The sequence below is a fragment of the Poecile atricapillus genome, chromosome 2 (assembly GCF_030490865.1).
Source record: "Poecile atricapillus isolate bPoeAtr1 chromosome 2, bPoeAtr1.hap1, whole genome shotgun sequence".
Lineage (NCBI taxonomy): Eukaryota > Metazoa > Chordata > Aves > Passeriformes > Paridae > Poecile > Poecile atricapillus.
The window spans coordinates 4334943-4456838 of record NC_081250.1 but is presented as its reverse complement, the minus strand read 5'-3'; the positions used below and the strand labels follow the sequence as shown (position 1 = coordinate 4456838).

The following is a 121896-nucleotide window of genomic DNA, read 5'->3' as shown; positions in this document are numbered from 1 at the left end:
CCTGGGGCAACCTGTAGCCATTCCTTGTTGTCTTCTCCACGGCTCCATGTGAAGAGAGAGCCTCCATCCTCCCTGTAGAACCTTCCAGCGCTGGGGTGCTGTGATGAGGGGCCCCCTGAGCCTCCTCATCTCCAGGCAGCAGGGACCCAACTGCTCCAGTCCCTCCTCACAGGGCACTTCCAGGTGGGAAGGGGAGCAGAAAGCCAAGGACATGGGCTGAAAGGGGTGGCTGGTGGCTCAGGAAACCTTCCCTTTCTCCCAGAAAACCCAGGAGTGTGTCGGGAATGTGAAAGCAGATGCTGCAGTCACTGCCAGGGCGAGGCAGCCCTGCAGGTGTGGGGTCCATCCCCTGGAAAGGTCCAACCCTTCTGGTCCAGCCTGGCCCCTCTCCCTGTGGCCCTGTCCCCTCGCCCCCGCACACTGGACACGGGCAGGGAGCGGAACTGGCACAGGGAATGTGCCTTGGCACACACCTGCCAGCTTGGCACCACTTGGATTTCTTCTTTCTTTTTTCCTCCCCCTCCTGGAGATTCAACATTTGTCCACAGTTCTCCTCGTGTGCTTCAGCCAAAGCTCAATTTAAAATGATGTTGCTTGAAATTAAAAAAAAAAAAAAAGTGAGCAGCAAATTTTTTTGAGGAAAAAACGGTTTAGCACGTTAGGGGAGGTGTAAGGACATAATTTAGAATCCAACTATTTGAGAAATACTGATTTCCCTCTTTTATTTTCCTGTGCTGATCACCTATTTCCACATTTTCATGGAAGAAAAAATAATCAGTGACTAGAATTATCATGAAAACTTCCCCTGTATTCAGGTGTGGAGCCACCGGTTCCTTCCTCAAAGGAAACTCAGGAATAATTGGGAAAATGAAGAAATTACTTGTGAAATACCAAAAGAGATTTTTTTTTTACCTGAAGGAAGGCGCTATCCATGGAGCTGTGGAGCACAATCCTGCAGGGGACTCAGACATCCAAAGCTGTGGTGATGCTCTTTGTTGAGATAATGTCCTTTCAATTTCCTCTGGGGCGCTTTTAAAAGGCAGCGCTGCACGGCTGCACCATCTCGTGGTGTGGCCGGGCCCTGCACGGCCACAGCCTTTAAAACCCTGTTTTATTTCCCATGATTTCCACCACAGACACATCAAATCCAAATGCTGCCACTGCCAGACCATGGCACGGTTTGGACCACCACAATCCAGAGCCCTCTAGACCTTCCCTCCTCGTGCTCCTTTTTGGGATGCAATAATCCAATTGTTTCCCAAGCATCATCATCCCAAGCATTTGCCTGATCCCTCTGGTTGTTATTCCAAGATCTATCCAGCAGATCAGGGATCAGACCAGGGGGTGATCACTCATCTCAACCTGCTCTAAGGTCTGTTACAGAGGATTCCAGCGAGACCAAGGCTCCAGTCGCTATTTAGAGGAAAAATCAGAAGGAAAGTTGAGTCACAGAGCTCCAGCCCCATGATGCAGAGCCAAGGGCAGGACCTGTGCGTGCTCAGCCTCAGCCCTACTCCTACACAGCACCTGGTCCCTCTCAGCTCTGACTCTTTTCCATCCAAAATGACTCTGTAATTCTGTGTTTAATGGGTTCTTCAGGTCTTGACAAAAATCTTCCCCTCTTCTAGATGCATTTGCTTGTGAAGGAAAAAGATGGCCCATTTCAGGTGCACTAAAAACCCCACAGACACATTTCACACCAATCTCTGGTTCTCAGTCTCTGAGGGTACAGCAGGTATTAACCAGGGAATTAAGTAGGGATTAGAATGAAAGAAACCTAGCAGCACTTATAAAATATTTTTCCTATTAAAAACACACATGAAAATGCCCAACTTCCACCTTTCTGTGGGTTTGTCTTCCAGCAAATGCTTAACTTGCAACCACCTCCTTCAGCCTGATCCTTCCATGCAGACCTGACCTGGGACATGTGCCAGGTGAGAAACTGCTCCACATGGGCACCTTGAGCCAGCCCAGCTCTGGCACCAGGCAGCTCCCCCAGCTCCTCCTTTCCCTCTGGGGATAAATATTTGGCTGCAGACTGGGTGACCCCAGAGCTGTGCCAGGCCAGCTGCTCAACATCAGCTCTCACAGCAGGCACTGCCACCAGAGAGGTGACACTGCAGCCTGGGAGAAAGGCAGCGATCCTGATCCTCTCTCAGCCCCACTTACCCCTAAAAATCCAGGACAGGCGGGTGAGGAAGCAAACAGTGCTTCAGGGATGCTGTGAATGTCACACCAGGGGCTGCATGCAGGGACTGAAAGGTGTTTGTACAGAAATTCCAGCAGCCAGCAGCACTTCTGCCCCTTTATCCTCCCCCACAATCCAGGATCTTGCTCCTTCTCTCAGCTCCATCTTACAGGCTTCAGTGGCCTTGGAAAGCAGCCAGATGGATTTATCCAAACCTCAGCAGGTTAACCAAGAGGAACAGGAGCTGAAGCCTTCTGCCAAATCTGCTGCCAGAGGAAGAAGGCCTTGGTGCTCAGCAGTCAAAGCTTTCATCTTTATTAAAGCAGCTCCCAAGAGCTATGAGAGGAATGGAATGAGAACTTTCTGGCCTGATTCTCTGAAGCCTTTGCTTCCCCCTCCCAATGTTTCCCCCATGGAGAATGGCATGTGAACAAAGAAAGGGGGATTTCTGGGAACAGACCTAAACTATTTGCATTATCAGACATGAAGAGAATGAAAAAAATAACACAGATAGTTTATTGTCAAACTGAATCAAAGCATGACAAAAAAAAATTACAAGGTTACACTGTAAAGAAATTTGGTTTTCATCACAAAAGCTCATTAAAATCAAAGAAAACAACCCATTGTCAAGCCAGCAACTCCCCAACAACCCTCCCGACCTTTCAAGTGCAACATCTACTGAAAGGCTGGGAATTCAGAGGTGGTGACATCACGTTTGAAGGGACAAAAGGATCACCCCTCATTATCTGCAGGGCCAGAGGTTCTCCGGAGGGGTGGCTGAGCGGTGACTCCTCTGTTCCCTTGGAGCAGCAGCAGCAGCAGCCTTGTCCTTGCTGGAGCACAGCCCAAGGTGAGGAGGCTGCTGGGTGCCAGCTGTGCTGTGCTTGTGTCCAGCTTCTCCTGCCATTTCCACCCCTCCAGGAGCGTCCACATCAAAACCTGGCTGCAAAACCGAGCGACGCCAATTCCAGAAGGGCGGTGGGAGCACCACGGGGGACACAGCCACAGCCAGCACCTCCCAAAGCCAGCCATGGCCAAGCCTCAGCAGCAGATCTTGGTGCAGAGATCCTTCCTGCCCCAGGAACCCGGCTGATCCCTGAACAGCCACCGACATCTCGTTCCCGGCACGGCTCCTTCCCAAAAAACCCCAGGGAGCTTCCCAAAGCTGTGCCTGCCAACCTGCCCGAAGCACTGGGTCACCCACGGCTCATTCCTTCTCCAGCAGCTCCAGAGGAAGCCAGGAGAGCTTTGCCCAGGCTCCTGCCAGCGTGGCTGGGCTGCTGGGAAGCCTGGATGGCAAAGGTCCCGTGCCAGGGAACCCTCTGGAGGCTGCATCCCACCTGGAACAGCCCTATCCCATCCTGCAGGGAATTGCAGAGCACTTGGCTTTCCTTGAGACAAAAGACAACAAAAAGGGGGGCAAAACCCACTGGAAAGCCTAAAGGTGTACAGAATATTGTGTATTCAGTTCTGCAGACACTTGGTTTCTGTCAGCACAGAACAACAGGATCTTTCTCACCACTATAAATGAGCTGTTTTATGAATTTTGAAACACTTCTTTTACCAAAAAAATAAAAAAGAAAAAAGAAAGGCATCTTTATCCTAAGTAGCAGCTAAGGAGATTGGTAAAATTAAAAACCAAAACCAAACCAATCCTAAAAAAATCAAAAACCCGACCAACCAGTACAAAGTAAAGGCAGGCCAGGTCATTCCAACCGATCACAAGACTAACTAAAAAATGTTTTTAATTGCAACTAATGTGCTATCTTCAGCCAGCTGCTAATTCCAACAGGCCTGAGGTTTTCTGCTCATAAAGCATCAATAATATGTGCCTTTTCCTAGAAAGGAAGGCTCTGCATAAGTCTTACTGTGTCAGATAAAAAGTCCCAAAATAGATTTTCCCAACCAAATAAAGTGTTTTATTCAGATATTCATGTGGATATGGCAGTGATGTTAAGAACAGCTATTCAAGTAGCTGAAGTAAGCCCTTCAAAAGAAGTCACACAGCTTTGAGACTTGAACAAATTATTGTATGATCTCATCCAAGAGATCTAAATAGCTGGAACATCTGCAAGAGTCGCCACCAATTTATTTAGCAGAGTTCATCAGTAGTTCATCAGCTCTGTTTGCACAAGCAGGTGCCAGGGCAGCCACTGAGGAGTCCTGCACGTGATGGAGAAAGGAGAGGGGGAGGAGGGAAGGACAGAGATGGGTGATTTTACCCTCTACCATGGATGTGCATTAGCAGGAGTGAAGTCCCTGCCTGTTACTGCAGAAGTGCAGAAATGCTTTTTCCCAGAGAAGTATTACATGCACAAGTAACTATATTGTTAAAATTTTTTATTTGTGACAGTAAAGAAACCATTCAATACCTGATTGACAACACTCCTCTCTCCTGCAAACACTCATATGGTATCTGTAGTGTTTCTCAAGTATTGCTGGATTGTTCATTGCATCAAAGTGTAAACAGCTCCATCATAAGGAACAAAAAAAAAAAAAAAAGGAAAAAAAAAGAAAGAAAGAAAGAAAGAAACATTTCCATTGCTTACTCCTCTGTTGAGGAGCTCCCAACAGATCTTTAACAAGAAATAAGAAAGAGTCAGCTGGGATTTTACAACATCATGTGAAACAGAAAACTGACAGCTGGTTTTGCATAGTTAGCCCAGAGATTTTGAAGCAATTGTCCCACGCCAGTCTCACCCGCCCCTCCTCGCCCCACAAAGGCAAAAAACATCACAGCACCTTGGAATCAGAGGCACAAACTTGTTTTTGTTTTACAAATAGGGCTGTGCGGAACTGTGGTTTATTAGGTTAAAAACAATCTGTCCAACAGAGGGTTAATGCCTTCGGAAGTCACAGAGCTACAGATTCTTTTTCTTGGTTTTTTTTTTTTTTTTTTTTACACTGAAATTTCAAAAGCTGCAACATCAGCACACACCAGTGTCATTTAGATACTTTATTGTCCCCAACCAGTCTAATCAAAATCATGCTGTAAGAAAAGTGATTGCGTACACTGACAACCAAAACGTCTCCAGGTGTTGAGTTTCTTCCACGCGTAACTTTTTGCTGTTTTAATAAAGATCAAAAGGGCGAAACAAAGAGACAAAATTATTCTTCCAAAGCTACCTAAATGAACACAGCAATATTGTACATTTGCCACCATCTCCCCATGCCCAGCCTGCCACGCTTCCTGGTGTGAGCAAGGATTCTGAGCACAGCCCTAAGGTTACAAATGGCAATTTCACTGTTAACGCTTCCGTTGGAGTTCAAGGGTCTAAGGCATTCTGCCTTTCAGCTTAATTTAAAAATACCCATACAGGCAAAAAAACGTTTTTTAACCCAACATAAAAAGGACAACAGAACTTCAGGCCAGGCAGCATCTCTTTAAAATGACCAACTGGGAAAAGACTTTTTAATATTTCTATAATATCCAGAAACAGAATTGAAACCCAGGGTTTATAACAGCCCTGGTGACCTGCATGCAGTAACTGCACTTCAAAATACTCAAGAGATTTAGGAAACAAGTTGTAGGTTTGTTTTTTTTTTCCTATTTGAATTTTTTTTTTTTTTTTTAAATCTCGTATTTAAAATACAATCAAATACCCGTATTGCAAATTTTACAAACATTCCACTCGTTCTCTGACTTTATGGACAGAACTCTATTGCTTTTTTAGAATCTAGAAACTCTAAATATATAGCGTATATATATCCACACAAACTCAACACTTGAAATTTCAAGTATGATGATAGTGTCAAAATAAAACAACTGTGACAGTTTGATCCCTTTGGCCAAATCTGAATACCCAGGGGAGTCCAAACCTGATTGCAGAGCACTCTGAGTTTTATTTCCATACAAGTTGGGTGGGTTAAAAAAATAGAACTGATCAGAACTTATAGAAAATACTCTTAATGCTAACAGAGATCAAAGCTGTGCTAAGTTTTTTTTGTCTTTGTATTGTCATTTTAATGCTGTACTAAGTTACAGTAAGTTGGGCTTTTTAAAATTTGGGGGTTTTAAGAGCCAAAATAATACAGTACAAGTGTGGTTGTACAGAACAATCAGAAAGCAAACATCAGAACCGTTCCTCCAGAGGCTGGTGCAGAAGTTCAGTTGCCCATTCTATGTGGATTTGAAAACAATACAAGACACTTTAATAATATAATCAACATTCATTCACAGACTTAAGGCAACTGGTTCATGAAATCGCTGCTTCCAGAGATGCCAACGGGTGACATGGTTTGTCTCACGTCCAACAGGTCACAACTGTCACATGGCCCTGTCTCGTGGGTTATTTACTCATTGTCTGATTGTTTGGTCTAATGCTAACGAGAAAAAGTCTTTGAATTTCTTCAGCCATTCCTCTCATACCTGCAAGACTAACTACAACCTGAATACTTCCCTGCAAACTGCACTGGGGCCCAGGGGCCACAGGCACAGTTGAAAATACTGCTCAGAGAACAACTTTTTTTATTTTTTATTTTTTTTGGCAGCTTAGTTTCGTTACTCTGGAGTCAAATACAAAATTAAACCATCTTAAACTGAAAGTAAACGTTAATGGACTAACCAGAATCCATACGTCCTTTTTTTTGTTTGTTTTTTTTTGTTATATTTTTAAACAAAGTAGGCTTTGTTTATGTTGTTTATTTTTTTTTTTAAATTTTTAAACTCGAGTTTATCTTTTTGCTGTGGCACAGATTTGTACAGTACTAAGGTGATGCCAGCTGGTTAAGAAACAAAAGGGTGCTGCCCTACAGACTCACGGGTGTGACGGGACTGCCTTCAGCACCCCCTGGGCCCAGCCACAGCTGGAGCACAGCTGGAGCACAGCTGGAGCACAGCTGGAGCACAGCTGCACTGCAGGGGGGGCTCAGGTTGATCCTGCACCCACCACCACCCACTCACTGCCTGTGCAGACTGGCCTGCCCCTCTGGGATGGATTTGTTAAGCTGCTGCACCAACGCTCTTGAGACAAGGATCACAAGCCCCAAGTCCATCGCAAAGAAATTTTGGTTTTTTCCCCCAAGTCATCGGGACTTTTCGAGGAAAAGAGAAAAGGCAAAGGGGGTCTACAATTCAGAATTTAGCACGAGGCTAATTAGAAGCACCAAATAGTCCATTTAGTCTTCTCTGATGACAGCCAAATGCAGCTGCACTTTTTATGTTTGCAGATTTCTGCTGTGGACTGAAATAACTGAAAGGTGACACTGGAAAGCAGGGGGGGAAAAAATGTGTGCCTTGTTCTCTAAAGGCATAAAATATTTAAAAATCATTCATCTGAAAAGGTACCTATGGCACTGCAGAAGGTGTTAAGCAGGGTCTCAGATTCAGAGATGAGTCTAACTCAACTCCAAAGCCAGAGGACCAATTTTAGTCTAGGCTAGTAACTTCTGCCCTTCCAGCAAGACTTGATACAGCTCCTAATCTGCACCTTACACCTTGGGGAAAAAGAAACACAAATCAAAGGTGTGGGCAAAATACTTCCTGCATTTTCATGTATGAAAGAAAGGAGAGGGCTTCATCTTAATTTAAAAAAAAAAAAAGTAAAATTCCTTTACAGGTCACCTTTAACTGGGTTCTCTGGTATATCAGATACCAGTGGATTAATCCAGGGGGGTGGGTTATGAAGCCTGCATTTTATTTATTGCCCAAGTTTGCAGCTTACAGAAAATGTCTCATAGCACAGGCACAGTGGCAAAAACAGTATAACAGCCGATGGTCAACTCCATTTGGTGAGTATACAGTAGCAGCAATTTAAAGAAAAAAGTACTCCAAACAGCTCAATATAGATCCAGCTTACCCAGTTGGGTTGTTTTGAGAAAAGAATCTTAAACTAATAAATAGATCTCCTCGCCGTTCTCCCAAGATAAAGGTTTTCCAAAAAAGAAGAGGCATGGCAGTTGTGCGTAAGCAGAGACAGCAGAACTTCATCTGTCTGGAATTAAAGGTGCTTTAGGTCTATCAGCCACCTCGTTTCCTCAACTCCATCACTCCCCTAAATACTCAAACAACTGCAGATATGTTTTAAAACTGTGCCCAAAATCCTCATCAGTGAAACACGTTAGTGACCCCAATTCACCTCTCCCACGAACGCCTGAACCTTCTGAGCATGACAAAGTGTAACACAATTCAATGTCATCGTGGAGACAGGAACCCAGCATCTTGGTTTCAACTTTTTCCTTTGTTATATATTACAGTGCTCTATAAATTTTTTTTTTTTTCCTTTTTCCTTTTAAAGCATTTAGACAATACAAGACTAAAAGATGTCTGGAAATACGTCTTATACAAAAATGAATTTTTATCTTAAAATAACATTCAAAAAGGCACTTCATTCTGTAAGAAAAAATTCAGAGTCAGGTCAACTGCTCTAAGCAGGGGGGTAAAATTGTCTGCATAGTGGGAGGGGAAGAAAGGGAGAGAAATTCAACTGCTGAAATACAAGCTTCTTTTTTTTGGCATGTTTTAAGAAAAGCTGATCCAGTAAAAGATGTCCATTTATGAAATTAATTAAAAGAGTCCCATTTAAAATAGCTTCTTTTTTTTTTTTTTTTTTTTTTTCCTTTAAAAAAGTAGTCTGAACACATGACCTTAGGAGTCAGGCTTCTGAAGGCTTAATAGCATCACTCATGATTGTCCTTCGTGTCCAATGTAACAGGAAGATCAAGAGTAGCACTTCTGACAGGGGTGACCTCCCCAAAGCTTACACTTGAAAGAGCTGAAAGAGATGGAGACAGCCTCTAGCAACTGCAATCTAGGAGCAGGAGTCAGTCAGAGTTAAGGGCTACCTGTTGCAGAGTTTATGAAGCATACTGTAAACTTCTTCCTCTTTGCTTAGTCCTTCAAAGAAAGGAATAAGATCTAGCAGCTCTGTGTCTGTCATGTCATCAAACCAGGACTGCACAGGCACCTGAAACAAAGCAACCAACAAACACTGAGAGGCCTTCACTATGGAAAAGACATGTGAGTTTTGTCTGGGTAGGTGTTCTGTAACCATCAGGACAGCTGACCTTCACCTGCATGTCCAGGAGACCCACACAACCCCACACTGGGCAGCTCTCCTTGCTTTGCCTGCTTGGTATCCAGAACAGACTGGAAGGCAGACACAGGTTATGAAGCTGCACTGACACTTTATTTACAGGCATTTTTTTTTTTTTTCCTTCAATTTTTTTTTCTCTAAGAATTATCAGGGTGAGTCACCAGGCACAGGCAGGCAGCAACAACCCCTTCCAGCACGGGGTTTGGAGTTTGGTTGTTAAGTGCAAGAGCAGAACATTGTTCAGGTTCAAATGTTAGATCTAGTGAGTGGGTTCAGAAAACAACACATATAATAACCCTTGTGAAATATGTAGGCTGGATTTGGGGAAGGTGCTCTGTGTATCTTCATTATGGGAGCACATTGAGGTCTTTTCAAGACTATCTTGGATCTTGTTACAAGCTCTGGTTTCTGCAGAGACTCGAGTATCAGTCAGCCAGCAGCACTTTTCTATACATGATTAAACTACTCTGACAAGGCCCTTCATTTCATCTCCCAAATTTCTACAGCTCATTATTTTCTTGGCACTGATTTCCGAGATACCGAATGATGATCTTGGATTGGGTTTTTAATTTTAACCATGAACATAAATTAGAGCTACAGGTCCTGATTATTATAAATGGCAGCTTTAAGCCATGTGTGGCACCAACCAGAAAAATGTTTTCACCACATCACTTAGGGCATCACAATATTAGGATCTGAACTTGAAAGCTGACTGCTGGAAGATAAATAGCTCATGTTACAAAAAAAAAAACCAAAAAAAACCCAACCAAAAAAAACAAAACCAAAAAAAAAGCTATTCTGGAGAGGCAGAACTATGCAAAGCAGTGCTCTTAATAAAAGATTTTAGCAGTTCACAAAGAAGGCAGCCTAAAAACATCAAAGCAAACAGTGCACAGCCTGGTTGTCTAAAAGTCAGCAGATCTGAGAGTTCCAGCTCCTCCTCTGGCAGCTAAAGCAGATGTGAGCAGCTGCAGTGGCTGCAGCCATGGATGGAGCAGCCCAGACCTCTCCATCAGAGCTCCTGGAGCCGACACAAACACACAGGGAAATGCACACTGCTCCTCATTGCTCTCCCCCACAGAACTGCTGCCTGCCCTTTGTCCTTATTCCTAAACGTTGATGAACTTATTGACTAACAGTTCTAATTATGGAGTTATGACAAAAATAATTGAGAGAGGAGCCTTAACAACACAACAGGATTTTGATTTTTTTTTCTTTCCCTTACCCACAAATGCAGATCTCAGTAGCAACCAGTAAAGCATTAATTATCTTGCCTAATAAAATATTATTCACACAATAAAAAAAGATGGGAGCACCTAAAGAAGCGCAGGCAAGCCATTCTTTCTGTAATCACTACTCCAAAGAACTGAATCTGTGCTGCAGGGCAGCTTTGTTTCTCAGAGCTAGGTTGGTTTTTCAGGTTCCACACCACTTGGTGATTCTCAGAACTGCTGGACCTGGAGCCCACAGCCACAGCTCTGCGCACACGAGCGCTCACGGCTGTGACACGCTGTCAGGATCAGTTTGTCCTTCAGCACTTGGCAGTGAACCCCAGAACCCACCTGCAGCCTAAGAAAACACCAAATCTGACACAAACCAGCGCTCTGAAAAGTCTATTTTCTGAATCACAAAACCTGGGCAAGGGCCAGGGAGATGCAGTCACGCTCGAGTGCTCTGGATACTTACTGCATTTTCAGGATGGAAGATGTAAGATGCAGGAGAATTATCTACTATAATAACTTTACTCAGCTCACGGCCCAGTCGACTCAGATCCTTCACGTAATTCCCTCGGTGGAAAACACAGGATTCTCTAAAGAGCCTTGCCCTGAACACACCCCAGCGATCCAGTAAGTCAGCTACTGGGTCTGCATACTTAAAAACAGAAGTCAGAAACATCGAGTTAGCAACGTGCAGGTAAGGCTGATTCACAGAGCCAAAGAAGAGACATGAAATAATTTCAGATAAAATGCCCTTTTTCTCCATTTTCTTCCCTGCTCCTTGTTAATTAACTCACTTGCCTGCAAACCTGAAGTGATTAATAAAGAGATAAAGCAGAAGTAGGACAATTACCTTTCTAGAGAAGGCCAACTTGCACTCTAAATGTTTTCTGTGATTTATTGATTAGATTTTATTCTCAGGGCCAACAGAGTTACCCTGAGAATTCTCCAGAAGTTGAAGGATCCAGAGATCTCACCTACCATTACCATAAAACCAGCCAATGCTAATAGAAAATCAATATGAAGCTTTTCCCCAGCTGATTTGTTTCCATGTGCCTCTGAAGATAAACTGCAGTGAACAAATCTGAGCCTGACGTGGCTCTGCCAAATGATGCCCTTGGAGCAACTGGGTCAGCAAGACTCTTAAGTTTACCAAATTGCATAATTAGGCCAAAAAATATCAGCTAAAGATGTTATTAATAAAAATACTCATGTACAATACCAGGGAAATTCTCATTTTTTACATAAGGTGATACTTTAAGTGAGGCACAGCTTAGAATCCAAAAATTTACATAAACTGACCAAGAAGAAGTATCCAAATGAACTCAAACATGAATAACCACATACTTGAAAATGGTAGTTATATCTTATTATTGCACAACAGGAGTTACCATTTTCCCGTATTTTAAACCAAGAAAAAAACCTGATGTTGAAATCAATCATCTTTCAATTATGAAATAAAGCACATAATTTCAGTATGAAATTGGGGCAGTATCTAGGATTTTTTCAACATGACTGAACAGTAAAGTGGTAAAGAGAATGCAGGGAAAAAGGCTTTATAGAAGATCAGGGTCCTGTCCCCTTCCACCATCTCTACAGTAGGCTGGAGCAAAAGCTTGCCATTCCAGAGCATTATTTAGAAATCACCAATTTCATTTTACAAACAAGACACCACAAATACAATACACTGAAGGAAGTGAAGAATTCCAGATCAGTCTACTACTGTAACATCTACCACAAAATCTACCTACGAGCCACTACTGCTACTGCAGAACCAGAGGGCACAAAATATTCCTGGGGACGTTTCAAGCTTTGCAAAAAGGCCTCATTTTCTAACTCCAGGTTGCAATTGCACCTCGACAGAACAAGAACCCAATGGTTCCAAATTTCCAGTGAGTTTCTGAGTCACTGGTTGATGGTGTGGACAGGGTTTAATTCGGTGCTTTATTTCATGCCCAGCTTTAATGTGCTGCTTCACTCGCACGCTATTTGTTCTAATTTCTCACTATAACCATGGTAACTTGTGAGCCTTTCATATTGGCATCATGAGCAATGCATGGAGGCTACATTATGAGACAAGCCCATATGTGATGGTGTTACCATGGAAACACTTACCCACACACTAGCAGACAAAGTACACACTGTCAGACAAAGAAGCAGAAAAGAAGGGGAAAAATTAAGATAGTACCAACTGTGGAAATAATTATCCATAGAAAACCCAACCAAAAGTCCACTGACCAGCACCAGAAGGGTTAAAGAGATGAAGGCAGGAACAAACCTTGGCTAGACTGGCTGTGAAGAGTACACATTCAAAGAGCTCTCCCATCCTCTGAAGAAACTCGTCCACATGTGGTCGTTTCAATACATAAACCTGGAATGATAACAGCATTTAGGTCAGATGGTGCTCAAGGAAAGAAAAGAAAAAAACCCAAAACCACTCCTGCAATCCCAGCACTTGAAACAAAAGTTAACAGGGAAGCAGCTCAAATGAAATGCTGGGGAAAAAGAGAAGTATGCAAGATAAAAGTAGAGATCCCATAATGAGAGATTGGCAGGCACGGGCTGCCAAGCCCCTGCTGATTCTGCAACTGCAAACACCGAGCATCAACAGGAATGGTGCTCCTTCAAAAATCTCACTGGAGGCACAGGGGGACAGGAGGGCTTCTCAAGAAGTGAGGATTCAGATCTCTCCACCAAACCCATTCTGCCGCTGGAAAGCTGCAGAGCTCCACAGAAGGAATAAATCTGATGAAGCCTCTTATGACAGCAGGAATTGCACAACAGGGACCTGTTTTCCTTCTGTGGCTGACTCTTTCACTCCTGAAATCCCAGGTGCCAAGAACCATAACTCACTACGGAGATGGATCAAGCCCTCCAGCTCTACACAGAACTTTCCTCACCAAAAATCTTCACAGCACCATGCACAATGTCTAAAAACCCTGGGTTTGAAATTTGCTGACCAAGTTCTACAGCATCTTCTAAAGAGGGACCTTGCCAAAAGATGGCAAATTCCAAGGATTTCTCTGCTCTTCAGCATCCTGCCTTCAGCAGCACTCTGCTGCCCTTTAGCACAGGCTTGGCTGCCTGCTGTCAACAACCTGATTAGCAGATATTAAAACCTCCCTGCCTTCTCCTTCCAGAGCACAAAAGATGATTTTGTGCTCACAGAAGATACCAAAACAAGCAAACTGCTGCTCAGAAAGCTTGGAAACAGCTCACAATATACTGGGAAGATGAAGAGGGGAGTCTGCTTGAAAAATATTTATCTGTCTTGTTTGCAGTTAGATTAAAAGTTTGAGAGAAAACATTGGCAGCATTTTATCTTCTTTTGTTTGGCAAATAATCCCTAATACTGGAAATTTCAAGTGGAGAAGTCTGGCATAGAGCTGAATTCAGGAGGAACTGCAAGACTGATGCTATTTCAGGAATTTCATTCTTTGATATGTAAAACTAGATTAACTGTATGTATTCTACTAGATTCCTATTAATAAGAGGTAAAAAAAAAAAAAATTAAAAAAATCAAGGTACCCAAAGAAAAAGCCTGAAGGAGAAAAATATGGAAAGAGCAGCTTGAACTCAAGTGTAACAATTAAAGCCTTCAGCAAGAGAAGAAAAAAAGAAACTGTGTAATTGAAATTGAAAACCTAAATTTGAAAGCAGAGGGTTTTTAGAACACATATGATGGAGCTGCACCTTAATGACTAAAGCAGAAATGTTAATTTTCCCCTTTATGCAGCATACAGATCATACCATGAAGTCTTTATCTCTTTTAAGTTATTTCTATGAAATTCATCTAAACTATTTCTGGCCACAGAAATATTATATTCAAACTTTGATACAGATAACAATTTATAACCCAGATTTTTTTTTTTTTTTAAAACAACTATAGCAGCACCTAACCCATCAAACAATTGTGACATTTTATGGATTAAAGACAGTTAACAGATGTACTTCAACAGCAATCTCTTTCCAGATAATTACAGCAATGTTTCCTGTATTTCACCAGGCATAAACCAAGTAATTTCCTCTCCTATAACAACGCAATTAATTTTTCATTTAATTCTTTCTACATGAAGTTGTGCTGTAGTATTTCCTCTCCAAATTCTACCTCTGAATTTTTTTTAAGACAGAAAGACAGCTGCAGTCCCTCCGCATCTGGGTATCCTGAGAGTATCCAACTTCCCAGATGTGAGAGGAAAGACAGCAGGATCCAAGTTAATAATTAAGTTCTCAATTCTTTAGCCTTAAATTTTATTCCTACACTTTTTTTTGAGGGCACAGAAGGGGAACCTCAGAGTCTTAACATCATTCTTGGTGAGCAAGTCCTGAAATTTAATATTAATTTCCCATTTAAAGCCCAGTGCTTCCAGCCTCAGCAGAAGAAGTCTCCTCTTTGCTTCCCATCCCTATCTCTGCCCCTGTCAGTGAAGTATTTCCACTTGGAATGTAATTACAAACTCCCTGCCAAGGATCTGAACTTTGCTGCTTGCAACACAACCCACCTCCTGCATCAGGAGCACACAGTAAATCAACCCAGAGCTGCAGCCCCAGAGCCCTGAGCCACAGCTTAGGCTGCATCTGCCAGTCCTCACAATAAACACTCTTCTGGCTGTTTTTAGGGCTCCTAATGCTGCACCTAATTCAGGATTAGCTGTGAATACACAGCATTTTTAGTTGGATGGTCTCTCTTTTGCAGTTTAGGGTTCCTGATCCACCACAGAGCACTCACAGCCTCCTCTACTTGGGTCTCTCCTGCTGCTTTGCCTTAAATCTTTCCCTACTGGGATCTGGCCAAAAAGATTTGCTTCTCGTGTTAAATGCCTAATTAATAATAAATGTCATCTCTTAAGATGAAGTCTCACCAAATTTTCCCCTTAATTATTTCCCTCTGTTAAAAGCCCCAATTCCTTTGCCTTGTTTGGTTTTTTTTGTTTATTTTTTTTTCACTTTTTTTTTTTTTTTTAATTTTATTTTGGCAGAGCAACATATCTTAATACTCTGGATAGTTATTCTCCTTGAAGTTTTCTTTGAGAAGTCCTACTTAGAGTCTGGAAGCAACTCCAAAATGTACTGGTATCCTGGGCTACAAAATCTCTTTGGTTTACTTCACATAAAAAGCTTTCTTCAGCTGACAGTGCAGCTCTTTTCTCCTCTTCCTTCTCATTTGGAAATTTTTCCCCTCCACTTTGTTAGTGGCTGGACCTGAATCTCAATGCTGCATGGTTATTTGTGGCTTGGCTTTTTCCTCCACTGCCTGATGTCTTCAGTTGAAATCTCTAGACTAACTGGCTCCTGGCATTTTTCTGAGATTTATATACTGTCTTCAGGGCATTAAAAAACAAAAATCTATCCTTTTTTGTATTGTATGCTCACTGATATTTTTCCTTATCACAGCAAGAATTTAGAGGAATATAGTCTTTTTTATTATTATTATTTAAAATGAACCCTACTCAACATTTTAAGTACAAACCAGGCACCAGGCATGTTTCCACAGGATTCTTACAGCTGCTAATGGCAGAACACAAGCAATTATCTTTAATTGTTTTCAAGCATTTCATACTTCCATGTGAATTTTCTATACCTCAAAGCAGCCTCAGCCTACAGAGACTCGGTATTTGTGAAACCCAAAGGCAAACCCAGCTCATTTTCAATCAATTTAACAGGACACACAGAACTGCCTTCCAAAACCAGCTTCACAATGAGGAAATCTGCAAGTAATGACCAAAACATCTGCCCATGACAACTCCAACTCCTGTAATCTCCTGTTTCATGTCTCTTCTGAGCAGTGAGCAGAAAATCCCTCGCGGGTCACACAGTTGTGGCGGTGTCCCAGTGCAAGTAACCAAGAATAGGCCAGTTAGAATGGATACAGCCTATCCTGGATTACTTGAACCAGGCCACAGCCTTCTGCAAGAAAATCCGTGAATTCTGTGCTTTACAGGAAGGAAAATTATTATTCAATCAGCCTTCCCCCCCACCCCCCCATCATTAAAAAAAAAACCACAACAAATTTTGCATATTGTCTTCAAAGTACACATGCCAAATGTTCCTTCAGCTTTCAACAATTAAAAATAAGCAATTAATTGAATTAACTCCCCCCTCGCCCCAGGCAATCACTTAAAAATTAGTTTTACTCAATAAACAAATTATATTGAAAAATTCAATTCAAAGGTACACCAAATGAAACTCTTCCTGGCTGCCCTCATTATTCTTGGGGCAACAATAAAAAAGGCACAAAGCCACTGGAATTCAATTTGGATGGAAGGATGAAGGACAGGCATTCCCTAAAAACCTTCCCCCAGTGGGGATTAAAGCTGTATTTGATGCAGTTTCTGGTCTGGGGGCTGTGGTCACTCTGCTCTTGGTCAGTGGGAAGCAGTGTCCAGAGGAGAGGATTGTCCCTGCAGTTAAATCGAGGTGCCAAAGGGGTTGGACATCTCCCTCCAGCCACCACTCCCACCCTCACCGAGCCTCCTCGCAGCTCCAGCACATTCCATTGGATTTCCCACAGCTTCTCCCCTGGAATTTGGAAGAGGAGGAGACCAGCTCTGACCTCCTTTCACCCAGAGTGGAAGGAGAGAAGTGGCCAGAAGGGTCAGCAGAACCCTGCTCCTGTAGCTGGGCTTCACCCCCAGCACAAAGCGTGGCATTGTGCCCCAAAACTCTGCTGGCATCCAGAGACCCACAGCAGAAAGAGAGGGAGGTTCCTTCACACCTGATTTATTTCCTCCTTAAAATAAAATGACAAATCCTTTCAAAACATAAGGTAATTTAGGCTGGAATAAGAAAGATGGGAAAGGGAGAAGGGTTGTTAAGAGAAGCAGTTTTTTAATCTAGTGAAACCGGTTTACCCAAGCACCCTTTAAAGATGATGAATTGTCCTCCCTATAAAAAAACCCCAAGAGTCTTTCTGACCTTTGGATTATAAATTATATAAGGGAAAACAAATTCCCCAAACTGAAGACATTATTTAATATCTCTGTTGAACTGCAAAAAAACCCAAAACCAAATTAGCCTTTACCATGAAAAAACTTGTTAGATAAGTCAATCTCAAAACTCTTTCAAGGAGTACAGCAATTCAATTTGCCCACAACTTGTATTTTTTTGGTATATGAGATCTGAACAATCTCAATCTCATACAATTTCAAGTTTCTCTATGAATGGGCACCTCTGAAATGGTATTTCTCAGTTTGTTTCCACTGGGGCTCCGCCTAAGGCAGAGTTCAAGGACAATAAAAATGTCAACCTCCTGCCTGAGAAGGTACCAGGCTCCCTGGTAAAACAGGGATATGCACTATGGACAGTGTGGTTCCCTACACTTCTAACATTTCCCATATCCTGGGATGTTTTCCTCAGGTGGAAATGTTTCTCAATGTCAGTGAAATCTTGGAGTTTATAAACTGCTTAAGAAAATGGACATGCATTACACAGATGACAAATCCTGATAAATGACAGAAATTGTTCAGATCAGTTCATTCATGCTCTAAGTGACTACAGAATTACAGGTTTGAAGTGGGCACAGGTTGTCAGAGCTCTATAGCCTGTGTTCATGCACATCAGACTCATACAGAATATCCATTTCTGCCCTTTATCATGGTGCAAGACAAAAAAGATTCCTGAATGTCAGCAATATTACAAGAGGCATTACACACACAGGCTTTGCCTATTCTGTGCGCCACACAAATCACCTTTATTTCAAGGATCACAAATTCCTTACAGTTACCTTAATTTTTACCATCCAAATGTGCCTGAGGTATTTACCTATTTTAGAGGTTAACAACTTGAAATACAAAGAGGAAAGCAATTTCCTTGAAAATTATGCAGGGAGTTTCCAGAAAAGCACAAAGACCAATTTCACTTGACCACCTCTGTCAAAGGAGGAGGAGATGCACGAATCCATTCCCTTTGGATCCAGTTGTGGGGTTTTTGTTTGTTTGGAGGGTTTTTTTGTTGCTGTTTTCTCTTTTCCCCCACATGGAGCCATCTCCAAGTGCCAAACTGCATCATTTTTGGTGAACAATCTGAGAGTTTGCAGCAGGAAATGGAAAAGCAACAGGCTTTTGAAATGTTTGACTATGAAGCCCAAGCCTTTTACTGGGATTTGTTTCCAAATGTAAATATGTCATCCTGACAAGCTAAGTGATCACAACTCTAAGCCATTAAAAAATTCACTTTCAAAAGCATTCTGCAAAGTTTTAGGAGAAAGAATTTGTCTGTTCCACAGCACCAAACACAACTACAGCCCACATCAAATCAGGACTGAAAATCACAAATCCCCCAAAACATCACTTAAATGTTGTAAACATCAGCTCTGGTGAACATTACAGGTGGAAGTACCCTAGATATTGATTTTTTTCTACATAAAACAGGCACAGTGAAAAAACTGTCAAAACAACTATTACTTTAAAGCACATTTCAGTCTACTGACTGATATTCAGTAGTCATTTTAAGAGTGACAAATACATGGAGAGTTTCCATCACAGGAAATCAGACAAAATTGTGAACTAACTTTATGATCTACCAATTAGTACAGGATTAAAATACACAAACTTCTTTGTCTAAGTAGAAAAAATCCATAAAGAGAATACATAAACAACATTTCAAAATTTAAAGTACTTAAGATTTCTGTTAAATCACATGTAGGAAAGGTTTGCTCCTCACTAACTGTAATACCCAACACCCAACAGAAGATGTTTCACACAATTTACAGAGTTCAGGTATCAGAAAGGCTCAACTTCACATTAACCTGTTTAATTCATCTCCAGCAAGAACTTCAATGTCTGCCTGAAGAGGGAAAGTAACAGCACTGTAATTTATTTTATTCAACCCTTCAGAAATGATTACTGATTAAAGACACCAATCCAAGATACATGGAGGGGAGTGATTTTCAAATTATGGGCATTTTGCCTTTACTCAAGACCATTCCCTGGAGCCTTATGTGAAGTTCTTAAAGAATAAGACATAGAAATCAGTCTCTTCATGGTTTTGTCCACACCTTTCAAATATGCTGAAGTATATAATAAACTCCTATCAGAGGAACTTGAATTACTTACAGGAATAAAAGGGGACAGAAATTGAACATACACTGCCAGAAAAATTGAATAAATGTCTATTCTTCCTTTATACTTCCATAAAATATAAAGGACCTTTAGCATATGAGTTACCAACAGATATTAAAGCCAACTTATGCCCTATTTGTGTTGGATTGAATGAAAAATTCAGTGTTCAAGCAGCTTTTTCTGGGCCCAGCAATGTTTGAAACCCCATCCATACATCATTTCCTGTTTGAAAATGTTTTAAAATTGACAAAGAGTCAAGTATTGAAGTCCTGAGAGAGAGAATCCACCTGACCACACAGGGATGCCTGTCTGCATTCCAGAATACACAGCTTCCATGCTTTCCAAAAGGAGAAATTATTGGATGTAAAGCAGCAAATGGAGGAAGAGAACATTCTGGGACTCAGGACACAATGCTGAAGGGAAAAACAGCACTTACCTGATGTATGGTTCCATCAATTTCAACAGGAACGATGAAATCAGCATTGCTAATTGGCTAGAAAGAATGACAAGGAAATAATCAGCATTAAAAATAAGATGGTTGGAGGGAAAAAATTCAGAGGCATAGAAAGGAAGAGTACGTAATTGTGAGGAATAAGTTAATAATCATTATTGACTACATATATCCACTCTGTGTGTGCTCTTACACAAGTCAGAAGCTCACAGTTGTAACTCCAGATGCTGCACTTCCCTCTTCTCTCCTATTTTTAAGATTCATAAAATCTAGCACGCTTCACTGCTTGAATAACCCCACTACCACTGAGTGTGTTCATCAGGAAAACATCTCTTTGGATAAACTCTTCCATCCAGTCTTTGTGGATAAATGACCATCAAGAAAATCAACTGTGTACTGCACACATTCTGCTCGAGGTCATCAACTGGTGACTAAATTAGAAATAAAGAGAGTGATAAAAGTAACACCTAATGAATGAATCAGCAGCTGCAACAAGACTGAAGTTGTATAGCTAAAGGATTCTAAACATGCCAATACCAATCAACCTAATCATGTAAAATTGCATTTTAATTCCAAAGGGAAGAGCAGGCGCACTCTGCCCAAATCCTTGAATCTGTTTTTCCAGACTGTCGAACACAACTTAATTCTCAAGACTTACTGTGAAAAACTGCTGGTCAAGTAAAATTGCCTTGGAAAGCAGGAAAGCAGCCTTGTAGTCAGTTCAGGAGTACAAAATCTAATCTTGGCTAGACAGCAGGGGTAGCTGGGAACAGGCTGCTGCCAATGTTTACTGGTTCAAAGGGACACACACTTAGGCAGAGCTCATGCACTATGTCCATTCTGAAAAAACAGTCATGCAAACACGGCTGGCTGCAGCCTGGAGCTCATTCCATCACCTGCAGCCTGGAAATGGCTGAGACAGAGCTGCCAAGCACAGCTTTAACATGGATGGTGATCAGCCAGCATCTTTCATGGATGCTGCCCAGTCTGTAACTGGTATTAGCAAGCTGAGGCTGGAAAACATCTTCACTCTGCTCTGGGAGATTTGTACAGATGTTCCCACCTGGTTTTCTGGATCAGTCAACAGGCTGATCTTGGGAACCACCAAGAAGATGGCCCTGAAGTATCTGTGGGACTGGAAACAGATTTTAAACTCATGCAGAGGGGCAAAGGTATGCCAAGAAAGCGGAGAAGCAGCTGAGGTAAAGTGACTTAAGAAGCAGATCACAAACTGGGGAGTCTGAACAGGTGCTCTGTGAAAAAATGGTGGGAAAAGAGGATCCTGCAGTATTAACCTGCCAGCAGCACTTTGATCCCACTCCCTGGATAAACCAGATCCTAATTCCACTGTCAAACAACCTTCCTGCCAGGAGAGCAAAATGACCACAAGAATTTATGTGAGGGAAACACCCTTTCTCAGGAGCAAAGAAATAAAGAAGGTTTGATCTGACACCTGCAAGTGCTGGGTCTGAGGGCACAGGAGAGGCTGCACATGGAATCCTCTCATCCTGACCAGCCAGGACTGGCAACCAGACCTCCAGAGCAGCTGCTGATGGAGAATTCCATCCTCTTGCTGACCCCTGTGCTGGTGTGATCTGAAAAATTCCTCAAATACACACAGATCAATCTAGATTTTTCTCATCCGACACTGAGCAATTTCCCCTTTCTGCTCTGGAAAAAGACAGAGGGGAGGTTCCCATCTGTTCCCTGCATGAAGCCCCTCAGATAGGGAAGAGCTCTACAGCCACAGAACAGCTACACAAAAGTTCTGATGCTTCACCTTAAAAAGAAACCCAAATGAATTGTCAAGAAGCCCCAGCCACCAGTTTTCCAGTGGGTGCCAGCTCCCTGCAGACTTTGAAGAGGCTTGCACGCACTTGAAGGATTCATATATGCATGACTCCCTTCAGCAAGAGAAATACTCTGCAGCAGCAGCAGAAAAAGAATAGGTCAAGCTGCTGAGGTTTTGAAATCCACTGATAAAACTACAGCTTTTACAGAATTTAATCCCAACAGGAGCAACAGCAACCAGATCCAGAGAAAACCACACTCAGTGTGAGCAAATTTGTTTTTTTCTAACAAATAAAACTCACCCTCAGACTTTGTAACCAAACTATTCCCAGCTACACATTTGTTTCCCCCACCTGTACTTCAGGTATTGTGTTGATCTGTTGTTGGCACTGGTGGTAAGGAAAGGAGCATGGACTGGAGCTCTGTGCTCCTCAGGGAGGGAAAAGAGGAGAAAAGTCTGCAGCACTTTGCTGGGTAAAGCTTTGTGGGGCTGTGCACACGAAGCACATCCATGCCTCCAGTGGGAACCACCTGGAAGAAGGCAATGCTTTTCCACTGAAAATCTTCAGCTCAGTTAGAACTTTTTTTTAAAAAAAACAACAAAACTTTCAGCACTTTTAATGTTCTAAAGGTGCTTCGCTGCCAGTTTTGAATAGGACTACATTCCAGGCTTGCATGTGGTTTGATGCATTTTATACAAAACCATGTTTACATCTCCTTGATTTAAGAATTTATTATTTTTTTCTATTATTGTTTTATGATGGGAATGATAACTATCCTGTCTATCTCTTCCTTTTTTACTCTTGCCAAAGAACTCCAAACTTTATTCCTTTAATATGCACCTAACATGAAAGACTAGTACCTCCTTAAAGCTTCACAAATATGCAGGGGCATAAAAAGATGAGAATTACCCTCCCTCAGATGTTGCTACTTTCATAAAGAGCACTTTAAATATTCTGCCTCTCTGGTTGTGTCAAAAAAACATGTAATCTGCATTTGAAATATGAAGCCTATTTCATAACAGAATTACGAATTCTGAAGTATCAGGTGTTTTAAATAAAGCCTTTTGTACTAAAACTCTCAAATTTATGTATGCTTTTCCAGCTTTTAAGTGGGGACCTACCTGGTTAGAGCAGGTTTTAATGGAAGAAAAATCCCCAAAATACCCCCAAAACCCTTACAAACGAAAAATTTACAGAACCAAACTTGACTATCCAGGCAGAGCAGGGTGCACACAGGTGTTCAAAGCCCTGCTCTGCTGGACTGTATCGTTATTTCTGATGACAATTAATGGTCTTAATTCAGCTGAAGAATTTCCCTTCATGAAACAAAACCCAAAGAGCACCACTGGGCAGTGCCAGCCACTAAATTCAACTAAATTAATTTCCTCCAGTACTTGGTTTTGTCTCACACACCCCCATAATCACAGGGTTTCATATTGAAATAACATCCATTGTAACCCCTAAGACTCAAACACTGCACAAACTCCAACATCTGCCCAACTCTATGACCTCACACAGAAAGAACCAGTTTTCTTTCCCTCACACAAAACGTTATTCAGTGCTCATCATCAAGCAGAAAAATATTCTGGTTTTTCTTAAACATCCACTGAACATCATTTAAATATCCGTTAAATATTATTTGAATGAATGGGAGGACTAAAAGGAGCCCACTAAGAAACACTCTGCAAACCTCAGTCCTGTGAGAGAGATTTGCAACTGTGTCAACCATTAAACATGCATTTCTTTAAAATGGTTAAAAAGGTAATAACCACCTAAACTGAATCTCATTTTGTTTCAAAACCAGAAAAAAATTACCCACAACACTCAGAAAGCAAGCCTGTATTTTCATCTTTCAGGTAACAATAAGCCTAATGCTTCATTTTTATTATACACAATTAGACTTTTAAATTCAGCTTTCCCTTCTTATTTTTGACTCTTGTTTAAATAGGAAGGCATGGCTCCTCCTTTCCCAATCCAGCTGTGGTTTTTATCTTCCTGTAAAGTTCTCTAGAGCAAGCTCAGTCTGGGAACAGAAGACAAATCTGGCACTGAGGCTGGGAGGTTCCTGCACACCACCATGAATTGTTCTGCACCATCAGGCACAGTAAAGACAGAGAAAAAAAAAAAATCTTCATTTTGGTTTGAGGCACAGGAATTTGTCCTAGTATTTCCATATAAGGTTTTCTTTAAGTCAATAAAGAGAGGCTGCTGCCAAATTCTAACCACAACATGAATTACAAATTTGCATTTTAAATACTGGCAACTAACATGAGAAGGATTAAAAAGTGGAGTTGATGCTTCCAGTGAAAAATGGGGTGCAAGCACCTAGAAGACTGTAAGGGTATTTAATCTGGTTTGGTAGTAGTAAGGTAACATTTTTAATTCTTACAAATTCTCCACTGTATAAAACCAGCAGATACTTTATCAGTATTAGTTGTACTAATCAGAAATGCTACCCTAAGCCAATTTAGACTCTTTGTATTTCTGAAGTCTCCTAATTTCATCCCTAGTTAAACAACAGAAAAAATACCAGTATTGTCACCACATATTGAACTCTGAAGGGTTACAGGAGGTGCTACTCAAAGCTGACTGACTCACCAGCAACACCCAAATGGTATTTGCTTTCCTGCTCTGAAAACTAAATGCCTAAAAGCAATTACTGTGATCAGGACAGAAAACAACATCCTCCAGCAAGAGAGAAGAGCCACCACTGGTACCCAAAACCTCCTGGTTTAAGGTTACACCTAACCCAGCATAAAGCTGTGCTGATTCTCCTACACTAGCTATGGCATCATTTAAACTGCAAAAACAAAACTCTATCTTCAAAGCAACAAATCTTGGACCTGTCCAAAACACAGGTCTTTGGTGGAATACTTAAAGCCATGGAGTCAATACCTATTCCAGGCCTTGTTACAGTCAGCGTGATTGTCTCAAAAACATAAAAGATAAAAATAAATAAAAAATATAAATAAAAAATTAAAAATTAGAAATAAAATAATAAAATAAAAAATTAAAATTAAAAATGAAATAAAAAATGAAATTAAAAATGAAATAAAAAATAAAAAATTGAAAATAAAAAATTGAAAAATTAAATAAAATAATATAGCAATCTCACTTGTTACTACCCTGAGAGCTAATTAGGATTATTAATGATCCTTAGGATCATTAATCATATGATTATTGATGAATAATCAATTATTAATTAGGATGAATAATCACAGGAGAGGCAATGAGGACTCCCAGGCAGAGGATGTAAGAGGAGTTCAAGTGTTAAAAGGCTTAACAGTTCCTGCAGCATTCACTGACAGATTGAAGCTGCAAGAGATCCCTTTTGAATTTACTTACCTTAAATGAACTGTGCACTAAAGTTTCATCTAAATCAATGACCACACACTTCTTCCCATAGTCTGATGCTGTCAGTTCTGGCAGGAGGTATTTAGCTGGTGGCTATAAATAAAAAGAAAAGAGGAAGACAACAAAAAAAAAGTAAAACCTCTATGGAAGGGGCACCCTTTTGTCAACATTACTATTCAAGTAATTACTGGGAGCTGGAATACATGACTTGAAATCAAATGCTTTTCTGGGCTCATCCCAAGTACATGTATGGATATTAATGGCTCATGCAATTGCCATACCCATACAGACTTTTCTTTTTTAAATTAGCGACTTATTTCAAATTACCTCCAAAGCACTGGAAATTAAAACGGTAAAACACTACCACTATCTAAAAAAAAAAATAAAAATATCATAAAACCAGGATATCTGATACAACATCTTTTTCCAGTGGCTCCTTTCCCAATGCCATTTTGGTTGCTGCTGTTATCCTATTTCCAGTCAATGCCATTTGCAGGCAGATCAGGCTGATGGACATTTACACAAATCATTACTTCTGTTTGCCATGAAAAATACTGAAATTGAGGAATCCATCCTGATGGAAGACAGCACTACTTATTTAATCTTCCAGTACATGTCTTCACTCTTGTTTTTACCACTTATGAGGGTGGTGATCAACTTCCATGTGAATTATGCTCCCAGTCAAGGCATTAAAACTGCAGTGAAGAACCTAAACTGGGCTCTTCTAACAGCACACTGCCCTTACTAAAAACAGCACCAATCCCATGAATTGACAATTTTTTCTGAAAGCACTGCAGACAGCCTCATGTTCTTTAGGTCATTTCCCACTTCAACACCCCAGTTTGCAATAAAAATATGTTGCTTTAGATTTTGGTACTGGATACTTTCTGAAATCACAGAAATGGGACAGAACGCTTCCATTTGGAGCTGAAACACTGCTGCCACTCAGATTTATTTTTTTTATGAAGGAAAAGGATTAGCTGTTTAGAAAAGCATCTATAGGGAGAAGCTCAAGACTGAGAAGAAATTGAATTAATTTAGACCTGGATACACAACTCTAACTCCATTCTTTTCCTATTTTTTTTATCTGTTCACTGTCACTCTGGTAAGGATTCATCATTTATCTTTCCTGTGGCCCTTTGCAGAGGTGCTGGCAGAGATCTGAGGCCATCCCTGTGCAGGCAGGGGTGACACAGGTGAGGCAGACACCTCTGGACACCCTCCAGCAGCCAGGACAGATTATCAACCACTGCCTGAATTCAAATGTCACCTTGACAGATGTGGCCAGATCTTGATAGATACTGGCCAATGAGGCCTAATGAGCTCTTTAAATAAAGCACCTAACAAATCAGATTCTGGACTTAAATTAGGTGTTAAGAAAGGAGGTTTTTTTTGATTTTTAGGAGTGTTCACTGAAGTTGATGTAGCTCCTTACAATTAACATTGACAAGAGTTCCCACCCAGCTGGAAGCTGCCCTGCCTACCACCCCCTTGTCTCAGTGCATTTCCTCTCTGCACACATCTGACAGTTAATTAATTAAAACAGCTCCTGCCCAATGCCTCATCCACCCACCACAGCCACCTGACCAGGCTGAAATTTATACAGCACCATGGCTAGGGTATGGACAGCCCCTCAGCTGCTTCAGCTCCACCTCTGCTTGTTGGCAGCAAGAAAAAGAGCTAAAGAATTTCTGTTTCTCTCTCCTTTTCAAAGCCTAAAAGGTACTTAGCACCCCACCTCAGTTCTTCAGATTAAGAAGGATCAAAACTTACAACCTAAATAAATGAAAAGCTTGTTGAAATAAAGATCCATCCCATTTAAAAATGATCTTCAGAACCCACATTCTAATACTTCTTGTCTTTGAAGATGAAAAAAAGGAAGGAACATCCCAAGAAATCTTAAATATTCTGTTTTAAAAAAATTAATAGTTCAGTTTATTGTTGTACTCAAACCTTATCTCCTCTGAATTTTTGACCACATTAATCTGCACAAGCAGTTCAAAGCCAGAAATTCCTTCTGTTATGTGAATTCCTTATCGAATTGAAAATATCTATATCTATGGAAAAGGTATGGAAATATATATTCTTCCATATAAAAATACACATATGAAAAATATCAGCACTGTCTTACCACAGGTATCTTAATTTTTTAGCTGAAAACTGTTGCATTTGTCACCAAGAAAAGAACGGACTCACACCAAGGACTACAATATGCAGGAACTTTCATCTCTGAGAGCCCAAATTCCCTGAATGCACAGTAAGGAGACCCAAGACTGTTGTTTTCACCTCTTCTTTCTCAAAAGCAGTGGCTGGGAGAGGCACAGTTTACCTGTGGTACCTGCACAGGGATTCTGGTTACTGCTGGAGCTCCTCTCCCTTCTCAGCACTTTAGGAGATCGTGTGCAATTACTGACCTAACTTCATCTAGCAAGGGCACAACCAACTCTCCCACAAGCTTTGGCATCCTGAGTTCAATCTGATCGTCTTTCCTTAAATTCACACCTTTGGAAGGTCAGAAGAAACAAATTTTCCATTTCACAAATTGCAATGCTGTCACCCTCAACTGTGAGAGAATTCACCCTCTGATAATGGGGATAAGGAAATTATTCTGAAGCTGAAGTCACTACAAGTTGTGAGGCTGCTAAGTAGCTGGTGAAGGACTTGGGAGCAAGAGTGGCGTTTTTAAGGCTTTTAGGAACTTGAAAGGATTTGTATGCAAAGTACCAGCCCATTTGTTTTGCTGTTCAAGCTTTCTGATCTAAAGCAATTTCCACCTGTCAAGGGTAGCAAAGCTTTTAGGCAGAAACAAGCATTACTCAACATTGTGTTTTAATTTTCTAATGGAGACATCCCCACAAAGAGTTCTAAATACCAGATTTCCATCACAGTTAACAGTGAATAGCTGTGGAAGTTTAATAATGTGGAAGTTTGATAACGTCTTCTATATTTTTTTACACACACCAGTTTAAAGACACCTGAGATGATTAAGAATATTTAATTGTGGCTAACAGCAACTCATATTTACTATGCAACACTCCCCCAAAAGACTGGAGACTTCCACAGAACTCAGCAGAAAAATTACACGTGGTATCTCACTGGTTTGCTCTTCAATTCCAACAAGACACAAGCTGCACAGAAGTTAAACTAGTCACTGTTTGGGATTTATGCATTCCAGCCAGGTCTCGTGGCTGATCAGCTCAACAGACCTTGTAGTGAAACGACTGCTGCACTGCTTCAGTCCCGTGGAAATAGTATATTCCCTAAGAAAACAAAACAAAAAAAAGGGGATGGTGGCGGCAAGAGAACAGGACTTCTGGTTGAAGCATAAACAGCTGGTCAACACAAATCTTGCAGAAATTCACTGTATAGAACAATCATCAGCTTTCCTCCCTGTAGGCCTGTACTTCCCACAGAGATAGGTATCAGAATTAATAAGACTTTTTTTTTTTTTGCCTCTCTGTCCTGGCAGTGCTGTCAAGCCCAAGTGCAGCACATTAATTCAGTGTTCGTGTCCTCCTCATGCTCTGGGCTGCACTCTGCAGGGCTAACAGCTTCTCCCAGCAGTTATGTGCAGAAATATACTCTTACAGAAGGTAAATTATTCCTACTTAAAACACAACTGCCAGAAGATGCCAGCTCCTCTTGTGGAACAGGCAGTTCCCAAAATTTCTTCTAGAAAAAAGTTATAATAAGGATTTAGCTAATGTAGGTGAGGACAAGTGGAAAAAAACCCCAATATCCCTGTGCTAAGATTTAACTTCTGCAGGGATTCTGAGGGATAATTTTGATACCACTGGTTAACAGTGGAATTTTAAGCTGAACAAAAGAAGTGGACACTCCCAACTCATTTAAGAGTTGTTTAGGAGAAGTTTGACAATATCTCATTTAAGATGTTGCATGAGCGTGGCTTTGTACTTCTATCAACCTCTTAATTCAAAATAATATAAAATAGTGAAGCTGCTATGGGTCTGCTTTGATTTGGGGGTTGGGATGAGATAATATTTTAAAGTTCCTTCCAACCCAAACCATTGTACGATTTTATGATTTCTCTACCATACTCCTTTCCAAACAAAGCTGAATAAAATCCATCAAAACTTGGGCATCCTGAGCTACATTTAACAGATTTTTAATCAGGTCTATTGAAATACATCAGCTGGGAATGTTTTGGGTTTGCCTTTTTAAAAATTTTGTGGTGATTTCAGCCCTAAAAATAATAAATTTTGCAGTATTAAGAAAATAATCAGTTATGCTGCTGTTTAACCTATGCCTTATCTGGAAACAGTTTCAAAATATGAACTACAAACATGGTAAAGTTCATATTTAAAAAAACTCAATGTAATGCTGTTTCTATTTTCTGAAAAACCTAACTAGAAGCTGGAGTATTTCTTGTTTAGCTGTCATCTTTATCAATAACCAAGAGAAAATTCATATTAAGTCAAGCTTTTAAATTCAGTGCAATTAATACAGGACAAATCTGATCGAGCAGAAGATCCATTTCACTGAACTGCACACACAAATGCAAATAAAAGCAATGCAAAATGCACATAAAGCAATGGAAGCTTTCAAACAGGTGACCTCAGCACACTGCCAGGTTTCACACACAATAAAAAAGCACAATAAAGCTTCAGAAAGCTCCAGTCAAAATCCTCGTATTTTGACTGGAGGCTTCAATTTGAAAGTGGGGAGTGGGCAGAGCTCTTTTTAGAGTCACTCAGGAAATCTCTAAACACTTGAACTGATGGCATTTGCAACAAGCCCTTTAAGTCCACTTAATTGTGTCCAAGCTCTGTGTCTCTTTGGAAGATTTTTCTCCTGGTCTGTACAGGACACTGCAGTTCACACAGCCCAGTTCTCACCCCTAGGTAGCAGAGAATCAGGAATTTCTGCCTTAATGGGTCTGAAATACAAAATCAGAGTTGTCTTGGAGCAAACCAATGCTCAGGACCAACACCCCTCCTAAGACCAGCAGAGCAACACTTTAATTTCAGGTGTTTTTCCTAACATAACCCTGCATTTTTCCTTCCCAGCACTTCCTGCATGTGCAGCTCCCTTGTGCCTTTATTTAGATGATGATTCTGGTTCCAGAGAACCAGCAGCACTTTGATACTGGGGAGGAAATGTCACACCAGTGCCCAAGGGCCACTGCTGCTCAGCCACTCTCCCCTGTCCTGCTGCCAGGAGAAACATCAGATGGCACTGGACAAGGGGATGGAGTGTTTAAAGTCACCTGCTCCCTCAGAACTCTACATCATGACTGCAGGGATAAGTTAATTTTACTGCCTTGTTAATGCTGGGAATGGATGTCTGCAAAATTACAGCTGAGCTTAAAACAAAAAAAGGAGGAAAAAAAAAATAGATATCCCTTATTGAATCATTCATTTTTCCTACCACTGCCCAAATCTAACAGAGCACTGCTTTAACACTGCAAAGACAGTGCTTTAACAAAGTATCTGATTTAATTTCTGTACCTGTCAAAGTTCTAGTCATTTATCCTTCCAAAATTTTGTTCTGTTTGAATTCTTATTCTGTTGGTAGCTACAGTCACTCTTGGGAAAGGTTTTCATTCCAGGTCAGAGCACAGCCAGAACATGTTTCATGTTCCAACAATTCCTAGTGGAGCAACTACAGTCCCCTAACAGAATTTGGCAGGTATGTAAAAAAGAAAAGTAGTTTGAAAATCAGTATTTTCTGATTTACATTTGAGGTTTTCTATTCCTAGACTCGCAGGAATACAAATCCCATGCATGTCCATGCCTGTCTGCATACACACCATGCAGGAGCCATGTCAGAAATAACAGGGAAGCAATGAAGAGGAATTTCCAACAGGTCTCAAATCCAAGAAAAACTGCTGGGAGAGGGAAGATGTGCAGCCACAGGGATCTCCTGGCACTGCTGCACAGACAGGGGTGCTTCTTAGAGCAGGTTTTAGAATGCTGGGCAACGTGAGAAGGAAGGGGAAGAAGAAAAAGAATGGCATCTTGGGGAATATCCAGGTCTTTAGAGGCTACCAAATATCTCAGACCAGAGGTCTGGGTCATTATCTCCACACATCAGCACTGCTATTTTCTGGGAAACTCTGCAATGATGAAGTATTGTAAACAGCAAAGGAGCTCAAAAAAAAAAAAAAAAAATCCTTTCAGCTTTACAAAGCCTTCATCCTTGTACAAAACAAGAGCAGCTTTTTGACCAAAAAAGGTTAAAACTAATTAAATTAAAAGCTTCACTTTGAAGGACTTGGGTTTTTTTCTTCCTTTTATTTAGCTTTGAAAAATAATTCAGATGCCAAACAGCATTCCAGGTTTAATCCAGGGAAGATAAACAGAAATATTAAGGCCCATAAAGCAGCAGCTGATACCAAGAGCATCATCTCAAACAAGTGCAGTAATGAGCAATAGTCAGTGTGCTCTGTTTTCTTAGCGTGACTTATTTCAAATAAATTATGCAGTTTCCAACTCTTCTTTTCAACTGGAATATAGGGGAAAATGAAAGGAAAAGGTCTTTGTGTCTCACATAGTGAAGATGAGTCACCTTTTACCTCTAATAAAATAAAAAACTTTCAGACTACTTCATGTGTTTTCAAAATGCTAAAAATTCAGATGAAACCCAGCTAAAACCCAAACTCTTCTTTCCCTGTAGAAGACATGCAGCTCAGTTCACCTCTGGGGATACAACAATACAGACAGAACACAAAATCCTTTTTGTTAACATGCAACACAAAACAGACCTGTTAGACTGCAACATAAAATGAATCAAAGCAAAAGTCATGAAAATTATTAAAAGAAAAAGGGATAAAAATACATACACTTGGTATAGGCATGACCTGCATCTGGTCACCCTGGGGAAAAAGAAAAAAAAAAAAATCACTGTAAAGGTAATGGCTTTTAAAGGGTAGAACAAAGGTCTGGAGCAGTAAATGTAGCACTCAAAACATTTTTAAACCAAAAGTTCAAAGTATTCAAGAAACCAGGGTAAAAAAAAAAAATAAAAACAGGATTTTGCATTTTAGTTGCTGAAATGATCTGTTAGTATACTGGCATTTATGATTTTTAGGAGACTGGACTGATAAAACCCATGCTATGATTAATAAGAGATGGCAAAAAGAAAGTACCTGTATTTACTGGAACTTTTTCAGCTTTAAGATCTACTGATGGGTATATTTGTCAATTTTCACTGCAGCAGCAAGAGGCTGAGCCAGAGCCTGGCAGCAGGGCAGAACCCCACTCCTTGAACTCAACTTCATTTGAAAAAACAGCATTTTCACTTAGGCAACAGCAAAATGTCTGAGAAGGACACGATGATGTCGAACTGATCCGAGGAATCCCATTTTCCTCATCCAGCAGTACCAGTGCTGTTCCTGTGGCCTCACTTTTGCACTACACTTGGGGGAAGGCAGGAAATTCTTGGCCAACCTGACCTTTCCTTCTCATCCTCGGACATCCAGAAACAAGGACAGCTCCAAAATGCACAAAACCTGGCTGGAATGTGTAACTCTCACTCAAACTCTCACTCAAACGTGTAATTTTTGAAGCTGGAGCTCTATTTTCAAATCTCTCTAATCCTTCAAAACCAACTTTGTTTTCTGGTGGGCACAGCACATAAAAAAAAAAGGAAGCTGATCCTTCTAGCATAGATACTGCTTGGGTAGATGATTTTATTCTTTGCTATTTGGACAACACAGGCTCTGATCTCCAGCAGAGGAACTATTGAAAGGGCTGTTTTCAACACTGGAACAGCCTCTTCCAGCTGAAGGAGCCTCCTGCTTGTTTGTTTTCAACTCTACCAGTGTTGACACATCACTGACAAACAGAAATAATTCTGTATTATTTTTAAAGTGCTCCTTTTTAGTCCTGCTCAGCAGAAATTTTTACTGAAGTTTGCCCAAAATCCTGAGAAGCTGAAAGAGCAACTAGAGAGCAGCAACTGCCACGAACTATCAAAAACTTGGCACTAGTAAAAAGTACCTGATTTCTAGAAAAACAAAAGTTGGTAAGAATCCAAGTTTTCCTCAGGGTAATAGCAATAAGAATAGAAAAAAAATATAATTCAGTATGTTAATGTCCCGTGGACATCAGTGGAACTGACTTTCATGGGAACTTAAAACCAAAGTTGCTAAAGGACTTGCATTACTGTTTGCCTAATTTTTCTCACAGAATTTCTTAAATTAAATTTTAAAAAAAGGGGGAAACAAGCTAATTTCTTAAAAGGAACCCTAGAAATACCTATGCAAAGATCAAAACAGCAGTAAGAGTGATGGGAACAGGAAAAAGAAGCAGAAAGAAGTGCAAGAGTCTGCTGGGAAAGCAAAAGTGTTCAGGAACAGGCAAATGCTTCTTAAAAACAAGCCTGCTCTGGGAAACTTCTTACAAGTGTCCTGCCTCATTTCCTAAAGCCTTGGAACAGGAAGGGAAATGGGTCAAACAGCATCATTTGAAAGAGATGACGGATGACGGCATTTGTTGAAGGCTTTCCACGAGCTCCTGATGTTGGTAACAGAACAAAGCCGTTCCTAGAATGCCAAAATTTCCCTATTGTATCCCTAAGACAACCCAAGAACTGATTTGTCCCCAGCCATTGAAATCAGCTTTTTTTTTTTTCCACAGGTTTTATTTTTTCCATGCTAGATACAGATGGAATGATAAATCCCAGCTTTTCCTTTAGCTGCATAATTGTTAGTTTGAAACAACAATTTCCAGCACTGTGTTCCTCACTAACACTGTCTATGGTCATGTGTGGCCTCAATGAATACCAAGTGACAGGCCACACTATTTTGCTTTTATCAACAACAGTCTGTACTCAAAGAAAAAAAATAAAGAGCTGTTTCACTTTAGAGAAGAAGCTGACCAAAATAACAGATTTATCCTATTAGTTTCTTTAGTACCAAGCTTGTTCTAGACCATGACAGGTTCTTTAAAAGCAGTAGTACAGTTATTGTTTGACACTTGAGTGATTTGACAAACTCTCAAGCTGTCTCTTAATAAAGACTTTTTGGAAGGCAAAGAGGGTCAGAAGAAGTGGGCAAAGAGAGGAACCAAGCACAGGTGTGGAGAGGAGATCTTGTTTTCTAAACACACCTTCCATACCACATCTTGATGGTGACCAACAACGCCAAACCCATGGAATTTTCTTGCTCCAATCAGCAAAGGTTAAGCAGGAGAAAAAGCACAATGTTTTACATCAATCTCAACTGTCTTCCTCCACACTGGAGAGTGATTCCCATGTCTGCTCAGAAAGCCTGTCATTAATGATGTCCTCATCCCAGAGCCCACACTCCTGCTGCACCTCCAGGTCTCCAGCATGAAGCAGATTCCTCTTTGTCCTCAAGAACTGCTCCCTACAAGCTGTTTTCCTCATTTTGCTGGGCCATATTCATGTGGGACAGAGAGAAGATCCCTTTCCCTGTGCTGTGGTATAAATAGAGATCCCTGAAGCAGAGAAGAGTGCTGGAGACACGACCACAGGGCATCTGCACAGCTTCCAGCATCACCTAGGAGATGATGGCATCATGCATGGGGAGAAGGAACCCCAGCTTTTGGAGTGAGGTGGAAATTCAGTGACAGGAAAAGCAGAGGGAGCAGCTGCTGCCTCCAGAAAAACCCTCCTCCTAATTCTGTCTTCCTTCCTGTTAACTGGGGATCAAGAGCTTCTCCTCTAACCCAACAAGTATGAAAATCCTTTTCCTCATTCATGCTTCATCTCATCAGCTGGAGCCATCTGCCTGGTCTGGATTCACTGTGAAACAAGCCAGGATGACTCCAGTGGAAGTGGGTTAGGAGTGAAATGGCAAAGTGCCCACAGACTTGTCAGGGCTCCCTCACCCAGCACAACTGAAAGCAAAGGGAAAAAAGAGTTTGTATCTTGCTTTTCTCACCTTTATCTGGATGCCCCTTCATGCCTGAATGAATCAAATCTGTATCCACAAACACCTCAAAAGTCAGGTAACAAACTTACCCAGAAGAGAAAACTTACATCCAGAAAATACAAAAATTGGGTCAAGTTGCTAACTGAAGAATGAAAACTGAGATTTGAATTTATCCTGAAGAAAACAAAATACAATTCTCTCTCCCAACACTCTAAAGAAAAGAAAAAAAGTGGCTGGAAGGTGTTGGGGAGCTGCCTGCTGCTGAGGAGGCAGGAAAAAATTACGAAGGAGTTCACGAGGCTGAATATTTTGTGCTCCCAGTGGCACATCTGGCTCAGCATCTGAGCTGCAGGCAGGCTGATATACCCATTGTCACAGATATCACATCTTACAATGCATCTTCTGCTGTGCTGAATAGCTGTTGCATTTGAAGGAAAACAAATATGCCACAGTTTCAGTAAATACAAGTTATTATTGAAAAAAATGTTGTATTGGAACTTCAGAGACAGAATGGACCATTCATTACCAGTATTAGAGTCACACTTGGACAAGCAGCTGCTCTGTGAGTAGAAGGTTTAAAAGTGAACTCAATACTTTAAAGAAGTTTTTGGGCTTTTTTCTCCCCCCCCACTTACAGAATAGAATTCAGCACTGAAAATAACTGCTTAATCAAAACCACGCTCAGTTTGGTGTTTCTTCCAATCCCATGAAGAAGTGACAGAACACTTGATGTGTGTCAAGCACCATCAAGTCACATCATGAAGTACTGATTAATCTGAAGCACTGATTTCATTTTTTTTCTACTAAAGCCAAATAATAGTAACAATAAGAATTGTCTCACACATCACAATTACTCTGAACAGAATTTCAGTGCTGTGTTTTCAACTACTTCATAAAATACCCTCCCCCTCTTTCCCTCCTTTTGAACAGGTCAACATTTACAAAAATCAAGATTCCTAATTAGAAGGAAGTTGGCTTATCACATCAGCTTCAGAATGTGCCAGAAGCAACACAAAACACTGAATTCCAGTGAAGCCAGCAGAAGCTTCTCTCATTCCTTTCCTTCCTCTGAAGTCTTTATCACCAATTTTCATGTACTGACTCCACTGAACAGCAAAGACATAAGGGAAGTACATCCAAGCCATTTTATACTCATTTCTGGTGGTAACTGCTTGACATTATTGTGCAATTTTCCTTGTCCATTTTTAAGGAAAGGGTCACAACACATGAACTGACTGGGCCCAGCCAGAAGTGAACTGTGCTGTGAAAAATAATTAGTAAAGCATAAAAGAGAGAGCAGATTTAACTAAGTGACAATCTGAGCAGCAGCTTAACAGAATTGAAGCAATTCCTACCTGGCAGTGAAACTAATGCAAAAAAATAGCTTTAATGAAACAGCTGAGGAATTTAAGCAGTGGGTTGTCAGGTTTTATTTTCTTTCCTGGGAGGCAATTTTGTCATTCCTGGACATTTTATTTCACCAATTTAGAATCCAAGGCCCACTGTTGTTTCCCCCACCTTACTTATTTCTGAATCTAGACAAGATGCTCAATGTAAACTCCACCAAATTCAAGCAGCCTCCACAGCTCTGAAACAGCTCTCCTGGTAAAAATCACCAGTCTGACAGTGTAACAATATTCAAACATATTCAACTCTTCAATGCTGGTTTTATTTCCTTAGAAGATTTTTCTACTTACACTGTGTTAGCACTCAAAATAAAAACAGTATAAACACATATAGAGCTTATTAATCTTTAACACTGCATTTAAAACAGCAGTGTCACAGACCTTTTTAACCTCAAGAACCACCTAAAAGTTTAGCTATATTGAATTCTTCTAAAAAGATATGAATATCTGAGTGCTTTTCATTCAGTTGAAGAGAACACTCTTTAATTAGATTCTCTTCAATATATTCTTTGACTTTTTTTAAATCTTGCAAGTTTTGATCTGGTAGTTTTAGGAATGCTGTGATTTATGTCCTGGTCTTGTGTACAAGGATTGCACAACCCCAGAACTGCTCACTGAGGCAGCACAGAGTGAGGATGAGAACTTGTGTGGACACACATGCAATCTCTCAAGGCATAAGATATATTTAAAAAGTAATTGCTTTGTAAAATGCAATCTGGACACTACTGACTCCAGACCATTGTAACTCACGTTTTTCTACAGAAAAAACAAACCTGGTTTTATGTTTTAGTTTGTACTGAAGTCCCATTTTCTGTCAGCTGTAATTTTGCCAGTAGCCTCACTTCTGCCTCCTTTCCATTCCCCAGCATAATGGAAAGGAAATTTTAGTAGCTTCCCATCCCGTTTTTTCCTCAGATGAATGTGTGCATACATGCTACACACTCCTCAGCTTTCCCTTCAGCACATCCAGGCTAGATTTCCCTCCTTTCACTCCAAATGTACCTTGGCTAGCAGAAGAAGTCTAAAAATACATGTACAATCCCTCCTCTTGGCAGGATTTTCAGTGCATTTTACCTCTGTGAGAGCAGTTTCAGCAGGAACTGTTACAGCTCAGACTTCACCTCCACACCTACTCGAAATCTCCCATCACTTTCATCTGCTCTCCTTCCCTCTCTCCCATCAAACAGTTCCTTGCTCTTTCTCCTGAGCTTTTCAGAATTCAAACACAGCCAGCAAAATTCAAACCAGAATAAAATGGACTGGAGAAGAGAAGAAAGGAATCAGCTGCATCAGACATGAAAAATTGTGTGGAAAGCAGAAGGATAAAAAAACCCATGGAGACATTTCCGTTTCTGCCATTATTCTCCACCATGGGTTCACCTGTATTTGCAATCTCAGAGTCCTGGAAACTGTGTGGGAAATTTGGCATTCCTGTGTTTGCCATGTTGAACTGAAATTCTTCAGCTCATAACACAAATGCTCTCGGTGTTATCTTTATATAGAACATACAAATTTGTTGCACTGATTGTATTCTATCTGTATTTGCATCTAACATCTCCATCCATTTGACTCATTAAGCCAAACTTAATAATCTGGAAAAATGGCCAAAAGCTGTTATCCCTGGACTCAGCATGTATCGAATATAAGTGAACTGCTTAGAAAAAAAAGTCTAAATAATATTGGTTTTTTTAGTTTGTTTTTATGTCACTGAAAACCCTTTGAAGTCATGCTCAGAAGGTTCCACTATGCTCCAGTGGGACACATTTTAACCTTCCTGGAACCAGGAAAGGGAACAAAAGCTGAGGACAACTCAGCAGCTGAAATTTTATGAGAAGTCTCCATTTTTTTTTAGTGTCTTAGTCAGGTTTTAAATGTTGGTTGCTTATGAAATGTAGAGTGCCAACACCCATAACAGAAATATTAATTTTATATTACAGATGAATAGTCAGTATTAGCAATCCACCATCAAACCAGTAATTTTTTTTTCCTGTAACTCACAGCTGTTCCCCACGCGGAAAATTTGTAAGGACAAACCTTTGGAAGCAGAATTAAGCCTCGCTTACAAAACACCCACATGACAGCAAAATAAGACAAAATCCTGACCTTCTGAAGTCCTCCATTCTCCTCCACCAAAGGAGGCAGAGCACTGGTGCTGTTGGTAGATGGTGGCTCGACATTGTAGTCACGAAAGCAGCAGAATAAGGTGCTAAAGATACTTCGACTCCTCTGCTTCTTCAAGCTGATATTACATTGGGACACTGGGGAAAAAAAACAACAAACACAGTAGAAAAATAAATTCATGTGGTACAGATCTGGTTTTCCAGATGACAACAACTGAATTGAAGGTGAAGGGTTTTTATATCCAGAAATCTTCATCAAATCTTAAGATTACTGAGATTTTCCAGCATACTGAGACCCCTTTTCTTCTTTTTTAACACATTTTTTCCCTTGCCAGACTCATGCAGTGACAGCCTGGAACTGCATAATCACACTGAGACAACACACAGAGCTTTCCCAGTATCATCCAAGGTGGATATTGTAATTACACAAAATAACTGGCTGCTAAAATTTGTGTCTGGACCGAGGAAGCTGAAGAGATTTAAAAACCAGAGACGCACTAAATGCCTGCTGTAGTGTTTCTGCACATCTACACAACCCTGTGTTGAACATTCAGAAGTCCTGCAAGGGTCAAGGAAAGCTGTGAGATGTTTCTGAGTTTCTTCTCTTGCTGTTTGTTCTATTTGCTGGAGCACAGTAGACACAACACAGAGGCTGCAGGAATATACTATTTATACTACTAAAGAAACAGGAGCCCTAGCCTTGACTTTCTTATTGGTCTACCAGGATAAAAAAAACCACCCTAAAGTGGTAAAAAAATTACATACAACTGAATGAAAGCAAGTGTAGCATTTTTAAAGAATGGAAACTGTAGTTACAAGCAACAGTTTAGAGAAAAGAAATGCATGTAAAACATCTAGGGGTTCCCCTAAGGAAAAAACTCCTGAACACACATTAAAATAAAAAAAGAATAAAATAAAAGAGCTGGAGAAAAGTTTTAGAATGTTTTAAGTAATGCTTCATTTGTTCACCAAATATTTTAATGATTATCATACTTGTAGATAATATTTATTTAGAAGTATTTCTTTCCTACTTTGGATAGGAAATCAAACCCCCATCATCTCAAAGTTAGAGGGTAAGTGAAATTCTTAGTAAGTCCCATCATTTCCATATTTACCAAAATACTTTTCCACTTTAAGGCAGTGAGCACTGCCCAGGTTCAGTTACTAATTGCTATTAAGAGCAAAGTGTACCAATATCAAAAACTAAATGGGTTTTATAGACTTTCACCAATTTAAAAAGCGCTCCAATAACAGGATAAAGTCAGAACTGTGCAGAGATTTGTGTGCTTAAGGAAGTGTTTCATTACTTTAAAAGACATCTGCAAACTGAAACGATCCAGCACCACTTATCAATACTCCAGTTAAACAGAAAACACATGAGGAACTCTGGCCACCACTGCTACAAGTTACAGTAAAAGACCTAATTCTCAAAATGTCATATTCTGTTTGCAACAACACAGCTTTAGAAATCCCCAAAGCATTCCTGGGCAGTTGGGAAGGACATTTTCAAAGCACTCAGAATAAATGATATTGCAACCACAAGCAAGTTAGTTGCAATATAATCCTGGCAAGGAGAACTCCTTTCCGACATTAAAAATTGAAATATGCTGAAATTAGAATGGGAAGAACAATGCTGTGTGTTCTGCTGCCTACAGCTACTGCCAAAGAAACCTTGCTAATCATTTCTGGTCTGTTTTCAGCCTCTACTTAAAAATATGAGGGCAAATGATCTCATTTGAATGCAAGTATCAATTACAGCAGGGTGCTTAAATTCCTAACTCACAGCCTCAGCTGCACAACAGATCAATGGGAACACCAAAACCACTCCAGAACTAATACTTGTATGGTTTCTACTTACTACAGATAGAGACAGTAAGTTGTCTAAATAAACATTCAAAAATCTCTAGACAAAAAATACCAATTAGTCCAAACCTTCTAAGAATACTTGGATCCAACCATACATTTGAAATCTGGCCACTCCCTTTCATTTACTGAAACATTTTACTCAGAAAAATAATCCTTCATGTTGGTTTTTAGTCTTGACAATTCTGCCATTCATAACACAGTGCTCTTTTAAACAGGTCTTTCCACTAATTTAGATGTCATTTTAACAGGATTTTCTGTAATAAACTATTACAGAGGCTTTACAGTGACTTAATAAACGATAATTTTGGATGCAGTACAGAACAGAAATTCTCAGGTGGCTTTATGTGCTGTACTACGTTAAAATACAAGTACTGCACACAGAGAAAATGTTTGCAGCCATATCTCATTTTTTAGCAACTCTGACAGTGCTGTGCATCATGGAAAATAGTTCCTCCTTCCTTTAGTTACCCTGAGCCACCTGCAGTCCATGTGCTGTTTGCTGGATTTGCTCTCCTTGAAGCAGTGACAGCACAAATATAACAACTATAAAGGTGCAAAGGAGCATTGATGTTGAATTGCCAACACAAATTTAGGCATTCTGGATGGCAGCAAATTTTTAAGAGAAAAAAAATTACTGAGGACAAAACCTGGCATTCCTTGAAAGCTCCTAGGTGAGACCAGGTACTAACAATAATGGAAGGGTAAACGGAGTTATCCAAACTGCAAGTCTGAGCAGCACCCAGCATATGGAATTTAAAAAAAAAAAAAAATTAAAAAAATTAAGATTTTTTTTTTTTTCCTCCCTCCATCTGTTGGAAGTTACAACCTCAGTTTCTGGAGCTGATTTCCTACACCCTCCCCAGACACACTGAGTGCCGAGGACACTTCAGTGACGTTTCACATCTCAAACCCTGCACATGGAACACGTCGACACTGTGTCCCAAAAAAGCCCAGGCAGAACAACCCCACAACGTGAAAATATGTTATCTGTGAAAGCAGAGAAGCCTGAGAGCAGCAGGTGTCTGCAGGAGGGTTGAGGAAAGGATCAGGGTGAGGCTGGAGAGATGCTTTCCCCTCCCACCACTCCAGGTTCACTCCAAGTGCAGTTTAAGGACCTCCTCACCTGAACACACCAAATATGTGCGTACAATAATCCTCAAATTCCTCCTCCATGGATTTGCCCCATCACTTTTTGATCCTAGAGCAACTCTTAGAGCCCAAAGTATCATATGGCAGGAAGATCCACAGCTCAGCCAAGAGTTCAGCTGCTTCAGATCTCCGAGCATCCTCGTTTCTTACCTTTCTGCAGTCCCTGATTTGTACTTTTGAAGCAGGAAGAGAGGGACTGGAAACACACACAATATCCAGGATAAAAGGAAGAAATTCCACCATGACTTTATACACCCACGCAATGCTCTGTTCTCCTGCTTTTCTAATAATTCCTAATATCTTACTTGAGGTTTACAACAAGTGAGCATTGGGCTAATGTGATTTTTCAGATCTGATTATAACACCAAGATCTCTTCATTAGTAGGGATTTCAGGCATCACTGCAAATATAAATCAAGAATTCTGATATCTTCCCATGCAGAAAATGTCACATGTATCTACATTTAATTCCATCTGCTATTTTAAAGGCCAGTCATTCAAAGTCATGCTGCCTTCCTACAACTTTTCACAGTTAAGTTTTAAATCTATATACAGATGCACATACATCTATTTACATGCACCAACAAATACATCACCTCTTCCCTCACTAATTTTGATCACTTTATTTCCTTTTCCACAGGTTTATTTCCTTTTCCACATGGTTTAGGGCCACACTGAAGAGCAGAGTTCACCAGGGGGTCTCCTGGAGGTCTGCAGGAACCTTCAGTGAAGCACTTGGCCAAATTACCTGAATTTATAAAACACTGTTTGCAGCCAGGGTCAGAAACAAGAGCACAGCTCTTGCTGTCTAGAAGGGAAATAACTCTGGTGCAGACTGCCCCCAGTTCAGGGTCTCACCTGTAATTTCCAGCTGCCATCCCTAAGGACAAACCTCAGTGTCCATGACCCCTGTGCCACCCACTGTCTGAGGGTGTGTTAATCCCTGAATTGTCTGAAATCCACAGTCCCAGAGCTGTGCTTATGGAAGTCTTCTGGCAAGTCTTGACAAACCCACAGAACTGCTGAGGCTGGGGAGGGGCTCAAGGAAAGATAAAGGCAAGTTTTAAAATAAATTACTGCAATCACGTAAGCTTAAATGGGAGGTATGGAGCTATACTGGGCGGTTTACAAGAGAACAGGGAGAAAAAGGCCATAACAAGCAACAAGTATTAACACACACAGATATAATAACTCAAATGCTATAACAGAAATTAATACAAGAGGTGCTAATAGAAGTAATTTACAGCATCTTCTCCAGGCTCCTTTCACACAAAGGAAAGAGGAGGCAGAAGGGGCTGTGGAGAGAGGGTTCTGGAGGCAGAAGGGTTGTGCTGCTCTCCCTCCCAGGACACTTCCAGCAGCAGCACAAGTCACACAGCCAAGAAAAAGATTTTCCTCCTGTGCACTGTACTCTACAAAAGTTTAGTTGAGGGCTTCCCCCATCAGATTTTGCTGTAGTGGTGAGAAATTACAAAAGCAGATTCTTGTGCAGCCACAGTAGCACAAACCCCTCCTGCTGCAGGAAGCCACCTCGGGTGACTGGAAGGCTCCAATCCCACCCCTCTGCAGGCAGGAGTGAGCTAATTAACGCTGAACTTTTCCTAATTAAATGAAAGCAATATCCAGCTCTCCCAAATAACATCAGCTGGGGAATGAGGAGACTTCCCTGCTAACAGATGAACTCACTAAATGCAATAAAATGAACGTGTGGGTATGGTGAGCTCTCACCATAAGTTTGTTTATAACACAGGATGGGAAGAGGCGAGTCAGAATTAAGTGATATTAAACAAAGCCTTTCTTCAAAGGAAGCAGTTTTAAAATCCATACACGATTAGAAATGTCTCATTTCTCCAACTTCTTAAGATGCTGTATCTGATCTTCTCAGAAAAATGAAATTTTATATCCCACACATCTCAAGATAGAAACAGTTAAGTAGAATATCATCAACTTGCTGACACAGCTCCTCTTTTTGTGATGTGACCAGGACAGAAATTGTTTTACAACACTTGGTGCCAAATCTGCATGTGATGCTCTTGTAGCTTTGGTTTTAAAATGCCATTTGCAGTTTATCATTGAAAGGTTTCAACTCCTGTGTAAACTCTGCAGCAAATCCAGCAATAAAAGCACTGTCACATAACTGGAATAACCACCCACAATTGGTTTAACCTTCAAGCATGTATAGCCCAAGCTAAATTAGCTAAATGCTTAAATTCAATGTTATACCCCAGAATTACCTTAATTTCAACTGAAACTGGCAATCTTTCTCCCCCCAGCAGCACAGTTAAGTAAAAGTAAGGTTTTGGGTTTTCTACTGAAATGAAGGGAGGGATCCCAGACTAGTTTAGTGAAATAAAAATCTCTCCAAAACATTTGACTCTTCCTCTCCACCAACCTATTTCCCAAGCATTCCATTAGTAGTTTGCTTTGGATGGAGTTGATTAAATAATTATGGGGAAGAAAAAAATGCTTGAATACGTAAGGCAGGTGGGGACATGAGGGAAAAATAACACATTTTTATTTTTGAAATAATTTCTTTAAGTCAGTGCACTTGGATCTGAAAAAAAAAGTCAACATGATTTAGGAGCTTTTAGGGAACTTAAGGAAAAAAACTGAGCACTACTCTTAGTAAATTATTCCATGATGTTCTGGAGAACAAATTTTTGAGTTGCACCTGTATGCTAGAATGAAATAGCTACACAAGAACTGCTTTTCCTGTAATTTATCCTTCTACCTACTTATTATAACAGAAGCTATCCAGTGGATATCAGAGCACTGTTTCACTTCCATAGCTCCCAAAGTCCTCTAGAAATACAACTTCACATAGTACCTAGGGCAAAAATCATCAAGGTGGGTGTTAATTCATCCACCAATTCATCTAAAGCTGTATGAAGGAAAAAAAACTCTACTAAAGCAAACAAAGCTTTGGAAATGTTTCTGTTGCAGCAGCTTAAAGCTAAAACCACCACCCCCCTCCTTATTTCACCCTGCATAAATTATTTATCAGTCCTCAAATCTGGGTAGATTAAATATCTGCTGTTGGCTACTGGATGCTCATATTTTAAGGATCAAAGGTAGTGAAATTCCAAAGTCACTTTTAAAAGACACAACTGAGAACTCCACTGCTGTCTCTGTAAGGGCTGTGATGCTTCATGAAACGTAGCCAGCAAATGTTAAAAACACCAACTGCACACAGAATCCTCTTAAATGACAAGGAGGGATTAGAAACCATGAAAAAGCTCAAAACAGCACAAGAACCTGATGGATCTCAAGGCAAATTCCAAAACCTTAAAGCTGTTGCTGTACTTCAGCCTTCACACTGTGGTTTGGCTGGACACATATATATGATAGTATAACCTTCATATATGTGTCAGCTTCTCATTTAAGTCATGATTTAAACATCTTCTGCAGTATCCCACAAGTGAGGAGAGCTGCTACTAGGCAAGATCATGTAAAAATAAATTCATCTGTCAGAGCAACTCTGGCATTTATTCAGCCCTAAGACTGAAGGCAGATCCACAGCTTCAGGGGCATCCACATTTCAGAGCGAAGCTGAAAAGTTAAATACTGCTTTAAGAACCCAATTAACCTGCTGAACCATGTTCTGAGCAAAATACCTTCAAGCTCAAATTAAACAGAGCAGACTTTGGCCGCCTCCTCCCCTGCTCCAGTGCCTGACAAGCTGACAGGGCTACACCGAGACCACTTCCAATTCCAAGAAGCAGCACGTGTAGATCTGTATCTCCAAAGGACTGAAAAGTAGGGCTCCTGTAATCCAGGAAGGAACTAATTAACAAGCAGCACTTTCATTCTTGTGCCTGCATTGCTTGCCACCAAAAGAGCCGCTGGGACAGAGGATGGATGAGAATACAAAGGAGAAGTTAGGAGATGCTCACCTCCAGGAACTCCCCCAGCTGAGGAGCCAGGGAGCTGTCAAACCTTTGCCTTTGACATAAATACCTGGACTTAGTTCTTAAAGAAGAGCTGAATGTGCCCATCCAGCCTTGCCTGTGCTCTCCTTGGAGCAACCAGGATGGATGTGCCCCAATCTTCCAGGTTTACCTGTGCACACACCTCCTTTTCACACAGGGCTGAAAAACTACTGAACACACTAAAAGAGGTGCTACAAGGATATTCAGCAATTTTTAATGCACAGCTCACAGTAAAATCTTTTCCTAGTATTTGCTTTTTTTCTTTGTAGCACTTCGTAGGTTCCAGAGCAGCCTGTGAACACACATGCTCAAAATATACATCTGCTTAAAAAAAAATAAGTAAATGATTAAATAAAATAAGTAAGTAGCCACACCCCACAATCACCCTTCCATCAGCTGATAGTCTGAAACATGTACAAAGGACCAGAACCACTTCAGGGGGAAAAAAAAAAAAGATGAAAAATTAAAAGAAATAACACACTCATCTGACACTACACTACGCTTGTTTCACACTACACTCAAGGCCAGGTTTGCAGCACTGGCAAAAGTGATTCAGCTCCAAGCTTTTTGCCTTGAAATCTTTCACTCCTGGAGCAAAATTCATGCAGTGCAAAAGCGATGCTTCAAACCAGTTTAAGAACAAAGTAAAATCCAGCAAATAATGAGAAAGTAGATGCAGTGCCATGGGATTGCCATGGTTTGTAACTGGGTGGTAAAACCAAGCTAACTGAAGTATGCAAGCAATGCTATGGGGCTGTATTGTGACACAAAATAAAAAGAACTTTCTGCAGTGGCATTATGGAGCCATCTCCTGTAGCAATTCAAGGGTTTTGTCTTAGCCCAATAATTGATAAATATTACAGAGGAAGAGCCCCAGACTGATACATTTACAGCACCGGCGCACCATGATGGTTCACTTTAGAAATGGTTATTTTTTTTTTTTTGGTGAAAAACAAAGCATTTTGGATTCTGCAGCGTTTCTTTGCTGTTTGAGCAAGGTTGGAGCTGCTGGATCTGGATATTTTCCCAGCACCGAGGTTTGGAGCGGCAGTTGAACAGGAAATACTGCGCAGTCTGTGCATGCATTACATTCCTGTCCCGCCCCGAGCAGCCGCCAACAAACAAACCTTTCTTCTAGTAAAAGAGAGAGAAAAAAAAATACACTGCACAAAGTTCACCAGCAGATGTGGCCTGTGAATGCAACCCAGCCTTTTCTGCTGATAAAAAGAATTTGATGTATTTGCAGTGTTGGTGTAACGTCACGGTTCGGTGAAGCTGGATCAGCAAAGATCCAGCAGTTTAAAGCTGCAAAATCTGCAGTGCTGAGGCTCTGTGAGCTGCTGCACCCATGGCAGAGGGTTTCTCTTGAGGAGGGTTTGCCAAATATTAGCAGCAGCTTACAATAAAATAAATTGTTTTATTTCCATTTTACTCAGCACTTAAGCTTGTTTCCCACTATCAGTAACACACAGCAACCGGATCAGATGTCTGTGGATCTCAATTTCCAATCGCTCCAAGGTTGGCCTCTTTGAAAAAAAAAAAAAAAAAAATCTGGAAAATATTTAATAATGATTTGTTAAACACTTGGGAAGGAAGACCAAGGAGAAACAAACAAATGGGAACAGGAGCAGCACACGGGGTCAAAGTGGCCGGATCTCGGCGTTTGTCAGTCGGGGCATCGGGAGAGGATCCGAGTCGGAGCGGCAGGGAAGCGAATGTAAACAAGCACGTGTTTGTAGAGCAGAAATATGTCCAGCATCCGCTCTGCTCCGGCCTCTGCTGACGTGGGACACGGTGGGAAAGGCAGGGAAGAACAACTTGCTCCATCCCCAGCAGCTCAAACTCAGGGAAAAAGCAGGAACAGGCGAGCAATGGGCAGCACCTGGAGCTGTCACACAGCCCAGGCAGTAACTGCTACCCCCACACACTAATTAACTCACAGCTGGCATAATAGTAATAATAATAATAGTAATAAAAGTAATAATAATGATTAAAGTCTTGGAACGAATGTTGATTTTACAAGAAGGAGGGATAAACAAGCTAAAGAAAAGCCCTTTGGGAGAGTGTTTTCTTATTGCACAGGGTATGAACAGACAGAAGGACGGACACTCGCATGTGGCACGGACACATACAGCCTCTGCAGCCCCAGGCCACATTTTCCTGAAGAATTTATTCCATGAAATTAGTATGAAGTTACTGAAGAGCTGTAAGAACCTCTTTTTCTGTGCTCCACAGGCACCACACAGTGTGTGAAACACCAAGCTACCCACCCTGACACACAGCTTTTACTCAATCATTGATTTTTCATGACTGATCCAAACCTAAAGAATATCGCTGGACATGGTACCCATAATCAGCTCCTTACCTCATCAAATCTGTTCAGTTTAATAAACTGATCTTTACAAGGATTTTATTAGGGTTTTCTTTTCCCCCAGTGACCAAATTCAGAGCTTGAGCTTGTGAAATTAAGCAGAGCTTCTTCCTGACTCCTGCCACAGACAAGTTGACTCAAATTTGAGTGACAGTTTTAGTTCTTTTTTTTGACTTGAAAAGTGGAAGACAAGTGGTTCACCAAACACAAAGGTCCAAGAAATTCCTCTACTTTCACCCCTCAAAAATACCACTACACCTCCAACCAAAGCCTTATCAAAACCTTGCTCATCTGAGGAGAATAAGCTTGATTTAATTTTCCTAAATATAGCCCAAAAATGTTCCCATAGAGACAGCAACATTCTCTATGGTACTTTCTGCAGCAAATACTTCAGCAAGATATCAAATCCAAAGCATTAGTCTATTTTTGCAAGCTTTCTTCTCTCTTTCCTAGGAACAGCTCCTCTCTAACAAATTCATCTTGCAAAAATATGTTAAAGGGTGCTCCTCTGCAAAGAAAAGTTTTGTTTCTCCATTTTGCCTTATGAATTTTTCATTCCCTCCCTGGGGATATTTTTGGGACAGGCTACAAGTCTAATTCCTGCCAGGGAAATTCACTCATCCAAAGTTTGCTCCCCAAAAGATACATCCCTAATAGCAAAAAATAAAACTGGGACATCTTTTCTGCAGTTCCTTTGATTTCTCTTTCTAAACCCCATTTATTTCTCCCAGCCCACTGGTATTTTGTGGATATTGAGTGCAGATCTCATAAAACATTCACCCTGTGAGAAAATACACATCTAAAAAGATGCTGCTTCTGGTGTCATGTTCTACAGAACCAAAGCCATTTACATCATGTAAGTTCTGGGAAAGATTCTTAATGGAGCAGGGAACAAATGTGTGACCATGTATGAAATATTTACCTTGTTTCTTTGGAAGAAAAATAGAGGTGGCTTAGCTTCAAAAAGACACTGACTTAAAGAGAGATGTGGATTTATTTGGTGTGAAGACTGTTTTCCCCCATTCCTCCATGCCCTCTTCAAATTTCTCTATATTATTAAACCCAGATATAAAGGAATAAAGAAGAATCCCACTCATTTGGAAGAGGAGACTTTCTCTGAACCACTGTATCATCTGTGCTTCAGTCATTAGTAACAGCTGTTTCTAACAACAAAAAATGCTCTTAAAATCAATTTCAGGCATCATACAGCAAGTATCACTTAGCAGGTTATTCAAATCCAGCCCTTCTGGGAGCAAAATAATAACATCAGATTTTGATTATAAACTTATTTGTTGCAGGGATTTCTCAGGAAAAGGTCTGGGTTTCACTGATGTGTATCTGCTGGGACAGAATCTCACTTGGAGAAACTGTTGCCAAGGTAATTTCTTCTCCAGCTTCAGCTTTCATGAAACAGATTTTACCCTATCTTGCATTACTCTTCATAAATTCTTTTTTAAAGATAATTACAATATTTATAGACATGCAATACAAATGCCTATTACAGAGAGAAAAATGGAATTTTATTTGCTGTCTTCTTCTTCAAGCTGTTGAATCCACCCTCACCAGTTAAGCTGGAAAGAATTTTGATCAATTTACGTTTTCAGTAAGACCTACACATCTTCTGTAACTATTTTAGATCTAAAGTAATTGCAATATCAACTACTGTGGGTTTTCAGTTCAATTGAAGTGTCACCTGCAGAACAGCAGCTCTGCCAGGTATCTCTGACAAAAAATTGAAGCTGTAACAGAGCATCTATTGTTACACACTAAGTAAAGAAGTAAGGAAAAATCCCCCACAGAAGCACATTGCAAAGTCTCATTAATAATTTGCTAAAATATCTCGCATTGCGCTGGTGCTGCATCTCTCCTTCCCTTTTCAAACTCCTTTTTTTTTTTCTTATCAACTGTGTTTTCAACTGATCCCAAGAAATAAGCTGGAAAATATTCAATCCTAGCTCTTCTGACCTTGTACTTTAGAGTCATGAGTATTTTATCCATTCAGCATTCCCAGACCATTAAAAGCAGCACATTCCCACCTGGAAATATGATATTTAGAAAGCTAAAACTAGATTAAGAATGAAACAAAAGATACAGGAAACTGCAAGCTTTGTATGATAAAGTGACTACAGTTTTGACAAAAAATAAAAGCAGTGAAACTTGATGAACTTCCAGCAGTTCCTTCCTAGAACAAAGCCACAGTTTACTGCCTGTTGAGAAATTCAGCTAATAAGAAAAATTATTTTTTAAAAAGATTTTTAAGAGGAGGGGATGTTTTGAAAAGCATTTTGGTGTCTTAAGCACTCAGATGCCTCCACCGCACTGACAATTCAGCTGCAGGTTGGAACAGCTGCAGACACATTTAATTGCCTCTCCAAATACTCACAATGTGGAGTACTTTTGACCTATCTGAAATATCCTAAACTTTGTACTAAAGGAATGCACAAGATTTAATGCCCTTGCTTCCACTCCTGAGGCACTGAGAGCAGCCCACTTGCTATTTCACAGAGGAGGCATGAGAAAGCATGAATAACTGAGTGCTGTGTAACAGGATATTAAATAACCAGTGTCTTCAGAACTACAAGTTTAGAAACATTAAAAATAAACTGTTTCCTTAATTATATTAGAGGAAAAAAAGCCCAACAAAACCAGTACAGTCATTTTTTGCTGCTTACTGGAGCAAAAATGATGGTAATTGTAACTATGTGGATTCATCCTGCAAACCCCACTCCTGTTATCCCCAAACAAAAGCCACACAGTGGCCTTTGCAAAGGCAGACTAAAAGGAGTAGAAGAATTGCACCTGACCCCATTAAGAAGGCTGAAACTCTTCCCTAGCTTACTTCTTCAGCATGTGCCTTTGTGCTAATTTTAAAAGAGAATCCAGGCGTGAGGCAAGAAAAATTATTCTAATTCTGCATCTTGCCCAAGCCCCAGCCTCTCTTAGCCTACATTCCTGCCCAAGCTGTTTATGCAGAACACTTCAGATCAGCTGGTCTCTGCCCAATCTGGCAAAAAAACCCTGCTGTTTTCCTCCAGCACTGATGCAGAGGCAAGGGTGAGCTGTGTACTTAGTACATAATCATGCAATGCTATCCCCACTGCTCTGCATCCTTTTCTCTCTTGGCGTGGAAGAGCCAGATTTTCACCATTTACATTAAACAGATCATTGAAACCTAGAATGGTTTGGGTTGGAAGGGGCCTTAAGGATCAGCGAATTCCATCCCTTTCACTATCCCAATGCTCCAAGGCCCGTCCAAGCTGGCCTTGGACACTCCCAGGGATGGGGTGAGAGAGCTTACAGCCTTGCTGTTCTCAGAGGTAAAGGCAGCCAGGTCTTGTAGGGCACATTTCATCCCCCAGGGAGGCAGGAGCCTCACCACCAGCACTTGGAATTAGCAGAGGTCCCACTTTGGCCCAGGGCACAGAAGCAGCGATGAGCTGAGGCAGGAGCCCCGAGCAGATGACAGATCCAGCCCATTTACTGCACTCAGCTCAGATGGGAAACCCCAGGCACGAGGACACATAAATGCTAGATCACATTAAGTCTACACTTACAGACATACCCAAGCACTTAGAGAGCCTCCTGAGTTCCTGCTGCTGCTCCTCTCCCAGCAGCTAACAAGCTCCAAGCCGAGGGAGCCTCGCTGACACCCAGCATCACTCCTCTCCAGCTGCTTCCTGCTCCCAAAACTGCTCTCACCACCTCAGCCTGTGCCCCTCTGCACTTCAGGGGTCTGCACAGACCCCACAAAACAGCCCCCTGCCGCGTGGGTTGTAACTTGCACTGTAGGAAAGAGGGACACAAAACCAAAAATTTCTAACCAAAAACCCTCTGGGTGCCTCCAGGACCCCCCTCAGCTGTGCACACTGAGAAAAGCAGCGCCTAGGACAGTCACACCTGCACAGCTGGGTGTGTTGTTTATCCTGATAGCTTTAAAAATCCCTTTTGGCACCAACAGTCAGTATTATGTTCTGTACTGTACCACGGCACAAGCAATTTGAAAGGCTTTTTTCTCTCTCCTGGCTGAGTGCTATCAGTTTGGGCCGAGCCCATTTGGCTCCTTCTGCCCAGCCCCAGCACATTCAATGAATTACTCAAATCTAAACAGACTCTGCATTTGAATTGCTCTCCCCAAGCTCTACAGAGCTGCAGCAGGAAAGCTCTGTAAGCGCTGGCAGCCCTGCTGCAAAGTAAGATAAATATCTGGCACCTCTCCCACTGCTACATAACCAAAACGAGGACAAATAGCTGCATTATTGGCTTCATTAGGGCCTGTCTTAGATCTTATTTCTCCTGATGACATGGCACACGTGACAAGGGAGACACTGGAAAGGGTTGCCCAAAGACACAGTGACTGTCCCATCCCTGGAAGTGCCCAAGGCCCTGGAAGTGCTGGATGGGGTCTGGAGCTACCTGCTCTTGTGCAAGGTGGCCCTGCATGCATGGGAGGTGGAACTGGATAATCTTAAGGTCCCTTCCAACCCAAACCATTCTGGGATTCTGTGAAATCCATGACCCAACAGGATTTTCCCAGACCAAAATCTAACAAATATCAAGAGTACAGATCCAGGTGTAACTCTTGCAGCACTGCAGGGATTATTCTCCTTTCTGCTGAAGAACTACACTCCAGTGCCACAGGAGCAGAAATCAAGGCCTGAGTCCCCTCCCACGGGTCCCCACACACAGACGCAATTCCAGCCCTACAAAATAAACAAAGTAAGGTCCAGTGTGTTTGAGACACTCACTGCCAAAAACCTCCTGCCAAGACCCAGCCAGCTGCTGGGGGGAAGCCTCTGGGTAGGAACGGGTCCCGACAGTGAAAAAAAAGTGGTTTATTTTCTTGTTTTAACTACATCATTATAGTTCCCAAGCAGTTTCTGTGAATATTCTCCTCATCCTCCAGGCAGCTCGGCCACCAGCCCAGCTGACCACAGCAGAGCTCACAAAGCCAAGCTGATAAGCACTTGTAGGATACAATGCATCTGATTTGTCTACACCAGAACCCACCCTAAAAATGCCAATATAGCTTTTCTTCTCTCCCCTGGGAACCCCTGATGAACAGCTCAGCTGTTTATATTGCAAACATTTACAGTTAAGGGAAAGATCACCACCCCCTACACCACTGCTTCAGTCCTTCCTGTAAGTCACTGGAGTTGGCCAAGGCCAGGAACAGTCCAGCAAAACTTGCTTGTCCTACAAATGCTGTAAAAGAACCCCTTCATTTCATCCTTCTGCTTCTGTGCCCAGTGCTACTATTTCCTCACTGCTCCACACTGCTGACCTGCACATCCAAAACACAAATGGAACACGTTGTTCATGAGGAAAACAAAATACAGGACTAAGGCTTAAGGTGAGGTTCCTCAGCAAGGCTGAGCTGGGAACTCCAGGCACACAGCACAGTTTGCTGCACCTCTCAAGTGCTGCTTCCAGGATTCCTGAGGAATCCTGACAGTTCTCCATGAGGTGCTGAGAGAAAAATGCCACCACACAGAAAATTCTGATGGCAGAATGCTTAATGGAAGATTGTTTGCTTCAAGTATTTTGTGTAGCAGCTGAAAGACCACAACAGGATTCCCAAGGGAAAGAGCTTACACAAAGCTTCTGGATGGGCTTTCACAGCAGTTTTTTTTTTAACACTCTTCCTTCCTCCTTTCACCCAGAGGTGAAAGTGGAAAGTTTTCTCAGGCAGAGGATGCCTTGGCCACTGAGCACTTAAGCAAACACATTATCTGAAAATTTGGGTTTTTTTCCTCTCTCATTTTAGGAAATTCAATTGTTGAAAGGCCTTATTTAATCAGCTGGTGCACACCTACAGCTGAGCCCAAGCACTGAGGAGGCTGTTTCAGCCCAGCCTTTAATGAAGGATGAGCACAATTTCCAAATACCTGTGACAAGCCACATGTCAAAACTTGCTTCCACCACCACCTGATAACACCACCAGGTGATTACAACACTCTGGGATGTTTGTACCTGCTCTCTGGCCACAGGTTTTAAGTTTCCCACCGCTATCTTACATCTTCTCTTCAATCCCAAAGATTATTGTATTCAGGGTTAATATTAATAAACCACAATTTCTATAAATCTGAGACATTCCTCCTGTTCTTTTGCTTATAGTACTCCTGTACTAGTTTGTAATTGATGTCACTGAAAGTTTCACAACAAATATTAAGGAATGTGCTCCAAGTATGTATCAAACAGGTATTTTCTCTTGCAACCCTAAGTTTTGGACACTCCCATCAAAAGGAAAGACAATTCAAAAGTTCCAAGTAATGCCAGAAGGTATTAACTGTTCCAAGTGACAGCTGGGAAAGTGGAGTTGAGGCTTCCTAAACTCTGGATCAAGTGGCAAAAAGACAACACTGCACTGTACTTCTTCATAGGATGTATGTCCTACAAAGCACAGGGAATAAGGTCAGCCCCACCCATGAAAACCAGTTCAAATATAAAGTGAGCCTGATCCACTTTTCTGCTCCACTCCAAATCTCCATTTTTTTCCACAAGCAGCTTCCAAGTTTTTGTGCAACAGTTCCTTGTCCATAATTTTTTAAACCCGGTGTAAAAACCAACTGCAGAACGTTCTCTGCTTCAGTTTTATTCTCAAGTAAGGCACAGACACAGCTTTTCAGTAGGACCTTGGGGCTGAATATATATTAAAAGTTGAGAGATGCTCATAAAATTTAATAGCAGGTTCTAGAGGAGCATTTAGCTGGTTGAATCCTAACTTTATTCCCTTACTACACAGAGCAAATATTCCTGCTTTGTCCAATGTCTAGAAATGACATTAACCATGTCTAGGAAATCCTGCTACATGAGGTCTTAGCATTTAAGTAACAATTTAAGTTCTGCCTTCCATAAGATATAATTGTGGTCTTTGGATATTACTAATTACTGATATTTTTCTTTTTCAAAAACGAATTGTTGTGTAAGATTCTAGCAAGGCAATGGAAAATATATCTCTAGAGCTGCTTAAACAGGAAACTTAATTTGTTTTTTTTTTCCTGGAGTCATCTCAGGCAACTAAACCAAGCATGATCTAGTAATGAGAAAGTACAAAGGAAAAAGAACACAAAAAATTATGTCACTTGGCTTACACTTCTTGTTTACAGTTATACCACAGCAGGAAATATAATTACAAGCATCAGTTTGCACTGGGTATAAAATATTCCATACTGAAAAGATGCAGTGTATTACATAATACTATACAGTTTCTCCAAATTCCAAAGCTCACACACGTTTCTGCTGCCTTAACAACCCAAAAGTACACACAGATCTGCAGGAATACATGGTGTGCACATACACACAGTATCTGCCAAAGCCAGCTTGAAAGTGGCACGAGTAACAAAAAATGCAGCCCAGCCCTGTATCCAAACCAGAGGCAATAATTCTTAGACATGGAGTTTAAAGCAACTTCAATAAACAATCACTCCATCATTCTAAAAAGCACATTCTAACTGGAATTACCCTGACTTATTTTAGGAATTGAATTCCAGCAATGTTGTACGAATTACTCGATGATCCTACCAGCTTATTTTCAACCAAATTTTGTTTTCTTTTCCCTGAGGAAATTCCAGCAGTACTTGCATGCACCACATCAATATTAGCAGGAGCTAGAATCCTTTACATTTTTTCTTTTTTCTATACAGATAATGTATTCTTCAAGCTCATTTCCACCGAGGGGAAGAAAAAAAGCTTTCAGCTTGGCTTTCCTCATGAATAATACATTAAAAATTTAATATTAGAGCACAAATCTTCTTTTTAAGCCTCCAGAAACAGTACTATATTTGCCCTATTACTTTGAAAAGATTCATGTACATATTTAAATAAGGGTAAACCATAAGCTCCTGCTCTCCATAATTAAGCTGCAACAAAATATTTCACCATTTATCAGCCCAATTCTGAAACAATTCTGTAAAGCTTTGTAAGTGTCATTAAAAAAGATAATCCCTTACCGTATCCACAATAAGGAGTGTAAAACATTTTGTTCCATAACTCAGTGTTACAATCTGAAGCGGGGCAGATTTTTTTCAGCCATTCACAAATGAATTGTTTTGTTGTTTTTTTTTCACACAGAAGAGAATCCCGATTTCAAGGAGGCACCTACAGTCCACGTTACTAACGGAAGATGTAAATAAAACCCAAACCCACAAGAAAAAAACAGCTGCAAAAATGATGTAAGGGAGGAGAGGGAGGGAAACAAGTGCCTGTTGAAAGGATGCAAACTTCTAGGAAGAGCAGAGTCCTTCTAAGAACAGCAGCCACATCGATCCCGTGCCACTTGTTCCAGGCCTGACTCCGCAGGCTGAGGGCTCTGAGGCCTCAGGCTCCCGAGCTCGTACAAAAATAAACAAACTGTGCATCACAGCAAACATTCCAGATGTTTCAGGAATCACAAAGCACGAGTCCCACTGTGCAGCTACGGGAGAAGTATTTTTAAGTGTTGGCGTCTGGGGCTCAGCTCCCTGGAGGCCTCGAGCAGCTTCTCCAGGAAGCCAGCAGCAAGTTGACGGCACTCGCAGGAACTGGACAAGGTGTCCTCTGAGAAAGAGCACACGGGCTACAATCTGCAGCACAAAGGACAAACAGAACCAGCACCAACTGTGCTCTCACCGTGTAGGGCTGGGCCACCGGGGCAGCCTCAGCACAGAGCGGGACTAATGGCAGGGTTCAATGCTCTAAAGAGGTTTTTTCCAGCCTAAATGATTCTAGGATTTGCATGCACTGCCTGGTGGAAGGATGAGTCAAATGGGAGAGATGAAATGGCAAAAGAGTTATTTTTATTAAGGTGACTGGAAGAAATGTTATGAACTTGACTGCATGGCTGTAACTACAAATTTCAGCCAACCATCACCCCCCCCCCCCCCATACCCTTTCAAAATAAATTCTAATTTCTCTTTAAGGTACCATGCTCCACATGAGTTGGGATACTCTGCTCATTACTACAGCAAAACAGTAGGAAACAAAGTTTTCTTCTTCACCTAATTTATCACCATTTTTAAAATTAAATTATCTTCATTCAGAGATTTCACTCTGGGTTGGACTTCAGGAGGCTCTTTGTGTTCTCCCACGAAAAGGAGATTTAAGGTGCAAGACAGGGGAATCAGAGACACTCTCTGATGCCTGTTCTGCAGAGAATCATCTACAAACACAGTTTGCTGATCTGTTCCCAGATCACAGATTGTGGAAATGAGCTGTAAACCCTGTCACAAACACATTTCTAACCCAGCTTTCAAAGGGAAGTGAATTCCAAGCAAGGTTTGGAATCAGCACTGTGAAGCTGCTCCATTTTGCAGTGTCTAGGAAAAAGCTCCTACAAACCTGCGGTGTCTTCCACCAAAGGCCTGTGAATTTCTTGCATTACTTTTTTCCCCACAAACTTCTGTTTTCCTCCTTCTCTGCCACAGTCTTAAATACAAAAATCCATAAGGTGCTCTTGCACCTAAACCCTCTCGGAAACAAACTCCTACTGCCTTTTGAGGTGCTAAACCCATGAGGAGCTCCCTCAGCCTGCTCAGCCTTGCTCTGACAGTGACTGTCCCCAAGGTCCCTCGTGTCCCAGAGCAGGACATCCCCCCAGGAGCAGCTGCCCTGATCCACACAGCCTGTGTTTGTCCATTACCCTTTTCCTTTTGGCTGCTGCCTCGGCTTCGTGAGCTCCTCTCCCCTTACACAGGAAGCTGGGGCCTCAAACTTAATCCTGCACATTCAGTTCTCTGCTCTTCCAGCTACCACTACAAATGTACTCTCCCAGAAAACACAAAAAAAAAAGGGCACAGAAAGCTCTCACAATCCAATCTTTGCTAAACTTCTCCACTGTGAGATTATTTCTTTTTTTTTTTTTTTTTTTTTCTGGGAGAAAACTGAAGGAAAGATTAACAAATTCCTGCAGCTGAACAAACACACTGAACATTATTCATCAAGACAGAGAGCAGATAATCCAAATCTAAAAGGTACAAACAAACTTTGCAACACTGCTATGGCCAGAAAATCTGGAATGTCCCAAGATCTTCATTCACAGGTTTTGAGGTTACTCATCAGGCACTTTCACTCCTGTGGAGCTGGGAAGAAGCAGCAACAGCGCTTGTGGGAGATGGGGAGGAAGATGGAGAAGATGTGGTTGAAAGAAGATTGAGCTTGGCCACAGCAGCGTGGGAATCCAGAGCATCAGATCAAGGAAGCCAAACGTGGAAGGAGTCATCTCCAACTCTAATTCATCATCTTTTTTCTCTGAAAGCTGCTGAGTTTCTCTGTCTGCTCGCTCCATGCCAGCCTCTGGACTGCACCATCAGCCCCTTCCATCCTCAGTCTCCTTCTCAACCTAAAATCATCAACCTTCTTCTCCTGTCTCTTGGCCATTACAACTTTGCAAGGCTTACCTCAATACGTTACAGGGGAAAAAAACCCAACTAACCAACCATAAATTGAAACACAGTGTTTTGTAATGTTATTTGTGTGTGTCCCCTCCCAGCAGCTTCCTCAGTTCCTTCTTCCTGAACCTCACAGCCTAAAATAGAGTAAAAAAGCCTTCCTGTCATCCTTTCCAGTTATTCTGGAGCTTCCTCAATTACTGACTGTGGGTAAAACTCCTACACCACACACAAAGACATCTGCAATTTGTTTAAATGCATCCATGGCACTTTGGCAGGGCAGGATTGCCTGGATCCCAGACTCACCATTCCTTCAACTGGGATCAGCACAGCTCCACCACAACTTTTACAGGGTTTACACTAAATAACTTTACAATGTTTTAAGATGCACAGCAGAAAATTGCTGTACTATTGTATCAAGAGCCTCATCCAAAGGAGCTGATGCCTCTTTAATGCCTGAGCTTGGCTGAGGAACAGCAGCTACTCATGGAAATACCAGGGGATGTGTAAAGGGCACCACAAATCAAGGGTGCTTTAAGGCACCTCCTTAAAATCGAGGTATTCTGCCAAAAGCATTTTAATATGATTAGGAGAAAAGGTGGTTTCTGAAAAGGGAGTGAAGAATGGGCACTGCTTAAAGCACCAGCTGAAGTGATTTATTTTAGGTTGTCTGAACTGCTGATTCAAGGTGCTTCCTATGGTATGAATGAACCTGATGCTTTTAAACCCTCACTCTTTGTGTTCAGCTACAGATGTAATGGTTAATAATGGAATAGGAACAAGAGGTGGGAAGAAGGGAAAATAAGTGACTATATGTGCATTAACTACTTGCAAAGTTAACCACACCAACACACCTTCTCTACATGAAAATCTGCGCCAGTATCAGCACTGCTGTGATTTCTACTGGCAAACTCGCTGGTAAAATGCTGTGGTCACATCAGCCACAGAAACCAGGGGCAGATATGTAAATAAAGAAATAAAAATCAGGATAATCCTTCCCAGGATAAAAACAAGAAATTCTCAATTTGTTCAGCCTTTTATTGCAGGTCAGATTTTCTACTCTGTTTTCTCCCAGCTCCTTGGAAAGCTTTCAACTCCAAATCCAGAGGACAAAGCTTTACACAGCAGCTCAAGAGAAGGAGAAATCTTTCCAAAACAGGGTACAGCAGGACGACTTCACCATTCCTAGAAATCAGCTGTCACGTTGGAATGTGTAAACAGACATGTATCTCTTTTTTTTTTTCTTATTGCTACGTGTCAGATCTGGCTACTACAAATACCTCAGGATTTTCTAAGGTCTAGCATCGCTTCCAGCTGTCTTCTTGTTCTCAGTTTTTGCAGCGATTTATTGCACAAAAACTTGAAATAAGCTGATTAAGTAATATGAAAACCACACAATTTATGTTTTTTTAATTTATTTTATATTTTATGTTCATAATACTAAATACATTTTATGTTCGTTATATTTTGTTATTTTTATTTTATATTTTATGTTCATCCAGTCCCTTTCTATTTTTAGTGTAAACACCCAGTATGGCTCCTTTTTCAGCACCTGCAGATCCAGAGTCTGCTCCACTGCATTACCCAGGTCATCAATGACTGACCAGACCTGGATACTCCCACCTGCCACATCCCTCTAAAGGCCTTGACTATTGATACATCAGCAAAGACTTCTGCACCCATTTCATAGCAGCTTATATGCAGACCAACATTTTTCTAGTTTATTCTTAAAAAGCTTCTTTTCAGCTCGTGGAAATCTACTCGTCTTTCCTCTCCATGTTACCACGTTACAGAATTAAGTTCAGTCTCTGTGGCATGGTTTATTTTTGAAAAGAAAAATCTGCTGGGTATTATTGGCTTCCTTGGTTTCTTGCAATATTTCTCAAGTTTCTGTGCTCCTTTCTGAAAACTGAAATTGGAAATTATGAATAAGGCAGCCTAAGCACTATTTTAGTTCTTAGGGGTTTTTTTTAGAAGCTTATTTACTCTTCCCAAGGTGTCAAAGGTAACAGCTCACAGTTCTGAAGTTGTACAGTTTCACACCAGCCACTAGGCACCCAGTGATTTAATTTACCATCTGCTCCCAATTAAAGTCATAGCCAAAGACTGATACAAGCTTCCCTGCCCCAAATTTAATACAATATTTTAGCATCAGAAGTTGGTGACTTCCCTTTTCCTGCTCTAAGCACCAAACCAAATCTCCTTTGTCTTCTTTTCATTACTACACTATTTTGCCAATGATTTGCCTTCTCCACAGCCACTGCCAGATGCATGTTCTGGCAAGCACAAGACAGGGAACATAAAAAATTAATTAAGAAAAAATTTAAAAACAACATCCAAAAATATCAGGGAAGCAAAAATATTCTTGCTCAAACTATCCCTATTGGAAACTAGGGCAGACTTTTTGCAGGCTTCCTTCCTTCCTCTTGTGCTGGAAAAACTTACCAAGTTAGTGAACTACTATATTTTCTGTGCCTCATTTGAGCTGGCACAGCCTGTGCTCGTCTTCACAATGAAAAAACTTTGTAAAACTGCTACATCATCTTAAATCCTATTTTTCTTTCAGATTTGCATCTGAAGGAACTGAGTCATTTCTCCAGCTTCTCAGAGCTTACTGAAGTTCGCCACCCTGCAGCTCACTATTTTAATGTTTTTGCTGTTTCTCTCTCCAAACCTCTGATAAATGTCCCAAATTTCAGCCACCCTTTCTGAGTCACCTCCCACTTTTGTCCTGTGTGCTGTGATGCCTTTAGGGATCTCTCTCAGCTGCCCTTCCTGCACCAAAGCCTGCTGGAATATGAGAAGGATGTGCTGCACATCACAGCCTGCTGTGTCTATTGCCAAAAAAATCCCTTCCCCAGCACCTTTTGTGGTTGGAATCCCTGCAGCACTCACCCAACACGGGGCACACGCTAAGGGCAGGTACTCCAGTGAAGGCACAGGGAGGATGTGTAAGGTTTTCCAAGGAAAACTCACACTGCAGTGTGGCTGTACTGACCCCAGCAGTGCTCATTGTACAGCCTGCTCTGCTGGGACACACGAGCTTTAATGAAACCTGTCCACTACAGCAGCTTTCTGGTGCTGCAGACATTCAATCCATTTATTTGTCAGTTTTGTTATTTCTAACATTTAATCTAAACCTTGATAACCCCAGAAATTAAACTCAAATATTAATCACAGTGTCACAGAGACCCTTCACAGGGCTGCTGGGTGCCCCAGCACACAACAAGAACATGATCCTGAGGGTGAGCAAGGACAGAATTAGGGTGCATTGTTTTATGTCCCACAGCCCAGAGCAGCAGCATTCAAACAGCAAATGCCAATGTCACTGATGTGCCCTGGATCCTCATCACTGCTCCTCTCCACACCTCAGTCCACCCTTCAACACATGCATGAGTCTGAACACAGACCATGGACTGTCTCCTCCAGCATCTCCAAAGCTCTCCTGGGGTTTAAACAACAGCTACAACATAAGAAAGGCAAGGACCTGTTGGAATCACTGTCCAGAGGAGGCCACAAAGATGCTCCAAAGGGCTGGAGCCTCTCTGCTCAGAGCCAGCCTGGAAGAGCTGGAAGTGCTCACCTGGAGAGGAGAAGGCTCCAGGGAGAGCTCAGAGCCCCTTCCAGGGCCTGAAGGGGATCCAGGAGAGCTGCAGAGGGACTGGGGACAAGGGATCCAGGGACAGGACAAGGGGAAATGGATTAAAACTGAAAGAGGGCAGGGTTAGATGGGATATTACAAAGAAATTCTTCCCTGTGAGGGTGGTCAGACCTTGGCACAGGGTGCCCAGAGCAGCTGTGGTTGCTCCTGGATCCCTGGAAGTCTCCAAGGCCAGGCTGGATGGGGCTTGGAGCAGCCTGGGATTGTGGAACCACGGCAAAGGGTGGAGCTTCAAGGCCCCTTCCAACTCAAAGCATTTTGTGAGTCTGTGATTAAAGAGGTGTCACCTGCCACAGGTGAAGGACTGTCCACACCAAAATCCCCTCCTGTGACAGACCCTGCATTTTCCTGCCCGTGGAGGATCCCCTCCTTTCACAACCAACCACAGCTTCTACCAACCACATCTCCCATAGCTTGTGGCTCACACCAATCCTTTCTCACCAATGCACAACTCAGATATTTAAAAACCTAAGTGCTGTAACAAATCTTCACATCCACACGAAATATGGAAGTCATTTTGAGAGGGGCATATTAATCCTTAGGGGATGAATCTTACTTTCCTACCAAGAAAATTTCAGGTTATATTGTTCAGAGTTTAAAAATTGCCAGAGAGGGAAAGTAGCACACAAAAGTGATCTGGAATTCAGCTCAGGTCCCCACAAAAGCACCTCTTGACAGGGTACATGTCCCCTCTAATCCAACATGGGCCAGTTCTGCCCAGCTGCTTCTAAGAAAGCTGTCACTGGGACCAAGGCTCCCCTTCTGGAATTAACCACACCAAATCCAACTATTTTTGTTTGGTGAATATTTTTAAATTTATTTTTTCTCTCTTGGTTAAGCATTTTTTAAAATTAATTATAAAATTAAATGTCTGTGAAAGATTAAAAACAACAAACAACCAACATTTGTGCAATTTTGTAGTGTTTTTAAATGATCTTCTGAGGACAGCGTGGTGCACATTGGTAAAATACATGTATGCATAACACCTATGCATTTCCTTGCAGTTTTCCTTACAGGTAGGATATAAACTGGCCACCAACACTTTAATCAGTATTAAACATCCTTAGAAGAAAAGATAAAAATTGTTTCATGATTGTTCCAGGCTGATTTTTTTTTTTTCTTTAAACACACTATTTCTAAACATTACTTTGTATTCAGCTGTTTATAACATTAAAAAATTGAGACCTGAAGAGTTCAAGGAGCCCAAAAAAAAAGAAGAAACAGAATGTTCCAGGCCAATGATGACAACTCAGAGGGACACCAATGGGTTCCCATCACGTCTCAAGGAATAACCACTGACACCCCACAACAGAGCTGACAGAGGAGGCCCCCAAACTTAAACCAGGCTCTTGTAACAACAAATGTTTCTACCACCACACTCAAGCTACACTATCACTTGACACAGAAATGCTCAAATCTGTTCTGCCTATATATCCATGCCAAGCAGATGAAGAGAATCACATTTGTAGTGATGAATGAAATGACTGGAGGCACATTTGTCGTGTTCGGTGTCGCTGGTGACATGTTCATCTATCAGGTTTTCAACATAAGCAATCACCTTTCCATCACAACATGTCTTATTTCAGACCCCAGCTAAAGCAACCACAACAATGAACAGCCTGTTTGGCACATTTGTCTCTACAAGTGGGTCATGAAGTCAAAAAGAGAGTGGGGTTTCAGAAAAGGATGAATCCTAAGGAAAACCAGTGGCACTTGTGAAGGTGATGGTGAGAGGTCAGACCTGAGAAACTTCCAGCCTGATGATCCCTTTTTTAAGCAGTGAGGCTGTAACTTGCCTTAAGGAAGGCCTAAGTGCACATTAGGAACCCAGTTTTTTGTGGACAGTGGTGTAAAATTAACTATTAATCACACTCCCAACACACCATTTGTTTTAGGAAATGAGAAGCCACCAACTATCAGTGGCAGACAAGAATGGACAGCTACCAGGACTGCACCACAAGGCTCCACGCTGAAAAAAGAACCCCACGTGTGTCAAGAACTTCTGAAGCAGCTTTTCTGAAACACTTCAGAGCACAGGATTTCCAAATGCTTTTCCTCATTGAACTTTAAGTAGAGCACTGCTAGTAGATAGCCCAGTGTCCTACATTTTTTGGTACTAGTCAATACAGGAACTGAAGAGAATATGCCACTCAGGAAAACCCAGAAGAGGAGCAACCACCATCTGTTCCATGTGGAAACATTTTAAAGGCAAAGTTCTACAAAGCATGAAGAAAAAAAGAAAGGTTGTGTGGTTTAAGTTTGTCTTTGCCTAATACAATTCCTGCTTAAACTTAGGTTATAAAGGGAGCCAAACTCATGAAGGAACAGATGAGGCTGCAGCAGGTCGTCACATCACAGAATCACTGAACCACAGAATCATTTAGGTTGGAAAAGACCTCCAAGATCAACGAGTCCAACCATTAACCCAGCACTAAACCCTGTCCCAAGGGCCACATCTACATGTCCTTTAAATCCCTCCACTGACCCAGGCAGCCTATTCAACACCTGATAACCTTTCTGGTGAAGAAATTTTTCCTAATAATCCAGTTTAAACCCTCCCTGATGCAACTTGAGGTCATTTCTTTTGGTCCTGCCACTCAATCCCTGGGAGAACAGGTTGAACCTTGCTACACCCTCCTTTCAGGCAGTCATAGAGGACAAGAAGGTCTCCCCCACGCCTCCTTTTCTCCTGGCTGAGCCTCCCCAGCTCCTCCAGAGCCATTCCCAGCTCCATTCCCTTTTCTGGACACACTCCAGCCCCTCCAAGTCTTTCTTGTATCAAGGGACACACAACCGAACACAGGATTTGAGGTACAGCATCCCACTAAAAAGAGGGGTTTTTTGTGTATGCAATTCTCTGTTCTGTTTAAGTGAAGTGCTTAACTCCACGGCTACAACACACATGGATGAGCTGCTGGGGTTTTTTGGCTTCATGAGGTTTTCATTGACAGCAGTTTTGCTGAAATGAGCCCCACAACAAATGCTGGAAATAGCAGCAGAGCGAGCACAGAATGATTTCCAGTAACACGTCAAAAAATACTGTCAAAGATTAACTTCTCATCTCTAAAAGCAAAGATTCTTTTAACTGCTAATCTTCCAAACTGCAGTTATTAGAGAGACCTCGATTAATCCATACCAGAGACACAGAACACAATCTATTATAAAATATACCAAACAGTGCTTATAAATCAGAGAATACCTTTCCCCCACATCATGCAAAACCTGGCTGCATGGATTAATTTGGTACTAAAAGTCCATGTTTTGGAACATTTGGCAAAAATAGACAAATAATCCACCTCCACAAACATGAGTTTTACTGTAGGTGCTTCAGTTTGGGCCTTGCTATCCCGAAACACAGAGCCCCAAGTCACTGACTAATTTACTTTCAGAGTTTTTTTTTTGTTGTTTTTTTTTTTTAACTTCTCTTGACTAAACTGCAAAACTATGCCCTGCCTTCCCCTGCCATTTTACTGCACAAGAATAAAGACTGTGTCTTATTATGCAGCTTAATGATATGTTAATCTTAAAGCAAAACACTGAAGGGAAACACTAATACTCTCCCCCAAACAAACAAACAATCAGAAAATGTGCTATTGAGTGTAACAGAGCTGTTTGCCCAAATAATGTGAGAAACCCAAGCAGTAATTAACACAAATTGTTTTATTTGAGAGAATTAACAGAGTATAAGCAACCTGCCATCATGATGCAGTTTGGACTTGGCTTCTTATGGACTAGCTGCTGTTAGAGCAATGAAACAAAGGGCACTGCAAAATGTAAAGCTGAAGCTAAAAAAAAAGATGTCAGAATTTTTATTGGGAGATACAAAGAGAATTTTATATTTATTTTTTTTTTCTTTGAAGACAGGATTCACAGGGGTTTGTAAAATGAGGTGCAGATTTTCTACAGGGATATCTAGCACCTAATTATTCTGAATCTTCTGCATTGAAAAAGAATGTTCATAGTATTCTGATTAAAGGCTAAAACAATTATTATTATTAAAATTCTTCTTGAGGCTGTGAGAACTGCAAGCTGTATGAAACATTAAGTTATTTTACCTCTGCAGATCCTGTGGTAAAATAAGACCACAGGGTCTTATAGGCAAAAAGCAGTACCTAGAATATTGTTTTCCTGTGTCCTAGGAAAGTCAAGCAGCAGGAAAATTATCCTACCCACAAAAGCTAAAAGAAAACAAACAAAAAAAAAAAGCTCCCAGAACTACTGTCACAAAAAAATTCCCTACTTAGTCTCCCCAGCTATTTTCTGTAACCTGAGAAGGAAGATGTGAGTGGCAGATTCAGCAAATAAGAACAGACAGAAGGGAAGAAGGGTTGAAAATGTCCCCCAAACCCAAAGTACCAAGGTCTCCTTTGCTGCCATTCCCTCAAAACCCAACCTTCTCTGCATGAAGCCCCCACAGATACCACCTTACAGCATGACCTCAAATTCTATTTAAATTCATATATTTAGGAAAAAAAAACCCAAAAAACAACCAACCACCATTAAAAAAAAAAAAGGGAAAAAGTTGTCAGATCTAAATTTATTTAGAAGTAACCCCTCATTTAAGCTTCTTGCTCTGGAACACTGAGCTGTTTATGGACCATCATCTCATTTCTGGAGGAGGCCATAATCACCTTGTGCCATTAAAGTCCCCACTCTAATTTTCTGTAGAGCAGGAACACTTTTGCCCAAAGCTTCTTCACATTCACTCTACACTATATAAGAGGCACTCTCATACTTGCTGAAATTATAAAGACTCAGATTCTGTGTGTTTTACAGAAAATGTATCAAAGTGCCACACAAAATTGCTGTGGGATATTAAGAACTGCCGAATTTTAAAGCAGAGGAAGTAGAATTTCAGAGGTAAAGAATGTCATCTAAATTTTGAATCCAAACTTCAGCTGAAATCAAGACTGAGGATGAATATACACTCATATAATAATAATAATATAATTATTATACTCATATAATACACTCATATATATATACTCATATATTACACTCATATAATAATTTTTCTGACTATGTCACTGAGCAAATACAAAAGTTGATAGTTGAACAATTTGGATTTTTCTGAAATACTCAGTAACTTGGGTAGAGTGTCTCAAGAACCAGCATGGTAAATCTTTATCAGAAGACTGCTGGAAAAGATGGACACCCCTTCCAAATGAAGCTACTTAACAATTCTGAGGGGGTTTTGACACGTAGTATGACTTAGTTGAAAGTGGGATTTTTATTTACTCTAAAAAACCTTAAAAGCTGTGCATACACAATAGGGCAGCTACTTCCAACATGATTATACTAAACCAAAAAATGGCTTAGATGAGAGCATGACAAAATTGTTATTATTTTTTAAGGAGGAATCTATAGCCACAGAATCTTCAGGAAATAAATGCAGCCAAGGCCAAGTGTGAGGATAGAATGAAGCGCTGGCTTTAAACTGAAAATCACCACAAACACTGTGGAAGAGAAGGATCTTTGCAGATGAATTGTATTTAAGTAAACACAGAACTGCCTGAGTGAGAGGGAAACACTGGACAAAGAAGCATTTTATTACCTCTTTGCACATTTAGGTCAACACTTTAAGCAGATACAGATACTGAGGTTACAGAGGTTCCTGGTGGTACAGACAGGAGCAGCAGAAGAGGCAATGGATCCAAGCTGCAGCAGGAGAAATTCCTCCTAAATATTAGGAATTACTGTGGTCAAACACTCAAATATGGTTCCAGACAGGCTGTGAAATCTCCATCCTTGGAGAAACTCCAAATTTGACTGGAGAATGCTCAGAGCATCCTTAGGCCTGCTTTGAACAAGGACCTGCAGAAGTCCCTTCCAAACTGAATTCCTGGACAGTGCCATGAGCCTGGAACCTCCTCTCACAGTACCTAACCCAAAGGTAGGCAACAGGTATTTACCTACAGTTGTTCCATGTGTATACAGGAGCACAAAGCAACCCTCAGCTATTCAGGGAATTATACACAAGCATTTACCATGGCTGAAATAACATTAATGGGTTAAAAACCCCACTGCTTCGTAAAAAAAAAAAAAATCCCTAACATTAATCTGCCAGTCTTGTATGAACAATAAGCCTTTTCTTTTAAATTCTTTTCCACAGCAGAAAATTAAATCTTAGTATTTTTATCTAGAAAAGCTATACTGCCAAGGGAAAAAAAACCTAAAAAGGGCTTGTGTGACACCTGAAAGGTGATTTCCTTTTTTTTTAAACTGACATTTACATCACATTGAATTCCTTAAAAGCTTTCCTCCATCTTTCCTCCAGTTTTCTGTTAGTTACCTTCCTCTCCTTTTTCTCAGTTTTCTATTTACTGTAGAAATACTGACCTGTCTTCTTTTTCTAGATCCCAACTATTCAGGCATCCTCATTCCCTTAAATGACTTCCTGGGACAGTAACAGTAGAGGCAGAGCAAGCAATCTCATATTCTGCCAGTGGAAATAAAACACCACCTTGCTAATCATTGATCACAGAAAAAGGGTGAACAGTGTTAGAGTTCCCCTAACTGCTAAATGCCCCGTAAATATCTCCCAAATTGCAAACTTTGATCATGAATCTTACCCTGCCAAGCTCCAACAGTGAGCTAAATTTTATCCTTAGTGCCACAGACCAGCCCCACTAAAATCACACCGAGCTCACAGCTGAGTCTGCAGAATGATTTAATCTGGTCCTAAGGGAGAATTTCAGGGCAGGGGTTTCAAGTTGGCTGTAAATTCAACTCCCTCCCAACCCAAAACACAAATACCTGTGTTAATGCCTCCTCTTGAACCAGAGCTAAGCTCACACAAAGTCCTGTACAGGGGCCAAGGCACAAATACCTGCAGGATGAGTCAAGATTCCAAAATATCACAGCTCTGAGTTCACAAGAGGAGAAGGATGGGTATGAGGAAGACAGCAGCCATGGGAACAGCTCTGCCAAGGCTTCCCCATTGCTGCATCTTTCTCTCCACTGACAAGAGCACCCTGAAGACAAAAATCACTGAAAGTCCAATGAAATTCATTAAAAAAAATAAAAAGTCTTAGTTCTAAACAGCTATGAAAATTTCATTTTACTGTGAGTGCAGCAAATTTATGCTTCCTGAATACATTAAAAGAGAAATACAGCACAGAATAGGACAGTATAGAATTCTTCTAGTGGGATGCAAGCTTTTGATTTTTTTTTTTTTTTCCCATTAGCAGTCCCCTGGACTACCAAAATTTATGGAAGATATATCCAGTCAGAATCCAGTGTTCATGTGATCTCTTCCCTCACTTCACAGCCTCCCATTTCCCTCTACAGCCAGTGTTAAGTCACTATCTCCGATGAATCCCCCTCCCTTTTCAGAACTGAGTATTGATTTCCCTTAGATGCACAGGGAAGAGCAGGAAATGCTCTTCCTTCAAAAAAGCAGGAAATGAAAAATTTCTTACAAAGACTTTTCCTGAATAATCATGCAAAGCATCCCAATCTTGCAAAAATAATTTAATTCAGAAACAGGCAATTAAGACAAGATTTTGTGGCGATGCCGAAGGATAAACATAAAAAAAGTTGGTGGTACTCACTCAGGAAGGCAGCTGACAAAATCCATCAGAGAAAGAATTAGGAGAGGTGATTTTTTATCGAATTCACTCGCAGCTTTTTGCAATGGGCGATTTGCTAACATCCTATAGAAACCGTGAAAACCATCCAAAAGGCCCCTGGAATAATGCAGCCTTTCCATAACCCTCTATATTGTTCTCCTGGCTGCGGAACAGACACAAGAAGTTTCTCTACAGTGGCAAAACAACGAGTCCCTGCTGATGCTGAGATCAGGTTTGCTTCTATGGAGTAGAGCGACGGGACTTCGGTGTGACATGAAACTTCCACAAACCGCAATTTAAATACTCTGCCTCCAGCTCATCCGTGAGCAAAAGACACAGTTCTTGCCTGCAACGGGGAGAGCTTTTAAATCTCTTCCATTTTTACTGAATTACTGATTAAATTCACCCAGGTGTTGGGGGTTTGGCAGCACTGATGGACTTCCAGCAGGCTGAAGCACCACGTTACCTAATGCTGCTCCCAACACGGGGTTTCAAAATCTGAAAGCTCATTTTTAACAACCACCCCCAAGGCTGCTAAACTTAGAGAAGCAGAACACCACCACCAACCACTGAATTTCTCCTGCCAAGTTTTCCTCTCTTCTTCTCCCTCTCCTGTGAAGAGGAGCTAAATGGTGGCACTCTGCAAGTCCGTATCCCTGGTTACACTGCGACGGAGCCAAACCCCAGTGCTGACACACAGCCTGACAAAGCTGGTGACAAAGCTGTCAAATTAAGATTTTGAACTCCATTTAACTTATCTTTGCACAGAAGTCAGTGAAAATCTGTACAGGCTTCTTCACTCTTAATGGAGTGCCCAAGATTCATGTCATCCTACAGCAGACAAGTGCAACAGTGGGATCAGCTCCATCCTACAGCACCTCTGTTTCCTCCATCAAATTTTAAAACAAACCCACTTTATTTACATGCACATGGGACAAAGACACCCTTAAACTTTTATTATCACAGAATCACTAGGTTGGAAGTGACCTTCAAGCATTATTTTATAAAAAAAACCCTGCACCAAACCCAAAAACTATCCAAACATCTGGAATAAAATGGAAGATGCCCTCACCTCAAACTTTATCAACCAAAAAAAGGAAAATTCTCCTGTTCCTGAGCAGCTAGTAAGGAAAAGGCACAGCAGTATTTCCTTTTTCAGATATGGAAATGGTTCCAGCAACAGTTGGAATACTTGACTGAAAAAGTCTTACCAGATTTTTAAGTACTGCATTATTTAGGACCCCTCCAAGAAAGACAAATGACTGAACCAAAAATACCAGTGATGGCAGAAAGCCTTGTCTGGAAGACAATTATTGCCAAATTGGGAGTATCAGAGATGAGCACTGCCTCTTTCAGTCACACATCCACAGCTGAGGGACAACAGAACATCTGGCTCAGCTTCTCCTGAGAAAGGCTGAAATGGATACACAGTGGTGTTTGTGAACAAACACAGAAAAAAACCCAAACCAAACCAAAACCCCAGCCAGTGGAGAGGGGAGCTAGTGATGGGCAGGGAGAGCCCTGGGACATCTCCTGGCAACTCCTGGCTCCGCACAGGGCAGGAAAAACGAGATGTGGCCACCCCAGCAATCAAGAAAAGTGGCATATTTGGCCACTTGGACCAAAAGACAGCTGATGGTCTAGAGGCACGTTGGTATTATTTTCTGTGACTGTTCCAAGGGCTGCATTTATCCTCTGGGAAGGGCTATAAATAGATGGGATGTTCTCCAGAGGGAAGGGTGTTAGTGGTCACTTTTATCCAAACACTGCCAAAGAAGTATCTTTAGGTCCAGCATCCAAGCCCTCCCTTCAGCTACAGGTTTTAATTGTTTCTAGAATAATTAAAAAGTGACCCCTCTAGCAAATACTTGATGGGCCCTTTCACTAAAACACAAATCAAGACTTTAATGTGTTCATATTAATTTCTCTTGTTCAATATATTTTTTGCTATTATTTACCATGCAACACAACTGATTTCAGAGCAGTTAATCCATGCAGACTTTGCATGGAAAGAAAGCAACAATTTACAGGTGTTTTAGTTGCTTAGTAAACAAATTTGGTGGGTTTTTTAAACATGTTTTTTGGATACTGGGTGCAAACAGTTACTTTATCACCTGAGGAGAATACTCAGTATTTATTTTGTTACAGCACAAGACTATCAAACCTCAATCAATGATTGCTTTGAATGAATAAATAGAAAGCAAAACCGAAAGGATTTTCCAAGACATCTGCCCACTGGACTTGCTAGTCATTTCCACAACTGCAACATTTTATCAGCCATTTGAAAATACAGGATGCAGCTTCCCAGACAATCACAGTTGCTCTACACATATGGTCCTAATTAAAGCAAGAAAACCAGTTTATTCCTGCAAAACACTTCCTAGCAGCAGCAACAGCTGCCAATCACCTGATAACTCTGAACGTGTTTTCCACTCTGCATTCTGATGCCTTTGAAACTTGTTATTATTATCCAAAAGAGAAACCTTTACTGACCTTATTAGCAGAAGAGAAGGTAAAGCCATTTGTTACTTGAAGGATTTCATATAAAGACCACCTACAGTGGGACTTAAGAAATCATCTTCATAACAAAAATTGCAGAGTATTTTTTTTAAAGGACAGCATGAACTGGGCTGACAATTACTGGAAAACAGTTTAAAAACAGCACCATAAAATTTTGTTTTCCCATCTGACTCCACCTGGTATTTTAAGTGGCCAGTGGAAGCATTTTACTTCAGCCTTTCATCATCAGCAATAGAAAAAAAACAAGTTGTTTTGTTTTTTCTGTTAATTACTATGTGCATTGTTTGCTGAAAAAATGAATTTTTACCTGTGAATTTCTAAAATTATTTCAAGTGAATTCCAACACCCCCTATCCACAGCACAAGGATAAACAAAGCCTAAACAGGTATTAACCTTAACAGGAATTCAGGATTATCTCAGCACACTCTGCAATGAGTCAGCCCAGACTTATTTTACTCTTATCTGTCCTTTAGTGTCCACTGAAGGCATTTCCAAAATAAAACCAGAGTTACTTCTGTGTTTTAGTACAAACATTACTCAGAAAAAAAAAAAAAAATCACACCCTTGTACAGCAGCATCCCCCTTTCTCAAGGGGCTGGAGAGTGGTTTGTACAGGCTGAGTGCCAGGTCACCTTGCTAAAAACCACTGCTGTGTCCTCCTGGTCACCACCTCAAGGTCACCTTCAACACTTCCAGGAGTAGTTTCACACTCACAACCTTATATCCCTGCTAATACTGCTGAGAATTCTTTCTGTGCTTTATTTTAGTTTGCTTCATTTTATTCTTGGGTGGTGTTTGTGTTGTTGTTTTTTTTGTTTTGTTTTCTTGGATTTAGGAGCACAGGTAATTATTTTTTAAGTTGCAAAGCTCCAATCAATATTTTTAGATTTACAATTTAAGAAGATTGCAAGTGTTATTTGGGGAGATTTTGGTGAAACAAATCATTTTAAGTGACAAGGGAAAGAACCAGAACAATCTGGGGCACCAGAAATTCACCACTGTGGAAACTGTATTTGAACAGAACCACAACTGCACAAGGTCAACATTAAGTTTTGTACTTCAGGACTTAATCCAGGATATTACACAAAATGAAATGGCAGGGTTCTGCTCTGTTTAGGACTTTTCCTGAAAGCACACTTAAAAAAATATAAAGCAAAACCTCCTTCTTATCTCTTCTTTTTAGTTACTAAATGCTACTCCACATCCCATGGAAATGGCACCTGAGTGAGGGATCCAGGGACACCTGGTCCTCAGGAATCTGCTGAGATTGTTTCCTGCATCTGGGGCAGCTTTGGTCTGAAAGCTCATTTCTCTCCTTTTAATAGTATTACAGTTTTGTATCATGAGATAGTAACAGTATTTAGCTCTTATGTTTAAGATAAACAACTGACTGATTTAAAGGTACTGGAAAGAATCCATCACTGCCACAAGTGACATTTTTAAAAACATTCTGCTCTCAGAGCTCCCTTGCCTGCCAGAACGATGCTAAACAGGTAATTTATAATGATGTGCAGCAGCAACAGCACAAGTAAATACAGGCATGAGACCTGAACAGATTCCTCTTTCAAAACTGTCAAGTTTGATTTCTAGTTTTGTTCAAATTTTTGTCTTTTCCCCATCATGACATGTTTACCAAAGGGAAAGTGGAGGCAACTGTAGGGTAACATGTTAGGCACCAACAAGTATGAAAGATTTGAAGAAAAAAACCCCCAAACTATCATAATACTAAAACTGAATGCTCTTTGTAGCAATACTAGTTACCATGTAATTAGTGCATAAAATCGCTTATTAGCAACCTTCCCAATAGAGACAGCAAGAATTTGCTGGAGTGTTTCAGATTTCTTAGAGGGCAGGAGAAAAAAAAAAAAAAAAGAAAAAAAAAGGCATTTGAATTTCAGGGCCAAGTTTGCATTAAGCTGTCAGTTTTATCATGGTAATCTGGAGCCAGAAACATTCATGTATTCAATCCACTCTAAAATTCAGAAGGACACTTCCTGGTTTTTCTTAGATTTCACTTTCAATCTCCATTAAACTTGAAGATACATCCTTCTTTGACATATTTAATCTCAACATAAGAGGGAATCTTCCAGAAAGACAGGAGATCCTGCAATGTGAGGAAAAAGGAAGCCCTTAACTATGCACTCACGATAAACCCGATTAAATAAATCCAGTTAAAATCTCATTCCTTTGTGGATAAGCACAGACCTCTACACAGATGCAAATTGTTTTCCAGTTATGCTGTAAACCCCCTCCTTCTGGGACTTTCCAATTTATGTCAATGTGTAATTAGCAAATGAATTGCTCTGCAGATTGCATTCAGTATTCTTTTCTTTTCTTAATTCCCCAACTAACATAACCTTCCCCCCTTCTTCACTTCCAAAACTTTCAAAATCATTTCTAACTTGCGGATTCTCAACAAAATCAGCTTCACATCATAAAAAGTAATGAGAACTGGCAGCTGGCCACCAATTGACTTGGCAAAGGTTATCATCTTCCAGCACCCATAACCCAGCACAGGAAAACTGCCCGTGAGTTCAGGATAAATACAAGCACAAACACTTGAAGTGTTCACTTGGTCACCATGTAATGAGATTTTACCCTTCCTTCCTCTACTGCCCCATCCCTGGCAGTGTCCAAGGCCAGGCTGGATGTGGCTTGGAGTAACCTGGTCTAGTGGAAGGTGCTCCTGCCCATGGCAGGGGGTTGGAACTGGGTGATCTTTAATATCCCTTACAATCCAAACCATTCCATGACCAATTCAAATGCTGAAACACAATCAGTACCTTTATAATACTAGTTTTCAGTACCTTTCTAAGGTTGCATCAGTTATAACAAATGCAAATTGCTGCCAGTTAATCCTGTTTAGGAACTCCCAGATAAGCAATTTTGGAAACCATTTCTCCACGGGTTACGCAGGTCACCTGTATGAGTGCACGAGCAAACACTTCCTTTAACCCAAATGGGACATTCTGCCTCTCACTCTGAAGCCATGCTTCACATAGAGTACCCTGGGAAAAGCCCTGGAGTACTTACTCTATCATTTTGGTTATTTTTCATGCATCTCCTCCCTTTAAAACCAGCACAACATCCACTGGAGGTGATAAAAGACCTTTATCTTTCTAAATTTCAACACATAGAACATCTCTCTTTATAAGACAGCTCCTTCACCACTCTGGCCAACTTCCCAGGAGACAATCTGTCCAGGGTTCCACCTCAGCCCCAAACATCCACTACAGCTTCTGACAGAATCACAATGCTTGGAAAAGGTCTCTGAGATGGAGTCCAACCATTAACCCAGCAGAGACACACCAGAACCACCCCTGGACACCGCCACCAAACACCTCAGCCCCTCCAGCTTCAACAGCACCAGAGCACAGAGGCAGATGTTGCAGTCCAGATCTTCTGATGAGAAGATAAAAAAGGCAAGAAAAGAAAAACAAGGCAAAAGAGAATTTAAAAAAAACCCAAAAGGTTAAAGATTAATTCCAAAAATCCCTGTGAAATATATACTTGAAGCGTTTTCCCTGAAATGCTTCACTTTACTCTGCATTCATCAAATTTTTAATGTGTATCTTTAACCAATTTTAATTGAAAGAAGTCCCATAAGCCCATTTTTAAAAATTTTTAAGGGTTTTGTGAAGGTGTAATGAGATACTTTATAATTGTACCTTTCTCTCCAGGTTGTAAATGTTAGACCTTCCTTTGTGCTTGGCTGAAGCAAGTGCATAAATGATTAAATATTTTCTAGGAATGTGTCACTATTGACCTCTCCTCTGCAGAATGCCTTTATCTCACTATCACCAGGAAAAACCAGCAAACCTCACACTGCAAACCAACTTCAAAATCTACACCCACCATTCTGAGCTTTACCAAGGTGGACCTGCTGCAGAAACACCAGGAGGCCACAAAAATGCTCAGAGAGGTGGAGAACCTCTGGCATGGAGACAAACAAAGGGTTGGGGGTGTTAGCCCAGAGAACAGAAGGGTCTGGAAGACCTCAGAGCCCCTTCCAGTGCCTGAAGGGGATCCAGGAGAGCTGGAGAGGGACTGGGGACAAGGGATCCAGGGACAGGACAAGGGGGAATGGATTAAAACTGAAAGAGGGAAGGGTTAGATGGGATATTAGGAAGAAATTCTTCCCTGTGAGGGTGGTCAGACACCAGCACAGGGTGCCCAGAGAAGCTGTGGCTGCTCCTGTATCCCTAGAATTGTCCAAGATCAGGCTGGATGGGGCTTGGAGCAGCCTGGGATAGCAGAAGGTGTCCCTGCATGTGGCAAGAGGTGGAACTGGACGGGCTTTAAGGTTCCTTCCAACCCAAAGCATTCTGTGATCCTGTGAAAGCTTTCCTGTAATCAGATCCCTGGTAACCACATGTACGTGCACTCGTGGGTAACGAATGCAAGTATGTAAATATTCAGGCATGAAAATACAAGACAGCTTTTGTGGACAGAAATAAAGCAGCACTGTCTGCCAACTGTTAAATGCATGCTCAGAATGACTTTGTATAATATTTGTATCTTTAAAAAAAAAACCCTTTACTAACATTGCTTAAAAAAAAATACACCTGGATTCTTCTACACGCATCCACTGTAACAGCAACTTTGTGGCAGAATTTCTTTATGGTGATTATGAGCATAGAAACTGATTTATCTGCCCCAAAGTGTTCCCAAAGGCAGGAGTTCATCCTGAAGAGATGGAAGCACATCCCTCCCTCTGGCTCCAGAAGGCCAGGGGAGGAGTCCCACACACCAAGGGAACGGCCAAGCTTTGCAAATCATCAAATAAACAAGAAAGTTTCAAATTTTACTGCAGATTACAGCAGGCCAGGAAACAGCGAGATTCGTTTTACTGCCAATTCCGCTGGGAATCCTGGAGGACAAGTCAGGAAGCAGAGAGCTGCGGGGGTGGGGGAGAGCATGGCAGGGAATAAAAATCAATACTTCTCTTTGCTACCAGGAAAATAAGGTTTGCAACAGTGGCAGCAAACAACTGCCCAGTTACTCAGCAGAGAGGACTTGACTTTAACCAGTATCATCAATATGCAAACTGTAACTGCAGGCTGAGGTTCATGAAGTATTTGCCTCCTACAAACCCGTCCTGGAATTTTAGAAACGTTTTAAAAGTTACATCCCAACACATACACATTAGATTTTGACAGATCAGGCATCCATTACTTGGGGCTGCTCCTCTGTACAAAGTAGGTCCTGCAGAGTCTTATTTTTCCATCTGTCAGGCTTTAAATATATTAATAAACATTCAGAAGAGACTAACAGTTTCTTGAAAAAAAAATAAAAAAAATAAATCTCATTTCAAACCCCCTGACACCCTCAGAATCCAAGTCTATCATATATTTATTCAGCTTTAACTTGCCATAAATTTTCTAGATAATAGAATTCTTGTTTCTAGTGCAGCCAATCACTTCTAATAATTGGGTTCTTTTTTTTACAAATCATACTTTATTATCTTGTACAAAGAAAACAAGAGAAGTGGCACTTTGCAAGTGATCATTTTGGTAACAGGCTGAATAAAGCCTACAAGCTTTAGAACAGGACTTTCTCTGCTCATTTGGTTAAAGTTGATATTTTTACTGCTTGTATCTGTGTTACACAGTAGCAGCTGGCACTGAAAGGGCTGGACTGTATAAGACTTGGATTTTTTTTTTCTTGTCTTACAGCAAACATTCCAGAAATACAAAAAAAAGGCCAAAATTATACCACAGCAGATCACGTGGCACGTGTTTCCATTCACATCTATTTAGATGCTACTTATGCTTTCCATATTCATCCCATCCATGTCCGTTTTATGCCTCAACCTCTCCAAGTAAAAATAAACCAAGCTCCCCTCAAACTCCAGCAGAAGCAGAATTTATAGATTGGCATTTCCAATGTGAAACTCTCGAAAGTGTCTGTGATGATGTTAAAGCACAAAAGGCTTCTTTGCTCTGTGCCTGCCCACAGCTCCGGGAGACTCAGCAAACAGTTTAAACCCAGTGAGATGTCACCCTGCTGGAGCTGAGCACTGGAAATACAGCCTAGATCTGGAGCAGCCACCAGAACCAACTCATGGAGACTTGGGAGATGTTGCTGAATGTTTCTGGGAGATTCTTCCAGCCAGGTTTCCCCTGCTGAGAGGCATGGGATGGTTTACAACCCTCCCCAGCAATCCAGATGTGAGCTTTATAAACATCTAAACGGGCTTGGCCCGTTGTAGTTTCATCAGCCCTTCTTTTGTTTCAGCTTGGAAGACTGCATCCCTTTTTCTGGAAATAATTCTGAGCTGGGATAAGGGGACACACAAAGCCCCCCAAATGGGTGGGCAGAGACCCTCACAGTTCATCAGGGGAGCACCCACGGCCAGGAGTGGTCAGGGCAGGTTGAGAGCCCATCTCAAACACCAAAACTATTCCCTGTGCCACCAGCAGCCTCAGCCTGGGCTCTACAGCCCCAAAAGGCAGGATTTCATCCTCTGCTCCTTCCTGGTCCTACACACATCCACATTCCTCACTGCTCTCCCTGCAAGATATATCCCCCAGGCAGGGAGGAGAAACAGAAATGAGCCACATTTTCCCTTACTGATTCATACAGTGGGCAAAACCCAAGTAAGAAGGTAGGTAATTAGACCTGACTTTGCTTTCCCTATTCCTTTTCTTTTTTTTTTTAAATCAAATGTTAGCTCCTGTGGACAGAAAAACTTCAAATACAATTGTCTAATTCTCTGTTGGCTGGGCATGAGTAATGGACAAATTCAACCCTTAAGTTATCATTTCTATATCCAGGATTGCCTGAAACTGGATTTTTAGTTGAAAATGTAATCCTGAATCCCAACTATGGTGGTCATTGCCAACAACTCAAAATTCAGTAGATAACAAAACTGCACTTGCTTACAGTGGGAATAGCTAAGATTTGACAAATATACATAAAAATTGTGGGATAATTTTCAACCATTTTCACATCAGAACAGTAACTTTTCCATGACAGTCAAACTCATAAACTAAGTGTTCCATGAGGCGAAAGCAATCTCCCCACAGTCAAACCTATCTATGAGGGCAACAGAACGTCCTTCACAACCATGACCAAGTCAGGGAGTTTCATTTCTCTTGGCCTTTTGCCTTCTCAGCCTTTCAGTTTTTATCCCTTTAAAAAAACAAAAATGGACCCATTATCCAGAGGCTTATTTGGAATGTTTGGCTTAAACTCCGAAAGCTGAAGCGTGGCATCGATCACGCCGCATTTTACTGATTATGTCAGAAAATGCTATTCGCATTTCTGAATACCGAATTAACAAAATGTAGGTCAACTTTGTTGGGTTTCCTTCACTTTTTAAAGGCACTTAAACTTCTGAACACTTTAGTTAAATCACCTCATTGAAACCAGTATGAATGTGAGGTGATGACAAGCACTGTGAAGAAACGATCACACTGCAGGTTACAGACTGACCGAATATTTGATATTCAGGCAAACTATCATTCCCATCTGCCAGTGCACTTCTGCTCTTAACTGCGACCCTAAATCAAATCTTGGGTTACTACAGGTTACTACAGTCTCCCTGGAACATAAAACCTACTGTATGGCTACTCTGGTTTCATATAACAACTATGTCACTAGTTAATGATTTAAAATTTTACCCTCTGTAAGCAACTCACATTCCAGTGGATTTTTTTTTTTCTCTCCTTTAAATGCTACTTTAGCATTAAAATTCTGAAGTCAATATTATAAAAATCTGTTGAGACAATGTCTCAGGATCATTAACATATGTTCAAGTGTTTGAGTACTCTGAATCCTGGTGATGTAATGGCAAAAAAGTACATTCAAAGTATTTCCAGCTATATTCAAAACTGTTTTTTTATTGAAGACACAATTAAAGACACTTATTTTGGCTTTTAACTTGAGCTCTTCAGAACTCCTTATTTAAAATTATAATGAGTATTGCTCTCATTGCTGTTTTTTTCCAACTCTGTTTTAAAGAAAAGGCAGCAAAAAAGTTTGTGAAAATATCCTCAAGAACTCACACTGTGATTTAAAAAAAACCTCTGATGGTTCAGGTTCCACTGTGAACCTTTTTCATATAATTTATTGCAGAAGACAATTCACATCTATAGGAACACTAAAATATTCTGTTACTCTAAATAACTGAAAATAGACACTCAGCTGACAGGCAAATTTTATAGAAGTCAAAAAAGATGTATTTGAAGACAGAAAACAAAATCCCACAGCCCGAAGAAGGTACCTAAAGGACTGGACTATTTTTCTCTATTATTTAACTTGGCACTTGGAACCAGCCAGGAATTTGCATCATTTATGAGGATCAAATTAATGCAGGCAGGTAAAAAAAGGTAAATTCATTTCTTTGGACTGAATGCCTGTTGCCCATCCGTGACCACACTCTCAACGTGACACTCTGAGCAGCTCTGTCAGCAATGCTCAGTTCCCTGTACATTTAACCATACAGATTTCACATTAGAGGTCTATGTGTAATAGGAGTTAATAAAAATAAAAAAATAAAACAACCAGTTGATTTTATCTGTACTGATTTGTAGAGATCCAGACTTTCAGTTTTTCTTCGTACTTTTTTATTTTTATTTTTCTTAGCTGCTCACATTTACCCCTGACAAAACAAACCTCTTTTCAAGTACTTAGGTCTCCGTTTTAGCTTCAAGTTTGTTAACGTTGCCAATTTCCAGAAGTGTCAGATGACCACAACACAAAATATTTCTGCAAAGAACTACTACTTCTGATACTTAAAAAACTAACAGGGAATGGAATTCTCCATGAATTTGGTGTTCAAAGTATCTCCAGGCACCTAAGTATCACTTCCAGTTGGGGGAACCTAAGCTTCTATTTCCCAGAAATAACTTAACAACACGGATGGGGACCAAAATCCCCCAGCAGCACCGACACCATACACATTTGAGAACATTACAATAATAATAATAATAAAAAAATATGATTGTAGCAAACCTTCCATGCTCAGCTTTCATTCTGACAGACAGCTAAATCCAGTGCACCACCATGTGGCAACAAATTAGGGAATGGTTCACATACCAAGACCTGGTTTTTTTCCCACCTTTAAATCTTTTTGCTATTTCTTAAAAAATAAATGTTAACAAATTCCTCTTAGCGTACCTAAGATCCCCCTTAACAAACTACCACAGCTTCTTAACAGCTATTTTTTAATACACCTGGACTAGCAAGAAAATGCTTGTGCATTTTTATTTGTAAAACACAGTATTTACCTAAAAACATAACTGCCCCAGGACCGGAGAACCAGCTCTGTTGCTTGCCAGCCTCGCTCCCTTGCACAGAAGTCTGGCAAAAGCCTCTACTGCACACTGAATTCCTCTTAAAACATAAATACATTTTGAAAAACTCAGCCAAGCTAAATGACGGTCTCATATCTGATTAAAAGCTTTAAAACAAATCTTGGGAGAAAAATCAAAACTTTGGAGGTATACACATGCATTATTTAGCAGCTGCTCAGTTACTCTGCAACTGCCTCTCTCCAGCTTAACAACGAGAAAATAATTTATTTTTTTTTCCACAAGATCTCAACAACTCTAAGAAAACCCTGATTCCCAAAGCCACCACATGCCACTTAGTACTCTGGAATTTACTTCTGCAGCCAAATGCTAAACTCAGAGGAAAAAAAACCCAGCTTTTCATTAAATTGGACAGCCCTGGTTCGCACAGCACAGTGCTCCTGGATTTCACCATATCACAAAATTCCAGAATTCGGGCTCAGCTGATTCTGGATTTCATTACACAAAGAGTTAATTCATTAATGCCTTAACATATTTGTGAGCCATTTTGTACCAACACACTGAGCTCAACCTGAATTAGCAGCAAAGACTCACTCAGCACCAGCCTCCTGCAAGGAGCCTTATCTGGATTCCCCGTCTCCGCTCGCTCTCTCTCGCAGCTCTCTGCACCTAAAGGCTCCGCTAAAACCGGAATTTCTGTCCCAAATCAGACAGAAAATTGGGTGAGGCGATGTGCAGCCACGCCAGGGAGAGCAATGGGTTCCCACAAGCTCCATACCTCGAGCACTGGGAAAACCTGTAGTGGAGGAGGTTGGAGCAAGCAGCGCTCTCCTTCCAGAGCCCAGGACGGACAGACCCGCAGTTCTCCCGCTGCAAAAGTTGCTCTGGAGTGATTTGGAAGTTTTACCACAGAGCTCATCGTAAATCCAACGCATGCACTGTGACCACAGTGTAAAAAAAAACCCCAAAAAAAACTCACCCCAAAAAGCCGAATAAAAAGATAATTCACCTCCTGCTTGAAGATGACGCTGGAGTTTCCTCATCCCCAACTCCAGCTCCCCTCCTTCCCCTCTCCCCGAGCCCAGCCCTAACACAAAGCCTGAAAAGCTCCTTCTCTGCAGCGAAGACCATCATGATCTTCTACCAAAGACAAACCAATAGCAAGAACACAATGCACATTATGCAAGTTACTGCAGAGTTATGCAAGTTAGATGCATATTTTCACTCGCTCTGCCGAGGACTCCAAAGCCACTTGTTTGATGTGGATGCCTACTCTTATTCCGAGCTGTCAAATCTTCCTCTGCTTGTCTCAACTGGCTTTTTTACACTAAAATTTCAGGCAGCTGCTATGGATATTAACAAAACCCTTCCACTGTATACAATAATATAGGCCATTAAAATCACAACACCTGAGCACAGCATCACATGTGTACCCCAAACCAGGCCTTAAGAGACATGGTGGGCAGAGCACAGCACCTTTTTTACTGTAGATACCCCACGATCTACATTGCCAAAACAGAGGAAAGCATCAGAAATCTCCTGAGCCAAACCAGGCCTCATGGTGGAAGTACCACCTCACAAGCAAAAGGAATTAAAGAGTTACATAAACACTCCAATGCTGAAAATATATAATTTTTTGTTCAAGCACCCCCCAAACGTGATGGCTTTTTTTATTTTTTTAAAATCTACCTCCGTACTTCTGCAGTCAGCACTAGTGAAGCAAGAAGACAGAATTCATGTATGGCCTTACAGTCCAAAGTAACTGGGAGCAACTTCTCCAACAATACAGGAGCCCTCGCTATTTCCAAGATGAGCCACACAAAAATGCAAGCTTTTTGGGCACTAAATCCATCAATCTCAGGAGGAAATCTATCAATCTACCATTTTAGACGACCACTTAGAGATCTGACTGTACCTACCAAGGAACATGGACATAACTCTTTATTTCCAGTTTCTGCCCTTTCTCCTCTATTTACCAGCTTTGCCTGTAACAAAACATAAAAGTGACATCCAAATAACTTCCCAAAGCCCTGAACAAGCCCCCAGAGCTCGAACCCTCCTGCTCACCCACCAGACACAAGGACACAACCACTTACAGCCCCAAGCTGCTCCAAGCTTCTGAAAGCAAACAAGGTTAAGGGCGCTCGTTAACATCCAGACTTTTGAGGGAAGCAGCTCCCTTGGCTGGATTCATCTCATTTGGGAGTAAAACCCAGTCCAAGTGTGATGCCTTACGCAAGCAACAACTATTTATTTAAGGAGTAAATAGAGCCTGTTTTTACAAGCAGCCTGTGTCTCGTTCTGAGAAGCACAAGTAACCTCCAACAAACCTGAAAGCTGCACAGATTCTGAAATGGGAGGAATATAGGAAAGAAACCCGGTTTAAAAGGAAAAAAAAAAAAAAAAAAGGAGAGGGGAAAAGAATTTAAAATCTTTACACACTGTATTTCAAAACCTTCCAACACACCCAGCACAGGTATCCCTTCCCTGGAGCAGGGCACTAACTGCACAGTGACCACCTTATAAAGTTACCTCCCCAAACCTCAGGGAACAAGAGTATTTTTTTTAATGACTGATGAAATTCGGTATTTAAACACTTTTAACAAGTTCTCAGCTGTATCCAGCAAGCAGTTTCAGAGACCCTTCACACAAATACCTTCATCCCACAAAAAAAAACCAACAAAAACCAGCCCAAACCCAACAAGCCCTCCTCTATTCCCAGCAGCCTGGAGAGGATTATACGGTCACTAAAGAATGCGAGTTGTTACTACGTGCAATTTTAAACAGGAGGGGGGGGGGGAAAAAAGAAAAAAAAAAAATCATGGAGAAAACCAGAAAGCAACTCACCTTTATCCTGAGTGCAGGACAGGATCTCCTCCTCTTTGGGGTTAGTCACCTGGGTGATAATGGACGGGTTGTCCATGGAAACAGAGTGAGATTCCACCTGGCTATTTCCCTCTCAGAGGCAGGCTTGTGTGCGGGGGGGGGGCGGGGGGGGGGAGCGGGTTTGTTTGTTTGTTTAAAAAAAAAAAATCAAGACTCAGGCTTGTATTTGGAAAAAAAAAAAAACTATTTAAAAAAAAAAACCAAAAAACAAAACAACCTAAACCTCAACAAGCAACTCCTCCAGGAGCGAAACCGAGGGGAAGGGGGTGGGAAGGACGCCAAACGCGATGCCACCGCGGCCTCTTGCCGGCGCCAATTCTGCACGGCCAAGGGGGGGGAAGGAGCGCAAACCCCCCCCCCTTAAAAAAAAGAGAATTAATCCAATTCACCCTTCCGGGAAGCCCGCCGAGCGCTTCCCCCCGAGCCCCCGCCGCCGCCTCCCGAGGCGGGGGAAGAGCCCCCGTCCCTCCGCTCCGCGCCTCCCCCCGCGGCCTCACGCCGCCCCCCGCATCCACCTGAGCCGCCCCTACATACCCCCCCCCGCCGCCCGCCCCCGCGCTTATCTCATCCCCGCGCCCCCCTTCCTCCCGCGGGCAGCGCTCGGCGGAGCGACGCCGGGCCGCCCCCTCCACCTCCACCTCCTCCTCCTCCTCCCCCCGTTCCCGGGTCGCGGGCGAGGAGGGAAGCGCGGCGCGAGGGGAGGAAGGGAGGGGAAAGGGGCCGAGCCGCTCCCCGCGCTGCGCCACAACCCGCCCGCCGCCGCCGCCGCCGCCGCGCCCCGAGCCGTGAGCCGTGAGCGCGCCCGGCCCGCCCCGCGCCGGGTCCGGAGCGAGGGGCGGGAGCGGCAGCGCCCGGCGGTGCGCGGTAAACAACGGGGCGGGGCGGGGCGGGGCGGGGCGGGGCGGGGCGGGGCGGGGCGGGGCGGGGCGGGGCGGGGCGGGGCGGGGCGGGGCGGGGCGGGGCGGGGCGGGGCGGGGCGGGGCGGGGCGGGGCGGGCAGCGCCACAGCACGGCGGGGGCGTGTCAGGGGCGGGGCTCATAGCAGAGGGCGGGGCCAACGAGCCGTGAGGGCGTGAGGCGGGCCCGGCCGCCATTTCCCGCCTCGGGCTGCGCGGGAAAAAATAAATCACGGAGTCGGAATTGTTTGGGTGAGAAAAGAGCTGTGGGATCAGCGAGTTTGACCTGTGGGCCGGCGCCACTTTGTCAGCCACTGGGTGCCCTGTGCGGGTTTTCCTTAAACACCGTCAGGGATAGTGATTCCATCACCTTACTGGGGCGTGTTATTTCTGATCTCTAATGTCTAATCAACTTTTCTGTGAAGGAATTTTTCCTGATGTCCAACCTAAACCTCCCCTGGCCCAGCCTGAGGCCGTTCCCTCTCCTCCTGTCCCTGTTCCCTGGGAGCAGAGCCCGATGCCCCCCGGCTGTCCCCTCCTGGCAGGGAGTTGTGCAGAGCCAGAAATTCCCCCTGAGCTTCCTTTGCTCCAGGCTGAGCCCCTTTCCAGCTCCCTCAGCTGCTCCTGGGGCTCCAGAGCCGCCTTCTCTGGACCTGAATATTAATGGTTTCATGAACAGGTATGAACCATCTGAAGGAAGATGTGTGAAGTATTTTTACAGGTGACTGTAAGGTGTCTTTCAGAGGCAAGTGTGTAGCTCAGATCACAGACTCACTCCATTTGGACGTGACCACACTGGGTCATCTGGTCCCACGTCCCTGCTCCGGCAGGGAGGAGCCCAGCAGGGCCATCCTGAGCACACAGCACAGGATTGTGTCCAGATGGCTGTGGAATATCCTCAGGGAGGGAGACTCCACACCCTCTCTGGGCAACCTGTTCAGGGCTCACTCACTGCACAGGTTCTTCCTCCAGAGAAGGAGGAATTTCCTGGGATCCAGGGGGAATTTCCTGGGATCAGTTCCTGCCCATTCCTCTGGTGGCACTGCTGGATCCCAGAGAGCAGGGCCCATCCTCAGCAGGTGCTGACAGACATTGATGAGGTCCCCTCTCAGTGTATCCTCTCAAGGCTGAACAGCCCCAGCTCTTTCAGCTTTTCCTCATATGAGAGATGCCCCAGTCCATTAATCTTCCTTGTAGCCTCTGCTGGACCCACCCCAGGAGCTCCATGTCCCTCTTGTACTGCAAAGGTACCGATGGCAGGCCTGGCTGCTTCTCTCAGAGCTAATACCCTCTGTCCTTTTCCTAAAAGGCATGTCTGGCTTTCCAGGAATTCCCAGTGCTGCTGTTTGCTGGTGCATGAGGATGTAAACTGTGATGTACCTGTCCTGCTCCCACCCTCCTCGGTACCTGCCATTACCCAGGGCCTTGGGCCTGATGGTGGGGAAAGTACATGGGGAAACCTACCCCAAATAATGGCTCTTGTGGGACTGCCAGAGTGTAAAACCAAGAGAAAACCTTTAAAAAAGCATGGTGCTGTATTTAACATAAATAAGGAATTGTAACCTCCTTTGCCTCCTAGAAAAAAAAAAATAAAAAAAAAAAATCTAATGTATATTCAAGACTCTGTTGTAATCTTGCTACACTAAAGATAGGTATAATTTTAAAATTAATTAAATAAATAGGGAAAACCCTTCTGTAGCCAGCATAGACCCAGGCAGCATGAATTTTAGTAATATTGGTTACAACTACCTTATTTTTCCACTAAAAGAGGAAACCATTGACCATTTGCATTAACAAAATATTTATAAATTTATCTATGAACAGTTTTACCTAACAATAACAAAACCCTGCCATTGCCTCTCCATCTCTGAAAGTGTCCAAGGCCAGGCTGGATGGGGCTTGGAGTAACCTGGGATAGTGGAAGGTGTCCCTGCCCATGGCAGAGGGTTGGAACTGCATGATCTGTAAGGTGCCTTCCAACCCCAGCCTCTCTGGGATTCTGCAATTCCTTTCCAGGCTGGGTTGTAGAAATGACCAATGTGTTTAATTCCAGCAATTTAAGCATCTCTTTTTGTCACAGCTCTTCCTCGCTCTGGAAGAAGGATGTGGGCCCAGCCTCGAGGAATTTCTGTTCTGCAGCAGTGCCACATCCAGTTTCTGGAGAAAATGACTTAACAGCTCACGGGCCTTGTTTCATTCCTGCAGTCGACAGATTTAAACATTTTGCTGTGAGCCTTCAAATCACTGCGTTTTTTCCAGCATAGAAAAAGTCATTCCAAATCTACCTGTGCTTTCTGCCTCCAAAACTAACACTCCCTACAGAGCAGCACAGGCAGAGATACCTGTATTGCAGGTTTCTGGGACTCGTATTTTAGGTTTTCCTGTCCTACTCTTATGACAAACACTTGCACGGGGAGTGAGCGCGATGCCACTGCTTGCATTGTATCCAACCGTGCAAGTTCCAACCTGCTCCTTGGCTTTGGCTTCTCCAGACAAGTCCTGCAGTTACAAACAATCCCTCCCAGGCTGGATCGGGCACAGAGGAGCAGGAGTTGGTACATGTTGGCTGGTGGAATTAGCCCTGCTGCCTGTGAAGGCTGGGAGCTGCTGCTCCTGAGCTATTATGCGGCTTTATCGCAGCGCTGGTTATGTTGTAACCCTGCAAGTGCTTGATCTTTTACCCGCCCAGGCACTGCAGGCATTTTTAATTATCTGAGGGTTAATTTGCATAGGAGCTTTTGCTGAAACAATAAATTCATACCTCTGTTATTATCTGGTATGAGTTTCTGTATCAATATTTATATTTGGGTCAAACCAAAGAAGCTTCCTGCTAACATTAAGACAAAAGAATTGCTTCAGAGCAGGTTCAGGAGTCAGCCAGCACTAAGAACACCTTCCACTTCTTTGCAGGGAAAGGGAAATTGTGATGTGTGGTCGGAGAACACGCATTCCAATGCCTCTTTTCTATGCAGGGATGAGGAGACAGAAACATCTTGTCAGATGAAAAGCACGTTTTGCAAGGCTTGACAAATACAATGTTCACCTGGAGCCGATGTGGTCTGTGTGATTTCGATGCTGGTAGGATTGTTTCTGTAACTCATGTTGTAAAACTCCGGTCCAGCAGCTCACTCACTGTGTGTTCATCTTCATCAGGAATTTGGTAATTGCTTCAGTTTAGAGGGGGAACTGCTGTGGTGATACATAAGAGGGAAGTAGGGTGAGAGGATGTGCCAGGAGAGGCTGTCTCTCCCCATGCTTGTCCCCATGCTGCTGCCATGCAGCTCCCTCACCCCTCCAGCCTAAGATGGAGAGCAAAAAAGCAGGATACTGGCAGCACATGAGGATCTGTAGAAAGTCCATATTCTTGCAGGGCAGCGGGAAGCAGAATGGAAGCTGAGGAAGCACAGCTGTTCTTGTCCTGGCAGCACTGCTGTAACCTCAGAAAGGGGTCCCTTCCCCTGGGCATGGGATCAGCCTCTCCCACCCCACCACTCCCATTTCTGTGCCTGTTATGAGATGGATGTTACAGAATCAAGAGCAATCCATGTTGTATCCTTTCTGTTTTTACTTTAGGAACACTCTGAAGTGTGTACAGTATCTTCTATCTATGTTTCTTTGTGTGCTACATGAGCTAAATCCTAAATAATCCCATGGAACGAGGGAATGGTTTCATCTCCCTGCCGCAGTTCAGAGGTGGAGGTACAGACAAAACAATACTTAGCAGGGAATTGCAGCACCAGCTAATAGGAGATCCAGGTTTTCATCATGACTTCTGACATTTGTCCTTGCTACTAAAATGTGCCCCTTTCTCAATGCCACAGGATGTTTTATAAAGGGGGGGGTGTGGGGGTGGGGAGGAGGGGGATGTTTTTGGCAGAACTGTTCTACATTAAAAGGAAGCATTTATTTTCATTGGTATCAGCTCTGTGAAGTCTTGACCCTGGGCCCACAATGGGAGTTTTATCCTTGACTTTAATGGGAGAACAATCAAGGTCTCATGATATTACATCCTAAAGAAAGGAAAATACTGCAGTTTGTATCAATAAGATAAATGTCTCATACTTAGTGTAAGCGGCTATATTCTTGCAATAAATGGTTTATTAGATTGATTAAATGTCTTAACTTCACCTCGACTATTAATCACTTTTGGCAGCTGTTTACTGCTTTGTATACTTTGAAGTAATGGACATTATTCCTTAATTATCTCATTGCAGCTCATTGTTTCCTAAATAGTGCCATTAGAATGGTAAATTGCAACAGTAAAACAATGTCAATAGGAAGTTATGAAGTTCCCATTTTATGATGCATTCATAAAGTTAACTCAATCTACTAAAATGTGGCTGTGATTTCCACACAGTGGCCTATTTGCTATGACAGAAGAGATTCTGATGAGAAAACAGTTGAGCTTTAAGTGTGCTGGGACTCTGCTTTTACCCGAGTAAAACTCAGCATATCCCCTGTTGGAATATGTGTTGGAATATGCATATCAGAATTTATTCAACTAGTGCTTGTTTGATCACTTTTGGTTTCACTGAGTGCTGTGAATTCCAAGGATTTCATGCCTTTGAATACAATGCGTTTATTCCCATGGAAAAAAAATGAGAAAACTCCAGTGCTATAATTTAGATGTTACTATTGTCATTTCACAGAAGGATAAGAGAGAACCAAATCAATCAGAAGAAATAGCTGCTTTTAGTTTTATCTCCAGATCTGGCAGCAAGTCATAACTTAGAAGTTGTACAACAATTTCCATGCTGAGTCCCTTTTTCAGTCAACTGTAACTGTCCTGAACTTTAACATTATGAGTTGTCTGTTTCAGGCTGAGTTGTTTGGGTGGAATCAGTATTACTGTCAATCTGAGAAAGAGTCATGAAACTGGCTTTCAAGTACTGTAACAGAAATTGTCTCTCTTCTTTCTCCCTAAGAAAGGTTTTTAGGGAAAAAGTAATGTTGGAAATTATGAGTTCTCGTGAGTTTTTTATTCTCCTGGGATTTTTACTGTGCACATGATAGAAAATGTAGTTCCTTACCTTGGGCTAAATTAGTGCTGAAGACAAGGTGAATGAGTCTTTTACTAACATTAACAATTTATGTTTAATCCCGAATTTCTGCAGACTCCTAATCCAGAAACTTTGATTAAGGAACTCAACTAAGATGAAGCCTGACTGTGCCAGATGTCAGACACCCCCAGGAGAAGCAATGCCTGGAAATTGTTCTACCCAGAGGGAAGCAAACGTATAATTAAAATGCCTGGCTGTAATTTTGGTTCTGGGTTGAATTCAGCTGGTGACCCACAGCTGGAAGGCTCTGAGGGCTCATCACCAGGTGACCTGCAAGTGACACATCCAGTTCTACCTAACTGCAAATGCTACACCTCTGCAAGTCAGCCTGCTCTTTTTTATTTATTTATTTATATTTATTTTTTTGGCAAGCAACCAAATAATGTTCCTGCCTTGTCAGAGGTCTGGTGAAGTGTCCCATTCCTGTTCTCATTGCATCTTCTACTTCATCTGGTCAAGCTTACACAGTCTCCTGCTGCCCTAAGGTGCTCTCCTCAACCTCTTAGAGCCAGAGGGGAGTTGCTGCTGGGAATCAGCTGGTGGAAACGTTTGTAACAAAGCTCTCTCTCAGTCAAACCCAGGTGACTGAAGGAAACAGGTTAAGTTCTTTAGCCCAAAGAATTCATCCTAGATGAGATCAGGGTTTACTCTGAATCTTTCAAACTCCAGAGACAATAGCACAGGGCCAAAACACAACCATTTGGGAGGCATCAACAATTTCAAGTAGTGCAACTACCTGTTTGTCTGCAGCCTTAGACAATATTCATGCTACACAGAGGTGGTGGATGCCCCATCCCTGGAAACATTTAAGGTCAGGTTGGACGGGGCTCTCAGCAACCTGATCTGGTTGAAGATACCCCTGTGCATGGCAGGGGGCTTGGACTAGGTGACTTTTAAAGGTCCCTTCCAGCCTGAATCATTCCATGATTCTGCAACCTTTTGATGTTGGTGAGTGATGAGAGGTGGGACATGTCAACAGTAGCAGGGCTTCACTTCTGATTGTTCTGCTGTTTCACTTGAGCACAAGAGTGGAACAGGATAAAAGGTGGCTTTGCCCTTATCTGGTTACCCATTGTGAGCACTCTGTTCTCCAGTATCCTGCTGCAGCATTCCTGCCAATACTGTAGAGGCTTGGTTTCCATTTCAGTTTCACTGGTTGTCAGAGAGTTTATCTGTGAAACAGATATACCAACAGCTAATCTCGTGTTATGGTTCCGTGGCTGTTTATAACTCCTATTAATAGCAGCCATGGAAAGCCTGAGAGTAGATTTTATAGGGCACTGGGGTAACCAGTTACTGCACATTCCCCTGAGGCTATGTAGCATCAAGTGTAGCAGCTTGTCCTTTCCAGACTAGGTCATGATCATAACTCTGGCATTCCCTATCTTTTGGGGATTTCACTTTGTGCATGCTCTTGGTAATTCTTTCTGAGACATGATTCGGAAGCAATTGATTTTGCTCTATGATTTATGCTTACATAGTTGCCAGCTGATTTGCAAGAGGCTCCATAATTAAGCTCTACCCTGTGCACCAGCTCCAGTGAGGATTTCACAGCACTTTAAAAGGATTGGCTGGACTTTCACTGGAGGGAAACAGGATGGGTCCGTGATGCTTTGATAAGTCTTAGAGGTTCATATTTTTAAATGCTTCCAAATGTTCAACATTCTCATTCCAACTGCTGGTACCCATTTTTAAAAGCATGTGTTTTATCCCCCAAATGTGGGAAATGTTCATGTAATACCTGATTCAGTGAGGCATTTATCATTGTCACACATAAAACAGGACAAAAAATACCTTCTTAGTGATAGGTCCATGATGGGGTTGCTGAGTTAGTGAGAGCAATGGTCCATACATGCCACGTTAATGACACACGTGTGGTTTCTCATGAGGCACAGCAAACTTGGGAAGGTATTTGTCTGCCAATTCTGGGGGAACCAGCTGATGTGCTGTGAGAAAGTCCTGGCTTTGTGGAGGATGAAACAGGATAAGAAAGTCCTGATGAAGGCCTGAAACAGCCCTCGGCAAGGTCTTCAGGTCATCTTGGCACACGGGAGCGGTAATTTATTCCAGGAGTCACTGCTGAAATCATTAGTGTGAGCTATGGAAAAAAAGCAATAGTATGAATAAAGGCAGTAGAATCTGGCCTAATTGAGAAACAGAAAAGAAAGAGTGAGGAACACGAAAGGTCTTGTAAGTGCAATGTACTGTCATCTGAGTCAACTGATAGTCATGGTAAGTAGCCATCTAATTTATTTTTTAAAGGACTCCTCACAGGAAAAACCTGCTGACTGTTGGGAAAATAAAGTCAAAACGATTAAGAATTGCAATGAGAAAATCTAGTCACTGCCTAATTCCATGCCTTTCATTTCAAATTGCATAAATGGTAACTTGGCTTTGGTCTCATGCCTAGAGAAGCACCTGAGAACACATCATTGCATCATCATCGAGAGTCTACTGACCATTTTTAATTATGGGCTGGCTGTGGAAAGTGAAGTGGCTTGGTTGGTTAAGGCTGATACTAGACCCTACTAGCAGTGAGTGACTACCACAAAAAATGCTGGCATGGAAACCACAGGCACTCTTTGAAGCCTTTGGAGCTATGACGCTTCCACTCGCACCATTTGTTTAATTGAAATTTCATTCACGTGGCTGCTAGTGGAACCTGAGAGTGTCAGGAATGTGAAAGAGCATTTTTCATGATGTGGTGTGGTCTGTGTGGCTGTAAGTGGAGAAATCAGAGTCAAAGTGGGGAGGTTTGAGTGAAGGAAAGAGGACAGATTTATGAAAGGCATCTGTGAATTCTGTACACAAGCTATGAGGGGAAAGTGTAGATGGAGGAGATGGCAAGGCAGAGGAAAGGAAAATGGACTACAGAAAGAGGAGGAAATAGGAAATCCTTGAAAGAAAAGCTACTAACAACTCTTGACATTTCAATCCTAGTGTCTTTCCCCTCAGAATTCCAAATGGAGGGTAGTCTTCAGCACCCAGTTGCTGGAGAGCTGCAAAGAAACCTGGTGACCACTGTTGGGAAAAGGTGCTTTAGATATTGGAAAAACAGAGATTATTTAAATTAGTTCTGTGGCTGTCCTTAGAAATAGTATTTTTTTCTTCTACAATTGTTTCTTTTGCTGCCTGTGTAATAAAAAAGAATCCAGTTTTGAATGCACCAGGGGCTCCATATAACTTTGCTTTCCTGAATATGTAAAGCCACACAGGTGCTGCTGCTTGTCTGGTTTCTGGTGATTCCCCAAGCCAGAGGCACTGGGTGTCCACCAATAGTTTGGAGCTGTATCCTCCACTTTTCACTGTAGGATTTCTATTCCAGTAAAAAGGCCATGAAAAATGTTCCCTGATAAATATCTATAAATAACAGAAGTGCCTAAGCATCAGAAAGAAGCACTGATGTGGGATGACCAGGATGAAATTCAGCTTAATAAAAATATTTGATTGTGAGATCAAGATAATTCAGTAATCCTGTCAAAACTAGTCTCATTGTGCTGAGCTCTGTACAAAAAGTAGTAGGAAGTGACCCACAGCATAAAGATCTACAGTTTTAAGTGTCAAAGGAAATATAATTTCCTGTGGAAAATTGAAGCATAGAAAGAGTAATTTGACTGCAATTACACAGGCAATTTCTGGCAGGGTTGGGACTACCCAGTCTGCTTCTCCTCCTGTCTGAGGCTGAAGCTACCCTTTAAGGGCTTGAAAACCAACTTGGTAAAGGCACAGGAAGGTCTGTGGTGTGATAGGTTGTGTACCCCTCCTGGATGACAGGCAGTGTCCACAATTCCTGGTGCTATCCCCTCGGCATCAGGAAGAGCAGCCCCGTGTGGATCAGTGGGATGCTGTGAGCAGACACAAAGGGCTCACGGAGCGTGCACGATCGCCTCATGCAACCACAGAGCAATCGTTTGTTAGAAAGGTGCCAAGTGTGAAAACATAACCAATGCTGGGTCAGTGGGTCAGTGGGAAGCCTCTGCTTGTTTATTTTTGGATTCGCCATCCCAGCAGGATCCCGCTGAACTGAGATTCTCGCAGAAGCCATTCCCAACCTAAAGCCTGTCCCAAGCCACCAACCTAATGAGTGCCAGGGCTGTCATGCACAGCAAAGACGTGGCTGGAGTGGAAGCAAAGAGGTGCAGCACTCTCAAATGAAGATGTGTGGGCAGCAGGCCTGTCACGGAAACAGAGTGTTGAGTGCTCCAGAGACTGATATGCCCTGTTAATTCAATTAATTGCTTCTTCAGCTTGGTTGAGAGATCAGCCTGTGAAGTACAAATATCTCAAGCCAAACAATTTTTCCCTTGTCTGCTGTGGGTAAAGTGTTCTACACATGACTGTCTGTCAAGTGTTCAGCTGCAGCACCTGCATTTTGATGTTCCCAGGTGATTTTCTCCAGGCTTCACAGGACAGGCATCCTACATTTCACTTCCCTTTGGGTCAGTAAACAAAATATTTTCCTTGCATACTTGTGTTGTGTTCAGTTAGGGATATATTTTTGTCTGGGTACAAGTCAGACTGGTATTTGGAGGCTGTGATAAAGCTGGAAAACAGCATGGCAGTGTGTTGGTCCAAGCGTCCCTTGCCATGCTTTGCCCCAGGCCAGTCATCCCGCAGCTCCATGCAGCAGGAACATTCTCCATCCCATTTACATGCAGGGGAGACTTTGAACAGAGTGAATCTTCCCCTTGGCTGAAGGCCCTGTGCAAGATCCACACGCTGTTCAGGTTCTTTATGCATTAGCTTTTACCAGAATAGTTAAATAATTAAGACAGTCCGTCGGCCAATATGCTGATAAATTAATTACTTGGGCTTCCATTGGCTGCTATTTATGTGACCATGTGGGTTGTTGTTTGCAAGTATTCAAACAGCTCCAGCTACAAGTGGGACTGGTAGAGTCATGGAGGGATGGTACTTTTTGGGAGAGTTGGGTTTTGACCTGGTGGGGAGCCCTGAGCTCTCTCCCTGAGGAGGGATTTGTGGTTCAGGGGTTGGGTTGTATTTGCAAGGTTCCTGGGACTGAGACAAAACCAACAAGCAGCTCTTAGGACACCTGCTTGACCTATACTGCTTTGATTTAAGGAAATTAAACTCTACCCCATAGAGAAAGAGCTGAAATCCTGCTGCTTTTGGGAATGTTATTTCAATGTACTTGTTCAGTGAGTTGGCCTGCTAGTTTACAATTCAGAAACCCCGGAGCACTGGTGAATTGTGAGGGAAGTACACTATTCATTATCTGCTGTCAGGCATTCATCATGCCAGCGAAAGCTTCAATCCTCTCATCAGGATGCAGAACATTACTTATGACCAGTCACAGGCCATGAATAATGGCTTAACGAAATGAACAGTTCTCCAGCAATTCAGACCCAGGTTTGTTAATCAAAACTATTCAGAGCCAGATTCTGGCACCCCCTCAAACACTCTGAATAACACCTACCCCCAGTGCACCGTCTTTGGTTTTAATTGCATTTATAGTTTAGCAAACTTTTTTCTTTCTTTTTTTTTTTTTTTTTTAATCTGGCTGACCTCACCCAACAGGCTCACGGAAAATGCTGAAGTTTGCCTGCACCAAAATAAGTAGTTCTTGTCTCATTTTGCATTAACACTTGCTGTAGAAAACCACTTTGGCAGTGATGACATATCTACATGTCTTTTCCAGATGGGATTTCCATGCTGGTCAACAGCTAAGCGCTGCCTAAAGCTAAGCACTGACTTAAACTTATCTTTTTTTTCTTTTTTATGTGGGGAAAGTAAGTCAAGTGACATATTCTTTATAGGATCTCATGCACAACAGTAAATTGGCATGGCCATATTCATCCATGTGTAGGATTAGACCCTGTTCTGGTTGGTGTTTCACACCAACAGCAGTTCTCTCTTGTATATTGCCAAACACACTTCAGGCTGCTGCAAAGTGAATAGCAGTGTATTTGCAACCCAGTCCCCAAGTATTCCTCTACAAATGTTCAAAGCAGCTGGTAGCTCAAACTCTCTTCCCCACTTGTAGGAGGCGTCTTAATTCTTTTGGTGTTCTGAACTGTGCCAGGGAAGCTGGTACTTCATTTCCAGAACCAGGGATCGATTAAGTTAGAACATTTTTCACATGTGCAGATAGTGATGGGGCAAGGGGAAGTGGTTTTAAACTCAAAGAGAACAGGTTTAGATTAAATATCAGAAAGAAATTCTCCCCTGTGAGGGTGGTGAGGCCCTGGCACAGGTTGCCCAGAGTTGTGGACTCCCCATCACTCCCCCATCAGTATTTGAGGCCAGGTTGGACTGGTCTCGTTTAAGGTGTCCCTGCCTATGGCAGGGGGTTGGAATAAGATGGTCTTTAAGATCCCTTCCCACCCAAACCATTCTACAGTTCTATAACTCTATGATTTCATTAATTGAGAGCTTTCTGGGCAGTTGATGTAAGGTAAAGCCATGGAAGTATTCAACTGAGTCTCATATCTCCAGTAATCTCTTGGCATTGTGAATCACTGCCTTGGCTGTCACTGCCACTGTCAGGTTAAGACCCCCAGGAGTGGTTCCCCAGTTCTGTTTTGGAGTATGGGATCCATCCAGCAGATGTGGAGGTGGAATGATACGTCCAGGATGCTCAATGCACTCCTCTAATATCCTTGGGATGAAACTCCCCATGAGACTCTCAGGGATGTAGTTACCAACTTGCATTGTGGTCAGACTCCTCTATGTGTTTGAACAGAGCTCTTTATTTTATTTTACATATTCATTTTTTAAAATGGTTTTCAGGGCATAATCTTCCATAACCAGTTCTTCTTCCTTAGGACCATATTTTGGGAAACAGCCCCAGTAGTTTCACCCCTGGAATGTATTTCCCCATATGATTAAATGTTGGTCCCTTTGTGTGAGTGAATTAGGGTTCAAAATGAGGAAGAAAAAACCCTCTGGATCCATGTCAGGGGATCTCTCTATCAGCAACGTCTGCTGCAGGGGAGGCAGAGCTTGCTCTGGGTTTTTTTCCACCAGATTACATTTTGATGCACTAGCTGCAAGGAGTGGGAAGGGAAGAAGCAGGGAAAAGAGAGAGAAAAAAGAAAAGGCTCTCATCCAGAGAAAAACCAGGAGTGCTTATCCCTCCCTCCTCTGCCTTGCATTCACTGCGTCAGGTCTTCATCATCTCTTTCTGCCCTCAGGGGTATAAATGTGGGCATCTGTGGGGGAATAACCCAATGCAGAGTTTCTCCTCCTCTTGGAAGTTTTTCAGCAAATTTTCATTTTGTCCATTTCTTTTCTTCAGGCATTGTATGTTCTTTATTTGAAAATACAGAGGAAAAATGCAACCCAAACAACATTTCAGTTTCTCCAGAAAAGTTTCTATTTTGATTTATTGAAAACTTGTCCAACCAGTTATTTATATTTTATCTGTGAAAGACTCAAAAAATTTCATCCGAAACAGATATTTCCATGGAAACGTCCATCTTTGATGAGATGTCATTCCTCAGATGTTTCAGCTGAAGAATTTTGTCAGTTCTGGCAGAAAAAAAAAAAAAAGAGTGGGGGACAGAACAAAGACCAAGCTCCCAGGAAAACATGCAATGCTTCAAGTTAATGGGCTAAAATGTCAGCTGGTAAACTGCCATAAAGCCAGAGAAGTCAGCCGGTCGACCCGAGTCAATGGAGCTATGCTAATTTACACAGAGGATCTGGCCTTAGATTTTAATAGAACCAGCCTAGCAAGCTGTTTCTCCGCTTACCCATCCTCCTCCCTTTTTAATAAGCTCTCAGTCATACTTGGCCTATCCTTTAATAATTCACCCTTCTCTCTTCACGATCCCTCTTTCCTCTCTGGAGATAATGGGATGGGATTTTCTGCTTGCAGCCCTCACAGAAATATCGTAGACAGGTTAAACTCTGCACAGCTGGCTACTGGCTTCTAACATATCCCTCGTGCCTCTTCTTGGACTCTGATAAACATCTTCTCTTTGGTCTTTGCTTAGCCAGTGCCAGCTGACTCCGGTGCAGTTTGCCGTACATTACGGCGCAGCGCGTTGTGCTGTAATCTATAGATCCCGGGATATTGAAGTATTAAGCTCACAGAGCAATCAATTACTTTAATGGGAGTTGTGTGCGTCTGGCCGCAGTTCTGGAAAACAGATCTATGAGATAGCTCCAGGACACAATCCAGCCTCTGGACCAAGAGGCTCCTCGACTGCAGAAGTTCTTCTAACTCGGGGCCAAATGCAATTGGCAAGACGCGTGTTATGGTTTTTTTGTTGTTCTGTGTAACTGTAATATAAATGACCATGTGAAACTGCTTAGTCCTATGTAACATGGAGCTATATTAAATAAATACTCGATGATAACCAGTTACAGAGTTGCAAGTTTCTTACCCTGTTCCCTTAAATTTTACTGTTCTTAATCTAGTTCTAGTTTCCTGGTGACCATGTTCTTCCCTCTTTACTGCTTTGGTTAAACACAGCAGAGAAATGTTGATGCAGAAAGACTCCCTTGCAGACCTTAAAAGGCTCGAGTATCTTGGAAGATCTCACTGAAAAAGGAGTGACACCTAATTGTCTCCTGTAGAAGTAAATAGTTCAGAGTCCCCAGAGAATGAGCCCTTATTTTCAGTGAAATATTTCAAATACTTCAGTTATTTGTACCTGCTCTTGTTCACACAGAGGAGTGAAGATACCATGCAGAGTCTGAGATGTGTCCTGTGCTGATTTCTCAGACACTCAGAGCATGGAGCAGACCTTGCACACCTTTTCTCCAAGCAGCTAAGATGATTTTTGATTGTTCCAGGTACAGAGCTAGTAACTGCATCTTCCAGAGAACTAAAAAGTAATGTGTGAGAATGGTTCCCTTACTGAAACCCTGTGGACTTTGCATTGATTAAATCAGCTTTTTGGAAAAACAGAAGTGTAATTGATGTCATTTGGATTTCAGCTTAGCATTTTGATTGGCATTTTTGTGTAATGACTTTTCCTTATTTGTTGAATTTAATTGATGGTTGTTGCATTTATTTCTAAAGAACGTTGCTTTAATTAAAAAAAAAAAAAATCTCTGCTCTACAGAAATTAATATTCCCCATCTATATGGCACAAAAGGGTGTGTGGTGAACATAGAGGATAATTAGTAGCTGTAGGAGGAGAACTTATGAGAAGATGACTATGAATATGTAATAGGGGAAATAGACTACAAGGAAATTAAACCAATAAATTTATGAGTGAATAATTGACCTCTGAGTAAATATGAGCATTCTCTCAACAGCCACTTGACGTGTTGTTAACCACTCAGTATGTCAGAACATTAACCACCCTTTTAACCAACCAGTTCTTTGCTGCTGGCAACAACTCGCTCTCCGGAGTCGCCTTCCTGTCTTGCAGGGTGACTGCTTGCTGTGTGCACAATGCCATAAACACACGTGGTGCCAAGGCTTTGGGAGGGAGTTCATGATCTGTTACACAGGTGTAAACCTACCCTTATCCAAAGGACATGTTTGCAGGGAATAATTGAATCTACTGCTGCAAAATTGCGCTGTTCGAAATGAGAGCAAAATTTTATCGACTGCCGCCAAATGAAGTCTTTCTACTGTTTAGGGCATCAGCCCAAAGCTGAGATTTTCAGAACTGATGGTGGAGTTTCTAAAGTTGATTTTCAAAATTTTCAAGATTTCTGTTTTCCCTTAGATGTGACAAATTAGGAATTGTGACTTCAAAGAGTGTAGGCTAGAGGTGTCATCTTGTTCCCAAGAAAGTCCCAATATCCCCCAAATGAGAGGCCTGACAGATGTGAGCAGATGCATTTGTCAAAAAAAATGGACCTGATGATGTCTGAATTTTAGAGGAAGTTCCCAAGAAACACAGAGCATCCATGAGTAAGGGCTAGGCCTTAAATATGAGTTGTGAGCTGTGGTAAGTGGTGTCACAACTCTCTGAAGAAAGACTAGCTTTGAGGATTCAGAAACCATAATGATAAAAGATAAGACAGTGGCATTTGTTTGTTGAGAAATTTTTGTATTAGAATGGTCCCTGGGAATGAGGTATAATGGATGCATATTGAGGATAAAGACTTTTCATTCCAGAGAGACAAGCTATTCCATCTGGTTAGGAACCAAATAAATTGTGAAATTACTGCCAGTTTTACACCAAATAAATTGATAACAAAGATGTGATATCAGTGGAGCTTTGCATTTCCTCCTCCTTCCCATTAGCTGGTTAGTGCACCAAACATTTTTTATGTCCTAGAATAGAAGGCAAGTTGTTATGTAAAAAATTTAATGATCAACTACAATATGTGACTGATTGAATCAGAAGGGTAGTGTGAAAGATGAGGTTCACTTGCTGGCCTTGGCCTCTTTGTTTGGCAAAGAGAGATAAGAAGACAAAGCTCAATTTTATCAGAAGTTAACAAATGACTAAGTAGATGAAAATCTCAAATCAGCTCTTTATTTTCTGTGAGCCAAAGTAATTAATGGACTTGTGTTGGGATGTGGTAAAAGACCAAACATAATAAATTGGTTATCACCCCATTCATCTTTGCAGGAACGTGGAGTGGTGTTGGGAGGTGCTGTCTGTATCAGGGAAGAATAAAGTAGAGCCTTTGTGTTGGAAGGGAGGTGGGCACTGAGTTCTTTCATTGTTTTTCCTTCTTGGAAAGTCCTCATCTCCAAAGCTGTAATCTATGTGAGCCCATACCACAGTCCCAAGTCCCACCCTTGTCTGTCCTGCTGAAAGTCAGCAAGTTTGGGGAGTTGAGTTTATGAGCTGTAAGGATGAAATCATAGTCTTATCCCAAAGGAAAGAGGTGGATGTGCTCCTCTGCAGCACAGCCTTCATCAGCAGTAAACACTTCTCTTTTTTCTGGGGAAAGGAGAACAACTCATAAGATAAAAGTAAGTAATTCAGGAAAAAAAAAAAAAAAAGAGATCCAGTATGGTTTTCCATTATATACGGATGGGAAGGTTTTAAAGCATACATCTACAACAGTGAAATGATTTTGAGCCCCTAAAATTTGCTTTCTTTTGTTAGAATTATCCCTGGGACAACCTAGACCTGTCCCAAACAGTCTCCAGCTGGTGTTTGGAAGTTCACCTGGTTGAGGGATCTTTCCCCATAGGCAGTTGGGATGGACTCACCCTCTTCTGGAGGCTGGAGGACTCTGACACATCTGGACTGTGGCAGTTGACTTCTGGACCATAAAATGTCCCCTGGTCAAATTTACTCCACTCCAAGAGGAAGCCAAAACAGACATAAAGGGGAGATCCCTCCTCAGTTTCCTCTTCAGCTAAGAGAAGCTGGGATAAGATTTAAGAGGGAGAGGGAAAGTGGGAGATTTCTTACACAAATCATCCACATTAAAAATGACAAGACTGTTTGGAATACCTGGCACCACTTGAGTTGAAGTTTAGTTCTTTCTGGAGCATTCTGATTTTTTTGGAGTGTTTGTGGAAAATACAAGGCATCATAGAGAGTTGGGATACAGGAATTGAGGGTATATTTTGAGCCCTTGTGGTTGTGCCCTGTTTCAAAACAAACAGCAGCAAAGGCTTAAAGGTCAAGTTCAAGCTGGGGGCTGAGAGGCAAAAGGAGGGAACAGCAGTGCAGATTCCAAGAAAACATGTTTCTGCACCTCTTCTAACAGGTAAACACTTATTGGTCTGGCTAGATGAACAAGCTCTGTAGAGATGAGGACAGGGCTGTGCAGAACTAGAAATGTGATGTTGGATGAGTTTGATTCTGAAGCTCCTGAGAAGGGACTTCTGCCAAGGTGAATCTGGCTGTATGGGCAGGGGAAGTTAGAAACTAAGTGGGTACAGGAATCAAAAGATGCAAAGAGATTATCCATAAGAGAAGACTGGAAAAAGTACAGGTAAGCCTTTTTGAACCAAGATTAACAATTTCTAAGTTAGATACTGGCTTAAATGTTCTGCATCCTAAAGCAGTGTTAAACACAGTAGGCCCATTTCATTTTTACTGACACAAACGAGAAATAAACCTCTCCACTCACTCGAGCTTCTACTGCATGCAAGATCAAAATCAGAGCCAGAGGCATTTGGAGTCTGAAAGAAATGTTTTTGTTTTTGATGTCTATTTTTGCTGCCTCTATTTAGAGCAAACATAGCCAGGGCTGCAAGTGAATACAGTGTCTCTAAAGAGGTGAGCTATTCCCAGCCAATCTGTAGTGGCAGAATGTGGTACCTTATGGGTTTGAAGTAGACCATTCTCATTAACTACATGTTGGGCCAAACCCGGTTAATTTCTACAACCCCTCAGGGCTGAATTTAGCCCATTAGAGCTAAGTGATAATATCATTGGAAGCTATTTTTGTGCCCTGTGCTGCAAGTTGGATACTATGATACAGCATAAACTAGCTAAAGCCAAGATGTTTTAGGCTTTGGGGCATTAAGTAGTTTCTTAGTATTTATCCATGCTTTTCTCAAGGGTTCCAAATGGTACTAATTAGTGTACATAAATGATGGCTGAAATTCAGGGAGAATTTCAGCAGCAGGTGTGTTGGGGGTACTTGCAGTGTCTTCAGAGCCAGGTCCTAAATGGCTTTGAATTGAGCTGTGGGATGTGGGGCAGTGATTGGTGGGACTTCATGAGTGGTGATTGTGGGAGGCCAGTGATATGGTGTGAAGCAACACTAGGCAGGACTCCAGGCAAGATTCCTACTAAAGTCATCATCATGGAACACCTAGGGCTGTCATGTTGTGTGCTGACACACACCTGCTTTCAGGACAGGAGATTTAAGTAAGATGTTAGGAAGAAATTCTTCACTGTGAGGGTGATGAGGTCCTGGAACAGAGCAGTTGTGAATTCCCCAGCCCAGGAAGTGCTTTAGGCCAGGTTGGATGGGGCTTTGAGCAATTTGGCCTAATGGAAGTTGTCCCTGCCCATGGCAGGCATGTTGAATTAGATGGTCTTTAAGGTCCCCTCTAGCCCAAAGCATTCTGTGATTCTCAAACAGATGGCCCTTCCCACAAGAGGCACTGGGTAGCTTGGAAGCAGTTGACAAACCTGGTCTATGTGCTACTTCTCAAGCCCTATCCTCAATCTGTCATTCCATTGATCTCTTATCTTGTGGCATTTAACCATCACATGTCTCATGAGCTCAGGAAAACCAGTCACTGCTGGGGTTTAGCAACACAAATAGAACTCATCAAACTTGTCCCAGCAGTCCCCAGAGCTCCCAGCTCACTGTCCCGTCCTCCTGCTGAGGTGGAGCAGGTGAAGGTGACATGTGACAGTTTGTTGTTGCATGATGCTCTTCCCCGTGTTGTTATCCCCGTGGCAACGGCAGTGATGATTTGCCAGCTCATGGTGCCTGACGCACGGCCGAGCCGTGCTGTGCTGGTGTTAGCTGGCTTTACACCTGCTGCATAATTGCGCTCTCGCTCGCTTCAAGATTGGGCATGTGAGCTTCAGGCTGGGAACAGCTCCACTGGAGCAAAAAATCCGGTTAAAGGGAGAAGCAGAGCGGGCGGTGAGCTGCTGAGTCACTCCCCAGCCCTCCTCGGGTAGCCTGACACCAAGGCAGAGGATCAAAGGTGAGGTGACCTCGTGCATCGGAGGTGAGGGGCTGGAATGTGCATTAGCTCTGGAATGCAGACAGGCAAACACTGCCTCTATTAGCAGCTTTAGGCCGGGGTCCAAGATCGTCTGTCCAAGGGGAAAAAGCTCCACGTGTGTCCAAAGCCTAGAGAAGTCAGTGGAAATACTCCCATCACTGTGACTCAGGTGCTCAGAGAGAATATTCTTGGATCTCTTCTTCTGATCAGAGCTGTGGTTAGTCTGCGTGATGCTTTTTGTCCACTCTGTTTTGAAGCCGGGTGAAGCTCTTGGAAAGCCTCAAAACCTCTCTTTAATTTGCTAAATAGGAAATTTCATCTCATCCTGTAATTCCAAAGTTCTCATTATGATCTCCAAAGAAACATTAAAATGGGTTGTGTTTCAAAGATCATTGTTTCTCATCCCATCTCCAGCCCACTCTATTTATTCCAGTGGACTAAATATCGAGGTTGTTATTTCTGGGTGTGAATCTCTGGTTGTGCCCTTGCTGATTTCTATACCCCCTTCTGGCCTTGGTAATTAAACTAAGCAAGCTGTTGTCTACTTTTAGAGGATTTTCTGGCAAGGCCTGTTTCACTGCCTTTTCACCTGGATCCAGGGCAACAAAGAGACCAGTGCTGTTTGCCACCTCCATTTCTCTGAATGGCGTAAGACAGAGAACACAAAGGTGTTGGCCAAGATGAAAGAAGGACTCCTGTTGTTAGATCCCTTGTTTAGTTTTGGGCTTGCAGGTGCTGCTACACGGTAAGATTCACCTCTCCTAACCTCAGACATCTGCAATGTGGACATTTATTTCTGAACAGTCATCCTGGACTCCCTTTACAGTCCAGCAATGTACCTCATCCCAAAGTAGATATTTGCAATTCTTGCCCTATTGGGTTGTGCCCTAAAACTCCTGGTTGCCTTCCTGGACTCTAGTGGGATCTATCAACCTCAGAGACACACATCTACAGCTGAGGTATTCACAGTTGGTTAGAGAGCTCCAGGTTCAGAGTCTAGTTTTTACTGGATCTCAGATTCTAAAACAAACCTCTGTTCAGTCTGTCTTCCCTTCAGTAAGTCACCTTTGGAGATGGATTTGCCCTCTTTGGAGGATATGATGTGAACTCAGTCCTTAAAAGTTTGCCCTTTGCAGAAGCCATGCTTTCACAGGTTTCTTGCCCTGGGGCATCCCTGTCTTCCCAACCATCCTCTAGGATGAATTTTAAACAGAGGAATATAAAAAGGATGATTGTGCTTCTTTCCATCATTTCTCAGGACACCACCACTGACCAGTACATCCATGAACAAAGAAGCCACTGGGGCAGAAAGCCCAGATGCGCTTCCACAGTCCCCAAAGGTACCCAGTAAGAGGGACTTTTGACCTGGGCATGTAGTGTTAGGACAAGAGGGAATAAGCCTAAATGGGAAGAGGTCAAGTTTAGATGAGGTATTAGGAAGAAATTCTTTGCTGTGAGGGTGGAGAGGCCCTGGCAGTGGTTGCCCAGAGAAGCTGTGGGTGTCCCATCCTTGCAAGTGTCCAAGGCCAGGTTGGATGGGACTCTGAGCAACCTGGGATAATGAAGGTGTCCCTACATAAGGCAGGGGATTGGAATGAGATAATCTTTAATGTCCCTTCCACTCAAAGCATTTCATGATCCTGGGATGTCCTCATGCATGAATGTGATTGCAGAACAGGAGGGCAGTGTCTGGATCATGCCTCATAACACACTGAGGGATCCTTAGGATGAAAGAAGCTGCATAAACATGAACTATCTCCATTGATTATAAATGACAGGGAAAGGGAAATGCATGATTTAAAGCAGTGCCAGCTCTGGTTTAGCAGCAGATAAGCAGCACTGGGGCTGTTGGTCAAACACTGCTGCTCACTCTTCACTGCTCACGTTCAGATGAAATGCAGGAGGATATTTTTTTCTATCAATGCCACAGAGCTCTGAGTGTTCCTGTATGTCTTTCCTACAGAGATAAAGATATGGACACTGCTGACATGTTACATTCCCCTTATCTGGAGTGATTGTGCAATCCCACTGGTGTAAATCTCCCTCTTCCTAGCGTGATGCAAGCAAGCTCTGCCTCTGCAAAGATTGGGGGCAGTTTGGCATGGCCCTGCCCCTCACAAGGCAAGAGGTGTGACTTGTCAGCAGGAAAATCATGGAAGCGATTCTGCAGGAGGTGACAAAAGGCTGGAAGTTAATGCAGGACTTTCCAAGAAAGCCCCATGCCGTCTCCACAGCAATTCCTCCTCTTGCCGTGTGTCTTATGTAAGGTAACAAGAGACTGACTTGCTCAGCTGGGCCACCTCCTGAAATTCTGGGCAGGGCTGTCACGCTGCAGGCTGCTGCTATATGATCCATCTTTGGAAATAGAGACCCATCAGGAGCACTTCCAAATGGTGTATTTCCAGGTCCTGCTGACCCGGGGGCTTTGGGAATGATTTTCACCTCATGCAACTTCAGGGGAATAAATCAGTGACCAAGTGCTGCTTTGGATGCCCCATGTTAGCAGGGACACGAGGCTGGCAGGTTTGAGATGGGACCTGTGTGACACCCCTGTCCTTCTAGAAGCAACCAGAAGCCAGGTGAGATACACCAGGGCATCCCAAAGGGCTTGAAATGCCTGTATTTAGGCATCTGTCTTCCTTCCTGCACATCCACACCCTCTGTCTCCCTCAGAGCTGGGCTGTTTCTGCAGCAGTGACATAAGTTCTTTCAAAGTGGGGTTTAGCCAAACTGTTTTAGACACCTACTTTAGTGACTTGTTCCCTAAACACCACGGGCTGTCATAACTAGACCTCTGTGACTGTGAAGGGAACTCAAATTTAGACATTTACATGCAATCAGCCAAACTCCATCCCAGATCTGGTCTGTCTCACACTGACATTAACTTAATACCAAGAAAACAGCAATCCACGGACCTGATTTTGCTTGTAATTACAGCAGTGTTGATGAGATTAGATACAGAACCAGCACTTGGCAGTTGTCCCTCAAAGTAAGCTCTGACAGATCTTCATTATGGTAATGTTTTCATGGCTCCTTTTGTAAAAACAAGAGTTTCAGTTAAGAGTTATTTGTTTGGATTCAAGCCAATTGCGAGCGGCTTCAGTTTTAACAGGGTGTCCCACGATGCTTTCAATTACAACGAGGTGAGTAAGAGATGTTTTGGTTTGCTGGCGATGCTGAAAGATAATTGCACACGTCTAAATTGTTCCTGATCTAATAAAAAAGTTTCACTCCATCCCAGAGAAAACATTTCAGCTCACTCTTTAAGGATTTTTCACGTTAAGAAGAAAAACAGAGCGAAAGGAAATCTCTGAACAAAGACACATTTCATAGTGAAATCCATCTCAAGCAACTTATGTTTTTTAACTCTAAATTAATTCACTTGGCAAAACTGACAGAAATTCACAGTGTTGCTGCCTTCTTTCACCAGAAAAAGCGTTTATCCCCCCCAAAACACGCCCACACTGTTGCAGCTGCAGTGCTCTAAAATCCGCAGGGCTTTGGACCCTTGCTGGCAGGGCTGGGGGGCCTGGGGTGATCCCTGAAGGTTTTTGACAGCAGGCTGACAAAGGGCCCTTGGATGCCTTCCCTCCATGGTGCTTCCACAAGGTAAATGTTCCCGGTATTATTTGCAACACAGTCATATGTCACAGCAAATGCCAGGTACAATAAGACCCAGACAGCAAAACAGTATAAATAGATGAGGGAATTCCTGGCATTAGTTCTGGAGCAGTTTGGGACTGGAACAAGTGAAAAAATGCAATTTTTCATAAAGGGAAGTTTCTTGTAAGGAAAAAGAAAATCTCCCCCATTTCTCCCCTCCCTTCTTTCTCCAGATTGCGCTTTTTCACCAGGGAGAATCCGACTGCTCCAAGTGAGTTGAACCAGAATTTCATTTTGCTGAACTGGCCTGATTTGGGATGCAAACCACCTCTGAAAGGCTGAAATTTCCCATGGGAGCGGAAATTTTCCGAATTTTGCTCATCTCTGGTTACTGCTTGCACAGAAATGGCCTAAAGCAAACAAACAGCCCTCTCCTGGAGCAGCCAGCAGAGCAGCCTGGAAAGTAGGTTAATTTGGATGGGGTTCCCGGGTGGCAGCTCCTCGTCCTCTCTCCTGCCTGGGGAAACCTGTGCAGTGATCAACTCTGCAGACAGGGCAGTGACAAGCCTCCCTTCAAGGCAAAAATAAACTTCCATGTTTATAAACTCAGAGATCCTTCCCTACAGGAATCATTCCACCCCAGGGCAGGCTGGTGTGGCCCGACACAGCTCTGCTGGCCTCAACAGAGCACCCCAGGAAGAGGATCACCTCATTCTAGATGTGAAAATATTCCATTTAAGAACAAAGCCAAGTCCTCAGAGGATTTTTTTTGGTAGGCTCCACAAAGCAGCTGATAGCCCAGATGGGAATTCGTAGCTGTGGTTGGTTGCTGAGAGCCTGCCAGCTGGTGATGCATCCCCGTTGGTGAGGTATCAGTATGTTATTGGTGAGGTATCAGTATGTTACTGGTGAGGATCAGCAAATGTGCCAAGGCTGGGAGCCTGGGGGGATGAGAGATGGACACGTGTGAGAGGCTCTGGATGGAGACAGCTGGTTCCTTCTCACTGCCTCGTAACACAACTGCGAGGAGACATCGGCCTCCAGAGCTGCTGAGAGGCTGGGGCTGGGCAGCTTGGGGCAGCTGGTGGGAAGAGCTGGACCCCAGGTGCAGTGCTGGAAGGTTTCTATCCATATCCACAGGGCATGGCATGTAGGGTCAAGCTGTTGCCTTTCCTTGCAGCAAAGACAGATGTGCCCTCTGAGCACTGCACTCTGGTCCTGAAGTGCTCCTGGCCTGCCCAACCTTCAGCCTTCCTGCAGCCTTTACTTCAGTTCTCATCTGGGGAGAGAAGAGTGCCCTGCAAACAATTAACACTCAAATTCCCCCAGTGAACTAGGGAAGAATTATCTCCTCATTTTTACCTGTCTGGAAAATGACACAGAAATTAATTGACTTCTTCAAGGTCACTCAAAGAGTCAGTGGGAGATTTGAAAATGGGACCCAGGAGTCCTGACTGCTGGTCTTTTCTAACCACTAGATACCTAACTTCAATTTCTAGAGAACCTGCTCTTAGGATTTACAATTTTGATTAAATATTCAAAAAATATTGAAGCTTTAAAGGAAAAATAATTCACTACAACTTTACCAAGTGATGTGTGGCTGGGCAGAGCCCCTCTGGGAATACAGGCCCTGTTTCAGAAGAGCTGCTCAGCTCGATGCTCTGCATACACATGAGGTCCCAGGCTCAATGCCAACAGACACAGGCACAGGTCTGGCTCCTGCCACCACAGGCAGCTCAGGAGGCTGCCAGGGCTCTGTTCGTCCATGTCCAGAAGATGAGGTCCTGAACTGAAGCAGCAGCAAGCTGTGGGTCTACACCTCATGCTGGGCTTTGGTTGTGTTATGTGTTCAAAAGTGCTTTAGCTGCTAAAGATAAGCAACCAGGGCTTTGAGAGTAAAACATGGAGCTCAGTGGGTGCATCTCCTGCTCTGAATGCAGAAGCAGAGCAGTGAGTTGGCTCCTGGCTTAAAATCTTGCTGTGAGGGCAGAAAGCACCTTCCACCAGGCTCCTCATCCTCTTCCCTGGGCTCCCATCCCATGGCCCAGCTCCCAGTGCTCAGCAACCCATGTCTGATGTCACCTCAGCAACTCATGTCTGAGACCCCCTCCCAGCACCCCTATGGCTCTGTCCTTGGGGCAGCCCAGCCCCACAGGTGCCCCATAGCAAGGACAATGAGGGGAGTGCAACCAGCCCCTTCATTTTCTCTTGCCTGCTCTGACCTCCCTGGAACCACCACCTCCATCCATCACCATCAGCATGACCCAGCAGCCTGACTCACTGTTACCCTCTAGTGCTGGACCAGCTGGGACACAGGATCTCCCTGGAGAGCTCAGTGCTCCAGGCAGCACTGGCTTGTCCTCTTCACTGCCAGACACCCAAAATTCAAGTCCTGGCCCCAGTGACTCATTGTAGGATGCTGACTTTCAGCCCCTGCATGGTTTGCTGAGCCACTTTCTCTGCTCTTACATCCCAGACAGGCAGATTTGTCACCCAGCTGTTGGTAGCTTGGACAAGCCCTTTGGTTTACTTGATTATGTGCCTGCTGCAGGTTTTGCTCTTCCTTCCTTTTTATTTAAAGATCTCCCTGTCATCTTGAGTTTTGCTCTCCAGACCTCATTTGCTGTGGTTTTGGTGGAGGGACCAGTAGCAGGTTTGCCCAAGGAGAGGCTGATGGTGAAACACCTGACAGGAACAATTAGGGAAAACTTGTTCTGTTGGAAACTCCTATTTTTATAGGGAAAGCACTGTTGGTGAGAGGGACCAGAGTTTGCTCCCAGTCTGCACCAGTAAGAGCTCAGACTCAGGAAGATGGTGAAAACATTAAAGCTCTCTTGATTTTTCCCTGTGGTCTCTGACAATGTTGACACTGGTTTTCAAGGAGCCATTTTCCCTCTCAATTGGGAAAAGAGGGGTTGAACATTGTTAGAGAAGCCTTTGTGGACAAGGCTGAGGATGGCCTGTGGGGCTGAGAACAGAATGCTGGGATCTGGCCAGGGTGGAGTGAGGAGCTTGAGAGGGGGACAGCTTTCCTGGGGAGAGTGATGAAAAAGGATCCCTCGCAGCAACAGCAGACTTCTAACCCTCCTCCCTCTCTGCTTCCAGGGGAAGAGGGTTAGCATTTTTCCCTAGCAGGATTTGTCAGTGTTGGGCACCCAAATTAGAAGCCTTCTTGCCCTAACCAGGCCACAGCCCTGAATGCCAATGATTCACCACTGGAAATACTGGTAAAGCTACTTTCCTTTTCACGGTTTTCCGTTTCTTTTCTTTCTTAATGAGTGCCGCCAATTCCTTATTTCACACATGCCAACATGGATTATAACTTGCTCCTCTGAAAAGAGGCCAACAGCCACATTGGCCACGGGCTTGACGCTGTGCAATCAAGAGCTTTCTCTGGCTCCTGACACATTTGGACCTGTTTTTCTGATAAGCTGAGCTTGTTTATGGCCATGCATGAAACGCAGCTTGTGGTTTTCTGTCCTAGTGCATCTTGTTTGACTGTATTTTAACTTCACTGAGTGCTCCCGTTGATAGAATAAACATTGGTATTCATATAAATCGTTTACCCTTTCAGATCCTGTGATAAAGCACAGGAAAAGTGTCTTGCCTGCACTAATGAGCTGAGCAAAGCAAACATCCTGGACGATAGGTAAGGATCATTTGGAAATTTTATGGCCAGAAACAAAGGCTTTGAGTCTGTGCATTTGTGTACACACACACACCACAAAAACTCACCCCTGTATTTGTGCAATGTATCCAGCAATGCATTCTTGGGTAATGCGTGTGTTCCTGGAAAACATACAGGGCACTGTTCACTTGTCTAAATGGAGGTGTGTAGGGGTTCTTTTGGGATGCTGTGAGAATCCACACTAATCTGGCAGGAAATGATGCAGGCCTACAGGCTCCCTCCCTCTTGGAGCAGCTGCTGAAAGCTGGGGAGGACAGCCCCAAGACCCTCCAGGGGTGTGAGATAGTGATGTGTTGTCAGCAGAACTGAGCTCCCCGCATGGTATGAAGGGTAGAGCTCAGGGATGGAGACACAGCTAGATCAGAGTCTGCAGGATGGTGTCCAGTGAGCAATGGGTGCCTGTCCATCCTGTCCATGGAGCCCAGGGAGGGGTTCCTTTGGCCACAAGAACAGCACTGTTGGCTGCATCAGGAGGGACTCAGCTTTCTGAACACTGGCATCTTTTAATCTGTGAGATGCTCCAGCCTGTCCCAGTCAGCACATGCCACAATTCCTCTGGAATCTGCAGTGGCAGACATGACAAAAGAGGCCCAAGTCTGGATGACATCAAATTGCAGAGAGATGAAGGTCTCCATAGGTCCTTTATCATGTCAGCTGGCAGGTATCTGTGCAGGTACCCAATACATCCAAAGAGCACTGGGCACTCCCTTTGGAAACGGACCTGAGCATCAAAATTTAAGTTCATTTCTCCTAATCAGACATTTATAATGTAGTTATATCTAACGTGGCCACTCCCAGCTCCTTTTACCATAGGTGGGAGGAAATGTGCACTCCAAGGGCACGATTCATCTGCCCAGGTCTAGAAGTGTCCTCTAGAGAGATAAGAATAACCCCTTGGTTCTCCTGAGCACATTGACTAGAACTCTCTGGGGTCTTAATGAGCACATCAAGACAGAGTTAGTGTTGGGTTTTACCTGTGGATACAGGCATTAATCAGAAGAATTGCATCTTCAGGACATATACAGTCCACCAATTCCTTTGATAGATATTCTCTGTGACTGGTAATTGTCTCATCTGAATTTGCCTGGCTCAGTTTATGTCCTGCTTCTCTCCTGCAGATTGAAGGATCCTTCAATACTGCAGTGAGTCACATATTCTGATCTTCTCATTGATAAAATGAAGAGCTAGAGCTTCTCAAGGCTTTGACAGATGGCTTAAAATCCTTGAGAACTGAGATAAGATATGGTTGAGCACATTGTTTCCGTCAATGAGGACAAACAGAGCAAATTATTAAGTGATTCCATGTTATGAGATAACTGCCTTAATAGCATCATCGTGGTACAGTCATCTGTGACAAATCAGAGCAAAGCTATGTCTAAGCAACTCATGGGTGGGAGAGTTTAACAGTATATCGAAGTGTGTGTGTCCAAAGAGAGCCAGAAGGACCAGAAAAATATAGGGAGAATATCCAATGGATGTAGTTACAGGAATGCTCTTAGGACTTGTTGAGAACATGGAGAGAAGGGGAGCACTAATTAATTTTACTTTCATGTCTTGAGTTATCTGGAAAATGGATTGGAGCTGTGAACCCAGAAACAACCTTCAGTTCTTTTTCATCATTTCTAGAGGAAGAAAAAGGACAGGATTGCTCTGTAGAGGTCTTGATCCTACTGTAAGTCGTCCTGGTGGAACATGGAGTCGCTGTGCCTCAGTTTCTCCATCTGCACAGTGGAGCTGTAGGATGCTTTTGAGCATCTCCTCAGCTGTGGGGGGGTCTGCCTGGTCTAACTCAGACCTCTGATGGTGTAAATCAATTCCTGTGGTACTTACTGACAAGGACTGTGGCCTGCAGCTTGCAAAGCAGCCAGACATTCCCATGCAACGTGAATCCCACCCCTGGGGCAAAACCCACTGCCAAATCTGCGAGCAGGAGAGGAACTTCCATGCTGGAAACATCACAATGTTACCCTGGAGGGTGGAAAAGAAGAGAAGACCATGTACTGCCCTGTTTCTGGGCAGAGTTTAGTGGAATTTTAAACAGCCTCGTTCTAACCTCCCCCTGTGACAGCAAATGTCACTTGTAAAGTGTGTAATTTGTGCCTGCAGCTCTGTGCCACTCAGGTCACATGCAGACATGTACTCCCCGCTGTTCCCTTCTCTGCTCTGACACCCACAGATCTCTCCATGGCAAGGGTGGGATGATGGCCCTTGGTGAGGTCCCAGTGCTGCACCCGTGGTGAGCCCAAAATATCCCCACTGCACCCACAGTGACCTCTGTGCATGCCCAGCTCACCTGCTGGCACCAGGTGTCTGCATCGTCCATGTCACCGGCTGTTGCGGCCTGTGAGCCTGCAGGGTCTGCTGTGGGAGAGAATTCCTGCTTTTCCTGGGCAGATATCCCTTCTTTTGGCCTTGAGCTCGTGTTCTCCCTGGCTGACAGACCGTTCCTCGCTCCCTCGGCATCGCCGCGCTGGCAGCACAGACGGTGCTCGCAGCACCCTCACTCCCAGCCTGGCCTTGCAGCCATCTCTTCCCGAATTAGAAAAACAACACTGCTGGTTGTTCTGCCTCACACAAACCCCACCTGTGCTGGGAGGGAGCTGTGAGACCCGTGGGAAGCCCTTGGCACCTCATGTTGTGACCTATCACAATGGGAGACCCTTGGCAGGTCCTCAACGCGGCGCTGGCCACACGATGACAGTGTTGGGGTGCTCAGCTGTGGTGCTCACTGTGCTGCACACCCCTGGGCCTGCCCTGGTTCATCTCAGCATTGGGCAAGAGCTTCTTCTGCTGGAATTATTTAAATATCAAAGAAAAGCCCTAGTCCTCAGCTGTTTGGTCTTTTCTCACAGTGAAACCTCAGCAGAGTTGAATAACTTCATGGCTCCATCCAACTAAAGCAGTGTTAAACAAGTGTTTCATCATTTTGGGAAGCGAAACTTGAGCTTCTGCCACGAACCAGCCCAGCAGATGCCTTCTGAAGCCTGTTTGTAACCTTATCAGGCACATGGCTCTGCTGGAGGTCAGGGAGATGTCTGTGAGTGCGCCCTGATGAATGAGAGTCAGCAGCCACCGGTGGGTGATCCTGTGAGACAACTCAGTTGCTGACTGAATTTCAAAGACCACATGAATGAAAGGCTCTGTGGCAGTCTCTAGAAATTCCTGCCTGGGCTAAGGGCCCATTTACCAACCAGGAATAATGAAAGTGTACACCTTTTAGAAGACACATCAAGATCTGCTTGTTCTAAGTATCTTAGAAAAGCCAAATAGTGCTATTATTATTTATTCCAATGTCAGAAAAGTGTCCACACCTCATAGCCACCACAGGGACCTGACAATTCCATCAGCCAAATGATGGAGTGTCCATGGAATGAAAAGGAGTGTCCATGCCTCCCTAGCTGTGCAGGGTGCATCTGAGTGAGGCTGAGTGACTCACTCAAGGCTACCCAGCAATATGTGGATGAGGCAGGACTGATTTCAGTGCCACAGCTCTTGAGGCTCTGCCTGCACTGAAGATCAGGTTAGCAGAGCAAAGCAACCCTTGCAGAGAAGGTCCTGGTCCTTTCTTGTCTCCATGCAGAGCTGTGGTCATGCTGAGCAGTGAGCCTGTGGCCAGCGACCTTCCTTCTGTAGCCCCCATAACAATATTTTATTCTTTTTCCAGCTCAGTCTAAACTTCTGCATCCCTGCTGGAACCCAGCCCATGCATGTAAATATCTGTGACAGAGAAAAAACTTCCCTCTAAAATATTTTCAGGATCTGAAGTATTTTTTATAGGTTCTTCTACACCCTCTTCTTTTAGGTGAAACATAGACTTTGAACTTCCATTGGGAAAGGAACAAAACATTTCCGTTTGAAAGCCTGAAACCAGGTGAGGGACATCAGGCTTGCCCAGCCCCATGGTGTGTGAACAGGGAAAGAGGCGGGTCCTCATCAGGTCTAACACCTGTCCTTAATTAGACACGCTTTAATTGGTGGTGATTGAGTAAATGAGAGCTCAGTGGGAAGAGGGAAGGTGCTCACACCACGGTGAGTCATGTCCTTGGTGGCTCCAGGGGTGCCAACCCGAGGGCAGGAGGAGAGGATGCTCCTGTGTGCAGTCCTCAGGCAGCACCGGGCTGAGCTGACAGGGCAGGCTGGAAAAGCTGGTCCTGTTGGGGCTTTGGTCAGACACCAAGAGAGGGCTTCAATTTTCAGGCATGTCAGCCTCATGCTTTCCATGAAGGGCAATGAAAAGGAGTTTTGTGTTCCAGGGCTGTGCTCTGCTGGCCCATCACTGGACTCAGGTTCACCAAACCTTGCAAACCCCCTGATGGATCTGCTCCTGCTCCCACTGAAAACATTTGACACCAGATCAGCTGAGATCAGATCTAGATCTGTAGAGGGAAACCAAGTTGGGTTTTTTTGTTTGAGGAAATATTTTTTCTAAAGACAGTTTATTTCAAGCACTTTGCATTTTGTTATTGCATTGCTGAATCCCTTCCTTCAAAACCAATAAGATGAGCAGGGACCCTCTTTGCAAGACTTTTTTTCTATTCCACTCTGCCATAGATCTGCTCTTCAATGGGTGCCACTCATCAATAAATCCTCCCTTTGTCCTCTCCTTTAAGCCAACCCAAGGGATCTAGGTAGCACTTTAGCAAGCCATTATTAAAGTGATGGTAAATACAAACCCTTGATGGAGAGCTGTGGCGTAGGAACAGATTGCCCAATTTTCTTAGAGCGATGGAGATGTGCGTGTCATTAATAAAACATCTTGTTGTATGGTTTTTAATTATTTTTCCCATCTCAGTGGAGATCGTTACCTCCGCTCACATGAAAGAGCAGATAACTTGATGAAGGTTCTTGTAATAAGCATTGTTGGAGCCATCATCTGCCAGAGCATCTTGGTAATTAATGGTTTGTTTAAATTCCAGTGCATAATTGTCTTTGCATTCTTGACTGGCTGTTGCTGGGATCCTAATGGGACATCTGTAGGGAAAACAGGAGGGCACTGGGGGTTTAATTCAGCACAAATGCTCATCTGCCAGGTGAGCTTCAGCAGTGTCACATCCCAGAGGTGCCACCTGGAGAAGGCTGGCATTGCTCAAGGAAACAGGACCTCTTTGCTGGGCTGGGATCTTCCAGCAGTTTACAGTGCCATGGATTTAGGAATAGGACTGAACATCTTCCGAGCTAAGATCAATGGGGTTTTTTATCTGGTGGCTTCTCCAAAGACTAAACACCATTCTGTGTGACAGCACAAGGTGCCTGTACAGGCAGGACCAGGAGATCTGATTCTACTAAATAATTTCTGGACCAGCTCTTTCAGTCCTCAGTCCAGCTAGGGCTGGGCCCCAAATTACTGCACTCACTGGGCTCTTTCATGCTTTTCAGCATGAGAATACCTTTGTCCCTTATCCTTGCTGCAGCTCTGAAAATTATTTGCACCCTGTTTCACCTGATTTTATTGTGAGACCTGAAATACTCAGTCCTGTGTTCCCCACTCCCAACTCTGATGCTTGGTGAAGTAAAGGAGTGTAGACATAAAAAAGGGCTTCTGAGCCTTGTAAATATGGAAGAGATTTTGAAAACATGATCCAGCCTGAAATTCTTAGAATGTGAAAAAGAAGTACCCTGCTAAAGCAAAAAATAAAAAATGACAGTGACATATATCTTGGGAGATGCAAATCCTGAGGAGAGGAAAGGGACCAACGTGTCTGCTCACACTGCTTTGAGGCCAAAGGGTCATGGCATTAGCTGTGTCAGGACTGTCACTTTGCAGCCAGTAAAGCATTTAGTACAATTTCAACTTGACAAATCCTGAAGTGCAGAGCTAATTTCAGTAAATGACAATTGCAAGCTGGGTGCACATCCTCACTGAAGAGGTTAACACTGTTAGCTGAGCGATAAAAGCATTGCTGGAAACCTCAGCCTCTCTGTGCATAGAGAGTAAACAGTGAGAAATTCCTCTTTGGAAGGTTTCTGTGCCACAGGAGGCAATGGCTAGAGTCGGGATCTCAAACAGTAAATAGAGGTTTTTATACCTCAGTGACTTAACAACCCATTAGAGCTTTCCTGGCTCTCTGCTGTCACCAGTTCTCATGCTTTAAGACAGAAATAATCCTGGTGTCAGGAAGAGATCTCTCCTCCACTGCCACAGGTCCCCACAGGTGACCAAGGAAAAGGTGCCTCATGTAAAACTCCCCTCTGAAACACCCACCACCAATTCCTGCCAGGTATTTAATTTCTCAGCCAAAATGTTGAGTAGGTGCTAATTCCAAGATGACAAGGGAGTGGCTCGGAATTGCATTGTTTATTTTTTTTTAGGAAGCCCTCTGTTACTGTGGTGACAGCCTAGAAGGAGTGAGTTTGCTATCTTAAATGCCTTTGGGCACTTCTGTGTGTGAAAACGTGCTGTGTTCCCAGCTCCCCTGGCATCCAGCTGTGTTCCTGAGCCAGTGGAGCAGCACAAAATGATTCCAAGTGATGACTGGGAAGAGGGTGAGCATCACCAGTGGTGACTGTGGGTGAGCATCCCACCACGCAGGATAGAGGTGTACAAAATATCCAGCTTGTGATGCTTCCATCACCTTCTTGGGGATGTTCCCAGGGAAATTGGAGCTATGGACATGTTGGGATGGTGGGAACTCAAAGAGGCCTCTCTTCCCAAGGTCTTGTCCTTTGAGAAGAGGCATCAAGCAAGAATCCCTTTGTGAGTTACCATGGGGGAGTCAGCTTGCAGAACAAGGCCTAAATTTAGCTGCTTTTGAGTCACAGAATCCTAGAACAATTTAGGTTTGAAGGAACCTTAAAGATCATGTCATTCCAACCCTCCTGCCATGGGCAGGGACACCTTCCAGCAGACCAGGCTGCTCAGAGCCCCATCCAGCCTGGCCTTGGACATTTTCAGGGATGGCAAAGAACAGCAGCATCTCTCCCCTCTCAGGCACCAGTGGCTTCTCTCTTGTGTTAGCTGTCATCCTCCTCCTGCTTCTGCAAACACTGTAATTCGAAAATAGAAAAAGGAGAAGAATGAAACAAAATAACTGCTTAAAAAGCCCTGTAAAAAAGAAAAAAAAAAAAAAAAAAGAGGAACCTAAGATATAATTATGCCTCTTGGATGATATTTTCCTCTGGAAAAGTACTAAACATGTTCATGTGACGTTCTGGTGTACAAGTATCTGCAGCACGTCTCCCTCTTGCTCTTTCTTCCTCCCTCTCTCTTGCTCTGTGTTCCAGGAGCTGCCAGCACATTCTGCAGACAGACCCAGAGACAGCTCAGATGTGAACCTGCAGCTGGGCTCGGATTTAGGGATCTCTCCACAAACATCACAAAACCCACGGGATGTGCTCACAGCATTTTTTAAAAAATTACACTTTGAACCCTCTTTCCACCCTAATTTCTGGCTCATTTCTGAGAAGCTTTGGTGGAACAGAGGCACTGAGGGGCTCGGAGGTGCTGAGCCACCCCTGATCCATCTCCCTGAAGGTGGACAAGCCCCGGGAGCTCGCAGAGCGAGGCAGGAGCAATTCCTTGCAGGATGCTGGATGGATGCAGGATGCTGGATGGATGCATGCCCAGCGGATGGATTTGCAGGACAGAGCACCACGGTTTAAGGGAGGTCTGAGAGAATACAGGCAACAGAAGCTTCTGCAGCTCAGTGGCACATGAGCCAACAAACAAATCCCCCCTGATCCTGCTCGCATTCCCTGCCGGATCAAGCCCGCTGCTCATTGCGCTGTCAAAGCTCTGCGGGATTCCCTCTACCATCAAACAGAGGTGTCTCTGACACTCCTGGGGTTAAAGGATCCCAGGATTCATTTATTCACTGTTCTCAGACCCAGGACCTGTGCTTTCCCTTTCACTTCTCCCCTGAGAGACGTTTGCAGTAGCTGAAATTCAAACCCTGCAGCAAATCACCATGTTTTGCACTAATTTAACACGAAGTTTCAGGTATTTAAACATTTCTCCAGTCTTTGAGCACAAAAGTGGCCTTTTTTTCCCTTCACCACCATCCCCTCTGTTATTCAAACCCCATTCCAAAAAAATTTGAGGAATGAGCCATGTTGCTTGCTCCTTTCTGGCACATTTCATGTTTTAAGAGCAGTTTTTCCACCACGTTGCAGAAAAAGACTCATCACTGGGCACAGTCCTTGGCAAGCTCTTGAGAACCCAAGCTGGGTTTAAGGTTGGAGAGAACACCTGAAAGAAGATTTGTGTCCCAAAAACCCAGAGTTTAAGTGTGGGATGTTTGCAAATCTCAGTTTTGGGGACCTGATCACAGCTCTGATGCTGCCCTGTTGGGGTGAAACCTCAGCACAGGAGGCTCGAGTCCTCCACAAAGGTTAGATGACCCCATAAGGATGCAGCCTTTGTATAAAGCTCTTTTTTTTCTGTTAAAAACTGAAGCCTCACATCTATCACAACACTTCTGAGGCACCATTTTCTTTTAGGTAACTCTTAACCTGTCAGAAAAAGAGATGAAAAAAGAGCAGACCTTTCCCCAAATAGGGTATAGCTTAGTGGAAAGTCAGAGCTGAAAAAAATGGAGATGCCAATAAAAAATAGGAAAAGGAATGTTTTCATCTTTTTAGAAGTATTTTTTTTTACCTGTTATTTTGCTTAAAATCAACTAAAGGCTCTTCCTTCCAGCTGCAAAGGTGTCGTCCTAAATTAAAGCTCCCATGAAAATTCAAGCTGCCTTGTCCTCATCAGGGTTTTAAATTGAATTAGTCAACTGAATTAGGAATGCTCTTTGCTTTTCTGTGTTTGGTAGTGGCTGATAAGCCTGCAGCCACAGAGAAGGCTGGGTTTGATCCCAGCTGCTGCCTGGACCTGTGTGTGGAATTGGTTAACCATGTGCAGGAGAGCCCTTCTGAGCCAGGCCCATATTTCCTCCATAAATGATACTTGTGACAAATACCTGGTGTCATTGATATTCCATTAGTTTCCTTCAGTGAAAGATCAGACAGCTTTAAAAAGCCAATAAATTCCCACAGATTGTCTCTGAAAAGGAGAGAAAAAAGATTCCTTGGCAGGCCACACACCATTAAGCCCAAGCAGTGAGCAGTGTTTTATGGTTAGCAGGGCTGAGGTCACTGCTTCTGGATGGGTGCAATTAAGATTCACTGAAGCTACCAAAACCCCAGGATTCTTCAGGTGCTGGGGCAAAGACACCTTGCTCAGACAGCAGCAGCCTCAGCTTGGAGGAGGGATGATCTGCACTGCTGCAACTCCAGGCTCTGCTGGCCTTGGCAGCATCTCCCAGTGCTTACAGGTACAAACCAGCACAGATCCCACTTAAAAAAACCCCAAACCTTCATGAAGGTGCAGGGAAATGCCTTTGAAGGCAGAGATTCTGCTTGCCTTGCAGACCAGAAGCCATTTTTAAAAGGGGTTTTGGAGTGTTGTTAAAACTCTGCAGCTGAGAATGTGCCCACCTTGTGGTCACCACATTTCTGTCACTCCAGAAAATGTCTCAAAGCCACGTGGTTTTCTTTTTTTGTATGCAGACAATCCAAATGTGCTGTATGAAATGGCAGCAGCTTCCTCCTTGCCCAGTGTGCTCAGGAAATCTGGATATTGTCAGGTTTTGGGTGCCATTTCCTGACATTTGGGTGTCCTTCCATCCATCTGTCTGTTGAAATGATTTCCCCAGATCTTGCTCTAGCTGCAATCCTTCAGCAAGTCCTTTGTTTCTGCTATTCTGCTTATGCCTGAAAAATTATCTTATTCATGCCCAAAAATATCCTTCAGCCATTTGCACCCAGACTTTGAATTTCAAGAGCCATTGATTAGGCTTTGGGGGGGGTTGTTGATTTTCTTTTTTTTTAATATAATTTTCTACAGGTAAACCAAATCTTTTTAGCTAAATACCAGAATAAATGAATATGCAGATTTTTTTTTTTTCTCAAAACGCATGCTTTGATGAATGACTCATTGCCTTTGTTACAGGAGAATTGTTGAAGCTCTGGTGTTTTCAGGCACTGAGCAAGGCAAGGTTGGGAGGAGGAGTTATTGTCTTTTATTAGACTAGATGATATAGTTGGAAAAAAATCAGGGAGGATTTCAGGCATGTGATCCTTTCCTTCAGGTTTGGAGCTGCTTTTGCTGCCTTCAAGCTGACTGCAAGTTAAAAACAATTGTTGCAGTATTTGGCTGGGTTGAGCCAAAGTCAGTGCAGCTGTCCTCAGCTTTTCCTCCTGAGCTGGGAAAAGAGTCCTGGAGTTCTGTGCCAGCATCACCTCATGCTAAAGCTCCTTATCATTTCACCCACTTTTGAACATATTCACCCACACGTCTGCTTGGCTTCCCCTTGCTCCCTTATACCTGATAAATAAAATCAATTGGAGATAATGGGTGGCATTTCTGCCTTCTTCCTCCTGACATTTGGATGGAAACCCAACCTTCAGGTAATTCCAGTCCCATACAACATTTGTACAGGAGGAAAAGGAGGGAGGGGCAGATGCTGTAATTTAAAACTTCTCTCTGAAATAATTTGGGAGGGGAAAAAAATCCCCAATTTGACAAACCTCTGAGTTAACCTGCTGAGGAGTCTCTCTCTCAGAGCAGATCCTGGGGCTGGAACACTTTGCCATGTGGGGAAGGACCAGCACGATGAGGAGACACCCTCAGGTCAGGGCTGGGGTAGGCTGTGGCTGGGTGGATGGAAGCCAAGCGCTTTGCACATCCCTGGCTGCCAGGAGGAAAACTTCCAGCCCCCAGGCAAGATGCTGCCCAATGGATTTTGGGGGAGATAACCCAGCAGACCCCCAAAACCCTTAGGGTTTGCACAGGCACTGGTGTTTCTCAGGCGAGGTGTCTGCTCTGGGCCAAGGCAGGCGCTGCCTGTTTGTTTCAGCCTGGCTGGGTGTGGGAACGCTTTCCTCCCCCTCTCCCACTGCATCTGACTCAGAAAATGTTTGAAAATCCCAGGTTTCTGCTGTCTCCTGCCTCTCCCACTCTGGGTAACAGGAGGCTGAAGGAGAAGCAAACAAAGGCATCCTTATGCTCTGGAGAGCTGATGGGTCATGAAGCAGCAACTCCTCCTCTTCTCCTGCTGCCCTCCCGGGAATCTGG

The 121896-nt window shown here is 42.7% G+C and overlaps 2 protein-coding genes across 10 annotated transcripts; one reads left to right on the top strand and one right to left on the bottom strand.

The window, feature by feature from the left end:
- Positions 1-4513: 4513 nt before the first annotated feature.
- On the bottom strand, positions 4514-84162 carry CTDSPL (CTD small phosphatase like). 4 transcript variants are annotated; one of them, XM_058831246.1, is made up of 9 exons: positions 84016-84162; positions 38465-38619; positions 31899-31931; positions 28303-28356; positions 25088-25189; positions 19935-19991; positions 12718-12810; positions 10909-11094; positions 5057-9093 (listed from the first exon to the last, which is right to left on the bottom strand). In XM_058831246.1, the coding sequence occupies exons 1-9, from the start codon at positions 84089-84091 to the stop codon at positions 8968-8970; spliced, it is 882 nt and encodes a 293-aa protein (XP_058687229.1). In that variant the 5' UTR covers positions 84092-84162; the 3' UTR covers positions 5057-8967. The 4 variants fall into 4 exon arrangements, with proteins under 4 accessions (XP_058687231.1, XP_058687229.1, XP_058687230.1 ...); XM_058831248.1 differs by lacking the exon at positions 28303-28356 and having other exon boundaries at positions 4514-9093; XM_058831247.1 differs by lacking the exon at positions 31899-31931.
- A 179-nt stretch (positions 84163-84341) lies between these two features.
- On the top strand, positions 84342-90115 carry LOC131575604 (uncharacterized). 6 transcript variants are annotated; one of them, XR_009276811.1, is made up of 5 exons: positions 85090-86918; positions 87030-87177; positions 87922-88109; positions 88320-88498; positions 89164-89896. XR_009276811.1 is itself a non-coding variant. In XM_058831251.1 (4 exons), exons 1-3 carry the CDS (start codon positions 84342-84344, stop codon positions 89176-89178), a joined length of 771 nt encoding a protein of 256 aa, XP_058687234.1. In that variant the 3' UTR covers positions 89179-89195; positions 90064-90115. The 6 variants fall into 6 exon arrangements, 4 of the variants coding, with proteins under 4 accessions (XP_058687234.1, XP_058687233.1, XP_058687235.1 ...); XM_058831251.1 differs by lacking the exons at positions 85090-86918; positions 87030-87177; positions 87922-88109 and adding exons at positions 84342-84918; positions 90064-90115 and having other exon boundaries at positions 89164-89195; XR_009276810.1 differs by having other exon boundaries at positions 85090-87177.
- The last annotated feature ends 31781 nt before the right edge of the window (positions 90116-121896 follow it).

Bases quoted from the DNA above. Each gene is read 5' to 3' on its own strand.
- LOC131575604 (XM_058831251.1), top strand. From the start codon at position 84,342: ATGCCACCGCGGCCTCTTGCCGGCGCCAATTCTGCACGGCCAAGGGGG. The intron at 84,919-88,319 runs GTAAACAACGGG...ATATTCTTGCAG, and splicing joins GCAGCGCCCGGCGGTGCGCG to GGCAGCGGGAAGCAGAATGG.
- CTDSPL (XM_058831246.1), bottom strand. From the start codon at position 84,091: ATGGACAACCCGTCCATTATCACCCAGGTGACTAACCCCAAAGAGGAG. The intron at 31,932-38,464 runs GTCAGGATTTTG...CTTTTTCCCCAG, and splicing joins AGAATGGAGGACTTCAGAAG to GGTGACCAGATGCAGGTCAT. The intron at 11,095-12,717 runs GTTTGTTCCTGC...TCTGTTTTTAAG, and splicing joins TCACAGCCAGTCTAGCCAAG to TATGCAGACCCAGTAGCTGA.